We start from the raw sequence: 121,623 nt of genomic DNA, 5'->3' as shown, positions 1-121,623 counted from the left end.
CACAGTTGTTGGTAATGATATCGAAAACTGGAAGGTTAGGTATCATAAAATGTTCATGAAGAGAAATTGTAAGAGATGGTATACCATCTCTTACAATTTCTCTTCATGAACATTTTATGATACCTAACCTTCCAGTTTTCGCCCGAATTAATCAAAAAATTCACCAACACCATTTACACCAACCAAATAGAAAACGGGTCCGTGTCCGAATTCGCGATCTCGAGTCCGGGTCCGCGTCCGGGTCCAGGTTCAGGTAGAAGTCGAATTCAAAATCTTGCTTGTTTTGCCAGTGGGGTAACTTGCTTAACAATCAATTAGAAAAAGACAAGTCGTCGAGGAGTTCCGTTCTGATCACCATCAGCAATACCACTTCATCAAATGCCACTGTTCTTAATGTAAATCCTTGTTTGCCTGATGAAAATACAAAAGTCACTATACAATGCCATTCAGATTTGTAGAGTTCCCTCGATTCCTTATGGATCCCATCATTAGAACTTGAGCTTGACGAAAATGTGACTTAAAAACCTAACGTGCTTAACAAACATAACGAAGAGGACAAATCCCCAAACATGAGCTATGCGTCGTTGAAGAGTTCCATTCTGATCATCATCAGCAGTTTCACTTCATCAAATGTCACAATTTTGAATGTAAATGCTTGGTTTGTTTATAAAAACACCAGTATCACTATATGTTAGGGTGGTTCAAAAAACATTTTTTTTTTCCTAAGGGGCACCCCCTTATTTAGTTACACTTATTATGCTGATAAAATACACCAAGTTTCGTAATTTATCTCAACTACAAGGGGGTGCTTCACCACGTTGAAATTTTGTATGTTGTTTGAAACCCAAAAAAAAGAGTATTATTCAGAATTTTATTTAAATATCTGGTTTCACACTATTTGCACATGTGATGTATAAGTTTTGAAGTAGAAAAACATTTTCTTTCAAAATAATATCTTTTAAATCACACTTTCAAATAAGGTGAAAACTACTACTTACATAAAAATCTAAAAAAGAGTAACTTATTTTTTTTGGATTTCATACAATTTGAAGAATTTCTAAGTGTTTGAGCACTCCCTTGTAGTTAAGATAAGATTACAAACTTGGTGTATTTTGTCAACATAATAAATGTAACAAAATAAGGGGGTGCCGCTTCTTCTAGCTAGAGTTTGAATTTTTCCTATACAAACGTGAACCACCCTACTACTATGTGCAGCACAACGTCCTGAGTGGCGCAGGCTGGTGCATGACAAAGTGCGCGATTTCGAGAAGCAACGTAAAGTTGACCTCGACACTAAACGCGATGATCTGAAAGCGCACCAGCCTGCTTCCATTCACTACCACTATGTGGCTGGTGTTCTCACGTGCCCTCAATGTGCGCGGAGGTTCACCTCCAAGATTGGCTATGTCAGCCATATTCGGGCGCACGAGCGCCGAGCTAACTAGGAGTCGAAGTGGTCGCCATGGTCGAAATCGGCCGGAAGGATCATCATCATCATTTCATTCACCTACAAGATTTGAAGAGTGCCCTCGATTCCTCATAAATCTCACCATCAGAACTGGGTTTTGACTAAGACGGAACCAATCTGTATGTATATACTTACAAGTTACAACTCAACTAAAAAAAGAATTTTCAAAATCGATCCCGAAATGACGGAGATATCAAACATTAAAAAAACCGAATTTATACCTCCTTTTTAGGGTTCCGTAGCCAAATGGCAAAAAACGGAACTCTTATAGATTCGTCATGTCTGTCTGTGCGTCTGTCCGTCCGTATGTCACAGCCACTTTTTTCCGAAACTATAAGAACTGTTGAAACTTGGTAAGTAGATGTATTCAGTGAAACGCATTAAGATTTTAACACAAAAATAGAAAAAAAAAACAATAAATTTTGGGGGTCCCCCATACTTAGAACTGAAACTTAAAATTTCTTTTTCATTAAACCTATACGTGTGGGGTATCTATGGATAGGTCTTCAAAACAAAAATGATATTGAGGTTTGTAATATATTTTTTTTCTAAACTGAATAGTTTGCGCGAGAGACACTTCCAAAGTGGTAAATTGTGTGCACCCCCCCCCCCCCTTCAACTTCTAAAATAAGAGAATGACAAAACTAAAAAATATATATGATGTACATTATCATGCAAACTTCCGCCAAAAATCAAACTTGTTTAGCGGCGCTGAGCACTTTTTAAGGTGGGGAAAAAATGATAAACTCGAGACAGCGTAACGCGTAACACGCTGACGTCATGGGCGACGGACAATGTTCATCATCATCATCTCAGCCATAAGACGTCCGCTGCTGAACATAGGCCTCCCCCTTGGACCTCCATTCGTACCGGTTGGAAGCGACCCGCATCCAGCGTCTTGCTAGTCCGTGGTCTCCACTCGAGCACTTTTCGACCCCATCGGCCATCTTCTCTGCGCGCAATGTGGCCTGCCCATTGGCACTTCAGCTTGCTAATCCGGTGGGCTATGTCGGTAAGTTTAGTTCGTCTACGGAGCTCCTCATTTCTGATTCGATCACGCAGAGAAACTCCGAGCATAGCCCTCTCCATAGCTCGTTGAGCGACTTTGAATTTTGAGATGAGGCCGATAGTGAAAAACTACGTTTCGGAGCCGTAAGTCATCACTGATAACACACATTGATTAAAGACTTTCGTCTTGAGGCACTGAGGTATGTCGGACAAAAAGACATTACGTAGTTTCCCGAACGCTGCCCAACCGAGTTGGATTCGGCGGTTAACCTCCTTCTCGAAGTTGGACCTACCTAATTGGACTACTTGTCCTAGGTAGATGTACGAGTCAACAACTTCGAGTACCGAGTTCCCAACAGAGACTGGGATGGGCACAACATTGGCATTTGACATAAGTTTCGTCTTGTCCATGTTCATTTTCAAGCCCACCCGTTGTGAAACTCGGTTGAGGTCATCGACCATCATGCTGAGTTCCTCCATCGACTTTGCCATGACTACGATATCGTCGGCCAACCAAAGGTGAGTAATGTATTCGCCGTTGATGTTGATGCCAAGTCCTTGCCATTCCAGGTGCTTGAAGGCGTCTTCCATTACGGCAGTATACAGTTTCGGAGAGATAACGTCTCCCTGCCTTACACCTCTTTGCAATAGAATCACCTTCGCACTCTGCTCCTGACTCGGACCGACATGGTGGCGTAACTATACAAACACTTCAACACTTCGATGTACCGATAGTCAATATTGCATCGCTGAAGAGACTCGAGCAGTCTAGAGGCTAGTTTAGATCTCGTTCAAACCAATTTTCGATGGAAGTTTGCATGATAATGTACATCATATATATTTTTTAGTTTTGTCATTCTATTATTTTAGAAATTAAAGGGGGGGGGATGCACACAATTTACCACTTTGGAAGTGTCTCTCGCGCAAACTATTCAGTTTAGAAAACAATTATATTAGAAACCTCAATATCATTTTTGAAGACCTATCCTTAGATACCCTACACGTATGGGTTTAATGAAAAAGAAATTTTAAGTTTCAGTTCTAAGTATGGGGGACCCCCAAAATTTATTGTATTTTTTTTCTATTTTTGTGTTAAAATCTTAATGCGGTTCACAAAATACATCTACTTACCAAGTTTAAACAGTTCTTATAGTTTCTGAAAAAAGTGGCTGTGACATACGGACGGACAGACACACATACAGACAGACAGACATGACGAATCTATAAGAGTTCCGTTTTTTGCCATTTGACTACGAAACCCTAAAAAGGAGGTATTAATTCGGTTTTTTTAAATGTTTGATATCTCCGTCATTTCGGGATCGATTTTGAAAATTCTTTTTTTAGTTGAGTTGTAACTTGTAAGTATATACATACAGATTGGTTCCGTCTTTGTCAAAACCCAGTTCTGATGGTGAGATTAAGGAGGAATCGAGGGCACTCTTCAAATCTTGTAGGTATACATATAGTAGTAGGGTGGTTCACGTTTGTATGGGAAAAATTCAAACTCTAGCTAGAAGAAGCGGCACCCCCTTATTTTGTTACACTTATTATGTTGACAAAATACACCTAAGGGGCACCCCCTTAGGAAAAAAAAATGATTTTTGAACCACCCTAACATATAGTGATACTGGTGTTTTTATAAACAAACCAAGCATTTACATTCAAAATTGTGACATTTGATGAAGTGAAACTGCTGATGATGATCAGAATGGAACTCTTCAACGACGCATAGCTCATGTTTGGGGATTTGTCCTCTTCGTTATGTTTGTTAAGCACGTTAGGTTTTTAAGTCACATTTTCGTCAAGCTCAAGTTCTAATGATGGGATCCATAAGGAATCGAGGGAACTCTACAAATCTGAATGGCATTGTAATTTGTATAGTGACTTTTGTATTTTCATCAGGCAAACAAGGATTTACATTAAGAACAGTGGCATTTGATGAAGTGGTATTGCTGATGGTGATCAGAACGGAACTCCTCGAGGACTTGTCTTTTTCTAATTGATTGTTAAGCAAGTTACCCCACTGGCAAAACAAGCAAGATTTTGAATTCGACTTCTACCTGAACCTGGACCCGGACGCGGACCCGGACTCGAGATCGCGAATTCGGACACGGACCCGTTTTCTATTTGGTTGGTGTAAATGGTGTTGGTGAATTTTTTGATTAATTCGGGCGAAAACTGGAAGGTTAGGTATCATAAAATGTTCATGAAGAGAAATTGTAAGAGATGGTATCATTACCAACAACTGTGGAAAATACTGTTTGGTTACTCTTTATTTAAAAATAGCAAAATCAAATTGCATGATTTCATTCGTTTTCTCCACTGTACACAGAATAAGTAATGATGTTACTATATATGTTCAGAATATTATTTGAATAAACTTAGGATAGGATACTTAGGATAGGAAATAAAATGTGTGTTTTTATATCTTTAAACCCAATTACTAGTACTAATAGTAGTACTAGTGCCCTTGCAGGGTGTCACATGTAAACCCACCTACTTATAAGCTCCACCTAATTATTTGTAATGTGATTTGCAATAAACATTTTGAATTTACTAAGTAGACTGCACATACATTAAAGTCACATTAAAATTCCATTTTGCGAAATAGAGATTACAATATTTAACTTTGCAAAAGTAGATAATTGAAATATTTTAAAAGCAATAAAAATAGATTAGGTTAGATTCGAGCTACAATGACATTAGTTTGGGTTCAAGGCAAGGTTACAGGGCCTCAACAAGGGAAAAACGGGGGAGGGACTGTTGGCCTGGCTCAGTGAGCCAGAACTCACCCACTAATCCCTACTACTGCCGTAAGCAGGTAATGAATTCCCAATGTATTAAGTTTAGGTTTAATAAATTATAAATATATTTATTAATAACATAATAATATACAAATATGTATAATCATAAAGTAATAAATAAGTCTACAGCTATTAATAATGTCCGTAATCTGTATAATTCCAAAATACGGATCCCTCGGATGCGGATGCTGCTTAGGCCTTGGCAGACTTATAAATTCCTAAAATGAGGGTTCATACCTACCGAATAGAATTGGTTTCATGGTGGTATCAGATGGGTTAGTGTACGGTAACCGATGGTCATCTTGCTTATAATCTCGTCTGCCAAGGTGTTTCGGCAGGAAAAACCTTGGCAGACTTATATATTTCTAAAATGGGGGTTCATACCTACCGACTGGAATTGGTTTCATGGTGGTATCAGATGGGTTAGTGTAGGGTAACCGATGCCGACCTTGCTTACATAATCTCGTCTGCCATGGTGTTACGGCAGGAAAAGCCTGGGCAGACTTATATATTCCTGAAATGGGGGTTCATACCTACCGACTGGAATTGGTTTCATGGCGGTATCAGATGGGTTAGTGTACGGTAACCGATGGTCATCTTGCTTATAATCTCGTCTGCCAAGGTGTTTCGGCAGGAAAAACCTTGGCAGACTTATATATTCATAAAATGGGGGTTCGTACCTACTGACTGTAATTGGTTTCATGGTGGTATCAGATGGGTTAGTGTAGGGTAACCGATGCCGACCTTGCTTACATAATCTCGTCTGCCAAGGTGTTTCGGCAGGAATAGCCTTGGCAGACTTATATATTCCTGACATGAGGGTTCATACCTACCGACTGGAATTGGTTTCATGGTGGTATCAGATGGGTTAAATTAGGGGTCCCGTTGGCCACCTTTGAGAGCGTCTGCCAAGCACTTCCGGCTAAAAAACTACTGGCAGACTTCGCTTTTATGTGTCTACATGTAAATTTCTAACTGCTGCCATAATTATTATTTCGGTATCAGATGGGTTAAATCAGCCCCCTTTTTTCGCACCGGAAGTGGCCTTCTTTTTCGTACTTTCGGCAAGTTCCGCCGTGGCAGACTATCGAATTCGGACTTAGCATCACTTTTATGGTTTCCCATTGTGTATTTCATCGTGGTATCAAGTTGGTTAGAAAATTTGCGGCCGGCTCTTCTACGATTACATAAAATGGCGGATAAACAATGCGTGTTTACTCTTAGGGCGGAGACTGCCTCCTGTAAACTCCGCATTATGAAGCGTATGTACCGACATGAAACTACACGGCTATCTAGCTTCAAGTCTTCAAGCTAGTCTTCAAGGAATGTTCAGAAATATTTAATCTAGTGAGTAAATTACTTACACTAACGCAGTTTTTCTGGTAGGAAACTTAAATCTTACGCACCTACTACTATTATAGTAGGTATTCGAAGTAAGTATTCGATGCTGAAAGGTCCCTTTCAACAATAGGACCCGTCAGTACTTGCTTAGAATCTAGACGACCGCGTTGGCTTAAGTGAGAAGGCTTACAGTGTATTTATGTTTATTTGAGCTATTTATTTTCGATATACCTAGACTTTTACAACCAAATATACACATGTAGACCAGGTTTTAACGCTAAGTTTTATTTCAATATATAATATAATAAAACAATTTAAACTCTCGCGTTTTGTACACATATTTAATTACACAATCGGGTCTACCGCGATATAATTTCAACTCGTTCTCCCAAGGGGAGACCAGGGTTGAAAGTTTTTAATGAGATTAATACGTATTCTACAGCAACAAAGTCAATATAAGTAATTTATTTCGGTAAGCTAAGTAATAAAAGTCCAAATAGGTAATTAATATTAGAATGGCATTTCGTATTTCCTTTCCAGCTAACGTCAGCATTATCTTTTGGACCCGCATCACCCATGACGTGACACGTCATCAATCAAGTCATCGACGCGACGGCGACCGACGGGAGAGCGAAGGACGTATTAATTGAAAAATGGCTGCCTGTAACATCGGAGTTGAAATGTCACGGTGGAGCAAACTGTCTCGCGATGTTTTATAATGTTATACCGGGTGTGGCCTATAACATGAGCAAATAATGAAAACATAGATTGTACTCCTCAAACGGTGACACTTTGGTTCAAAACTTTAAAAAAATTATTAAGTATTTAGACTCCCTATTTTTCATACAAAATAAATATTATATTCAATGGACGCCATCGCCACGCCATATCATTGTGATTGACGTTGCTTGTCAAGCCTTAAACATAACAAAATTTGCAATACATTACGTCTTTGAATAACCTTTAAAGTGTATTAAAAATCAAACTACAAGTTATTTTCAAAAGTCGCTAAACAAATGTTGATCAGTATGAGGAGTACAGCCTACAGTTAAATTTTTTGCTCATACTACTTACAGGCCACACCCGTACCCGGTATAACTGTCAGTGTTACAGCCCACACCGCACCTCAAAAGATTTTCATACTCGAATGGATTACATTATTTTGTTGGGTAAATAAATTTCTATGAATTTTGATGATAAGTAACTTTGCATTTTAAAATAACGTTCCCCAAATGATCAAATAAAAATCAATTGTTTACCATTAATCGAATTTTATTAAAATATGTATATCATCGTAATGACCACTTTGTAAACTATACTTGGGCCAAATTCGACATGTACCTACAACTGTCAGATTTCGCATCCACGTCAAATCAATCAGTTGATTTTATTGCATACTGAGTGTTGATTCCATCAACGGTGGATAATATCATTTGGTACAACCAAAACTCAACTCTAAACTAAGGGTGGTTTGGTTTGGTTTGCTTGTCACCCTAACTGTGGATTGTTAATGTCAAATTTTGACATTGTACGTATTCGAGAACTTATGATTTTTCCCACATCAACGGGAGATCAACACGATACGTCAAACGTCGCTTGTCGAATAGGGGTCCTTTATGTAGGTACATTCTATAGGCGCATCCACGTAGAAGCTGTGGAGTCATACTGTGCAACAACTAGGTATTAGGTCCTAGTTAAGGATGACTCACGTTAGACCTGGCCGTGTCTGGGCCGGAGCGTTCGGCGCATCGTTTTCTATGGAAAACGTCACGTGATCGCCTGTCATGTCATAGAAAAGTAAGCGCCGGTAGCTCCGGCCCGGACACGACCCGGTCTAACGTGAGTCATCCCTTACCGTGTTGCAAGTAAGTCAACAAAAATTTACAGCGGTATGGATGCACCTTATTTTGTTTTGCATTGTAACACTGAAGATTTACCTAAAATTATGTAGGCTGACGTAAACAAGATTCAGCTTTTAGCCCGCCCCGAGTATACAAACTAGAGTAGGGAGAGTAGGTTAAAGGCACTAAAGGTTTCTGTTTACCCTGTAGATCACTAAGCTTTCTCTCAAACCGGCCATGAACATGTCGGGCTATGCTCAGACTAACAAGCTCTAACTAACCATAGGTACACATTTAAATCGTCTTCATGGTAAAACACTTCCAAATACTAATTTGACTGAAACAAAACGATTAATGGTAACATTCCATTTCTAACCGCAGCTGCACTACCGGTACTGAACGCGTCGCTGTCATTGTCAATTTCCATAGTAAAATTGACAGTAGTGCAGCTGTCGTTGGTAATGGAATGTTACCTTAAAGCTATATATTTGGCAACAACCGCATAATTGGTAGCCGGCACGCCGGCAGGTATATCAACAACATTTTCTTTCTAACCAGCATAAATAGTTACCACTGAAGTAGCGTACCTATAATTGACCATATTTGTATTCATAATTACCAGCGCAATGATTAATTTCCTTTAAAAGTAGTTTTTTAGGGTTCCGTACCCAAAGGGTAAAACGGGACCCTATTACTAAGACTTCGCTGTCCGTCCGTCCGTCCGTCCGTCCGTCCGTCCGTCCGTCCGTCCGTCCGTCCGTCCGTCCGTCTGTCACCAGGCTGTATCTCACGAACCGTGATAGCTAGACAGTTGAAATTTTCACAGATGATGTATTTCTGTTGCCGCTATAACAACAAATACTAAAAACAGAATAAAATAAAGATTTAAATGGAGCTCCCATACAACAAACGTGATTTTTGACCAAAGTTAAGCAACGTCGGGAGGGGTCAGTACTTGGATGGGTGACCGTTTTCTTTTTGCTTTTTTTTGTTTTTTTTTTTGCATTATGGTACGGAACCCTTCGTGCGCGAGTCCGACTCGCACTTGCCCGGTTTTTTTAATGATATAGGAGGTAAACAAGCAGACAAATCGCCTGATGGTAAGCAATTACAGTCGCCTATGGACACCTGTAGGTAACACCAGAGTGGTTGCAAGAAGGCAAGAACGTTGCCGGCATCTATCATGGGAGTATTACGATCTTTATTTGAAAGTACATTTCTTTTTCTTGTTTTTTTCTCTCTTTTTGTTTATTGTTAAGGCCCCAGTACACAATGGGCCATCGCCGGCCACTCCAAGGGACGCAGCCATGCGGTAGAATGAGATAGCAATAATTGCTCCCTCTAACGCATAAATGCGTCCCTTGGAGTGGCCGGCGATGGCCCATTGTGTACTGGGACCTATACATACAATATTCACCCCGCGAGGTATGGCTACTCGAACGGCCCATTATTCCGAAGATCGCGCTCGCAGGTGCGAGGGGTAAATCATGGTGATTTATCCGAGGAATAAATCACAGTCCGACGCGCGCTGACTCCCAACAAACTTCCTCCGGCATGTTATACTTAGTTTTGTAACCTCGATCACAGAATAAATAATAGTACCGTAAAACGGGGTGAGTTGGGTGAAATTTGACTTTCAAACCTCGATAAAATTTTATTTTTACATATGAAAACTGAATGGTGTATATAATAAGTGGTTCGGACGTTTGTATTTTAATTTGTATTTTATTTTGGGTAGTTCCATTTCATAACTTTGACGATAAAGAGGAAAACCCACCTCACCCCGTAGTGCCTCGTATTTGGGGTGAGAGGGTTTTTCATACAAAGGTGATTTTGGAAGATTGTTAGATCGATTTTTTTTTATTATGCGTATTACTATAGCCCCATTTTAAATTGGAATACATTATTTTTGTAGCAATAGCCTTAAAATCCCTTCTCACCCCCCTCTCAAACCTTCTCTCCCCATTCATAATCCAACTCTCCCCGCGAAACCTACTCACCCCGTTTTACGGTACTAGGTACAGAAGACTCACTCTCTAACAAAACGCGTCTGTCATGATCAGCACAGATATGGCCGCTATAGTTCGTTTTTTTTAGCATTAGAAAGAACTCCACAGAAGCAAGCGTGCAGTTTCTATCAGGCTCGTTATTTGTTAATAATTATTGAATTATCTAATTTAGCATGGTCAATACATATCATTTACTTCAAATTATTACTGCTAGAAGTGCCGGATTTGCGGAAGCGCTGGTGGCCTAGCGGTGAGAGCGTGCGACTTGCAATCAGGAGGTCGCGGGTTCAAAACCTGGCTCGTACCAATGAGTTTTTCGGAACTTATGTACGAAATATCATTTGATATTTACCAGTCGCTTTTCGGTGAAGGAAAACATCGTGAGGAAACCGGACTAATCCCAATAAGGCCTAGTTTACCCTCTGGGTTGGAAGGTCAGATGGCAATCGCTTTCGTAAAAACTAGTGCCTACGTCAAATCATGGGATTAGTTGTCAAGCGGACCCCAGGCTCTCATGAGCCGTGGCGAAATGCCGGGATAACGCGAGGAAGAAGGAGGAGAAGTGCCGGATTTGGAACCACAAGCTTACTTCTGCGAAGTTCTATCTAATGCTAAAAAAAATGGACTATAGGTGGCGACAGCGCCACGCGCGGCTTATGGCAAACCCCAAAATTGGGGTCGAACGGATGTACTTTTAGCTACCGTAGCAAAGCGACGAAATCGCGGAGTGAGCCACGCCTGCCTCGATGTTATGTATGTACTTGGCTTGATTAATACACAAGATGGATTGATTGAGTAGGTATACTAAATAGTCTCGAGACTTCTACATCTTATCGCTCAATAATTAAGTATTAGCCTGGCTGACGCAATAACATGTGCAAGCGAGACAGCACTATGCATTTGTAGAGCGACGTCCCGTTCCCACCTGTCATTCCGTACGGCAACCGAATGATAATTCCGAGAGTGTGCGGCCAGGCTTAAGGGGCCCACTGATTAACAGTCCGCCGGACGGTATCGGCCTGTCAGTTGTTCGGAACTGTCAAAATTTTGTTCTAACTGACAGGCCGATACCGTCCGGCGGACTGTTAATCAGTGGGCCCCTTTAAGGAAGTATACTTGCGATTTTTTTATGAGATATTGACTCATTGATATATTTGATCCTTAATAAAAATAGATGATTTTAAGACACTTTTTAGGGTTTCGTAGCCAAATGGCAAAAAACGGAACCCTTATGGATTCGTCATGTCTGTGTGTCTGTCTGTCTGTCCGTGTATGTCACAGCCACTTTTTTCCGAAACTATAAGAACTATAGTTGAAACTTGGTAAGTAGATGTATTATGTGAACCGCATTAAGATTTTCACACAAAAATAGAAAAAAAAGCAATAAATTTTGGGAGTTCCCCATACAACTGAAACTCAAAATTTTTTTTCATCAAACCCATACGTGTGCAGTATCTATGGATAGGTCTTCGAAAATGATATTGAGGTTTCTAATATTATTTTTTTCTAAACTGAATAGTTTGCGCGAGAGACACTTCCAAAGTCGAAAAATGTGTGTCCCCCCCCCCCCCTGTAATTTCTATAATAAGAGAATAATAAAACTAAAAAAAATATATGATGTACATTACCATGCTAACTTCCACCGAAAATTGGTTTAAACGAAATCTAGTAAGTAGTTTATTTAATACGTCATAAATCGTAAACCGCAATTTTATTATGATACTCGCTGCTACGGAACCCTTCATGGGTGAGTCCGACTCGCACTTGGCCGCTTTTTTAGGGCCGCTTTTTTAGTTTACATGGCAAGACATATTACAGAGAACAAAAAATGTTTATATCACCTGTATTAATAACCTGTAGGTAATGCACAATTTTATGAATACATAATTATAACACTTTAAACTCCCGCGTTTTGTACACATATTTAATTCCACAAACGGGTTTACCGCGATATAATTCCATTGTTTTTAGCGGCATTCCAACTTTAGAAATCTGTAGAGTTGATATGATATTACTCACAGTGTATCTCGCTTGCACTAAGTAATAAGTAGGTACGAGTAGGATACACAGGCGTGTGACGGCGATATAAAATCAAGTTGACAATTTGTGAATTCGAATGAACCTATAGGTTTCCATTCGATTAAATTATGTGCACCCACGTCTGAGGTATCTACTTAGAATCATTTTATTCATATTTAATTACACAAACGCCTACCGCGATATTATTTTATTGTTTTTACTTTTTACCTTTAATTCCGACGTTTCAACTGAGTTGCACCAGCTTATGCTTACGTCATCATGCGACAGCGCTATATGATAATATGCGATAGCGCTATAAATAGCGGCCATGTTATTGTGACGTAGGCTTGTGTCACTCGGGAAGAGAAGACCATGTTTTATTAGACTATTGTTGTTCCGTAAAAATCAGGAAACTGAAGACCAGGGAGCCGAACGTTTTTGTGGGAGAAACGGAATCTGGCAGATTACGATGGCTGGGGCATGTAGGTCGGATGGTACACGATTGTGCAGTCTGGAGGCGTACTCTATGGTGTACTAAATGGCGGAAGACCTTCTGGACGTCCTTAGCGAACTCGGCGCCGTCGATTGGACAGAGAAGCATGGCGGTCTTTGGTGTCGAAGGGAAGAAGTGGATCTTGTCCACTTAGATTCAAGATGTTGCGGATGCAGATTTTTTGACATCCGCGGATGCGGATGTCAAGATTTGGTACTTAAAAAACGTCAAATATTCCATTTTTAGCATTTTTTATTTTCAAGAATATAGGTGCGTTTTATTTAATAAACAGTAACTTGGCCGACTTTTCGGGATCTAGACGATTTCGTTATATACAGGGTCATTTTTGGAACATTAGCCATATTGTGCGAGGTGATTAGGCCATACTGAACAACTTTTTCTATGGGACCAACTACGAAATCACAAAATTTTTTTTGGTAATGTAACCCAGTGGCCGTTGTACCTAAGTAATTTATTATCTTATATTGGAATCAATGGCTAATGAGGAGCGCTGTTCGCTGTCGGGATCTGGGGCCCGGGGACTATTACATTAAACAAAGCCTTTCAAATTATAACAATGTCTCTTGCTAACTATAGAACATGTCCGTTGTTAGGAGATACAAAGTTGTTCTTTGTAATAATAAGTCGGCGATCGGGTATCGTCTTGGGTCGTCCCATTCGTTTTTCGTCAAGTTCTTAAATTAGTCCTATTCTGCTTTCGTCACTCATTCTACATTGAAAGCCACCGACGATTGTGACGAATGTAGAATGAGTGACGAAAGCAGAATAGGACTAATTTAAGAACTTGACGAAAAACGTATGGGACGACTCAAGACGATACCGGCGGTCGGTTATAATGACCTAAACAGAAACAGTAGTAGAATAAGAGCGTTTTCACATTGTCTTATCTGATATTGGATGTCGGATACGACTACAAAAAAAGCAAAATGTAAACAAGTAGCTTTTTATATTTTTAATACCTACATTTAGTTATTGTTTGTTGTGCAAAAGAAAGCGTTAATGCAAAAATAAAAGTTGATGGTTCTCCAAAGAACATCCGACATCCGATATCGGATGGGACAATGTAAAAGCCCTCTAAAATCGTAATGGAAATGGTAGGGGTGTGCCAGTCTGCTTTTTGGTGTAGGTTTAGTTTTCCACAACTGTAATAATAACGCATATTTTGCAATTCCTGGTCATGGGCTTCAATTTTCTGCTTTCTGATTGAAAAAAGAACATAGGGCCGGTACAGATGGACTGCACCCCGATGTAGTTCAAAACGTATCGTTATTTTTCAAAATAAAAGGAACCAAAAAGTAGAATGACCCGGTTATAGTAAAAAGTGTATGTAGGTACTTATAATTATATTGTCCGGATTAAGCTTACATCTCGTTATCTTCAATTTTCACTGGATACGAACTTCCTTAAATAATAAATGGAGAAAGTTCACGAGCGACCGGTGAATTCAGGAATAAGTTAAAAATATAACCTTCATAGACGGCGACTCCGCGAGGTGTGAATAACGAATGAATATTGTACCGGCTGATTTAATGGGTTCTGTTTAACGAAAAACGACCGGAATTTAATCGAACTTAACCGGAATTTATGTTCAATGACGAAATTACTTTCGTTAGCCGTCGCGTAAAATGCTTTTCAGTCCCACTCCTAATTGTGTCCATCCACACAGAATAAATAATAGTACTAAGTACAGAAGACTCACTCTCTAACAAAACGCGTCTGTTACGGTCAGCACAGATATGGCCACTAGGTGGCGACAGCGCCACGCGCGGCTTATGGCAAACCCCAAAATTGGGGCCGAACGGATGTACTTTTAGCTACCTGTAGCAAAGCGACGAAATCGCCGAGTGAGACACGCCTGCCATCCATAACAATGAACAATAATAAGCTATACTAGTAGTTCGCCCCGAACTGTGAACTCGCGGTTCGCCAAAAAAATCAATTGAATTCCAAATTACAAATTCCAAATTATTTATTTGTTAAACATAGGTATAACAGATCTTAAATGTATAATAAAGTATCACTATGCTTCGCCATATGGCATACAAATATAGAAGACACATGGCACATTTTAAACTAAAACTTAATAAGTAATTAAAATAATACACGTTAAATTAATAGGTTACTAAATTTCCAGAGTCTGTCAAAAAATCTTGAATTGAGTAGTATGCCTTAGTTATTAGGAAATTATACAGAATTTTTTTAAATTCGTTTAAATCATTCTGTTTTAAAATATCTATTGGTAGTTTGTTATAAATTTTTGGTGCCATTCCAAAAAAGCTTTTCGCTAGTAATGCAGTTTTTCATGACCTAGAGTTTATTTTATGTTTTTGACGATAACTATTGAAATAGGAGAATTGGTCAGGATTAGACTTAATGTATAATGCGACTTCGTAAATGTATAGACAGGGAAACGTGAGAATATTTAACATGATGCAGTAGGGCTTACACGATTCTGGGGTTTGTATGTATACCGCATACTGACCGTAACCACTTTTTTTGAGCCCTGAACACTAATTCTTTAGCAGTACAGTTGCCCCAAAATATAACCCCGTACCTCAAAGTTGATGTTACGTGAGCGTGATAGGAAATTAAAACAGTGGACTGGTTTACTACTTTCTGTAAATGTCGTAAGGCAAATGAATATTTATTTAATTTTTTACAAATGCTATCTATGTGATTGTTCCAACTTAATGTACGATCTAAATTTAGCCCAAAAAAAGTGGTTGTCTCTGTTTCTTCAATGACCTGACCCTTGTATGTTATTTTCATATCCGATATTAGTTCTTTTCTTAATTTAAATAACATTGTTCTGGTTTTATTTAAATTTATAGAGAGATTATTTTTATGTAGCCACTCGATTAATAGTTCTATTGTTTTGTTGATGTAGGCTCCAATGATGATGAGTCTTCGCTAGAAAATATCACTGTACTATCGTCTGCAAATAAAACTATCTTATCTGTGATTGCTTGCGGTAGATCGTTAATGTAGATTAAAAAGAGTAGGGGGCCTAAGACGCTACCTTGTGGCACGCCGGAATTTATTTGTTTTAAGTCTGAACAAAATGTGATTTCTTTCTTAGACTTAACACAACGAGTTACTACAACGAGTTATCTGTGTGACTTGTTTTCGGTTCATCAAGTAGGATTGCAGTAGATTATAGGTGTTTCCGCGGATACCATAGTTATATAGTTTAGATAATAAGATTTTATGATGTACAAAATCAAAAGCTTTTGTTAAATCCATATATAAAGCTGTGACAGGTACTTTTTTATCTAATTGTGTCGTAATTGTGTTAAGTAGGTCATAAATTGCCATATTTATGGATTTATTTTTGCGGAAACCTTTTTGCTCGTCAGCAAAAAGGTTATGCGTTTCAAAAAAACTACTTTAATTTAAATAAATTACTTTTTCTATAATTTTGGAAAAAATAGGAAGCAAACAACATCTATGAATGAATGCAGTGCTACTTAGTCCGAGATGGGCATTTCGTAATTCATTCCTTATTCCACGATTACTTGATATTACTTTGTAATCTAACAATACCGAATTACTAAGTACAATTCCATTTGAGGAATCAGGAATCAATTTTCGAATACTACAATTACTAGTAATTGGAATCAATGTAGATTCCTCACTACAGGAATATATTACTTGACTCCTTTCACATTACATTTCGCACTACTACTATCAAAAGTACAATTCGATAGTAGATATAGATGTTGTTGATTACTAGGATGCATCTACCTATACCTTATTTGAAACAGGTGTGCAGATTTCGAAAATGATGATCATGACCAATAAAACGACATCCATGACGACTTATGACATACTGCATGGCCGCCATTTTGGAATCCAAAATGGTCATCATTTTCGAAATCTGCGCCCCCTAAAACCTATAAAACGACATCCATGACGACTTTTATGACATAGTGCATAGCCGCCATTTTGGAATCCAAAATGGTCATCATTTCCGAAATCTGCGCCGGTGCGCCCCCCAAAACGTATAAAACGACAACGACATCCATGACGATTTTTATAACATAGTGCATGGCCGCCATCTTGGATTCCAAAATGGTCATCGTTTTCGAAATCTGCGCCCCCCAAAACATATAAAACGACATCCATGTCGACTTTTATGACATAGTGCATGGCCGCCATTTTGTAATTCAAAATGGTCATCATTTTCGAAATCTGCGCCCCCAAAACCTATAAATACGACATCCATGACCACTTTCATTTGATACCAAACTCGACCATACTTTCTTGCAATAAAAATGACCAGAATAGCAAGACCCCACAAATGGCTTTTTAGCATTTTAAGCTCTTCTAGCTCAATAACCTCTTGTTCGAGTCTGCTCAAAATTTAATGACTAAAATATAATGCCCTCAACTACACGTTTACCCAAATTCATTTAAATTAGAACAAATTTACTTAAGTTCTTGAGTATCAAACTATCTTCTGACAGTTCAGCTTAAAAACATCGAAATGCCGGGACGTGCCGCTAGCCAGCCGCGTGATCCAAGTCGAATGTAAGAACTTCGCTTCACTTCGCTCGCTCGTTCGATAAATATAAATGCTATAGATAATGTTCAAGGTAAAGAAGTGCCTCAGGTCTATATTGTCTGAGGCAGGATTCAATCTCAATTCGGTATTAGTGGCTAAGGGGCTATTCATAAATTACGTCATTTCAAATTAGGGGGGGGGGGGGTCTGGACATCGGATGACGGTAGCATGAAGTAGGAGGAAATGGGGTCATTTGAAGCATGATTTTTGGATGATTATGGGGGGGGGGGGGGTCAAAAATCGTCAAAAACCGATGACGTAATTTATGGACAGCCCCTAAGGCTGTCACCCTTTTCGTAATTCCATCCCTGTCACTCGATTAATGCAACTCCAATAGGTTGGTGCAATTCCAATCACGCATTTTGCTGTAATAGCCCTTTCAAACCTACTTCTTGTTCAAGTCTGAAACTCCAAAATAGTTAGCCAGTAAGTATTTTGCCTCCTGATGACGTACTGAATCGTCATCATTTATCTATAATGAAAATTCCGACATTGTTTCTTTTTGTATTTGTAAACTCAGGCAGGAGTATTTGCAATATTCCTAACAAATCATCACCATTTCTAGTACGTATATGAGGCAATTATCATCAAGTAAGAAAACCCCTGCGGCGCTGTCATGTCACCCTACGCGCAAGATTAAGGGTCGGTTGCACCAAACTGTTACGAACGTTAAAGAGTTCGCTGAATTTTTATGTATGGAAAGTTTCATAGTAAAGGCGCGGGGCGCGCCGGCTGACGATGATCAGTCTGTCAAATGTGGTTGGTGCAACTGGCACTTATACTAGCAATCAAATCTGTTCTCCGTTTAATCATACTCTATCACTCATGTGAGCTCTTAAGTAGCTAACACACTATCGCACCGCACCAAGGTCATTGTGGGACGCACCCATAAGTAAGAGGGAGAAAGAGATATCGCTTTCTCCCTTTTACTTATGGGTGCGTCCCACAATGACCTTGGTGCGGTGCGGTAGTGTGTTAGCTACTTTAGGGCGTCCACTAGCTGGCGCTGACAGTTCAAAAACGCCACTGTAATTCCGGCTTTTGGTCATCATATTCCTGCTTCAGCATAATATTATACATCGTGAGCATTCTGGCTTTCCCGGTATAACAAAATGAAATGCCGCTCGATTGTGTTGGCGACACATTTTCCTTGCATTCCAATTTTAGCACGGCAGGACTTTATCGAGCTCACTTCATTTCGTCACTGCAAACACAGGTTACTCATTTACTACCCCATATGTCCAAAATCAACCTTGCTCGTTTATAACACGGTTGAATATCGCATGTGCTCTTCCCAAGGGATGCGGAAAAACTCGAGGACCAAAAGGTTGAAAGTTAGCTTGAAATTTCAAAGTTTTTACAGCGTTTCGGAATGGAAAAGTTGTGAAAATAACAGTTGGCCGAGTTTTAATCAAAAAGCGAGTGCAGTAATAAAGGCTTGCCCGCTTTTGTACAAATTGAAATACTTATTAAGAGATGAATAAACTAAGCTGGTAATCGTAGGGTGCAAATGAGCCTTCAGATCACAGGTGAAACCTTTACATTGACCGGGTTAAATAGATTGTCGGCACGATTCAAACTTTAAGATACGTCAAATTGTACGTCTAGGTACGATATGGATTAGATAATTGTGTCAGTGTCAAAAGTGACGTTTCTTCGAACAAAAACGTTTGAATCGAGTCTTATGTCCTATAAGCGCCACTTGCACCATCCCACTAACTTCGGGTTAAGCGGTTAAACCATTAACCCAGCGTGACGTGTCAAATTGTACTGGTAACCATGGTAACTCCCGGTTTAATCGGTTAATCCTGGGTTAGTGGAATGGTGCAAGTGGGTGGGTGGTAAAGGGTTAAATATAAGTAGTTGGTTTGTGCAACCCCAAACAATCAAAATGTGTGTGAGCGCAAAGCGATAGTAGTGGATTCATCCGGATTAGATCGCCATGCCCATGCCAAATGGATTTAGGTTGCAATACCGTAAAATGGGGTGAGTAGGTTTCGCGGGGAGAGTTGGGTTATGAATGGGGAGAGAAGGTTTGAGACGGGGTGAGAAGGGATTTTAAGGCTACTGCTACAAAAATAATGTATTCCAATTTAAAATGGGGCTATAGTAATACGCATAATAAAAAAAAATCGATCAAACAATCTTCCAAAATCACCTTTGTATGAAAAACCCTCTCACCCCAAATACGAGGCACTACGGGGTGAGGTGGGTTTTCCTCTTTATCGTCAAAGTTATGAAATGGAACTACCCAAAATAAAATACAAACTAAAATCCGAACCACTTATTATATACACCATTCAGTTTTCACATATAATTTTTTTTTTATCGAGGTTTGAAAGTCAAATTTCACCCAACTCACCCCATTTTACGGTACCTATCTAACCACTATCCAGTCATTATACTCAGTATCACAGAATAATAGTATTTTGTAATGTATTGTTCCATAAAGTAGCAAGTTTAACAAATGGGAATATGTATAATATTTCTGAAATAAATAAATAAACTTAACTCCAAACTTCAGATTAGTGGACTGATAAATACGCAAAAATTGTAGTAGATACGAATACGATGGGTTATTATATCTTAGAATGTAAGTACTTACAAATACAAAAGCAAATAATTAGGCAATCACTTCTTGAGTTGGACGATCCACTGGAGGCAAATGGCAAATTACTATCATACAAATGAACAAGAAATTACTATAATAGGATGTAACTTTTGGCAAATACTATACGTTTATGAAATGATTTGTGTTGTTATAGGTACCTACTCGCAGCTTGCAGCGCTCAGCTAATTGTGGCACAAAGGCGATAAATTCACTGAGATAGTGAATATTTTAAAAGACGATTCCAATCGATTTCAGCTGGGCTGGTTATTGCACTGCACCTAAGTATGGTGTGTAGGCAGGGGAGGGAATTACGAATTCGAAACCCTTTCCCATCCGTCTACACTTAACACCTATTCTCCAGAAAAATAAAGCATTAGGTAGGTATTTTTATTTTATTTTTGAAGTGAAAACTTATTTAGCGGCGCTGGGCACTTTTTGAGGTGGGGAAAAATGATAAAGTCGAGACAGCGATCACGTGACCGTAACGTTTAGATGGCCACTCATTTAGATGACATTTAAATCAATAAAGAAAAACTCAATGACATTACATGAAGGTTATAATCTTGTACGGGTTGAAATACGAGGATCTCAGAGTTACATTCTAACTTTAAGTATATCACTCAAATATAATTCAATAAAGCTACATCTTGATGGAATAGCTAATGAAAGTGAACTCTAGTACTGGTGAATAAAACTCAAAATATCATGACCAAAATATACAAGATGTCCCAAGAAGTAGTGATATACTGAAGCTGGGAGGTAGAGGACCTAGAGGGCTATCTGAATCACCCCCATGTATGTTCCGCGATTTTTCGTATTTTAGGAGTTATGATTTTTTTTTTTAATTTTTCACCTATGCCAAATGCTAAAACCAAACGGTAATTTTTTTTATGTGATTTTATTTTTTTAAGGGCCCTTGAAGGTGTGAACATACTGGGTAATTTTATCTTTCTTGGCATTTTTTTTTTAATTCCATTCAAAGATCTAACGATAGTAAATGTTACCATACTGAATTGGCCTATCTATCAGCTTAGCACACAAAAAAAATCAAGCATCTACCGCAATAATTCACGTCACCATAAATAAAAATCTCATCGTACTCTACATAGGTGAAAAATTTAAAAAAAATCATAACTCCGAAAATACGAAAAATCGCGGAACATACATGGGGGTGATTCAGATAGCCCTCTAGGTCCTCTACCTCCCAGCTTCAGTATATCACTACTTCTTGGGATACCCTGTATATAGATGCGAAGTCTGCAAGGTAACTTTACAATTTCTATTCGAATTTTAAACAATTAACGCTACGAATTTGAATTTCGAATTTTATACAAGCTCACTGACCAGGCGGCCTAGCACGGTCGTGTTTTTATCCCTTGTCACCATGTCTGTCACGTTCTAACAAGTACGTAAGTGCGAAAGGGACGCGCATAGTGATAGTCGATAAAAATGGAACCGTGCTGCGCCCGCAGTAATTTCGAAACTAAAGTTTTTCAATAGAAAGGAGGATGGGTCAATTATACATAGTGCTGCAGACATTTTGGACTAGTCATTAAGTTTTCACTTCTCTCAGCACTCCCGGAGTGCAACCCGTTGTTTTTGAAGTGAAAACTTCTTTAGCGGCGCTGAGCACTTTTTGAGGTGGGGAAAAAATTATACACTCGATTCAGCGTAACGCGTAACGTATCGCTGACGTCATGTGTCACGGACAATGTTATTCACCAAAGAACTTTAGTCATAACGTATCATAATCAGGTCAATTATTTAAAACTGGACTTTTATATTAAGCAATATCAGTGTCCCGTGCCTCCTGGAACCATCGGGGCTGTCTCGAACAGATGGCAAACGACCCGACGGGCTGACGCTGGTTCCCTGGCAGAGAGGGCATATAAGACACCATATGGGATGCAACTTGTGCGAGTACATTTGCTGCATCCCATGTAGGACACACCGCTAAATCGGCAGGTGCGGCGGCAGAGACTGCCGCCAAAAATAAGCGACAGAAACATTCTGCCTTGGGAGCCACGTACGACTTCGAGTCCGTCGCTGTCGAGACAGCTGGGCCCTGGGGACGGGAGGCACGAGAGCTTTTCAGGGAGCTTGGAAAGCGCCTCAGAGAAAAGGGGAATGACCCCCGTTCTGAGTCGTGGCTTGTCCAACAGGTCTCCATCGCCATACAGCGGGGTAACGCTGCTAGTGTGATGGGGACCTTTGGACCAGGCATGGCTCAGAACGGGTTTTAGTTTCTTAAGTTTTATACATACATAATGTGTAAAATTGAATAAAGTTACTTCGACAATTAGCAATAAAGCTCAATGTTCTAATCTTGTACGGGCTGAAATACGAGAATCTCACCGTTACATTCTAACTTTATATCACTCCAATACGAGTATAGTTCAATAAAGCTACATATTGATGAAATCGCTAATAAAAGTGAACTCTAGTACTGGTGAATAAAACTCAAAATATCATGACCAAATAAATTTAGATGCGAGGTCTGCTAGGTAACTTTACAATTTCTATTCGAATTTAAAATAGTTTGATTTTATGAACCTACTCTCCATAAATTGACATACCAACAATTAAATCAACATTTCAACTAAACTTCACATTTCTTTTAATATTAATACATAATTTTATCGCAATGTTACCGAATCTGCGATGTCGCCAGTTACCGGACAAAAAACGAAATAACTCATGTCTGTCACAGACCGGTGGAAATCAAAAATTCTATAGATGTGGTACCTGCCTCCATTTCCTGTTAATTAAATACTCCGCGGTGTGAACAGAATGCCGCTTTGCGAATGTTTTATTTGGATGCAGTTGAAATTATGTCTATGGTAATTAAAACATCCCGACATTCATTTTGGGATTTTTAAGCCAAAAAGAAGAGTTATAATTTTATTTAAGCATTCTGAGAGTGTGTTTGTGTTCTTTCTACGTTGTATAAAATATTCAGATAATTTTCATGTATTATGTACTATTAGTTATTCTGTGGTATTATATTTATAAGTGCTAATTTTAAATGAATTTTGACGAATTTTATCTAGATATATTATCTTACAGAGATCGAACCAATTTGTGTCATTATTCGCAATAATGTGGACATGACTCCAAAATTGATTAAATAATAAACCTATTTATTTATCATTAAATCGACTGAGTGCAGCCTGAAACCTATAGCGTAAGACCTTTTGTATAAAAATTAAGGGCATGTGTACTCAGTACTGTAAAGGGATCGACCTATTGGGAGGACGCTGTGGGCATGGATAAAACACAAGATCTTCTTCTGTGTGCAAATATATTTCAGCTAGTTTTACAATTAAATATCTATACTAGATGGCTGCCTCTAATCGAATGCCGATTGCGCACCGCGTTCCATTTGACAGCGGGCTTAAAATTCTAAATTTGAATATCGTGACTAGCCAGTCGCAGATTAAAAAAGACTGTAAAGATTGTAAACCTTTACAGTACCTAGTGACTGTGTTGTGTATTCAGTTCCTGTGAAACCTTTTCACTGATCTGTATAATAACAGCTTCATATCCGTAATCACAGATTTTGTAAAGCTCTTTAGTGGGCAACATATATTGGTCATCTAATGGCGAACATTAAGCATCCAAATTAGTTAGCTTTAACTCTAAATGGCGCATCAATTACAATCCGTATTCGTTGAGGCTTGACGTGCGGGGCCGGAAACAGCCCCTCGACGCTCTCCGGTACGATGTCGGGTAAGTATAGTCCGTTCCGGTATTTTACCGGCTCGTAATAATGAAGGTCATGTCAGCATCAATAGGTACCTACCCGTAGTAGCTGATGAAACTACGCATCAGGCGGAAATGTGCGAGAGTTTGCATATTTTGACTACAATACGGCTATCATCAGTTGACTGACACTGATTTGACTGGTGATTCGCCAGCGTCAGCGTAACTTACTTTCCATGCATCTCGCTCGTACTCGCATATTATTATATAGACATTAAGTTACGCAGACGTTAGCGAATATGTCAGTTTGACACCTGCTAAGGCTGTCGTGTCATATAAGGCTACCTACGGTTCCATAGCTAAAGTGTCATTCTATGGAACTTGCTAACTATGTACTTAAACAAAAGTCAATAGTAAATTCATCATTCAGAGACAATTTCAATATGGCAGTTTGTTATGATTTTAGCAGTCTAATTAATTGAATATATAGGTAATGTATGACGGTGTGTTTGTATCTTGTTGTGTTCCACTATAGCGTCATTCATTTTCATGACGCGGGTGAAAAAAAAAAGAAAATACAGTAGTCAGGCAAAGTTTTTCAAACGTATATTATTTGTTTTTACAGGATATTGATATTAGTACTGACAGGGCTGTGATAATAACGTCACCGTCTAGCTCAGTTCAGAATGTAGTATAAATAAAAATACAGAAATGTCAACACGCTTATTCGCCTGCCGAGTCGTGCCGACAGAGTTGCTATCTTATTTATGTTAGGTACTCTTTATTATACTGTGTTTATGTCGTCGAATTATTTATAAGTTCAGTTCCGTAATGAATGGCATCTGTCCAATGTGACACTTTAGCCAGTAATAAAGTGAGAAAATAAAAATAAAAATATAGGTATTAATATATATATATATATATATATATATATATATATATATATATATATATATTAATACCTATATTTTTTTTATTATATATATATATAATATATATATATACCTAGACATATAGATAAACATTTGAAAGTAGATAGATGCGCACATATTTATGTAGTAACTAGCTGTGCCCGCGGCTCCGCCCGCGTGGAATTCGGTTTGTGTCAGTAAGCTGCTAAATATATAAAAAATAGTAAATTACATTACGCTGTATTCAAAAAATTATAACATTTATAATTTCCTGCATGATAATTTCTTAAAATAATTATATCTTATCGTTCCATACTTTTTAGAGCGCAATTTGTAGTACCTAGTCCGACTACGCCCGACTTTTTTAGTATGAGAAAGTCGAAGTCGCCTAGCTTTGGACCGCGTGCAGTGCGCCACATACGTCGGGCAATTCCCGACTCTTTTAGTATGAAGGCGCCGAAGGAGCCCGGCTTTGGAACGCATTCAGCGCGCCACGTGCGTCGGGCTTAACCCGACTCTTTGAGTATGAGGGTGCCTTCGGCTCCCAACTTAGGCAAGCGTACAGCGTGTCACGTACGTCGGGTTACGCCCGACGCTTTGAGTATGAGGGAGGCGCCCGGCTTTGGAACGCGTACAGCGTATCACGTACGTCGGTCTACGCCCGACACTTTTAGTATGAGGGCGCCGAAGGCGCCCGGCTATGGAACGCGTCCAGCGTGCCACGTGCGTCGGGCGTAACCCGACGCTTTCAGTATGAGGGTGCCTTCGGCGCCCAATTTGGTAAGCGTACATCGTGTCACGTACGTCGGTCTACGCCTGACTTTTTGAGTATGAGGGCGCCGAAGGCGCCCGGCTTTGGAACGCGTCCAGCGTGCCACGTGCGTCGGGTTAAGTCCGAAGCAGTGCCAGATTAAGATATTTTGATGCCCTAAGCATTTCTAGACCATGGTGGCCCCTCTCCGTAGGGTCATTAATATTCCTTTTTTTTTTTGGTAAATTGATTGAAGTTCATTGCCGCATTACAGCTGAGAATGGAAATCAGTCACATCATTTTATCACGAAAATTGAGAGTGCCGCAGCAGTAATGTTGCAACAAAGTACCTAATGCTGCTGCAGTCGCCACCCGAATGTCACCTTTATCATATGTTAGAAAGTGATTGAAAACGCGAGCGAAGCGAGCGCGAAATTTTTTCGATATAAAAACGCAATATGATAGACAGTTGTACATTTTTACTTTTAGTATGGAAATCAGTCACATCATTTTATGACGAAAATTGACAGTACCGCAGCAGTAACGTTGCAACAGAGTAATGCTGCTGCAGTTCGCCACCCAAATTTCACCTTTATAATACCTTAGAAAGTTATTAAAAACGCGAGCGAAGCGAGCGCGAAAATTTTTCGATATAAAAAACGCAATTTTACTTTTAGTCCCAACCAGGCGCGAATCCAGGATTTCATACAAAGAAGGGATGGGACAGTTTTCCATCAGCCTAGCTTCGCATAGGGCTCGATATTTAAGGATCTCAGCGAGGTTGTTTTCATGCATAAAAGATGCAAGAAAGCAGAGCTTGGAATTGACCAAGTGAATTGAATTGGCGAAGTGTGAGCAAGGCAGTAGGCCCAGCTGCGAAAGAGGAAAGCTTGGATTTGGACCCACGCCCAAGTGTAATTAAAGCAGAAGATCGACTTTGCCGTAAGGCAGAAGGCCTCGCATAAGACCTAACGCCGAACCGCAAAAGAGTGGGTTGAAAACGAATCTATGCATGTAATCACGACTCTTCTATTGCTACCGATTGTTTCCCAAAGAATTACGTGCCATGATTTTTGCAAATTTCGCATTCAGAAGTTAAGGTGTAATAAAGAAACTCAGATAAATAAATATACACCTACATACAAACACGAACGCTGAAAACGCAATACACTCTCTCTCTCTCTTTTTTCTGGGTAGTCGTGAAAAAGATGGCACTGTGCAATGAGGGGTAATTAATTTACTGTCGTTTAATTTTGTTGTAAGTATATTATTAAATGGACATAATTATTCAGTTAAATTTGTTGACGTCCGTACCCCCTCATCTAAACTTAGAGTTAATTTGGCAAAAACCTTCGTCGGTGGCTATTCATATCACTACGTATTAAATTCAGCGCCATCTGTTAGTTTACCAGGGTACTCAATAGTGGTAGCAGATATTTGAAAAAAGTTTGCCCTCCTTCCTAAGTAGCGCCATAAGATTCAGGGGCAAACTTAAATCAAGCGAGTGTTGTGGCTACCCCCCCTTTTAAGGGTTAAATTTTTATAGCCTATAACCTGGCCGGAGGTTTTCTCGACAGATTAGTAAAGTCTGCATCAAAATCCGTTCAGCCGTTTTCACGTGATGCGCGTTCAAATAAACAGACAAACAGATAAACAGATAAACAGACAAACAGACAAAAATTCTAAAAACTGTTGGAACGTGTTCTGTTATCGATTCTAAGTATCCCCAACCAACTTTTTTTCAAATATCTTCCATGTACAGACTTTTGACCTTCTACAGCTTTATTATATGTATAGATAGTGTGTACCTAATTACTTAAGACGAAACAGGAGCCGAGTTTTAAATATTTTAGGTAAATTTACCCGTCTCGCTAACGGAAGCGGCTCCTAAAACTAGTGCGATAAGGACAAGGCGAAAAATCCTGCGTAAAAATCTCAAAAATCGAGGTTTCGTACTCGATTGTTTCCTCCTCTAAAACTTAACCAATCCTAACCAAACTTGGAAATCTAAATGATTATGAAATTATCTGTGTCGAACCGTTTTGCTTTATTGGCTAATTGATGTCAGTTTTGAATACTACGCTTCTCATTGCGGCATAATCAATTAGGCCATTATGGCCATTTTTGAAGGGCTATAGCGCCTTAAAAAAAATCAAAATAAGCAAAACGATCCGACACAGATATTGACAATATTAATCTGTGTTGAAAAAATCATTGCTCTAGCATCAAAACCCACGGAAGAAACAGTCGAGTACGTTTGTATGGACAAATGACCACTCCTGTTGGCTCTTAATATAACGCAATTGTTTTCCCCTCAAAAGGCATTAGCTTCTAAAAAACAATAGGGGTCGTTTTCGCACGCAACTTAGTACCTCTTACTGGGAATCCCATCATTAACTAACACAGTACTTTGAACATTCGTAAACCTTATTACAAAGAGTTAAGGTCTATTTATGGATCAGTTAAGTTCGTTAGTACATTAGACCCATCCTCTTTCCGACGAAGTCATAAAGGCAAACAAAACTATGTAGAAAAGGAATAAAGTCCTAATTAAACGAAACTTGCGTCCGTAGGTAGTTACACTTTGAAATGGACACATTAACTGGAAGCAGGATTAGCGATAAAATGTGGGTAGCGTCGCTATACAAGTAGGTACTTGCCTATCGTACATATACGGGAAAGGTAAAGTACTTATGTACCGTAAAACGGGGTGAGTAGGTTTCGCGGGGAGAGTTGGGTTATGAATGGGGAGAGAAGGTTTGAGAGGGGGATGAGAAGGGATTTTAAGGCTACTGCTATAAAAATAATGTATTCCAATTTAAAATGGGACTATAGTAAAACGCATAATAAAAAAAATCGATCCAACAATCTTCCAAAATCACCTTTGTATGAAAAACCCTCTCACCCCAATTACGAGGCACTACGGGGTGAGGTGGGTTTTCCTCTTTATCGTCAAAGTTATGAAATGGAACTACCCAAAATAAAATACAAACTAAAATACAAACGTCCGAACCACTTATTATATACACCATTCAGTTTTCACATGTAAAAATAAAATTTTATCAAGGTTTGAAAGTCAAATTTCACCCAACTCACCCCATTTTACGGTAATAAGTTAACAATTACTTACCTACAGCATACAGCTGTCATAAGCAGTGATCGGGGATTTCTATGCCACACCGCGGGATATCAAGTCGAAATGGTAATATGGATACGCCGCTTGGCCCGCGATAGGAACAAAACTGTTCGAAAAGTAAACGCTATTTCGGTGTTGGTAATTCGTTTATAAAATAAAGGACTGTAAGAAAACAGTGTTGGTTATGATTTAAAGAAAAAATATTATTCAAAAATGTTCTTATAAGTACATATAATAATTTAAGTACAACATTTTTAAAAAACCGTACATATGTACGTACGTATTTCTATTTTAACAGTTATGTCGGGATGTTGTTTGTCATTAAGACACGTGGTATTTTTGCACTTAATAATATAATGAGTGCAAAAAGCAGCTGCAGTGCGGTTTGTATTTACAATGTCATTCTACGGTGCTAATAATTAATAGATAAGATAAGCGTTTGAAGTAGTGATTCAGTCGGCTTAGATAATGCATGATTAATTGATTAACAGTAACATGCCAAAACACTCTCCTATATTGCACACGAATCCCGGAATCCCGCGGCATATTCATACTAGCATAATGATTGAGGTCATTCACCCCAAGTGGCATAGAAATCCCCGATCACTGGTCATAAGCAATTGTAAACCATTGACTATAAACGCGTAAACACCAACTTTTAATATCTTTCTTAAGAAACGAGTGATTGTACCCGCATTGAATCGAAGGATGCCGTCCATTTGGATAAATCCATTGTAACGGTATCCATTTGGAAGGCTCGTCAGTGGCACTGCCTGACAGTGACAGTAACATCATAACAGATCATAAAGCCGGAATACCGCTCTTATACCGACACTTGCTCCGCCTCTGAAAGAAGTATCATAACTTTTAATTGAGTCATTTCTGAACAAGCTTAAGCGGATTGCCGACGGGTCTCCTGGATACCGGCCGAGTTAAGTGTAAAGTACTTTACGTAATTTTTAGGGTTCCGTACCTCAAAAGGAAAAAACGGAACCCTTATAGGATCACTCGTGCGTCTGTCTGTCCGTCCGTCTGTCACAGCCAATTTGCTCCGAAACTACTGGACCAATTAAGTTGAAATTTCGTACACATATGTAAGTCTGTGACCCAAAAACGGATATGTAACGTCAACAAATGAATTTTAAACATAGGGGCTACTTTTGGGGGGTAAACCATAAAATTAAAAATCAAAGTTTTGCAAACTATGTCGTGTTATATATCAAACGAAAGAGCTCATTGTGAGAATCTCAAATATATTTTTTTATAAATTTACGATAAAAATTTTAGAAGTTATTCAAGAAAATAGACAAAAAATGACCATTCCCCCCCTCTATCTCCGAAACTACTAAGTCTAAAATTCTGAAAAAAATACACAAAATAGTCCTTTACCTAAAGATGACAGGAAAACTTATTAGAAATCTAGAGTCAAGCGTGAGTCGGATTTAAAAACAAAAATGCGGTTTAGGTTTTTTTAGGGACACAGCCGCAATACTTTAAGTGAAACATGATGTAGACAGCTATTGCGAAGGCCCTAGGCCGATATCCGCATAAGGCCGAAGACCCGAAGCGTCCCGAAGAGGCGTGCCTTTAGCTTCAAGCGTGAGTTGGACTGTAGATAAAAAAATGCGACTAGGCTGTATCTGGCACACAGCCGCAATGGTACTTGTAGTACTGATTGATTAGGTTACTAGGTATTGTCACGTGTTTTAAAAAGCACTATACAGGGTGGCCAAAAAATAAACTAAGTGTATTCCCGTTGCCGACGTGCAACCCCGAAATCGAGAAGAAAAATTTGGCTGTTTTATACGTTTTGGCTGGTCCGTTTTCTATGGGACGATACATTTTTTTTCGCGATTTCGGGTCCCATAGTAAATGTTGCTCAGTAGGTATAATCCCAAAACCTCCCTGGCTACGAGAATGTGCGTATTTTTTGGCCACCTTGTAGGTATTATCTCTCTTCGGCCTTCGCTTTTAAAACACTTGCGGAAGTTGTAGGAAGCGCGACCCGTCGGACGCTCCGAGTTTTAAGCTCTACGCGGAGCCACAGAATAAATAATAGTACTAGGTACAGAAGACTCACTCTCTAACAAAACGCGTCTGTCACGATCAGCACAGATATGGCCGCTAGGTGGCGACAGCGCCACGCGCGGCTTATGGCAAACCCCAAAATTGGTGTCGAATGGATGTACTTTTAGCTACCTGTAGCAAAACGACGAAATCGCGGAGTGAGACACGCCTGGCGGAGCTCGGTCTTCAGTCTTCGCATTTAGACACTTGTACTATTGTTCGGCATTTAATTTCCTATCCAAGCTACTTTGCATATTTGCAGAGATATAAGCCACCACGCCAGAAAACTTCATATTACATGTGTTGAAAACTTGATTGACTCATTCGGGTTTTTCAAGACGTTTCACTTACGTCACGTTACACGTACAAAAAAAAATGATGAAAATTGTGTGATGTACGGAACCCTTGAAACGCGAGTCCGACTCGCACTTGACCAGTTTTTTATATTTAGTTATATTATATAACCGTGAGCCGCTATTAATAGCAAGTCGGATTAAATAAATTAGGCTTCGCAAATAATATTAACATCGCTCGTGTTACTACTCGTGCCACAACTGACACGAATCTAATGACTCGTGTTGCCTGATATTTAAGCTGTAGGTGGTCTCATAGAATTGGCCATAGACAAGTATGTATACCTACATATATACATATGCTCGAAAAACTTAGGTAGTAACCCTTCTAGGGCAGTCATGATGATCTTCCCTCGAGTCCATAATTATTAAACTTTTGTTCTATTTTTACCCGACTGCCCAAGGAGGTTTACATTTTTCGAGCATAATATGTATGCGTGTATTATTTTCAGTCAGTAATGTGCCAGCATCTTATTGATGCTGGCACATTACTACTGCAGTTGGGTTTATTTTAATTCTTTAATTAGGTAGTAAAAATCAAATGATATTTTGTACATAACTATGTTCTAAAAACTGATTAGCACGAACAAGGATTAGAACCCACGACCTCCAGATTGAAAGTCGGACGACATCCACTCACCACCGTTTTAAAAAAAATGAAGACATCATTGAAATAAAACATCATCAAAATTAAGAATGAAAAACTATTAACTTCTTTTATAGCAAATAGAATTGCGACTTTAGTCAAACTGGTATTACTCGTACCTATTGCTGTTCCCTTTTTAGGTATCTGTTACTAAAACTTTATTTTTCAATTGAATTCATATAATTTATTTCAGAACTTAATTCCATAAGTATAAAATAACGTTTAGTATTAAATAAAATTAAAGTTAATGCTTGTAAGTAATTAAGTACAAGTAAAAAAACGTAGGTACCTTTCAAAATGAATTAGTTACAGGTGCAATTGGATACCAATTCACGGAAGTCACTGAACGAAGTTACATTTTCTCCTGAAGTGAGTTTTCAGCGAGAGTCGTAGCACTCGTAGGCGATCGCGGCGAGCGGCGTGCGTGCTACGCCGTAGACCGGACGCGACTGGGATACCTGTGGCGTCGTAGCGCGTAGCTCCAGACTCCGCGCCCTATTCGAATTTTTAAAATGTCAACTTGATACTTGATACCGAAATTGACAAAATTGGAAATACATTTTTTACGCTTATTGGTACTCTGCCCTGCCGTTCGTACGTGCAGTACTTGCAGGAAAAACATCGTTTAAATAAAGAACTTATTCAAAGAGAACAAGATAAACAATAGCATGACTTTTCAACTGCGATTACTACATACGTTGTTAGCGCGGCAGTACTACGAGTCGTATCAAGCTCATTAACCTGACAATAAATAGGTAGAGATTTTTTTTTGAATAAAATTCCAGAAAGAGCTGCAGACATTTTGCACTAGATGGCGCTGTTATTCATATATTGAGTTACATATTCGTTGAGTTTTCACTTCTGCCAGCACTCCCGGAGTGCAACCCGTTGTTTTTTTTTTAACATAACGTACACAACTATTTTCTAATAATATTTATATTCCTCGCCTAGCTGCGATTGCATTTGTTGGCGAGATAGCGCTCATTTTTACAAAGGACCCAATAAACCACAAAACAAGAAATTCTCGGCAGCTGTCATTTTGACAGTTTGATATCCGGATATCCGGGGGAAGTGAAAAGTCGGAGCGTTTTCCCGCCGCGTCTGGAGCACGACAGCTGACACGTTTCAATTGCCCTGATCGAGTTTCCAGTGACATCCTGAACTTCCTATATATGTATAATAATTATACAGGGTGTAACTGTTTTATTTATTTATTACTCAAATAAGAGACATAGCATTACAGTAAAAACCAAGGCACTGTGAAACTACTAAATAACAATAAAAGGAAACAATACAAATGATAGGCGCAGGCCATACAAAAAACACGATATAAAACTTTAATAAAAGTTGTACCAGACATAACAATCGTCAAAATATGCCAACATAGAGAACGGATAAAACGGAGGTCAGTGATAGAAAACCCTGATAATTGCTGGTCCCAAGTCCCAATGGTGCCTATGCTAATTACCTATTTTTATATGCAATATTAATAACTAAAGGTAACTGATGTAGTTTACAATTAAATAAGTTACGACTTTAGTACATTGTAGGAGAGGACGGAAAACCGCTAAAAGATGGACGAGTGAGTTCGAGGGCCGACACGTTAGTGGAGGCCCTCGAATAATACGAGTCCATCTTTAGCGTTTCCGGCCGAGGCATTACATAGTGCTTTTCACGACTACTGCGAGGAAATAAGAAAACATTTACATAACTATAAGTACTAGCCCGCGATTTCTCTGGTAGCAAATTACTAGCCACTGCCTGTACTGTCTCTTGAATTTCGGTAGGCGTCAGCTTTATAGCGAGAGAAGAACTCATTTTTATAGCGAGCGTAGATACGCGTTTCTTATATTTTTTAGTCAAACACAATATACACTATCCAATTCAGTAAGTATTTTCAGATCCCGCCTTTTCTACTTTTTTTACCACTTTTAAGAGGCGTTTTTCTGTTCTTTGCTTCAAACCGACTCTAAAATTAGAAGCGTTTTTGCTAAAAAAAACACAAACAGCTACAAAAGTCAAAAACGCCTTAAGCGTGAACTGAATGGATAATTGTTAAAAAAAAATGAAGTGAATGGTTTTGTCATTTCTTTTTTTTTTTAAACAAGAAATTGGTTCTATAAATAACCTAATTTTATTTTTGAAGGAAAAAGTTGCGCAAAAAAAGGCCGTTTATTGTTTTTTATGTTTTAAATGATACTCATTGCTGTAGCGAACTGTCACCAATGACAGATGATGATAACAATGAAACATTGTAGTAATGGTGGTTCAGGTGCTACAGCTATTGCCTACTTTCCAGCTTGGTTTTAGACCATCTATTGCTACATTTCCGAACAGTGGCGTGAAAAAAATGTTTCTCCAATAAGCTTGTTTTCTCCTACAACTATAAGACAAGCAATATTTGTATACTATGTTCGTTCGGGCTTATCACATTTAAAAAGGCGTTATTTTTCAGCGTTTTGGTCTACAAAACCAGAAATGGATATAATTTTAAAGTCAAACTTATTGTATTGCTGTGAGTTTTTTTTTTCATAAGTACTGTATCTAATAAAAATAATGGGTGTAATCGGTTTTATAGGGTTACGGTAGGGTTAGGGTTCGGGGTGGGGGGTAGGTGGGGGTTGGGTTGTATAGTGTAAAAGTATTATTTTATAGCAATAATAGGCTAACGAATTGCAAGATTAATAACAGAATTTGTTTATAATTAGAATAATTACTACCTTAGTGTTAGGGGTAAAACTGCACAATGGTTTGCAAGACTACCTAAACTCAGGTCAAAAACCGGCTAAGTGCGAGTCGGACTCGCGTTCCAAGGGTTCCGAACATTACACAATTTTTAATACTGTATATTTTTTATGCGAAACGTGAGTAAAATGTATTTTTTTTTCAAAATTTTATATCCAGCGGGTACGGGGGACTGGTCATTTTTTGCCTATTTTCTTAAATTACTTCTAAGTTATTTATCTTAAAATTATAAAAAAATACATATTTCAGATTCTCACAATGAGCTTTTCATTTCATATGATAACACGATATACTTCGCAAAACTTTGTTTTTTAATGGTCTCACTTACCCCCCAAAAGTTACTAAAACTTTTCCTTATAAACACTTTATACTGATTCCCATACACGTTTCCTAAATCACTCTGTAGGTATATTGTGTAGGCAACTGTGCACTGAGACTGACGTAGGCACCTACGCATTGCATCTGTAATTGAGAATATTGAGATGTTGCCTCGTTGGAGCCAAGGCGCAAGGCGGGGGTCAATGCTAACGAGGTTTATTCTCCAGGCGTAGCTTACAAAGCGGTTAATATTGATTTGAATGAGGATACATCATAGACTCATAATATATAAAGACGGTGTCTCAGCGAGCTGTCACTGTTGCCACTTTTGTTTAGTGTACGATTAACAATGAGGCCCACGTTGATGTAGCCATGTCGATAAAGTCATATCGATAAACTATCGACATTTCTTGCAATTTTAATTTTACTTCAAAGGCTTAACGATACCTAAAATGACCAAAAACGCTTTTATTCTTTATTGTTGTTATCAGATCACAATTTTATAGTCACGCCCCAGCAGGGAACCAAGGGAAAGTTCAGATATTTAATTAAAATACATAAATACCTCCTAAAATAGGTGTTCCGCAATAATTGAATTATATTATTATATTATAATATATTCATTATCCATTAGCATTTCAATTATGTTTATGTTTAACGAAGATATTGAAGCTTCAATTAATCGCTATTTCGTTCCGCTGTGTAGCGTTTATCGATATATAACATGATTAAAATCGACTTTTCACATCCCTAAAAGAGCACACATATACGCTTTTACGCACACATACACAGCCTGGGCGCATCAAGAAAGGCAACACTTGATTTGAAGTCCACCTTGTCAACAGTATGGTTGTCCTTTTTTGACAAACGGCATTTTAAAAGAGCGAGGAGAGAGAAATGATACTAGTTGCTGCGTCGTGAAAGAGAACAGAAAACGTTGGGCCCTTGGGATACATATTACGTGACGTTATTATATTTCTCGGCGGCCGGCATAACGTCCCACTTGGTCGTTTGCCATCATAACTCTGACTTTGACAGGTCATTCGTATAAATATACAAGCAAATCTCGTCCTTATGGTAAGCTAAAACGTGGGACCTTTGACTAGACTTCGACACATTGTATTATGTTACAAGTTTTGCACATTTAGCGTTATAAGGTTACGTGAATGTATGGAGATGATAGCTGCCACCGTACCCAAGCTATGAGAAACATACTATATAGCAAATCTGTTTTGTTTTTACTTTCTATCGATTGCCGTTAGCCACCATACTGTATAAAGTTTATACTACAATCTTTGCTATCGGGACAAGCCGTCGACGAAAACATTTTTTGTCAACCCCAATGGTGAATGACCGCGCGGGACCTTACGGCGCGATTCGGGAAATGAATTAGACATTCACTAGATATGAAATAGTAACGTTACGTGACGTTCCACGGCAAAGGGTACCCTATGGCGGTTGGCGCTTACGCTATTATTAACGCCGCTCCATCAATATTATTGCGGCCATAAGGTACCTTTTGGTGGAACGTCACATATCGTTACTATTTCATATCTAGTGAATGTTTAATTGTGAATATCTTGAAGTTCGAATACGGCAGTTAATCTTTCGAGGCAAGAGCCCGCCGCGCCGGGCCGCGCCGCGCCGCGTCAGCGCAGCGTCCGTCGGAATGTAACAGCTATTGGAATTGATCGGACAAAAGTGTCGTGGACCTTTGCATAAGCAACGACTAGCTGTATTCAAATCATACTCGTATGGATATCAACTTGATTTGATATTCATTTTTGGTTTGACATTGCTCACAATACATCTCGCAGCACGCAAGCGCTTATATTCAATATTTATGGGTACTAGTGGTTCTGTGAGCTGTAGACCTTGTGAGCATAACTTAAAACTAAATAAATGTATCTATGCCTCCGAAATTTGTAAAATTTCAAAAGGGAATCGACATAAGAATTTAGCAGGCGTGCTCTGCTGGCGCGGCGGCGGACACTCGGGAGCGTCAAAAGGTAGCCAAATACAGCTGTCTCGGCGCCCAATACAAATTCGTCGCATTTGGCGTCGAGACACTTGGTTCGTGGGGCAGAGGCGCACATATGCTCCTTAAGGCGCTTGGGAAAAGGTTGAGGGAGGCAACGGGTGACCCCCGCGCGGGCAGCTTTCTCGCGCAGCGAATTGCCATCGCAATCCAGCGCGGGAACGCTGCCTGCGTGCGTGTTGAGCACCCTCCAGAAGGCATTTTGTTTTGATAGGTATTTTTAGTTTTAGTTATTTTAATTGTAGTAGTTTTAGTTTTATATTCCTGTTTATGTCTTTTAGTAATTTATGTAATTTAATATTTTGTCAATGCAATAAAGACTACCTTTCATTTTGTTGTATCATTGAACCTGCTCACAATATTTCAGGAGAATCGGTTGAGAATTGCGACCTGTAGAGAGGAACCTCCGGACATAAGAAAGCATTTTTCCCAAGCTGCAACGGTGACCTTCGCTAACACTCGGTTAATTAAGTATATAAAATTACACTTCTAAGAATTGGCTAGTTTTCTAACGAGTATAAATAGGTACTCTTTGTGAGACATTGTACCGTTCCGGTGTTATATTATGAGTTGAGTATTAAATCGTACCTCTCTGAATAAGCCTTCCAATGGTCGTCGAATCGGTCAAGGGGCCGGCCTCGGTAGGCGACACGCGCTACACGGCGCCCACACCTCTCGCATACTATCACCAGCGTAACCTGGCCTCGCAACACCTAACAACACTGCGATAACAGAGCCCACGCTTACACTGGTTGTTATGAAGTGATCGGGTTGTGAATGTTACGAGCGTTATAAAATCTGTTACACAATTTTCGAGCCTACTCTAATAAGATAGGCGGCTTAATTTTCTTTCGGTCAAAAGTCGTTTGGTTGACGACATGCGAATTCATTCTCTCTCGCGGTCTTACTAAAAAACTTTATAAAAAAGTGTTTAGTAATACCTACTTTATGACTTTTAATGATCTAAAATGGTCCAGATGCCGCAAAGTAAGTACCGTTTAAAATGTATTGTGTCGAAACACACTTTGAAATATAAGTATTATTGTTTGTTTTACGAAATTTATACAACTTTAAGTATTAATGTCATGTTATTCATAATTTTTTAATTTAAAAATATAAAATTATTATGTTTATTTTAACAACTTGGCAATTTACATAAATATTAGGAACTTGAAAAACATCCGTCATAGTTGACTTCTTAGGTGTTCTAGGTTTTTCTAAATTAAGAAGTCTGTACCTATATAAAATATAAGGTACCTATACTTAGGTACGGTCAGCCAAGAAAGTGGTCTACCACTTTTCGACTCTATCAATCAGATGATAGAGTCGAAAAGTGCTAGACCTCTTTCTTGGCTGACTGTACATGTATTATCTCCATATTATTGTACTTGGCGACTAATAATATTTCAGTATCGACATCCTTTTTAGAGTTCCGTAGTCAAATAGGAGCCCCTATTGTTTGGCACCGTCCGTTTGTCCGTCCACGGCTTAGTTCACAGATACAACTTGTCACTGAATACTTCTTACTTTTGAACCATAAATCCAAAACATGAAAAACAATTTTGAAAGTAAAGCTGTTCAATGAAAACTGTAGCGACCAAGATCGGTTCAGCCGTTTGGAGTAAAAAGTACATAGACTATAGGTAAGTGCATCTGATTACTCTCAGTCAAAATAAGTTGAATAGCATTTAAAGTTTGTGTTTTATGGGAAACAGTATAATGGTACCTACTCATGACATTACCATAGAAATTAATAGATACGATTACCTATTAAGTAGCGGTTCAAATGCATAATGCATTATACATAAATACGACGAAACGGAAAGAGCAGAAGTGGAAAGAACTACCTCATTCACAAATCCCTTTCCTTCAAACTTCGAACCAAAATAACTGTATCCCAACATCCGTTATAACAATACGTAGTCGTAGGTAGCTACATTTATATTGGCGTAGGGCTTGATTGACGAACCTAGCGTGATATGGCGGGGAGGCTGATACGATTAATTCAGTATTTGCGTAGTGACCGGAGTCAGGGCCAGTCGAGTCGCGCCGCCCATGCTGTGACCCTTCATGGGTCCCTAGTCACGTGGAGGAAGTAAGTGGATCGTATCATTATTGGGTTATCATTGTGTGGTGTGCGTGACAGAGTCGCAGTTGCAGTTACGTATTGTGTATTATATATCGGATCTTATTAACATATATTTAAAAATCAAGTAAGTTTATGTAGATTTATGTTAGTTGCACTGTGTTACTGTGTATAATTGCTACATAAAAGTGGTTTTTTTTCTTGATTATGATTAAATAATTAAGGTTAAAAAACTACTGTACCTTACAATGCTATAAAGATTATATTTCCCTTAGATTGTCTTTAATCCAAAGTAAAATACCTATACAATAAAATTAAATATAAATTATTATGTGATACATGACAAAGCTAATCTATAATAAGTCAATAGCAAACCGCATTCTGATCGCAAAGCTAGACTAAAAAGCAATTAAACTAGACATCCTATTTTATTTAGACTTAAGTATAAGTTTAAAAAAGGAGGGGGTAAGATTAGAGTGGCAAGACATCATATGTCGAAATCAAGTCTAGACTTTTATTAACGTGTCTAGACCGTGAAAAGGCAATCAAGAGATAGACAAGGTTACTGTCGCGATTAAAATATCAGTAAATATTGAATTACACAATTTTAAGAGACATTTATTAAATGATATATTTTTAGTCATTTCGTTATAGTTAGGTATTACATTTTTTTTTATACAATCTTCCAATTTCATCATTTAAACGGCAAAAAGTTCTAGAGTTAATAACACATTTGTTACTGTGGTAGGCCATGCAGAAGGCTGGTTGCATGCTGGTTGCGCCGCTGCATGGCGACGCCAATTCGCTGGGCGATAAAGGAACCAGCCCAGCCCTCTGGTCACCCGTCACATCACGCGTCTCGCTAGCTCCCTAAATATACAGTAAAATCTCTTACACCTGGTCTACGTAAGATGAGATCAAAGCAGATAATTTAAGCTGTAAATCTGAAATTTGTTGGTAACCAAACAATAACTAAAGAATGTAATAGAAAAAGTACAGTGAAGAGATTAAAAGTTAAAAGGAACCTTCCTTTTACTTGCCACCTTCTTACTTATACAAGTTGTGCCTCGACAACCCGACGGATCGTGCATTTTTAAAATAATATGTATATACCTACCCTATTGTTTGTTTTTATCACACACACATAAAAAACAAACACATTGTAAGTAGCTAATGTTCATTGCATGTTGATATTTTGACATCTGTTCCGTCATACTGTTATTCATTTTATAATGCATTTTACATATTTTTTCAAAAAATTTTTATCATAATTTAAAACAGTAGATAAATGAATCATACACAGCAATAACGTTCCCGATTCTCCTGTTGAGATTTGAGATAGGTACTTACTACTTACCCAAAGTTAGAGCCCAAAACCTCGTCGTAAGTCCCACCATGCAGATTTGCAGAATATTCCTATTTTAAATTAAACGGAGTGTAGACGTAGATACGGTATCGTCTTGAGTCGTCCCATTCCCATTCGTTTTTCGTCAAGTTCTTAAATTAGTCCTATTCTGCTTTCGTCACTCATTCTACATTGAAAGCCACCGACGATTGTGACGAATGTAGAATGAGTGAAAGCTCTTTCACTCATTCTACATTTGCATTATTTTGGTAGTTTTAGAACAGATTTGGTTGGCAATATTATTTTTAGGTGGCAACACTGATTCCCCGTCACCCACAAACATTTGACAGTTCGCCGAAACCAACAGACGCCGGTACATCGAGTCAAAGATATTGGCACTTAAAAGTAAGTTTTTTGCTTCAATTAAGTCGTTTTTTGGTATTTTATTGTTAACAATTATAGGCAAATGGATTATAGATTCAGTTTGTGCATATATTTGGCCTTATAACTTCATAAAAACTAAGCTGCAAAAGGTTTGATATTGTTGTTATTTTGAAGGTTATATTTTTTTCTGGAACCAGTAGTGAAAGAGCCGGATGAATGGGCCTTGAAAAAGCCGGCTCTTTCATAACCATGAATTTTTTTATAAAATAAAATAATACTATACACCCACATTTCTAATTTGTTATTAAATTATTTGCTTCAGATATTGCATTATGGAGAACGCTGGTCGAAAACAACGAAAAAGACCCGAAAAATCGGTAATTGAAGAGGCAGTCGCTGAAGTTGGAGGCAGTCGCTGTTTTTGTTGGGCTCATGAGTCTTGTGGCATATAGGGCATTTGAATTTTTTTGTAAGATATATTATGTTTCTAATTATGAAAAAAATATGTTACATATTCCATGTTGCTAACAGTATGATTTTTATAATTAATGAATAGAGAGATATTTAAGCTCAAAGTTAGCAATATTACTTTTGAAGTTCCTGAAGATTTATTGATGTTGGTTTTGATAGAAGGTTTATTTTTTATTTATTTTAGAGACTGTTATTAATAAAAAGCCGCCTATATGTTAGGTTATATAGTAGATATATGTACCTATGACTGATTAATTATGTTAAGATTAAAGCGTTACAAACGATTACTTAAAATGACTGATAGAATTAAAATTTTCTTAAAAATGTTAGTAACTACTTAAAGAAATTTGTTATAATTGTATTAAGAGTTTTTTTTCATGTCGCATTTATTATTATTTTTGATAATTTTCTTAATAAGGCGTTGTAATACGAACCGGCTCTTTCAAAACTTGTAGCAGCTCTTTCAATACTGAATTGTTTTGAAAGAGCCAAATGACACATTTTTTTGAAATGCATATTTCGTTGGTTTTTATATATTGTTTAAGATTTGTTTGTACGAAATTACATGCTCAAATAAATAAAGAATAATTTACAAACAAAATAATAACATTTTTTTAATCGTAAGTAGTCTTTTTTCCTCCGTAAAGAAAACTGGCTCTTTCATGCCACTTCTCCCCTAGATACATTGTAATGCACACTCTGGGCCCTACGAGCGAGGATAAGGCCAAGGGAAGGCTTATCCGCATATATAAATGGGTTCTTCATTTTATGTTGTAGTGGGATTAACTCAATCTATTAACAATTTACCTAGGTGCGAACAGCAACACTCCTAACTCTACATCTGTGGACCTTATTACAAAAGAGATAAGGTCCATTTTTGATGTACAGTTAACAGTGTGGGCGATGGTACATGATCCGCAAGAGTGATAATTTTTGTTTTAGAATATATGTATGAGTTAAATATATTAAATTAACTTTAGTATTCGTACACGAGCGAAGTAAACAGGATGGCCTTAGGTTTTAAAAGATTGTGTTATCGAATTTACATTCAGCAAGGTTATTTAGTAGTCACCCCTTCACAAAATATAAAGTATGTAAATATGGATTCTTTATTGCACCATCCATAGTAATACATTTTACATGTAAAACTACAAAAATAAAGATAAATTATAACTACTCGTAATAACAGGCGGCCTTATCGCAAAAAAGCGACCTCTTCCAGACAACCTTTGGGTAGTGGGAAATATTGTATGTAGAGAAGATCTACTTTTCTTTGTTGCTGATTGTACAGTCATCAGCAATAGTATCTTACACAACTAGGGCCGCAAAAATATATGACGCGCTCTTATTGCGCTCCAAATAAGAACATGTCACATATTTTTGCGGCCCTAGTTGTGTAAGATACTATTGCTGATGACTGTACATAAATAAAGCATTATTACGTACACTCAACAGTCTAAATAGGTACTACAGTCGTTAGAAAAAGTACTCAACCTGGCTCAAACTGGCTAATATTTACGAATGATTTGACACAAAGTAACCTTTAGGTACATACATTTTATCCGCTTGAAAACAAAATCCATTTATTGTCAAAGTCGCTCGAAAAGTGCGTACGCAAGCAGTTGTTTATGTTGTGAAGGTGAAATCCAAGTGCAATGACTCGGCTCCAAAACGCGCTCCAATTCGGCTAACGCACTTCATAGATCATTCAAGTTTGAACCGTAAAATTAGGGCCATAAAGGCGTTCTTATAAAAAAACGGCGACCGCCATGGTAAAACTTGCTTTTTAGAGCGATTAAAAGTATTCTGTATTAGCGGCTGTTACCTACTTTAAAGACAACATTTTAGGAAAACTCACTTTTAAGTAGTATGAATGTTAAGTACCTACACCTATTAGGTTTAATAAACATATAAATCTTACTTTATTTTAATAAATTATCGATATATAAAAAAACCCCAATAAAATAATTAGGTTTATAATTTTTTCAATTAGGTACAACCATAAAATGAAGATTTCTTCTTAGGTATATTGTCATATAATTATAGTCCAGCCGACTGTATCATATTGGCTGTATGTAAGTATATAATGGCGAGAAACCTTCATTTCAAAACAATTGAATTATCATATTTCGGCTATGCCTTGACTTTTAGTTAAGTTTAATTTCGATCAGGATACGGTTAAATTTGACTTGGCTCGTCCGAAGGTAACAGTGAAACTAGTGAAAGGTACTTTATATGGTTTGTGGTTGTAAATAAGTACTTATCAAAAATATTCCGGTTTTTTTTCGTTATGACGTAACTTTTGTTAAGATCCGGAGTAGGTATTCGTTTCATCATCTAACCTTGATGACAATTATACCTTTAGTACGAAACTTCCCAATCCTCATGCTTTGTACAGTCAGCAGAAATTGTTAAGCGGGCGAGGTGTTCAAAATTACCTTGACAATCTATTAGAATCTTAACAATAAAGTCGCGTCAAGATCATTTTTAACATTTCTGCTGCTGACTGTATTAGGTCTCTATCGACACTTTAACCAAGGCATTTTCTGTAAGTAATTTGATATGATGGTGGGGTGATATAATATGATTTCATAAAAATAAAGTTTTTAATATCAGTAATTTTATTGTAGTACATAGGCCCCGATTAACTTTTCACTCTCTGTCAACTTGACAAACTTAAATCTAAGCTGACCAATTTTTGTCATCAGAAGGATAGACCTTTACATTCACACTACACAAACACTATATCCCGGATCACACAGTAACACACCCGAAAACAACGTGTATACCGATAGCGCCGCGTTTTCGAAAACAACACTGGACAGGGTGGAGGGTTTTAGTCCGTAGGCAGCTGGAGCAATCCCAGCTGAGTCGGACATGCTGCCAAAACCGGGCTGGCAGTATCCAATGAGGATTACCTCCACCTCTGACAAAAAGACCTTACTTTGTTGTAAACAGAAGTCATGAAAAGTACCCAAGTTATTACTTTTCATGACTTCTGCTTACAACAAAGTAAGTAATTTACTCTTCTAATGCGTGTACGAGACCTATAGTAGCTGCCCACAGAACCATTTAAAAAAAACGCTCTGTATATTACTCATTTAATCGGAAATTCGTATGATTTTATACCTAAACTTCGGCCTCAGTACCTATACCGCGTTGTTGTTGAGTTATTTTTTTTTAAGAAGTCGACTCCATAGTTACTGAGCTTTTTCCAGGAATTGGCTAAGTTTAGGTATAAAAGCATCCGAATTTCCGATCCCTGCTCATTAAGGAAGATTTTTTGCTCAGCAACAAGTTTTTTTATCAAGTTATTATCGAGTAATTATAGTAACGTGTTTCAGGAAGAGAATTATCAAGAAATAAGTCAGTTTCTTTTAATAGCCGCCAGCAAAAAGCGACTATGTCATGCGAGATGATTGCTGCACAATAGGTTGCGCAGTCACGGTAATATCCAGTATTATAACTTCAAACATTTCTCAGTCCCGTAACATGAAAGGCTTAAGGTCATAAATACGGCCAGTTTTGCTTATAATAATAACGTTAATTAAATTAAATTTTGAAACTAGTGAATACTAGTTTTCGACGAGACACTTTGCAAACTAGTTTTGACTAGTTAAAACGTTTATTAATTAAGGTGTTATATACGGAAAACTAGTTTTAAGTAAGGAAACGAGTTTTCACTAAAAATGGGTTTTCACGGTAACACTTACATTGACATAAATAAACATTATCAACAACATTTTAAGCTTAATTGGATGCTGATAAGCAATAATGTGTCAACCCACATAAATTTTTCAATAAGATGTCAACTCAATAAATTGACGTTTAAAGTTGACATTTCATTGCAAAATGGATGTGGGATGGCTCATTTTTGCTAAACACCATCCAACTATAATTATGCGCGATTAAGTCCCGTTTTGAATTAGCTGCACACATCATATTAATCGCAATTTTATATATGTATATATTGCCACTTTTATATAATGTATTTACATTATAATGGGTCAATACTACGTACTAGGTAAGTACCTAAATATTAATAGAGCCTGTCAGGGTACATAAATTAGAGTACCTACTGTTGAGTTCAGTAATAATATTGTTGCCTTAACAACTCTACTTTTACTAAATACAATAACTCTATTGCACATGATAGTACAACCGTTTGTACAACATGCACCTCCAGTACCAAATCTGGAGCTTCGGCATTAAACGGTTAAGTCACAACTGGTGGTACAATATTAACTGTTGCCGTTACAAGGAAACCTCGCAGGTAGCACTGGCAGCCTGATCTCCGACCTCACGAACGACGTAGGTAGGTAGGTACTATTCGTTCTCATGACGTTGCGCTGTTTTTACCACTAAGTACCTACCTACTGCCACGCACGCGACAAGCACTATATGCAATGTAAACAATAGTAGAGTGTGCAATGTTTTTACTCGAATTTCCTGTCGTGAACGCTCCGAAGGTGGGATGAGCTCATGTCGAGGTCTGGTCGAAGGACTGAACTATGGGCATCTTCAAAAACCGGGCAAGTGCGAGTCGGACTCGCGCACGAAGGGTTCCGTACCATAATGCAAAAAAAAAAAAAAACAAAAAAAAAGCAAAAAAACGGTCACCCATCCAAGTACTGACCACTCCCGACATTGCTTAACTTTGGTCAAAAATCACGTTTGTTGTATGGGAGCCCCATTTAAATCTTTATTTTATTCTGTTTTTAGTATTTGTTGTTATAGCGGCAACAGAAATACATCATCTGTGAAAATTTCAACTGTCTAGCTATCACGGTTCGTGAGATACAGCCTGGTGACAGACGGACGGACGGACGGACAGCGAAGTCTTAGTAATAGGGTCCCGTTTTACCCTTTGGGTACGGAACCCTAAAAATGGAGAGTAGGTATAGTGTTTTAAAAGGTCAGCAACGCAAATGTACACTGAAGGCGTCCATAAGCTACGATGACCGCTTTCATAAATCGGCCGTTATGCTTGAATGCCACCGACGTATAAAAAAAACTCGAGTTATTTTTTATAACGCCCACGTTAAACTCCTTTCTGAGATAAAATAAAATGTACTTAAATTAAATATAAATAATTATTGGTACGTCATTTTTAAGGTTCAGTACTTTCAGTAGGTTTAGCCAGCAGTTTTTGTTTTTGAATAATTATAGCGCTTTTTTAGATCACAATCTGGTTGCCAAAAATTTAATTAGTAATCTTGAGACTTCTCTAGTAGGTAACTCCATCGAAATTTCGAAATATTATTTTTTAGATATTCGCCTGATAGAAAAAAATCCCGAACAGGGGTCTAAAACGCACTTTAACACTTTTATCAAGGACAAGTGCGAGTCGGACTCGCGCACGAAAGGTTCCGTACCACAATGCAAAAAACGGCAAATAAAAAACGGTCACCCATCCAACTGTCCAACCCATTTCAACTGTCTAGCTATCACGGTTCGTGAGATACAGCCTGGTGACAGACGGACGGACGGACAGCGGAGTCTTAGTAATAGGGTCCCGTTTTACCCTTTGGGTACGGGACCCTAAAAAACACGATATCCGCGATTCCGGGCGCTCACACCCACTCCGCTCACGCTTTTTTTTTAATGGGATTTTTGCTAAGTACCTACTTACCTACCCAAAGTAAATCAATCTGATTCATACAATTGAAACTTGTAATTACTTATATACTTTTAATATTAGGTACTAGAGGCCACGGTGTCAACAAAACGTTGTAGCTACCTATACTTCGAGAAACATCGAGAAAGGTTAACTTAGTTTACCTTGCTTGCTTGTTTACATTAACTTAACATTACATGTCACATTATTTAATTACACAAACGGATCTACCGCGATATACCTTAATTTCATTGTTTTTACCTTTTTTGAATTCCAACGTTTGAGCTGAGTTGCACCAGCTACCGTATCAAAAGCGTGTAACGACTTTAGATGCTACCTACTACTGTATAATATATCAGTGGCAACAGATTCATTTTGAGATGATTTCTAATTGTTAAATAATGATTTGCAGAGTGAGAGCCACCAGACGACAGCAAGATGTTCGAGTGCTTCCTGGAAATAGCCTTCGAGGCGGAGGTGCACACGCAGGAGCACCCAGAACTGCAAGAGCTGGCGCGGCAGCTGGTCCACGAGGATCCCGCCACCAGGCCCGCCGCCATCCAGGAGCTGCGCGACATGGTATACGGTGAGGACATAGCTGTGTCTGCGAGAGGGGGGGGGGCACGTGGCAGCTGGCGTACGAGGATCCCGTCACCAGGCCCGCCGCCATCCAGGAGCTGCGCGACATGGTATACGGTGAGGACATAGCTGTGTCTGCGAGAGGGGGGGGGGCACGTGGCAGCTGGCGTACGAGGATCCCGTCACCAGGCCCGCCGCCATCCAGGAGCTGCGCGACATGGTATACGATGAGGACATAGCTGTGTCTGCGGGAGGGGGGAGGGGGGTATCACTAAGCTGCTTAATTCTGGAGAGGAACAACAGGTTTCAACTATTCCACAGTGCTCATCAAAGCCTTCAGCAAAACGAAGTCCTCGTACCTTAGGTACGAGTCGTACCTGACGCCTTGGCGCAATCTAGGAACCAAGTGAACCAACTAAGTAGGGATGCCACTGGGTTATACGAGGCTCTGCTGCAGCGCTGGGGGATACCTACATTTTGGATAATGTAAGCCACAGGCATAAGTTTATCCTAAACTTTTGAGTCGATAAAATATATTTTTATTGAGTAATAATGTTATCTAATGTTGACCTTCTAATTAAAAAATAATGATAATGGCTCAGATATAAGTATAGCTACATGGAGACGATACTGTTAACGAATGCTCGGCAGCATGATAATAACCATCTGACGACGGGTTCAGCGCTGCGCTGCGCTGTAATCATATCGTTACCTTCTCTCAGTGGCGTAAATAATAAGTCGGTTCAGGCCGCATAGCCAACGTACCAATCGTTAACGCTCCGTAGTGTATCGTTAGTCATCTCTCTCTATCACTTATCCATCCATAAACATATATATACTAGTTTATTTATTTAAGCATATGATATATATAAGCATTAAAAGAGATTAACTTCAGATAGAACAATGACTTTACTATAATAGTTATAATACAAAATCAACTAAGACCTAATGTAATTTAACGATATAATATACAGGGACAGGGTGATTCAGGAGACGTGAGCAGGACTAACACTGCGCATTTCGTAAATTATATTATAAGCAGCTGTTTCGTACCAGTATTAGTGAGGTTAACGTTAATTTTCTAGTCGTGTTGAAAAAAATAAGTTATTAATTTATTTACGACATGCATGGTCACCCTGCAATTAGAATACTAAACTACCGATATTCTGTGTCAAATTGAATGTCATCACGGTCTGGTTACTTTTGAAAACTCGTATCTCACTCAAATTTTACAGTTTATTTTCTTCGTAATCATAATGCTGTAATTACGGTTAAAGAGGTTTTATGTTTATTCATTAGGTCTTGTAGGGTGACCGTAAATTTACCCTCGCCAAAAAGTAAAAAATAGGAAAAAGTGTGGTTGTTTCACCTAAATACGACGTTGATCGATCAATTATCAGTTACTGAGTGTGCAGGATTAGTCCTGCTCACGTCTCATGAATCACCCTGTATACATATTGAGTTATATGTAGATGTATACCTGCCAGCGTTATTTTAGGATTTTTTTCTCAGTGCTAGTGCTATATATATATATATACCTATATTTTCTGTGATTTAATTTGTTTGATTCATCTCTCTCCAAAATTCAAGCCTAATATATATGTTGTGGTATCATAGGTGTGTATGTTGTGGTGAACTTCATACTAAACGTTGTATAACTAGAAGGCTGCCTAGGTCGACCACCGCAATACAGCCTTAGATAACCGGTAGGTAATGATTAGAGCATTAAATCGGAGGTTAATTTGGTATGTTTATATGGAAACTAAAGCGTGTCAACGAGCCTTAGATGCTGATAATTATGACCTGTTTACAATATGAGAGTGAATGGTTTTTAGATGGTAGAAATGTCCTTGAGATTTTTTTCCTATACCGACTGTAAACGATATATAGTTTTACAAACAAAAGTAGTCCATTCAGGTATAGATATGTAAATTAAAGAAATATAGGTAAGTACGTATTTTGCAGGTTATTATCTGAACATAAATGAATTATTGGATTTTACCGTACATAGTCATATTTTTCAGATATTAAATATTTGACAAAGTAGTTATTAAAAAAAACACAGCGAGATATTTTTCATTTCCTGCTTGCAGTCGCAATCCCAAAGTAATTTTTATGATTTCATTTTATCAAGGATGGCAAGACATGATATGATATAGCATACTTATAGTATACGAGTACCTACGTCGGTCGCCGAAATATTTTTCGCCTAATTTCACTTCCCAACCAACTTATTGCAGTACTTTTAGTTGGCAAACCATTGCTTAGCATATTATTATTTAGCATAATTTTTATTTGATCACAAAATTTTATGTAGCAGATGTTCATTTTACCACGATTTATTTAGAAAAATAGTCACTAAGCAAATGTTTTATTATACCTAACTATTTATTGTTAAATAACGATTGCCCAAATTGAAACTTCGCATACTTTTTATTTGATCACAATTATATTTAGCATTTTTTATGACCCGCAAAACGAAACTGCTCCCAGAGATAAGTAGGTTGGAGTTTTTTTTTATGACCTGTAAAACGAAACTGCTTTCAGAGATAGGTAGGTTAGGGTTATTTTTTTATGACCCTATAAATGAAACTGCTCCCAGAGATAGGTAAGTTATGGTTATTTTTTTATGACCCATAAAACGAAGCTGCTCCCAGAGATAGGTAGGTTAGGGTTACATATTTTTTTATGACCCGTAAAACGAAACGGCTCCCAGAGATAGGTAGGTTATGGTTAGTTTTTTTATGACCCGTAAAACGAAACTGCTCCCAGAGATATGTAGGTTAGGGTTATTTCTTTTAAGACTCGTAAAACGAAACTGCTCTCAGAGATAGGTAGGTTAGGGTTATTTTTTATGACCATAAAAACGAAACTGCTCCCAGAAATAGGTAGGTTATTCACAATATTAGGCGAAAAATAATTTATGCCTATCAATACATTCGACATAACAATAAAATACATTTTTAAACATGACCAACTAAGATAATAGATAGATAAAAAAAAACAAAAAGACCAACTAAATATTTTGTTGTACAATAATATTGTTAATAATCATTTGCGACATGTTATATATGCGAAACATTGGTTTGCCATCTGACAGACAGGAAAAATATATATGTTACTGTAAAAGCCCGAAGTACGGCCAAACCTAGGTTTTACCGGTAAATCCTTGTTTTTACCGATGCCGATCGGTAAAAGCCCGAAATGATAAATCTTACTAGTTTACTTCGGGCTTTTACCAACACCGATATGGTAAATCCTAGGTCTTACCACGGCGATCGGTAAAGTTTGAATCATGCACTGATTCTTGAGATTATTAGATGATAAATTTTAAGAAAAAAAACCGACTTCTATGGGGCCCCATGAAAGATTATGGTAGACGGTGTACTATGTAGGAAAGGAGGTAAAACCACCCACTTTTCTAGTAGCATTTCGTTTCTGTAAGGCTCGCAGTTCTAACCTAACCTAACCCACTTTTGTTCGGTTCTGTGAGGATCGCAGTCCAAACCTAACCTAACCCACTTAACGGTGCATGCGGTGCGGTGTACGGGGGTTTGAGCGGGAGGGGTTGAGAATCAGTGCATGATTCAAACTTTACCGGTTGTCGTGGTAAGACCTAGGATTTACCATATCGGTGTTAGTAAAAGCCCGAAGTAAACTAGTAAGATTTAACATTTCGGGCTTTTACCGATCGGCATCGGTAAATCCTAGGTTTTACCTGTAAATCCTAGGTTTTGCCGTACTTCGGGCTTTTACAGTGACATATACATATATATATACAATAGTAACATTGCTTGATTTCGGAGTAAACAAATTGGATTTAAGAAACAGACACGGTCATAATCGTACTTGTTTATTATTTTAAAACAATTTAATCATTCCACTGACTTGCACGCGTACTCATTTCGAACATAGATAATTTTTAAGAAAAAAAAACCGACTTCTATGGGGCCCGGTGAAAGATTATGGTAGATGGTGCACTATGTAGAAAAGGAGGTAAAACCAGTACCTACTTTCTAGTAGCATTTCGTTTCCGTAAGGGTCGTAGTTATCTAGCCTAACCTAACCCACTTCTCTAATAGCAGTTCGGTTCTGTGAGGATCGCAGTTCGAACCTAATCAAACCCACTTTTCTAGTAGCATTTCGTTTCTGTAAGACTCGCAGTTCTAACCAAACCTAACCCACTTTTGTTCGGTTCTGTGAGGATCGCAGTTCAAACCTAACCTAACCCACTTAACGGCGCATGCGGTGCGGTGTACGGGAGTTTGAGCGGGAAAGGTTTGGCATCATCATACCCACATTTTGTGGTAGGTAATCATAGTGGTTTATTTAGTTTAGGTTTAGGTCAAGGTCCGGGTCTCTGAGTCAGAGTCCGGGTCCGAGTCCCGGTCCAATCCGGGTCCGGGTCCGGGTCCGAGTCCGGGTCCGAGTCCGGGTCCGGGTCCGAGTCCGGGTCCGAGTCCGAGTCCGGGTCCGAGTCCGGGTCCGGGTCCGAGTCCGGGTCCGAGTCCGGATCCGAGTCCGGGTCCGAGTCCGAGTCCGAGTCCGGGTCCGAACCGGATCCGGGTATGAGTCCGGGTCCCAGTCCAAGTCAAAATCGAAATTCGAAATCACCAAACATGTACTATGCGTCGTTGAAGAGTTCTGTTCTGATCATCATCAGCAGTTCCACTTCATCAAATGTCACGTTTTTGAATCTATATGCTTGATTTGTTGATAAAAACACAAAAATCACCATATGTATGCCTTTAAGATTTGAGGAGTTCCGTCGATTCCTCATGGATCCCATCATCAGAACTGGATTTTGACAAAAACGGGACCAATCTGTATGCATATACATACAATCAAAAATAATTTTCAAAATCGGTCCAGTAATGACGGAGATATGGAGTAACAAACATAAAAAAAATAAAAAAATAAAAAAAAAAAAATAAAAAAAAACATACAATCGAATTGATAACCTCCTCCTTTGGGATTTGGAAGTTGGTTAAAAAGAGTCCGCGCGAACGTTTACTAGGAAACAGGTGAAACCTGCAGAATGCGCACCTGAAAAACTGAAATGTAGGCATAGTTCCGCCGGCCGAATATCCGGTGGCCGGATACCGGATATTCGGCCAGTGTCCAGGCCGGATATCTGGTATCCGGTATCCGGCCAAACAACTATCCGTTGCATCTCTAATAATTTGCCATACAATTTTCGGCCACATATTAGTAAACCACCTACGTCACTTTCTTATACCTACCGGGCGTTTGTATGTAGGATTATTGCCACAAGTCAGGTTTTCCTCTGACGTGTCAGGATTTTTGGTCCTTTGGCAGGTTTGGGGGTTTTGGCGAGGCTCTGGAGTTGTAGAAACCCCTTAAATGAGGGCTATATTATAAGACACGCTTTAAGTATGTGACCATAATACGCTCGATGATGATGTTTCGTGAAGGCCGAAATGCGCGTCAGCACTTCCAAACGAACGAACGTGTCACAAATCTGCCGCTCGCGTGCTGCGCGCGCATTTTAGCTTTAGGTACATGCGCATTGAATTACCGCAACTCATGCAAGTTCGCTTTAAACGCGACACCTAAAGCTGACATGCAAAGCCAGAGGTGCGCGACCAGCCTATCTATGCGGGCAATCTGAGGGAATATTTCGTTTGTTCGTCATTTTGTCTCTCTACCTCTCTCTCGATGAACCTCAGAATTGGATGATCACGTTAATGTCGCATGTCATGCGAGTGACTAAATATACGTGAGTACCGAAAAATTAGCTTAAAAGCATTTTAATGATTGTAAGTAGGTAAGTAAGTAAATAAGTATTCTTTATTGTGCACCATTAAGCTAAAAAATACACAGAAAGCGAAATACAAGCGTAATTGTGTACCTCCCGACCCTACCGTACCGTTGTGTTATGGTGATTGTGTTACATGATGTGTTCCAGAGCGCGGGGAGTGCGCGCCCAGGCGCATGGACGACGCGTTCCTGCTGCGGTTCCTGCGCGCGCGACGCTTCGTCGTGCCGCGCGCGCACAAACAGGTTTATTGTTTATTCACACAACACACAAGCTTTAAAAGTCCTATTATTAGATTATATATTTTAGTGCAAATAATTCTGGTTTTACGCCATGCGACGTTACACCGCTGAATAGAAGAGATCACTGAAATTTGGTCTGTTCCTAATGGCAAGAAAATTTTCAACATACTCCATGCTTGCTTACCTCGTAGATTCGTGCATTTCATAATAACCATACTACTAATTTAGTAATTTGTCTCTTGAACAGAGGTCTCGAAGCGGCAGACCTCTAGGAACAAGTGACCCATCAGAAATATTGTTAATAGAATTTTCGCCCGCCCCCGCATGCCCGTCATATTTATCGTAAAAAATTGGGGTAAATATTCGGCTAAAGTGAAACGAACTATAAACAAAATACATAGATGGTGCAGGCAAATATGAATAACGGGTCCGTAAATAGCTGTCACTGAATGCGCTAGGAAAAAGCTGCCTATCACTCCTACAGAAAATATAATAATAATAAAAACTGATAATTAATTCAATTAATTGCATCAATTTTTCATTTGAAGATTACAGTTTTTTTTTCGTTACACCCTTTACACAAAAAGTTAAACATTACTTACAAACTACATAGTTCACACCTACATTAATACTATCGATGCGGCTCTGCGAGTTGTCGGCCACACGAAGCCCCACGGCTCCGCCATTAAAAAAAATTTGAAAACTGAATCGCCAAAAATAACTCAACGTCAACGTAGTAGTAGCACTAGGTACAAACTCCTGCATGTTTGAAGTGTATCCCGGCAACAACGATTTTATCCTTTGTGCCACAGCTGGTCCGTTACTGCCGGTTCCTGGAGGAGTACCCCGAGCTGTACCGGGACGTGGACCTGTGGGGGCTGGCCCGCGTGGGCTGCGCGTACGAGGGCTGCATGCTGGACCGGCCGGGCGTCGGCCGCGTGACTATACTGCGGTTCGGTGAGTGTTGCCCAGCGGTGGACCTGTTAAATACAGGAAACATCCCTATTCTCAGTCATAATTTGGTAGAAATATGGCCGCAGGAAAAATACGAGTTGCTTCTCAGAACAACTGTGAGTGCGATCATTTCAAGTTAAATTTGCATTTTGAGTAGTTTAAAATTTTAAAAGGTTATCTCACAAAGATGTTATAAGTTATAAATGATCCGATCGTCATTTGATTCGCAAGTAAAAGGGTTCTCTAATAATATCTCATAATAAATTGAAGATCAAAGTAAAAAAAAATTAGTTCAATTTGTTTACTTTACTTTCCAAAAGGGCCCCAATTTCATATATAATTATGCCCAAGGGCCAGCATAGTTTAAGACGGCCCTGGCACGGCAGGTGTATCAATGCACAGAGATTATTAAAAAGAAAACAGTGTGCAGGAAACACAATTACTTAGTAATATTTTATACTAGCTTCTGCCCGCGACTTCGTCTGTATGGGATGATCAAACTACTCTATACAGGGTGGAAAGATAAGTCGGGCCCTGGAGGGAAACTACCTTAAATCCTTAAGCTGGCTCATTTTACTTAAAGGAGACATTCCTTTATTTTTAAAAAGATACAAAACTGCATTCAAAGATTTTCTAAAACTCGCTTGCCTCGCCCGGGACTCGAACCGACTAAAAATTCAAAAAAATAAAAACTCCCAATTTTATTCTACTAGTCGATACAGTTAATGTTAATGACAACATTTCTCCAAGAAACATTAGGTCTTACACTCGTCTGTCGTACAAAATATCCATAAAATCTAATATTTAGTACTTAAGATTTTTTTAGGCAAGCCAAATTAAAGAAAAATAGAATAATACTTTGAATGCAGTTTTGTTTCTTTTTAAAAATAAAGGAATGTCTCCTTTAAGTAAAATGAGCTAGCTTAAGGATTTAAGGTAGTTTCCCTCCAGGGCCCGACTTATCTTTCCACCCTGTATACTTCCTCGGGCCACAAACTGTCTCCATACCTAGGTACCAAATTTCTTCAAATCTGTTCAGGGGTTCAAGCGTGAAGAGGACAAGAGCAGACAGATAGAGTTACTTCCGAATTTATAATATAGTACTCGTACTGATTCGATCGTATAATATAAAACATAAATACCTAATAAATTCGTCAATTGAGTGTTGGTAGAAATTCAACCGTTAGGTTTATTAACATTTATAATTTATAATAATACACTCGATCGGTCGCTAGCATCCATTGCGTAACACGTAACGCTCAAATCTACAGACAGCATTCAGATTTTAGAATATAATCCAAATCCAAAATATACTTACTATAGTAGACTTCTATCATACTTACCTACATTTTAAAGACAACAATAAACCTTATTAAAATTTCATACGGGGTAATTAATAACAAAGAATAAGTAGGTACTTACTTCCTCTCCGTCCTTCCCAGTCTTTCCTCTGTTTTATGAAAGAGTTTAATATTAAAAGAAACATTGAGAGGCTTGGGAATATTTTATATTTTACAAAACTGTATTGCAAAACTTTAAAAATAAGCAGTTGTTTTGACAAACCAGATTCTAAAACACATTTTAAAATTTAGTATCGTCAGTCCGACCGATTTTAGTACAAATTGGACAAAACCAGTATTATGGGTAGTTAATTTTCTGAGATAAAGAGAAAGCTCTGAATTAGATATCGGATCTGCCAGTGTCAAAAGTGATGTTTTTGGCTGAAGAAATATCACTTTTCAGTTTACACAGAAAATTGGAATACGCCTAATAGTCAAAACGGCCGCACTACAAATACAATTCAATATAATCTCAATCCATGCGCCGGCGCCGGCGCCTCGACCGCGAACTCGGCAGCCAATCAAAACGTGTGTGCGCCGGTTATGCATAACGTACTGTAACGTAACGAACCGGTCGGCCTCTACCACCAGCGACCAGCCCGGCCCGACCGGCCCAGAGACGCCGCGAGCACCCACATGGAGGTCATGCCTTCGGTTTCTGCGAACGATACTTTTTTTTACATTGTACCACTACCAGTACTACCACTGTGCTTACCTATTTATTTATGTTCAGATTGTGTTAGTGTTGATTTTATTGGTACATTTTTAAATTGGTTTTCTATCAAGCCAATATTATGTACCTAATCATGCAGGCATTCATTTAACAATGTCATGTAGTTAAGTTCCAATGAAGTTCCGAACACATGAATTAATTCATTTCATTATGTTCGGAACCTGTCTAATTCAATATAATACTCGTATAGCCCGATTATTTGTTTAATCATCAACGGTAAAACAATTAACTACACAATTACCTACTTTAGCGGAACTGGGTAGGGTGAGTAAAAGACTCCGTTGACTGGTAAACTTAGACTGACTTATTCAACCATACCTAGGCGTGACCGCCATACCTACTTTATGATTAATACCTATAAGATTAAAAAAATTGGTTGAGATTAAATTAAGTAGAAAATTTGGAACGCTGTCCTCGGTCCACCTCACCTGTGACCTCACCTACACTACACGGATTAACAAAAATACAATAAACTCTTTACAATAGACATGCATAGAAATATGTTTTAATAGTAATGTTGTGTTTGTCCAGGAACATGGGACCCCGACGACTACCCCGTGGAGGAGCTGGTGAGGGTGGCAATGGCCATGATGGAGATCGGGCTGCGCTCGCCCAAGATACAGGTACTTCATCACATTTTACGAATAAACATATGTGTATGCATTTTTTATGACTACAAAAAACACTTCCAACATGTGCCACATTAAAACACAAGTTGGTTTAACGCCTGTGCACGCCAGATGCGTGCGCATCATGCGTGTGTACGTAATACACACATGCTTATGAGAGATGGTACACCGCTTGCGTGATGTGTGCAGCACGTGTGGGTCGACGTAACCGTAGTTGTGTGCAGCACCCCTACGCATTCGGTGTGGACTGGCCTTTGAGCGCTAGGCATCTCTCTCTCATTGTATAGAACATAAGCTTCTCTCTTTCTCTGAGAGATGTATGACAATTGTACATGTTGTAGGTGGTGGGCGGCACCGTGATCGTGGACATGGCCGGCATCACCATGAAGCACGTGGCCACGCTCACGCCCACCATCGCCTACCAGATCGTCTGCCTCATGGGGGTAAGTTCTTACGCCTTTTTTCAACCCTGACTGATTGAGTTCTTAATACAGGAAATAGTTTGGCTTTATGAGTAGGTAGTTATAGAAGGCCTATGCTAGACTTTAAGCAAATTTAGTCTTAGAGCTCTACATATAATTCCGTCAACTTTCTATGAAAAATTACATCGTTCCTGGTAAAATTAAAATGCATAGCATAAATATAAAATCATAAAACACTGTTACTATTTTTTCGCGTTATAATAATTAATAGTAATGATATTTATAAGGTCAGTCGTTTCTCCTTCCGTATCCTCTTTTGGTTTATCCTTAGACCTTTAGATAACGCGCAGGAACATAGATGATACCTCAATCATCAGTTGCGAGTATGTAAGTAACATTATTACATAACAAACATCAATCTACTGCCTGCCTCTCTCTGTATCTGAAGCGCTGGTGGCCTAGCGGTAAGAGCGTGCGACTTTCAATCCGGAGGTCGCGGGTTCAAACCCCGGCTCGTACCAATGAGTTTTTCGGAACTTATGTACGAAATATCATTTGATATTTGCCAGTCGCTTTTCGGTGAAGGAAAACATCGTGAGGAAACCGGACTAATCCTAATAAGACCTAGTTTCCCCTCTGGGTTGGAAGGTCAGATGGCAGTCGCTTTCGTAAAAACTAGTGCCTACGTCAAATCATGGGATTAGTTGTCAAGCGGACCCCAGGCTCCCATGAGCCGTGGCAAAATGCCGGGATAACGCCAGGAAGAAGAAACATCAATCTACTGCGACACAATCCGGCTGCAACAACTGCAGTGTCTGATCTGAAGAAATACCTGATGGGGCAACGTGCATGATTATACGAGTAGTTTCATAGGAGATGATTGTTATTTATGTACAAACCCAAATTGTTTTGTCTAAATAATTGTTAAATATATGTTTTTCTTAACTAGGTCTTGCGCTAAGGATTTAAGGTATAAGTGTCTAAGAAATTCCTTGAAAATCAAGTTAGGTATCAATTTTATGGTGTATACCCATCATCCGTTCAGCTCAATACCCTATTAACTCCATAGACAAAGAAACTGGTATTTTTCCAATTTTAAACCTACAATTTGTACACCCAGAATCTGGAACTGATAAGCTCGTTTATCCTCATTCCCTGATTTTCCAGCTGGCGATCCCTTGCGTGATGAATTCCTGCCACATCGTCAACTACAACTGGCTTCTCAACACCTTCTTCTTCCTCTTCAAGCGCTTCATCCCCAAGAAGGCGTGGAAGGTGATCCACTTCCACGGCCACGACCTGGAGTCGCTGCGCCGGCTGGTGGACCCCGCGTGCCTCCCGCCGCGGTACGGCGGCACGTGCCGGCACCACGCCACCATCGGGACCTGGCTCAACAAGATCAGAAAGTACAGAGACGAGGCCTTCGATCGGGAGATGAAGGAATTCGGCTGGGTGATAAAGGAGTGATGAACAGATAACTATAAGGGTCGGCGCCATTAACGTCGCTAAATTGTTTGTATTGGAAATTTCATAGTTCATTGCTGATCGCCGATGAATAACTATTTTTGAAATGCTTTAAAATTCCTAAATTAAGTTCTAAACACAATCGACTACCTATACCTAGTGACTGCATGTAAATTGATTGCTTATCATGTGCAAGAATTGAGATTTAGAAAACAGACATGTTCTGCTTCATGTAGGAATGAAAATGTTATTTGATTTCTATAAGGTAAACGTCCTGGTGCTCGACATGCTAATGCCCAATAGATGACACCTTGCTATCACCTCCATTGACAATGACTTAAGTTTCAAGATGACATGTACTGGGGCCGCGTCGAACACCAGTACGTTTACCTTATAAAACAAAACTGTAACGTTTTACATTATGTGTGATGATGATGATGGTACTCGTACTAATGCGATCTCATGTTATTTAGTAAGTAAATTGTTGGGAATTGAAGGTACCCTTGTAACCTATATTTCATCCTACTAGTCCATAAAAATAACTATTATCAATGCAATGTCTGTACAAAATATTAGATTTTTTACCGACCACATTTTTTTATTAAACTGTTTTTTGACAAACGCTTGTTACTCGACTTACTCGTAGCTGTATTTATACCTACACATAGTACACATAGGTACATAAATTAATAGAAATTAATTCAAGAAAGTATTGTCGACATTACGCATCGACATTTACAAAATAAAGACGTTTCGTTTGATGTGATGTATTTATTACCTACTTCACTAATTCAGTATTTGCTGCTGTTTCTTAATTTTTACACTAATGAGACCCTTAAGCAGCTGTCCGACCAGCGGCGATAAACAAGTAGTGACATTGCTCAAAATTTTTATTATTTACATTATACAATAATATTTGTATGACGTAATTTGTGAATAGCGGGTTAATGAAGGTGGAATCGCGACGTTCACTGTATTTTGCTAGCATTCTTTTTGGCATTTTAAAAACTATGATGCCCCTTTACCTTCACGTATAGTTAACTTTCTCACAACGCCATATTAGGCACCGTAGCATTTCGAGGCAGTTTTGACAAATTTGGTACTTACACATATGTAAGTTTGTGACCCAAAGACGGACATGTAACGTAAATAAATGAATTTTAAACATTGGGGGCACTTTTGAGGGTAAATGAAACAGTTAAAAAACAAATTTTTGCAAACTATATCCTGTTATATACTTATGTCAAATGTAGGAAAATATTTTTATATACTTAGGTATAAACAAAAATAGTTTAAAAAATAAACTAGTTTAGTTTATTAAAGTAGTGTATAGGTAGTTAAGTTTTAAAAATAAATAGTTTAGAATCAATATCAATTCAAGAAAATAGGAAAAATGTTACCATTCCGCCCCCCCCCCCCCCTTTATCTCCGAAACTACAGCCGCTGCGTCGCCAGTATTTTTCTTTTGAACTTGGCTTGTGTCTAGATCAATCAGATGATAGAGTCGAAAAGTGGTAGACCACTTTCTTGGCTGACCATACATAAGTTCCGAAAATCTCATTGGTACGTCTAGCCAGGATTTGTTATTGAACCCGCGCCTCCGGATTGAAAGTCGGACGTCATATCCACTCGGCCACCACCGCTTTTTAAGTATATTAGTTAATACCTAATGAAATTCGACAGCCGGTAAAAGCTGCGGGTGAGGGTATTCACCTGCGGTCTGCGATGCAAGCAATTATGAGCGACGACCTCGCTCGCCGCTGTCTGGCGAGGCGCCTCTATTTATTGCACCACACATCTATTAGTCTGAATCAAAAACTCCTTAATGGGTGGTTATTTTATTCAAATCAAGAGTCTGTGTAACACTCTGTATGGGCCTTTAGTGGGCCCTTATATCTTTGAGTTTTATTAAGTCGACTTAATAAAACTCATATTTTACAATTTTACCTCACTTCATCCCCATTTCGTTGAGTGTGCTCAGAGCATAAAAAGGTCAACCACGGCGTTGCATGAACAAGAGATTTCCTTTGGCAGGATTGGTCCTTAGGACCCAAGGATGGATTTAAGAAGTGGAGTCACCCAGATTTTTGATGCAGGTGAGGGTGGGGGGTTTTTAAGCGTCTGCGACGTCTGAGGTTAATAATTCTTTAAGTTTAGGTTCTAAGTCAAGGTTAGTATCATTTTCAACTAAATCAAAGATGTAGACATAGATTTCATCGAAATCGGTTCAGCGTTTATTGATTTCCCATACAATCCTACACCTTACCATTCATTTTTAAGGTATTTTTTTTGGGATAAAAACTATCCTATGTTCTTCCCCGGGACTCAAACTATCTCTATACCAAATTTTATCTAAGTCGGTTGAGCGGTTATTGAATCCCCATACAAATTTCCTCCTCCCTTTTCACACCCTTAAGGGATGATTTTTGAGATTAAAAGTATGCTATGTTATTTCCTGGTAAATCCAAGTCCCAACTATCCAAGGGCAACCTCTGTACCAAATTTTAACTGAATTGGTTCAGCAGTTTAAGCGAGAAGAGAAATTAAAAAAAAAACTGGTCAAGTGCGAGTTCGGACTCGCGTTTCAAGGGTTCCGTACATCACACAATTTTCAACAATTTTTTTTTGTACATCAAACGTGACGTGAGTGAAACGTCTTGAAAAACCCGAATGGGTCAATCAAAAACCAGATGTAACATGAAGTTTTCTGGCGTGGTGGCTTATATTATCTCTGCAACTATGCAAAGTAGCTTAGGAAGGTTAAATGCCGAACAGTAGTACAAGGTGTCCAAATGCGAAGACTGAAGACCGAGCTCCGCCTAGGGCTGATAGCTCGGAGCGTCCGACGAGTCACGCTTCCTACAACTTCCGCAAGTGTTTTAAAAGGCCGAAGAGAGATAATACCTACAGGGTGGCCAAAAAATAAGTGCATTCCCGTAGCCAGGGAGGTTTTCGGATTATACTGAGCTTTACAACTTTTACTATGGGACCCCAACCCCGAAATCGCGAAAAAAAATGTATCCTCCCGTAGAAAACGGACCAGCCAAAATGTATGAAACAGCCAAATTTTTCCTCGCAATTTCGGGGTTGCACGTTGGCAACGGGAATACACTTAGTTAATTTTCGGCCACCCTGTTTAGTGCTTTTTAAAACACGTAACAATAGTAACCTAATCAATCAGTACTACACTTGTACCAATGCGGCTGTGTGCCAGATACAGCCTATAGTCACACCAATAAAAGTCTGCAGCGGATATGATAGCCCACGCAGTGTACCTAAGTGTTATTAATACGTCATAATTTCATAGAAGTTTAACGTTTAATATGACACTTGCACTGCGTGGGCTATCAAAATCGCTGCAGACTTTTTACGGTCTAACTATAGTCGCATTTTTTGTCGTCATTCCGACTCATGCTTGAAGTTAGCTTCAAGCGTGAGTCGGAATGGCACGCCTCTTCGGGACGCTTCGGGCCTTCGGCCTTATGCGGATATCAGCCTAGCGCCTTCGCAAATAGCTGTCTACATCACGTTTCACTTAAACCATTGCGGCTGTGTCCCTAAAAAACCTAAACCACATTTTTATTCTTAAATCCGACTCACGCTTGACTGTAGATTTCTAACAGGTTTTCCTGTCATCGTTAGGTAAAGGACTATTATGAGTAATTTTTTCAGAATTTTAGACCCTGTAGTTTCGGAGATAGAGGGGGGGGAATGGTCATTTTTTGTCTTATTTCTTGGTTGACTTCTAAATTTTTTATTGAAAATTTATAAAAAAAATATATTTGAGATTTTCACAATGAGCTCTTTCGTTTGATATGTAACACGACATAGTTTGCAAAACTTTGTTTTTAAATTCTATCTTTTACCCCCCAAAAGTAGCCCTTATGTTTAAAACTCATTTGTTGACGTTACATTCGTCTTTGGGTCACAGACTTACATATGTGTACCAAATTTCAACTTAATTGGTCCAGTAGTTTCGGAGCAAATTGGCTGTGACAGACGGACGGACAGACAGACGCACGAGTGATCCTATAAGGGTTCCGTTTTTTCCTTTTGAGGTACGGAACCCTAAAAAAAAGTATTTTTTTCATATTTTATGTGTTTTTACTTCGGAATGGTGTCATTATGATATCATAAATGTATTCGGCACCCCCGATTTATACGAAAACGATACCAAACTTGGCCTAGTAGCTTAAATGATATAGACTTGAACTTGGCTTGACACGCTGCCGCGTGTCTAGATACGAGTATCAAGACCAAATTGAGAGCCTTTGAAATCTCGGTGGCTCCACTTCTTGAATCCATCCTTGGGTCCTAAGGACCAATCCTGCCAAAGGAAATCTCTTGTTCATGCAACGCCGTATTATGTTAGGCCCAGCACCATCCGCTATAGGTTACGAGTACCTAGTAAGTAGTAACCTAGTAAGGCCAGTAGAATCGAATTTAACTAATTGAATGACAACTATTTTTCGAACAATGCTATCGCTCCCGCCTCCTTTGTAAGAGCACGCTGTAAACAAATGGCATAAATACGAGTATTATGTGTTGTTACTGTCAAGGTAATATGGCTGATTCAGCTTGAAGTCATTACCGCCTCCAGTTCGGGCGGAGCGGTTTAGGCGGTGTGATCGGCATTTAGTCTAGGTAATCTAACTAATCTACTCAGACGCTCCTGCGATCTAGTGCTTGTCTAAGAGTGGTACCTATACGGTGTGTGGATAAAAGTTCTACTTTGTAAGTACTCATTTTAATTAACTTAGCCTGGCGGGCCGTCCATAGTTAATCTGCTTGTCCTAGGTTAAACACGGGTGTTTAAGTAGTTATCTTATCATAAAATTAAATTTTGCCAAAATTTAGAAAACAAAGATAAGAAAGAAGATTCTGGAGATTGAGATTTTAAAAATATAATTATTATCCCGGTAGGGGCGTTTATTTGTGTGATGACACAGATATTTGTTCCTGAGTCATGGTTGTTTTCTATGTATTTAAGTATTTATATATCGGGCGTTTGATACTTACATCGTTTGCCAAATTAAAACGCCAGATAACTTGAGTCATTTGCTATGTTCTCATGCCTAGAAATACAAAATTGGCCATGGTTTTTTTTACTACTACGCAAGTAAAAATTTGATATTTTCAAAAAACTGTCATAGAGTTGAAAATTTTTTTTTTGCACCAAATTAAAAATTTCTAGGCATGAGAAGATAGCAAATGACTCAACCTATCTGCCGTTTTAATTTGGCAAACGATGTATCAAACACCCTGTATATCGTTTTCTGAATACCCACAACATCAACACAAGCCTTCTTGAGCTTACCGTGGGGCTTAGACAATTTTTGTAAAAATTTGTTTTTTATTTATTTATTTATTGATAAAAACAAAGAAAGGAATAAACAAACATAATAATCATAGTTTTTATTTATATTTGATTTCAACCTAAGTAATAGGTAAGTACTTCAATTTGATTTTAATGCAACTAATTGGTAAATTTCCCCAATCCGCATTGGGCTAGCGTGGGGACTATAACCCAAGCCCTCTCGCGCATGAGACGGGCCTGTGCCCAGCAGTGGGACGTTTATAGACTGAATTTATTATTTTATTATATTTTATTACATAATTATCATATTTAATTTACTGACTAATAATGTTTTTACACATTAATTTCATTATACATCTTAAAATTAAAATAATATTTAAAAATTATTTAAAATTAAATAAGTAAGTACCCAAATATTACACTATAAACATTAAACTAACCTATAAAGAACCCAAACGTAAAAAAAGAATGCCACGTCCTACCAGCTCAGCCTGCGGCATGGACCCAATTTGTTTGTATTTAAGTTGCAGTGGGTTCAGGTGGCAGGGTTTTGAAAAATGGTAGCGCTTTTTAGGGTTCCGTAGCCAAATGGCAAAAAACGGAACCCTTATAGATTCGTCATGTCTGTCTGTCTGTCTGTCTGTCTGTCCGTCCGTATGTCACAACCACTTTTTTCCGAAACTATAAGAACTATACTGTTGAAACTTGGTAAGTAGATGTATTCTGTGAACCGCATTAAGATTTTCACACAAAAATAGAAAAAAAAAACAATGAATTTTGGTGGTCCGCCATACTTGGAACTGAAACTTAATTTTTTTTTTATTAAACCTATACGTGTGGGGTATCTATGGATAGGTCTTCAAAAATGATATTGAGGTTTCTAACATATATTTTATCTAAACTGAATAGTTTGCACGAGAGACACTTTCAAAGTGGTAAAATATGTGCCCCCCCCCCCCCTGTAACTTCTAAAATAAGAGGATGATAAAACTAAAAAAAATATATGATATACATTACCATGCAAACTTCCACCGAGAATTGGTTTGAACGAGATCTAGTAAGTAGCTTTTTTAATCGTCATAAATCGTAAACCGCAATTTTATTATGTTACTTTCTGCTACGGAACCCTTCATGGGCGAGTCCGACTCGCACTTGGCCGCTTTTCTTTATTTACATCATAATACCGTTACCAAAAATATGGATAGCAATCCTGAGGCCTTTTTCTACTAAAATAATTGATACGAAACCTGAAAATAGTATAGGTGTCTAAATCTACTTATTGTTGCGCCTGTGAACGGGTTCCAGCAGGCGTTCTACATAACATTAAAACTCCTTTGGTTTCTTTACCCGAAATAAATATAAACCCAGAACCCTATTACTAAGCTTACGCTCCGTCTGTTAGTCTGTCAGTCGTTCCGTCTGGCTGTCTGTCAGCAGGCTCTATCTCGATAACCGTTATAGGCAGATAGATGGTTTGTGATGTTTTTGGCAGTAAGAGTCGGACTCGCGACCCAGAGAAATACCAAACAAAATCATCGAGGATATCGAGAACCCAGGAACTATACGGGGTGTGGCCTGTAATATGAGCAAAAAATTTAACTGTAGGCTGTACTCCTCATACTGATCAACATATGTTCAGCGACTTTTGAAAATAACTTGTACTTTGATTTTTAATACACTTTAAAGTTATTCGAAGACGCAATGTATTGTGAATTTTGTTATGTTTAAGGCTTGACAAGCAACGTCAATCACAATGATATGGCGTGGCGATGGCGTCCATTGAAGATAATATTTATTTTGTATGACAAATAGGGAGTCTCAATACTTCATAATTTTTAAAAATTGTTGAACAAAAGTGTCACCGTTGGAGGAGTACAATCTATGTTTTAATTATTTGTTCATGTTACAGGCCACACCCGGTATACGGAACCCTAAACATAACGACACTAGCTGGGTTTTCAATGACTTTTCTTGTGACAAAGTATTATGAAGCCGGTTAAACATTAAAAATAAATCGTATACAATTTTTTATGTACCTACGATCGTCGACCTTGGAGGCCAATTTTACATTTTGATGTCAAAATGTTGCCATTCGCTCGGCTCGTGGGCCTCGCTCGCGCCCGCCGAGGCGCCAATATTGTATGTGAACTTGTATATAAAAATAACATGTATGTGAACATCATTTTTAAAATCAAAATATAAGCTCGAATTGGCCTCTAGGGCTTAACTTAGTTTTATAACAGAAATTACCAATTTAAATAATATTTTTTACATTGGCATTTAGGTAATGTCTTCAATATATTTTCCTCACATCGTACCTAAAACTTAAAAATGTTAGCTATAATTATATATGTGAACAAGGTTGTCTCATGTTAAATTATAATATTCTGTAGGGCGTAATCGTAATATTCTGTATGTAAAATAATTATTGTCGTTACAATGATTGATGAATATTTTGAAATGTTACCCATAATCTCATTAGTTGTTTAAATAATAAATAACAATTCTTAATAGTTATTTTTTGCACAATATCTAAATTAAAGATAAAGATAAAAAATAGTTTATTCAAGTAGGCATATCATATTACAATGCGCTTATGAACGTCAAATAAACCTAAACCGGCTCCAACCGTACACCTCTGCCCCGAGAAGATTTAAATTATGTGAATGATGATCAATATCTAACTTACTTTCTATGCATCTCGATCGTACTGGCATATTAGATAGAAATTAATGGTCGTACCTACATCATAATAACACCCATAACATACACAGGACACAAATAAATGCCCTTACCGGGATTCGAACCCTGAACCTCGTGTTTCGTAATAGAATAAATGAATGCAATAGTCCCGTCTCAGTCTCCACTCCTCAAATGTTTGCAAATCATACAGTTTATTAAACCTTCACGTTTGACAGGGTTGAAGCTAGCCACAGGTAGGTGCAGCTGCAGGATGCAGGACCGGTTCATCGACCTGTGCTACGAGGCCGACCTCGACACGTCCGAGCACCCGGAGCTGCTGGAGCTGGCGCGCGAGCTGGTCAACGAGGACCCCGACACCCGCGCCGCGGCCATCCAGGATCTCCGCAATATGATATACGGTGAGGTCATCGGTCATCTTCAACACCCACTCAATAGGCCTCTCTTCGTGTAGGCGTAAAGCGGCCACCACCACCACCAAACTGTGAACACTTTGGTCGACGGTGAGACGATTAGGTCCACGGTTGGTTTACGGCATAGAAGGTAGAATCGCATAGAAGTGGTATACGCGTGCCTCCGTGAGGGACAAAACATACGCAAATGCGACACTGTGATTGGTCGAATTCATTTGTTGCCCACCATTCTCCATACTAATGAAAAGGTGAGGAACAAACGAAAAGTGAGACTGTGACAAGGACAAGCAATAATACCGCTTTCTCTGCTACTCCTACTAAAAGATACATAAGACTATCCCGTTCTGTCAGTTACCCCCACCACTCATGCCAGATCCAGGTATATCCTAGATTCATGGTTTACGGTGAGAAGGAGCCAGGCACTAGAAGTTTAGTATTAGTCCGCGGGCCAGGAGCAAAAATCGTCAGTCATCGCCTCCCGAGTGATACTTTGTCAGATGATAGTTTAGATGCTATCATGAATTAAAAAAATAGTCAGCCGGTTGTATCGCGGTGGAAAGACCGTCAAGTGATCATGTCCGCAAATCCATAACCCTGTATTAAAATGCCTGATGAAATCCTACATGCAAAGTTTCATGATTTAGTATTACCATAATAAAAAGGTACGGCGCTTATTTTTTACGTGTTTATGCAAGTAGCTGACGGTCTTTCCACCGCTATACAACCGGATGACTGCTTTTTTATTTACAACAACATCTATCTAAACTATCTTCTGACAAAGTATCAAACGGGAGGCGATGACAAAATTTATTTTATTTTTTTACATTGTTTCATACATAGCTGTTAACCAATAACCGAGATATCACCCGGGAGGCGATTGGTCATGGAAATCTGTTCGTAACTTGTCTTCGCTCAATTTTATGTGTCCCGGTTTTCAGGAACGAAAACTATAATATGAATAAATGATACTGCAAAATTGTGGTTTTTAGGGTTCCGTACCTCAAAAGGAAAAAACGGAACCCTTATAGGATCACTCGTGCGTCTGTCTGTCCGTCCGTCTGTCACAGCCAATTTGCTCCGAAACTACTGGACCAATTAAGTTGAAATTTGGTACACATATGTAAGTCTGTGACCCAAAGACGAATATGTAACGTCAACAAATGAATTTCAAACATAAGGGCTACTTTTGGGGGGTAAAAGATAAAATTTAAAAACAAAGTTTTGCAACCTATGTCATGTTACATATCAAACGAAAGAACTCATTGTGAGAATCACAAATATATTTTTTTTATAAATTTACAATAAAAAATTTAGAAGTTATTCAAGAGATAAGACAAAAAATTACCATTCCCCCCCCTCTATCTCCGAAACTACAGGGTCTAAAATTCTGAAAAAATTACTCATAATAGTCCTTTACCTAACGATGACAGGAAAACCTGTTAGAAATCTACAGTCAAGCGTGAGTCGGATTTAAGAACAAAAATGCGGTTTAGGTTTTTTAGGGACACAGCCGCAACGGTTTAAGTGAAACGTGATGTAGACAGCTATTTGCGAAGGCCCTAGGCCAATATCCGCATAAGGCCGAAGGCCCGAAGCATCCCGAAGAGGCGTGCCATTCTGACTCACGCTTGAAGCTAACTTCAAGCATGAGTCGGAATGACGACAAAAAATGCGACTATAGTTAGACCGTAAAAAGTCTGCAGCGATTTTGATAGCCCACGCAGTGCAAGTGTCATATTAAACGTCAAACTTCTATGAAATTATGACGTATTAATAACACTTACACTGCGTGGGCTATCATATCCGCTGCAGACTTTTATTGGTGTGACTATAGGCTGTATCTGGCACACAGCCGCATTGGTACAAGTGTAGTACTGATTGATTAGGTTACTATTGTTACGTGTTTTAAAAAGCACTAAACAGGGTGGCCAAAAATTAACTAAGTGTATTCCCGTTGCCAACGTGCAACCCCGAAATTGCGAGGAAAAATTTGGCTGTTCCATACATTTTGGCTGGTCCGTTTTCTACGGGAGGATACATTTTTTTTCGCGATTTCGGGGTTGGGGTCCCATAGTAAAAGTTGTAAAGCTCAGTATAATCCGAAAACCTCCCCGGCTACGGGAATGCACTTATTTTTTGGCCACCCTGTAGGTATTATCTCTCTTCGGCCTTTTAAAACACTTGCGGAAGTTGTAGGAAGCGTGACTCGTCGGACGCTCCGAGCTATCAGCCCTAGGCGGAGCTCGGTCTTCAGTCTTCGCATTTGGACACCTTGTACTACTGTTCGGCATTTAATCTTCCTATCTAAGCTACTTTGCATAATTGCAGAGATAATATAAGCCACCACGCCAGAAAACTTCATGTTACATCTGGTTTTTCAAGACGTTTCACTAACGTCACGTTTGATGTACAAAAAAAAATTGTTGAAAATTGTGTGATGTACGGAACCCTTGAAACGCGAGTCCGAACTCGCACTTGACCAGTTTTTTTTGTGTTTAATTTTACGCGTTTTAATCCAGTAGGTATGCTCGATAGGAAGAAATCTACATATCTATCTATATTAATGCGTGTATCCTGACTGACTGATTAATTGATCAACGTAGAGCACACCAAGTTACATTTATAAAGTGTACCTACATGGCTAGGATTTGAAACTTTAAAAATAGGTATTTTATTAAAAAACAAGACAACTACAGAGTTTAGAGTGTTGGTTAAAAGTTTGTACGGAGATGAAACATTTTCTTACTTTATTTGGCTGGACTTGAATCTTTGCATAAAGGCATATTATTAGAATTTAGAATACAAGAAAAGTAATTTCATCTTTTTTTATATTCATACCCTAAAAGGGTTAAAAAGGGGTCGAATGTCTGAATCCTTTACTAATGCATATTTCTTCACTTCTTAGAAAGAAATAATATAAGATTTAATAAAAGTAATTTCAACGTTATATGTACGACAACGTCACGTCACGTCAGATGATGAAGGCTTTATACCCGACGGAACGGCTCCTGATAGAGGATCGGATATTCCCACATTGGACGAAGAACAAGAAAATCCTGTTGATGTAGGTACACTTAATAATGATCAAGAGATCTTCAGTACTCCACCACAAGAAGCTCCGCCTTCACGGATCTTCCGTAGATCTACGAGGTCTAAGAAAATGCCTCAACATCTTAACGACTACACCCTGGACCTAAACGAAGAAATCATAGAGGGGGAGGGGGAAAATGGCATATAATCTCCTTTTGTCTTCTAGATATTGTTTATTATGATATTGACATACGTGTTTTAGGAACCTAATGTCTATCCTGTATGTCTAATTTATCTTATGCATACTTCTAGTTAATTAAAACCAATTTCCTTTGGTATTTCGTTCCTATGTATCACATACTTAAATCCCGCAGCCTGCAGAAAGCTGGTTGAAGATTTTAAACTGGTGTTGGTTAACTGTATTGCAGAGCGCGGCGAGTGCACGCCGCGGCGCATGGACGACGCGTTCCTACTCAAGTTCCTGCGCGCGCGCAGTTTCGTCGTACGCCGCGCGCACAGACATGTAACTATCACTACGTATAATATGCCTTAACTAATCCTGCTTACCTAAATGTTCAATACTTCTTCGCTCAATTTTTTTAGGGTTCCGTACCTCAAAAGGAAAACACGGAACCCTTATAGGATCACTCGTGCGTCTGTCTGTCCGTCCGTCTGTCACAGCCAATTTAGTCCGAAACTACTGGACCAATTAAGTTGAAATTTGGTACACATATGTAAATCTGTGACCCAAAGACGAATATGTAACGTCAACAAATGAATTTTAAACATAAGGGCTACTTTTGGGGGGTAAAAGATAAAATTTAAAAACAAAGTTTTGCAAACTATGTCGTGTTACATATCAAACGAAAGAGCTCATTGTGAGAATCTCAAATATATTTTTTTTATAAATTTACAATAAAAAATTTTGAAGTTATTCAAGAAATAAGACAAAAAATGACCATTCCCCCCCTCTATCTCCGAAACTACAGGGTCTAAAATTCTGAAAAAAATACTCATAATAGTCCTTTACCTAACGATGACAGGAAAACCTGTTAGAAATCTACAGTCAAGCGCGAGTCGGATTTAAGAACAAAAATGCGTTTTAGGTTTTTTAGGGACACAGCCGCAATGGTTTAAGTGAAACGTGATGTAGACAGCTATTTGCGAAGGCCCTAGGCCGATATCCGCATAAGGCCGAAGGCCCGAAGCGTCCCGAAGAGGCGTGCCATTCCGACTCACGCTTGAAGCTAACTTCAAGCATGAGTCGGAATGACGACAAAAAATGCGACTATAGTTAGACCGTAAAAAGTCTGCAGCGATTTTGATAGCCCACGCAGTGCAAGTGTCATATTAAACGTCAAACTTCTATGAAATTATGACGTATTAATAACACTTACACCGCTGCAGACTTTTATTAGAGTGACTATAGGCTGTATCTGGCACACAGCCGCATTGGTACAAGTGTAGTACTGATTGATTAGGTTACTATTGTTACGTGTTTTAAAAAGCACTAAACAGGGTGGCCAAAAATTTACTAAAGTGTATTCCCGTTGCCAACGTGCAACCCCGAAATTGCGAGGAAAAATTTGGCTGTTTCATACATTTTGGCTGGTCCGTTTTCTACGGGAAGATACATTTTTTTTCGCGATTTCGAATTTGGGGTCCCATAGTAAAAGTTGTAAAGCTCAGTATAATCCGAAAACCTCCCCGGCTACGGGAATGCACTTATTTTTTGGCCACCCTGTAGGTATTATCTCTCTTCGGCCTTTTAAAACACTTGCGGAAGTTGTAGGAAGCGTGACTCGTCGGACGCTCCGAGCTATCAGCCCTAGGCGGAGCTCGGTCTTCAGTCTTCGCATTTGGACACCTTGTACTACTGTTCGGCATTTAATCTTCCTATCTAAGCTACATTGCATAGTTGCAGAGATAATATAAGCCACCACGCCAGAAAACTTCATGTTACATCTGGTTTTTGATTGACCCATTCGGGTTTTTCAAGACGTTTCACTCACGTCACGTTTGATGTACAGAAAAAAAATGTTGAAAATTGTGTGATGTACGGAACCCTTGAAACGCGAGTTCGAACTCGCACTTGACCAGTTTTTTTTATAATGATCTTCCGATAATCAATAGTGACTATTGTCATGCAATTTTACTATTAATAATACTTAATATAATAAAGTATAATAATGGAAATAATTTGTCAGACAGAATAATTAGATCAGATACCCTGACTTCGAAAATATTAAGTACCCAATGCCGGATTCTAAAGCCGGAAAATAATAGGATTATGACCCGACGCTGTGGCAGCGTTATTTCCGTGACAAATGAGTATATTGCTATATTGTGGTCGACGCTATTATTTTCTACTAATCGGAAACCCTTAATTATATTTTGAATTTTGAGCCAGAAACACTACTCTACCTCTACTAGCGCCATCTACCGAAGTGTGGATGTAGGGCTGTCCGCAACGCCCGTAAAAAAATGGAAATTGAAATGTAAAACACATACATATTTTCGATATTTATAGCAATATATTATGGTTATGGACATTGTTTTACGGAAAGACACCGTAATAACGAATGCATAACACGAGCACTAGCGACCTCTAGCAGCGAGGGGCGTAAGAAGCAGGTAGCGGTACATATAAAAATTTGGATATACTTAACCCTGAAAATAATACCCAAAGCCACATTCTAAATCGAGAAAACAACAGGACAAAAAATATATAATTTTTCATTTTCATTTTTCATTTTCATTTTTTCATAAACTATACCGTATGATTGATTTCATTAAATTGCGGGAATACTTAAGAGACTTAAAGTTACAGCTAGTTGACCAATATGGCGTGAATTACGAAACTACTACTGAACTTTTAAAATTACTAAACCTTGAATTTTATATTGTTCAGATTTTTCAGAAAACGTAACGAATATGAACATTAGAAAAATTTTATTAGCTCTTCACTTAGCACACTCGTTCAGTCAACCCCCAATTATTTAAATAGTTAGATTCTATATTGACAAATATAATGTATCGGCAGTTGGTGCGGTACTGCAACTTCCTGGAGCAATACCCGTACCTGTACCGAGACGTGGACTTCTGGTCGCTGACGAAGGTGAAGGGCGCCTACGAGGCCGCCATGCTCGACCCGCCCGGCGTCGGCCGCCTGCTCATCGCCCGGTTCGGTGAGTACTAGGTACGTACCGTACAGTACCCGCAACTGTACCGAGACGTGGACTTCTGGGCGCTGACGAAGGTGAAGGGCGCCTACGAGGCCGCCATGCTCGACCCGCCCGGCGTCGGCCGCCTGCTCATCGCCCGGTTCGGTGAGTACTAGGTACGTACCGTACAGTACCCGCAACTGTACCGAGACGTAGACTTCTGGTCGCTGACGAAGGTGAAGGGCGCCTACGAGGCCGCCATGCTCGACCCGCCCGGCGTCGGCCGCCTGCTCATCGCCCGGTTCGGTGAGTACTAGGTACGTACCGTACAGTACCCGCAACTGTACCGAGACGTAGACTTCTGGTCGCTGACGAAGGTGAAGGGCGCCTACGAGGCCGCCATGCTCGACCCGCCCGGCGTCGGCCGCCTGCTCATCGCCCGGTTCGGTGAGTACTAGGTACGTACCGTACAGTACCCGCAACTGTACCGAGACGTAGACTTCTGGTCGCTGACGAAGGTGAAGGGCGCCTACGAGGCCGCCATGCTCGACCCGCCCAGCGTCGGCCGACTGCTCATCGCCCGGTTCGGTGAGTACTAGGTACGTACCGTACAGTACCCGCAACTGTACCGAGACGTGGACTTCTGGGCGCTGACGAAGGTGAAGGGCGCCTACGAGGCCGCCATGCTCGACCCGCCCGGCGTCGGCCGCCTGCTCATCGCCCGGTTCGGTGAGTACTAGGTACGTACCGTACAGTACCCGCAACTGTACCGAGACGTGGACTTCTGGTCGCTGACGAAGGTGAAGGGCGCCTACGAGGCCGCCATGCTCGACCCGCCCGGCGTCGGCCGCCTGCTCATCGCCCGGTTCGGTGAGTACTAGGTACGTACCGTACAGTACCCGCAACTGTACCGAGACGTAGACTTCTGGGCGCTGACGAAGGTGAAGGGCGCCTACGAGGCCGCCATGCTCGACCCGCCCGGCGTCGGCCGCCTGCTCATCGCCCGGTTCGGTGAGTACTAGGTACGTACCGTACAGTACCCGCAACTGTACCGAGACGTGGACTTCTGGGCTCTGGCCTAGACTGCTCGTCGCCCGGTATTTAAAACATAGTGACAGCTTAGAGTATTGACACTGAAGGGTCGGTCTGAGCAGTGTCCGGATATATACTTTAGAACCCACTAGCTTACTTACAAAGTCTATATGAAACATGAATTATTATAATAACAATATGAAATTAATATTTTTATTTTCTTTTATCAAAGAAGCTCCTGATCGTGAGTAGAAAAGATTCCAAATGAATAAAACGGAATGGTTAAGTTTTGGTGAAATGATCCTAGCATAGTGATATATACTTATTTCCTGTTATATATTTAAGTAATTATGTTATGTTTCTCAGGCACATGGGACCCTGACGACTTCCCCGTGGAGGACCTGGTGCGCGCCGCGCTGGCCTTCATGGAGATCGGTCTGCGCACGCCGCGCGCGCAGGTGCTCGGTGGCACCGTCATCTTCGACCTCGAAGGTATCACCATGAAGCACATCGCCACACTCACGCCCACCGTCGCCTACCAGATCGTTTGTCTGACCGGGGTGAGCATTCAACCTTCACGGGGACGGGGCTGCAGGGCTCCACCGCCATCTTTAACCTCGAGGGCATCACCATAAAGCACATCGCTATGCGCACGCCCACCGTCGCCTACCAGATCATCTCTCTCGTCGGAGTAAGCATTAAACCCTTGAGCTCCATCCACGGACGCGAAATTGGGTCAGCAATGCCAATGGGAACAAACTTTTAAATCAAAAATTAAAGATACTTAACAAGGTACCCATACTTACTTATTCGTAGGTGCGTAATAAAGGAGTTTAAATAAAGTTGAAGGTGGTAACACGTTTAGGCGAATTGACGGAGTAAGGTAGTCTTCTTTCTTACTTTCTACCCAGATAAAATGAAAATAATTATAATACCATCATTTAGGTACATATAATCTAACCTACACCAAAGACATATGTAACTTCGTATAAAATGATTAAGATGAATAACGTCTAAGAAAAAAAAGCGGCCAAGTGCGAGTCGGACTCGCCCATGTAGGGTTCCGTACCAGCAAGTAACATAATAAAATTGCGGTTTACGATTTATGACGTATTAAAAAAACTACTTACCTACCAGGGGCCAAATTCGACACGTACAACTGTCAGATTTCGCATCCACGTCAAATCAACAGTTGATTTTATTGCATACTGAGTGTTGATTCCATCAACGGTGGATAATATCATTTGGTACAACCAAAACCATCCAAAACTTAACTCTAAATTAAGGGTGGTTCGGTTTGGTTTGCTTGTCACCCTAACTGTGGATTGTTAATGTCAAATTTTGACATTGTACGTATTCGAGAACTTATGATTTTTCCCACATCAACGGGAGATCAACACGATACGTCAAACGTCGCTTGTCGAATAGGGGTCGATCAAACCAATTTTCGGTGGAAGTTTGCATGATAATTTAATTTGATTTATCATTCTCTTATTTTAGAAGTTACAGGAGGGGGGACACATTTTACCACTTTGGAAGTGTCTATCGCGCAAACTATTCAGTTTAAAAAAGAAATATTAGAAACCTCAATATCATTTTTGAAGATCTATCCACACGGGTTTGATGAAAAAGAAAATTTGAGTTTCAGTTCTAAGTATGGGGAACCCCCAAAATTTATTGTTTTTTTTTTCTATTCTTGTGTGAAAATCTTAATGCGGTTCACAGAATACATCTACTTACCAAGTTTCAACAGTATAGTTCTTATAGTTTCGGAAAAAAGTGGCTGTGACATACGGACGGACAGACAGACAGACAGACAGACAGACATGGCGAATCCATAAGGGTTTCGTTTGTTGCCATTTGGCTACGGAACCCTAAAAATGTGCCTCAGAAATCAAGAAAAAGTCATTCTCGGATAGATGGCGCACACACCTTTGGCCTAGGCTCGGCTAGATGGCGTGACGACACCATTTCATATTTAACAATTTTAACACATAGGTTAACAATTTTAACACATCAGTGAATGAAAATAGGTCAAAATGATATAAAAATAATAAAATCATTTATCCATATATATATACATTTGTGACGTTCCACTGAAAAAGGTACCTTATGGCGGCCGGCGCTTACGTCGCATAGCGATAGCGCCGCAATAATATTAGAGCAGCGTTAATAATAGCGTAAGCGACAACCGCCAGGTACCTTTACCCTTGGGGCATCACATTTTATTGATAATGTTATACGTGTTTATTTTGAGTTTTAGTCGTGTGTCGATAGATGGCAGTAAATCTACTCTGTTTGCCTACACTAAAACTTTTCAAAAACAGCTCATAATTATCCATCCTAAACTTTATTTCCATATTAATCAGTGACATCTATATTGGTTTCCAGTACGCGCTCCCCGGCATAATGCACAGCTGCCACATCATAAACTACAACTGGCTGCTGAACACCTTCTTCTTCCTCTTCAAACGTTTCATCAGCAGGAAGGCGTGGGCCAAGATCCACTTCCACGGCAGCGACCTGGAGTCGCTGCAGCGGCACCTCCCGCGCGAGTGCCTCCCGCCGCGCTACGGCGGCACCTGCCGGCTGCACACCGACTTCGAGACGGGCTTCAACAAGATCAAGAAGTACAGAGACGAGGCGTTTGATCGCGAGATGAAGGAGTTTGGGTGGTTGATGAAGGAGTGATCTGTAGAGGGCCTTATTAGCCTTGCCTTGCGGTTCATTCATTTTGACGGTCCTTGAGTATGGTTTGTGTTGACTTCTCGGTTATGCGTTTAAGGTTTAAGCAAAAAGGTGTCTGTCATAAGTATGCGTTTTGCATGGTTCCTACAACGATACATAGTTTAGGAAGTCTGATATCAGTAATAATGTACTTATGTCGGAGCGTGACTCCAGAAAGTCGTATTGCAGCGTTACAGTTTGTAAATTTAGACGCCTGTATAAAATCGATTAGTAATGTTGAGCTACGTATTACTTGGTTGTAATGAAATTCCTAACGTAGAGAGCAACGCCGTCTATTGGCGTGTTGTTGAACTAACTAAGATGACAGGTAGAAGGCATAGACATAATATATATATAGACGGTGTCTCAGCGAGCTGTCACTGTTGCCACTTTTGTTTAGTGTACGATTAACAATTTAACACCACCTTGCTGTAGCCATGTCGATAAAGTCATATCGATAAACTATCGACATTTCTTACAATTTTAATTTTACTTCAAAGGTTTGACGATATCTAAAATGAACAAAAACGCTTTTATTCTTTATTGTGGTTATCAGATCACAATTTTATCGTCACGCCCCAGCAGGGAACCAAGGGAAAGTTCAGATATTTAATTAAAATACATAAATACCTACTAAGATATGTGTTCCGCAATAATTGAAATATTTTATTATATTCTAACTAGCTGTTGCCCGCGACTTCGTCCGCGTGGAATCTTATCTTCAACATTTTACATCTTTAGTACCTATAATTTTCATATCCAAGCAATGTTGAAATTAAGTACTTTTCTTTTTTAGCAAGTTGTATGAAGTTTTAAGTCAAGTGGATTTTGATGTTGGTTGCTGAAATTACTTTTCTTGTATTCTCATAATAGGTACCTATGCCCTTATACAAAGATTCAAGTCCCGCATTCCGCACTCACAAAATATCTGATCTTCATACAAACTTTCAACCCCTTTCTCACCACCTTGGGGGATGATTTTCAAAAATGCTTGAATTAGTTTTCATGTTTTTAGGGTTCCGTACCCAAAGGGTAAAACGGGACCCTATTACTAAGACTTCGCTGTCCGTCCGTCCGTCCGTCCGTCTGTCACCAGGCTGTATCTCACGAACCGTGATAGCTAGACAGTTGAAATTTTCACAGATGATGTATTTCTGTTACCGCTATAACAACAAATACTAAAAACAGAATAAAATAAAGATTTAAATGGGGCTCCCATACAACAAACATGATTTTTGACCAAAGTTAAGCAACGTCGGGTACTTGGATGGGTGACCGTTTTTTTTTTGCTTTTTTTGCATTATGGTACGGAACCCTTCGTGCGCGAGTCCGACTCGCACTTGCCCGGTTTTTTTAATTTATTACCTTTTTTTTCCAAAAAGTTAAAGTTCCTAGCTTAAAATTAAATTTACACCCCAAGACGAATTTTCATCCCCTTTTTAGCCCCCTTAGGGATTGAATTTCCAAAAACGTTGCAATTACTTTTTTTTTGTAATCGGCTATTATGTCTTTCTAAGAAGTTTCTAAGCATTTGTAATGGATTCAAACTTTGAACCCCATTTTAACCCTGTTAGGGGATGAATTTTACAAATCGCTGAAATCACTTTTATTGTCTTCTAATAATATCCCCAAATACAAAGATTCAAATCCCGCGCTCGAAAAAATGCATGATATCCATACAAACTTTCAACCCCATTTTCACCACCATAGGGATGAATCTTCAAAAACACTGAAATTAGTTTTTTGTATTTTAATATAATACCTTTTTACAAAGTTTCAATTTCCTAGCTTCAAATAAAATTTGCACCTGAAGACGAACTTTCATCCCCTTTTTAATCCCCTAAGGGGTTGAATTTCCAAGAACGTTGCAATTACTTTTTTTTGTAATCGGCTATTATGCCTTTCTAAGAATTTTCAAAGCATTTGTAATGGATTTAAACTTTGAAACCCATTTTAACCCTGTTAGGGGATGAATTTTACAAAACGCTGAAATTACTTTTATTGTATTCTAATAGTATCACCAAATACAAAGATTCAAGTCCCGCGCTCGAAAAAACGTTTGCTATCCATACAAACTTTCAACCCCTTTTTCACCACCTTAGGGGATGAATTTTCAAAAACGCTGAAATTAGTTTTCTTGTATTTTAATTTAAAACGTTTTTACAAAGTTTCAAGTTCCTTGCTTAAAATAGAATTTGCACCCGCCGACGAACTTCCATCCCCTTTTTAACCCCCTTAGGGGATGAAATTCCAAAAAACGTTGCAATCACTTTTTTTTGTAATCGGCTATTATGCCTTTCTAAGAAGTTTCAAAACCATTTGTAATGGATTCAAACTTTCAACCCCTTTTTAACCCTGTTAGGGGATGAATTTTACAAAACGCTGAAATTACTTTTCCTGTCTTCTAATAATATCCCTAAATACAAAGATTCAAGTCCCACACGAAAAAATGTTTGATATCCATACAAACTTTCAACCCCTTTTTCACCACCTCAGGGGTTGAATTTTCAAAAACGCTGAAATGTTTTTTCTTGTATTTTAATAATATATCTTTTAACGAAGTTTCAAATTCGTAGCTCAAAAGAAAACTTTAACCCCATACAAACTTTCATCCCCTTTTTAACCCTGTTAAGGGATGAATTTTACAAAACGCTGAAATTACTTTTATTGTCTTCTAATAGTATCCCCAAATACAAAGATTCAAGTCCCGCGCTCGAAAATTTTTTTGATATCCATACAAACTTTCAACCCCTTTTTCACCACCTTGGGGGATGAATTTTATAAAACGCTGAAATCAGTTTTCTTGTATTTGAATTTGATACTTTTTTACAAAGTTTCAAGTTCCTAGCTTAAAATAAAATTTGCACCCGAAGACGAACTTTCATCCCCTTTTTAACACCCTTAGGGGTTGAATTTCCAAAAACGTTGCAATCACTTTTTTTGTAATCGGCTATTATGCCTTTCTACGAAGTTTCAAAGCATTTGTAATGGATTAAAATTTTCAACCCCTTTTTAACCCTGTTAGGGGATGAATTTTACAAAACGCTGAAATTACTTTTCCTGTCTTCTAATAATATCCCTAAATACAAAGATTCAAGTCCACCACTTGAAAATTTTTTTGTTATCCATACAAACTTTCAACCCGTTTTTCACCACCTTAGGGGATGAATTTTCAAAAACGCTGAAATTAGTTTTCTTGTATTTTAATAATATATCTTTTTACGAAGTTTCAAATTCCTAGCTTAAAAGAAAACTTTAACCCCATACAAACTTTCATCCCCTTTTTAACCCCCTTAAGGGTTGAATTTCTCAAAATCGCTTCTTATCTCTTGTACACTTTATAAATGCAATCTGGTGTGCAAATTTCAACTTTCTGGCTTTTGTAGTTTCGTCTCTGCGTTGATGAATCAGTCAGTCAGTCAGTCAGGACACTTGCATTTATATATATAGATATATTTATTATTCATTAGCATTTCAATTATGTATATGTTTAACGAAGATATTGAAGCTTCAATTAATAGCTATTTCGTTCCGCTGTGTAGCGTTTATCGATATATAACATGATTAAAATCGACTTTTCACATCCCTAAAAGAACACACATACACGCTTTTACGCACACATTCACAGCCTGGATGCATCAAAAAAGGCAACACTTGATTTGAAGTTCACCTTGTCAGCAGTATGGTTGTCCTTTTTTGACAAATGGCATTTTAAAAGAGCGAGGAGAGAGAAATGATACTAGTTGCTGCGCCGTCAAATAGAACAATAAACGTAGGGGCCTTGGTAGAAGGCTTTGGAACGTCAAGTGGTTTAACTTGGGTAAAGTTCGGTATGAGGTGGCATTTTTGTCGTAATGTTGGTATATAGACTGGTCGAGCATGTTTGCCAACTTGACTTTGAGGCGGGAGCGGTGAGGCTCCGCCGCAGGTCTTCTTGATCGGACCGCGCTAGAGATCAAACGTCAGCCATACCTCGTGCCTAATTCGCCACGTTCCTGAAGGCCAACGTTTTTTAACCATTAAGCTAAGTGTTTTATTTCAAGTGTTATTTTGATTCCTTATGTTTCATTACCAGCTTACTTTTGTGAAATAAAGAAAGGATGTGTTATTTTGGAAAGATGTGTCCCGCTGAGTTTGTTGCCGGTCCCGTATTGGGCTAACTCTTCTCATGTCAAGTGTGTATATTGAAGCCGGCATAGCTTGACTTAAATAAAGATTTGAAAGATTGTATGTGATCCTTTTATTTGAGTTTAATCCAAATACATCCTAACAATGATTAGTGATTTTTGGTTCCTCTGTCTTTGGCATATTTTTTTGGCTGCTATTTAACTGATCACCAGATATAGTAAAATTTGACACCAACAAATTTATTTTTCTCCAATATGCTCGGAAATGTTCACCTTAAGCCCGCTCCAGACTATGCCCGTGAATCGCGGGCGAAGCCGCGAACGCGAGTGTGGAGTCGATTTCGCTGTCTGCGAACATCGACGCCACACTTGCGTTCGCGGCTTCGCGCCGCGATTCGGGCACGAGTGTGGAGGGGGCTTTATTGTAGCAAAAATAGTACGGGAAGTTCTTCGTTATTGCCAAACTCTAATTAAAAAAAATCAAACTATCGCTGTCCTGTTTTAGCGGACGGGAAGTAAAAAAACACTACAGTAATGACTTATTACTGTAGTGTTTTTTCTTTTTAAAAATATAAAACGCAAACAGCCAATTATTATAGCCGCGAGCCGCGTCTACACGACCCGATCAAGACACGAGCAAGCGTGTATTACCCCGGCTACTCACGTAACGATAAATCGTTGCGATAAAACTGTGCAGTCCGACTGTGCAGATAAATCGAACCGTGTGTATGTCGATTATCGTAACGATTTGTCATACACACGGTTCGATTTATCTGCACAGTCGGACTGCACAGTTTTATCGCAACGATTTATCGTTAAGCCCGCTCCACACTCGTGCGCGAATCGCGGCGCGAAGCCGCGAACGCGAGTCTGGAGTCGATTTCGCATATCAGCGAACTAGATTCCACACTCGCGTTCGCGGCTTCGCCCGCGATTCACGCGCATAGTCTGGAGGGCGCTATACGTGAGTAGCCGGGGTAAGACCCGTTACTCGTGTATGATCGTGCGAATACTGCTTAATAAAATCAAAGATAATTTTTATATTTTTTAAGGGTCTCATCCGTGTTCATAAAGCTTATATAGTTTGTCAAAGGAGTTTCTCATTTCAAACATAAACAGAGAAAATCCTACTATTTTTGTCTTACACTAGTACTAGCACCCAAAAGAAAAGGATGGGTATAGTTTTGCTGGTTCTTACTGATTGACACACTGGGTTGACCAACTATATTGCACAATTATATTCAATGAATGAATATTGAACGGTACTGAATGGCAGAATAAGTTTGTGCCTTTAACTTTTAAAAATCAATTAAAGAGGGAAATTGTTTTTGACATTTTTGACATGAAGGTTCGATTTTAGTGATGCTTGATGCTTAAATCATTATTATTTTACCTTATTTCCTCGCATGTTTGGAGAAAAGCACTATATATGCCTCGGCAGGAATAGCAATTCGTGGATTCGTCTTCTTTGTCGGACTCCGCTTCGCGTCGTCCGACAAAATCGAAACTCATCCACGAATTGCCCTTTCCCGGCCTCTGCAATAATGTACTATTACCACCCTAAAATAATAAATGATCACCAAAATTATAACCCCATTTTAAAGTGAAATGATTACCAATTTTATTACATTTTGCTATCCTATTAAAGGAAATGACACCAAACTCATCATCATCATCATCATCTCAGCCATAAGACGTCCACTGCTGAACATAGGCCTCCCCCTTATGGGGGGTGAATGCCATAATCGCCACGCTTGGCAGGCGGGTTGGCGATCGCAGTCGAGTACACCGAATTTGAGGGACGCTGCTGCTCGTCCACCGGTGGTCTTGGACGTAGCGGAGTTTAAGGACATACCCGGGTCCAAACTAATCATTATTAACCCAAAAATAGTAAATGATTACCTTTCAAACCCCATTTTAATGTGAAATGATAACCAAATTTCTACATCTTGCTATCCTATTAAAGAAAATGACACCACATTCATCATTGTAAACCCAAAAATAGTAAATGACCACCATCATTAGAACTCCGTTTTAATGTAAAATTATAGGCGCGTAATATTATGCGAATTCGTTGTCATTACCAAAAATAATTTTTACTGTTACAAAAAAACGGTTGAACTAATCTATTTATTTGTAAAGGTTACTATTTTTATTTGTATTGGTAACAAATCCGAATTTGTTGCGTCAACAAAAATATCGATTAGCGCTATTTTTGACGTCGAATTTCGGTTGGTTTACGGTTGAACCAACATGTAATTTCTTTCAGTGCATAGTGAGTGAACCATATTAGTACTGAAAGAGGGTTGATTTTGTTTAGTAATTAGTGACTTGCTTGTCACCTGAGGCTATAATACTCGCCTATGTAGGTAACAGCGCTACCTACATGCCGCGACAGGCACCGCATCGCCGACGGGCTCGTGGTAAGTCTTCGCTCGTACGAGTATTTTTCTCTCTACCTACCTACTTTATGACTTTGATTCTAGATGGCGCGCTAGACACAACAACTTGAGATTATTCGAATGACATATCGTTTATCAAATTATAATGATTACTTTAGAAGTTATGAGGGAACAAATAAACATACATACATAGCCACATACATACCGGTCAAAATCATAACCCTCCTGTGCGTTGCCGTAGGGTAAAAACTATATCCTCCGTTCCGCTCAGTTAAAGTTATAATTTTATTTTGCGTTAATGATATTCATTGCATAAATAATAATTGAGTACTTTCTTCTACACAAAAAAAAATATTTCACACCATGCACTGAAATAAAACACCAGGATAATTATTAGAAAAACATAGATATCAGTTATTTTAAACACAATTTTAGAAATATAAAAAGTAGGCGAGTTGGCCGTGACGTCACTATATTCGTATTCACATAAATTCCATATTGGCAATTCGTTTTGGCAGTTTTAAAAAAGAAGCTGATTTGACTAGCAGGAACGTACCCAATTATATAACATTATAAATTACCTAATTTGTTAACCTTGGTCGCACTCATTGTAGCGGAAGCAGTTATAGAGTTGACCCAAAATTTTTTTATTAAGCTATGAGCTTCATCACATATGTTCCTTGAGTAATTCTAATCATTTCAAGCCTGGGAGGCAATAAGAAATGTGTGTCTACTCGGATTTGTAATGGATTCAAACTTTCAACCCCTTTTTAACCCTGTTAGGGGATGAATTTTACAAAACGCTGAAATTACTTTTCCTGTCTTTTAATAATATCCCCAAATACAAAGATTCAAGTCCCGCGTTCGAAAAATTTTTTGATATCCATACAAACTTTCAACCCCCTTTTCACCACCTTAGGGGATGAATTTTCAAAAACGCTGAAATTAGTTTTCTTGTATTTTAATAATATATCGTTTTACGAAGTTTCAAATTCCTAGCTTAAAATAAAACTTGAACCCCATACAAACTTTCATCCCCTTTTTAACCCCCTTAGGGGTTGAATTTCTCAAAATCGCTTCTTATCTCTTGTACACTTTATAAATGTAATCTAGTGTGCAAATTTCAACTTTCTATCTTTTGTAGTTTCGGCTCCGCGTAGCAAAAATCTCCAACCAAATTTTTCACCTTTTTACGTTTTTCTTGTAAAATTACTATGAAACTAAAAAAAACAAATATCAGCAATGAATTCTACGTCTTTGGTTTATACGAAAATGATACCAAACTTGCCCTAGTACCCACCAGGATCAGAATAGATTTTTTTTAAAGATGACGGGTGGCGGCCGTCTTTGTACCCACCCTCCCCCCCACCCCAGGCTAGAAATGCTTAGAATTACTCAAATATCAGATGTGATGAAGCTCATAGCTTAATAAAAATTTTTTGGGTCATGTATGGCAGCGTTACATAACTGATTCCAGTATTGGTGATTGATTGTTGCATATGTTACCTATAATAAAACAAATTATTTGTATACACTCTTTAATATATTCCTAAAATACTAGATAAATTAAAAAATAAGTTATGTAACAAACATAATTTACAACGGCTTACGGACTCAGTTTACACAACCGGAGCCAATGAGCAATCACTATCAGATAATTTTGAACAAGAACCCTTAGGTGAGATTTCTTTACATCCAATCGTTTGAACGGTTAATAGTTACAGTAGTTAACCTAAGTAATGCAAAAAGAATGCGATCTTTAGACCTATAAATAGAAATTAAAATTAACAATGTGCACAAACTTAACCACGTGAAGTTTTAGAAATGCAAATTGTAAAATCCATTTACAATATCATATTATGTAGATCATAATTTAGATTTTTGTAGAAAGTCCTCACAAAAACAAATATATCTAACCTTATAATGACAAAATATTAACATACTATAGTTAAAACCTCTGAGTTCGTTAACTTATATTAATAATGAATAAATACAATAACGCACAATAAGTGCATTACCGCTTTATACAATCTTTCAACAGTCTTATATCTTTATAAAGGTACCTATACAGTATTGCACTCAAAACTCAAGTGACTGAGTGAAGGTTTTGATTAAAATATTATGAGGTTTACTTATTCCATGCTCGTTCAGGCCCACTGGCATATTCCTTTAACAACTCTGTACAACTGCTTCAAACTATCTACTATAGTCATAATATTTACATTAAAAGATCAAAGTCAAAACTAGCATCCGACGAGTTGAATAAGCTGCTGCACCGTAGAACGATCTAATAGGCACAAATCAAAATCAAACGTTTGGGTCGTCACCTCGTACCTCCCAGTTTCGGCTATTAGATTCACAACCCTTTCAAGTTCTTCGTTGTTTTTAATCATCATTATTCTCTTCTGCAATCCCTTTAGTTGCACCATATAGTCTGGGGAAAGATCTCCGGGTTCCGCGTCCTCCCCTAAGCTGCTAGATACTCCGTTGTCCTGAACTTTAGTTTCTATGATGGAGCCGCTGCTCTCACCGCGTTCAGTTTCATGGTTAGAAGGTCCGGTGTCGCTTTTGGAGAGGTTTCTTTTATCTGGGTCTTCTTCTTCATTAGCTTTTCGTTTGCGTCGCTTCTCTTCTTTTTTGTCTTTTTTATCCTTGTGTTTCTTCACCTTTTCTTTATGAACTGGGGCTTCCACAACAGGTTCAGGTGCAGGTTCAGGTTCTGGTTCTGGTTCTGGTTCAGGTTCTAATTCTGGCTCAGGCTCTGGCTCTGGAGAAGGTTCACGCTTGTGCCTCACTGGGGATGCCATTTCTGTTTTGACTTTGGTATCTTCTTCATCGGCAATCATAGAACTTTCTGAATCTGAATGGCTGCTATGGATATCCTCTGCACCAATATGAGACATCTTTGCTACACCACTCTTTGAGCTGCACTGTGAAGCTGTATCAAGAGATATAGGTGAGGCTGGTTCGGGTAGTGGTCTCTCCTTGAAAGTGGGCGTTTCCCGGCGCTCAATGACTTCTGGTTTCTCAGGTGGCATTTCTCTATTTTTATCATGCTTGTGTTTTTTCTCTTTACTTGAATCTTTGTGTTTTTCCTTAGATTCATCCCTTTTTTTATCTTTTTTCTTGTGCTTATGTTTTCTCTCAGATTCACCTTTTTCTTTAGACTTGTGATTATCAGATCGCTCCTCATTTTCTGGTGGAGGGCTTTTTCTTAGGTTTTCAATAGAAAACTTATTTAGGGGTTTTTCAGGTTTTATAGGTTTCTCTCTTACTGGTTCTTTAATAATTTCTTTTTCTTTCGGAATTTCTCTAGGTTTTGGTATTTCCTTGACGATTTCTTTAGGAGTCTCTTTAGTTTTATGACTTTCTTTCTTATGTTCTTTCTTCTCTTTTCTTTCTTTGTCTTTGTCATGACTTTTTTTCTCCTTTTTCTTTTTTTCTTTGAGATCTTTATCAGGTTTGACTTCCTCTATTTTGGGAGGTTTTTCTTCAATTTTTGGTTTCTTATGCTCAATTGATTCTGTGCTATGTTTGGGGGGCTTGTATTCTTCCTTGATGCTGGATGCACTGCTAGAGCGAGGAATTGGACTAGCCACTTTTCTGCTGGGGCTTATTGCAAGCCTTTTTTTGGGTACCTCTGGTGAAGGTGGCCTATCACTTTGCCTTTTTTTGCTCTTTTCTTTGGATCTCTCTGGTTCTTTGCTGTGACTTTTAACTTTCTCTGGCCGAATCTTCTCTTTTTCCTCTTTCAGTTTAGCCTTTTCCGGTTTTAACTCCTTATTCTCATACTTAGACTTTTTATCAGAGCTGCTTTTATCTTTTTCTTTTTTATCTGGCTTAACAACAGTACTGGATTTTTCAAGCTTTTTGGGATCTGGTGACACTTTAGGTGGCTTTTGTATTGGTGGCCCAAACAAGTTTTCAAAACTACTGGTTCTGTGGGGTAGTTCCTCTTTGTGCTCTTTAGATTTGTGTTTCTTGACACTATCTGAAGACAGTTTGGATTTACTGAGCGGTTTCTCATTTGTAAATGAGTCTCGACTTTTATTTTCCTGGTCTGGATTAGTATAAAATGTGTTATTTGGTAGGGGTATTCCTCCTCCTTTCAACAATTTCTTTCTGAATTCATCATTGGGGGTTTGAAAAATATACCGGTCCTTCAGAACACCACCATGTGCTAGATTTAAATCATAATTGAATGTTATCCTTTTGGGTTCATCCTTATTCTTCAGATAAATTTCAATTAGGATCATGAAACCAGCATATCCAGATTCTTTAACAGAAAATGGTGGCTCTTTAACAACTGAAAAAAACAACAAAAATTCATTATTATGGAAAACATCACAATATTATTGATCAAAGAGTTTACAGTCAGGTTTATGCGATTTTGGTTAAGAAAAGGTAATAGGGTAGATATTTGCTGAGAGAGCGGAATGGTTTTACCTGAGTTTGAAGTTAAGCAACACATAACATATTATGATTGCTGTACTCCGGAGTTGTATCCAAGAAGACATAACAACTTACAATGGTACAACAAATTATTTTCGGTTTTTAATTCAGATTCATGCTTATCATTTCAGGAAACACAAAGTTAATGACATGATATGACAATAGAACCTATTGCAATATGTTGAAATAACAGATAATTGTACATGTTGAGTAATACAACTAATATGACAACTGAAGGTGTAATTAAATCAGATAAACACAATCAGATTCTTATCCAAACCCAAGAATTTACAATAATACCGCGAAAACTCCCCAAATTGGTAATAAATTGATAATTATAAATTTATCTTATAAGATTCTGGATAATCTTACCTCTCTTGGGTCTCGGGAAAGTTTCGTGCAGGTTGAACACCACTTTGTCAACAAAGTGGCTGATATCTACACCTTCTTGTCCTCGCACGAAGACTTCCCAGTCATGAGTAAAACCCTCTGGAGTCTTCTTCGTGCGCAGGGATGTTTCGTGTCCGATCTCGAAATTCACTTTTATTGCTGACATATTTACTCTGGAAGATAAAACGGAGTACTGAACAATAGATAATTTAATAAATAAATAAAAACAAATAAATCACGGACATTAAGATCAGATTCTGTTTACAAGTCATGACTTGTGAATCGAACATGAAAATACTTACGTATTAAAACATTTGAAAATTTAGCTATGTAAAAGACTGCATGTATCAAATCTATGGTATAAAACATCGATCAGTCACTGGCTCGGCGATTCAATCACAATTTACCGCATATATTCTTTTAGCGCCCTTGTTATTTTGGTCCGCCATATTAATTTTCATATCGATATCGACACCGACAGTAAGGATGTACCCAAAAATACCGGTTTTGTAAATAAAACGAAATTTTAGATAGTTTTGATAGAAATGTCTAGAATTGCTTAATAATAATTTCATATTGGAAATAGCGGTTAAATTATAAAATATCCTTAACGAAAGAAAAATAGTAACGTCCATTGTTTACGTCTATTTGTTGATTAGTTAGCAACACTGACCATTTGCACGTCATCATGACAGTGACATAACTTTGTCGATTTATCAACACCCGAACACCGTACTAGTACAATTTAAAATAACCTATATAGGTTTTAATAAAAGGCAATTTATTATGTCGGGTTTATTGTCAGCAGTGTTACAACCTTTGCGGTAAGTTCAACTAAATTTTAAAGATGCAATGGTGCGCATTAAGTGCAATTGAATCTAATAATTATAACAAACACTTTCAGGTTTCTGAGGCAAGGGCTGCACACGATCAGTCATGTAACTCCAACAACTAGTTTAGTCAAGCCAGAGAGCTTTTCATTGCAATCTATTAGAACAAATGTTCGCTGTTATTTCCCACGACCCAACGAAGTGAAAAGAGTCCGTCGACATGGCTGGAAAGCTAGGATGTCCACACCAAACGGCAGAAGGATCATCATGCGGAGGTTATTGAAAGGCAGATTTGTTTTGACCCACTAACTAACCAATAGCATTATAGGATAAATAGTTTTAGTAAATAAAAAACATTATAAAATAGCAACAAATTGTTTATTGAATCTCTTTTTTCCAACTTTGTTTTTATGATTAAAACTTCTTTTTACAGTTTTGAACTATAAGCATTTTACTTAACTATCTACTGTAGAAAAACATAAACAAAAACAAACATTGACTATACATAATCTGAAAAGACCTGACAATATAATGGATTTTGGGTTTAAGAGAAAAGGTTTATTGTGCCTAGTCAGATATAATAATTATGATTAGATAGTTGCAATCAGCAATTAGACAATGTAAAGGTCATGGCCGTTAATGTTCCTAATTATTCAAAGATTTTCATTCTGTACTTTAATTTCATATGTGGGATGTGGGGCAATCCAAAAAAAGTCACCTGTCTGGTATGTGACGATAACCTGCAAATGTCTATATAATATACCATGGAATTTAAAGTTATCTAACATTATCATACCAAATAGCTTTATCAGTGTTAAAACAAACAGTGCCACATAACCAACACTTCTGAAATGCCCCATTATTGCAAGATATTAATAGTATCTAATAATTAGTAGACTCTGCTTTAATAGTATCAGGTATCAATAGTGTCCCATACAAAGCAACATGCAACTAAAATTATGGAAATATTTATACAGTGGAATTACTTCATTGTCCCTAGTTTGTCATCAAATTGCAGAATTATATGGGTTCAATAAACTACTTTTAGAAATCTCTGGCCATGAGCCAACTCTTATATCATTCTTTGTAACAATGGTGTAACATTAAACTAGTGTCCGACCGAAACATGTTTTTTTGCCGAAACCGAAACCGAAACCGAATGTTCGGCTTTGGCTCTAGTTTCGGCCGAAACCGAAACCGAAACCGAAACTTTTGTAGACTTGTTAAAATCGTTGAAAAAATGTCATAAAACCTCTTTTATACACATATTATGGGGCTGTCAACACCCAATATCCTTGAAATTGATGTTACTTAAACAGTTTTTTAAGAAAATTACTAGAGTTAGACCAAGATAATTCTGCAACGATTTTGATAACACACGCAGTGCAAGTGTTATTCTAAACGTCAAAACTTCTATGAAATTATGACGTATAAATAACATTTGCACTAGTTGCACTGCGTATGCTATCAAAATCATTGCAGAATTTTCTTGGTCTAACTCTATTCATTCACCAGTCAAGTTAACATGTAGATACAGGGTCATCCAAAAAACCAACCAAAAACGCGAACGCGAAAGTTTTTGTTGATCGCAAGGCCGGGTACCAATCTTCACCTGGGCCTAAAAGTCCGAAGTGCCCCGTGAGGCAAACTTTCATGTGAAGTCAAAGCCGTGCTTCAGGCTTCAGGATAAGTAGTTAAGCACAGACTCCAACCAATGTCCATTGTATTAAAAAGCGAGACCGCAGGCCGAGCACGGCGCAGCGAGGCCAAAGGCTAAGCTGAAGTAGAGGACATGTGGAATTAACACAAACCAATAATAAATTGAGATAAAATCACTCATTCGTTCCGAAACAATTAGACAGTGTGCGCGTTATAGTTATTGACAGCCTCTTAAGACTGCGTCGACCGTCCAGTGGCGCCCTCATTAGTGGAATTGTGTTTTATAATAAACCAATTAATTTCTGTACCTATAATATGAATCAGTATAATATGTAGGTATTAATATTGTTGTCCTACTTATTTTTTTCGTAAGTTTCGGCCCGGCCGAAAGGTTCGGCCGTTTTTTGGCCGAAACCGAAACTACCGCCGAAACATGATTTTTTGGCCGAAACTGGCCGAAACCGAAACCGAAACCGAACCTTCGGTCGGACACTACATTAAACTAGGGCTGCCCACCCATGTTTTCCCAGATTTGTCTTAGTTTGAGTCCATCCAGACAGGTTTTTAGAAGAACCACTTGTTATTAGAATTGAATTTTTCAGCAATTATTCTATAGTATCCAGGGCAAAAACACATTTTTTTTCAGTAAATCCTGGGTTTTTGAATTTTTGTCCATGACAGCCCTACTTCAACCATTGTTGACACCTATTTCTTTATTTTAAGCATGTAGCTCTGACTTCCCTAAAAAAGATATGGCAACAAATGGTATTTTCCATTGCCAATCTAGGAACAGTTTACTTTCATTAAAGAACATTTGTAACAATTGTAAACCTGTTGTCACATTACCAAGTTAATAGTCTGTAGTGCCTTTTTCTCAGCTATCTCCACAGTAACAATGACAGAGAGTTTGTCAATCCATATATAAAAATTGATTGATTTGCATACAGAGTTAATTTCTGCATATTACTCTTAAAACAAATCCCGAAATTGATCTAAAATCTCTAGTTAAACAGGTACTTTTGATGGGAGTGAGCAGAATCTTCACTTGTGGGAGTCTTGGCAGGCTTGAGAAGGTTGGACACTTCTGACACAACCATGGTTGTCAATTTGATTATGGCTAAATGGGCCGCTAGCTGCAGTACGAGGGCTCCAAACCCTTTGTAGAGTCCCGACAAGCCTTCCTTGGCTATTGTGGTGTTATAGCAATCCATGAAGCCTTCATAGCCGGTCAGGATCGGTGTCACGGAAGTACCCGTGTCGAGATTGTCGATTATTGTTCTGGTACCCTAAAACATAATTGAAAATAACTCTCTCTCCTCTTCGATTCAGGTTTTTTAATCTCTAGCCGCCCATACGTCAAACTTTGCCAAGCAAAATGAAATTTTATTTTGTTAACACAAAGTTGTGGAACAGGAGACCTTTTTATAGGTTTCTGGGCGGCTAAAGGTTAACGAATAAATTATAGACTCAATTGTAAACTTAAACATTAGTTATGTTTTAATTTTAAAACAACCTTAAATATAAGTGGACCGAAGATCCTCCTAATACCTAATAGGACAAAATAAGTTGAGCGATTTGACTTAAATTACAAAAGTGGCGCATTTTTCCGATATACCATTACCACTAAAAACTATTCATACTTTTAATCCAATAAGAATTAACATATTTGAAGCTCAGAGGGCCTACCGCGAACCACGTTCGACGTGTTGCCTCTCTGTCGCACTTGTAAATTCGTACATAAATGTAACAGAACTCAAGTTAGATGTTAGATGGAAATAAGCAATATTTCTAGTAGATCATATTAGATAAGTTGCTCAATAATACCTGTATATGAAGCCTGTGTATAATCGTCTCCACGGGATAGAACAATATCTCCATGGTAATGAAGGAGAATATGTTGGCCTTCAAGTTGATGTCCTCAATGAGCGGGTTTTGCGACTGTTTGTAGTTAACATTGTAAGAGTCGCTGAGCTCGTGGCGGTGGCGCTGTTGGAAGCGGAGGACACGGACCGTTATGCTTTTTAAAGTTATGCTGAAAAAAAAATATTTCAAAAACTTTAACTCGGAAATGACAATGTGGATGTGGTTGATCACATTGGTTAAGTATAAGTATAGGAGCCATTGGGATGTTTTATTGGGGCACGCCTATCTCTAATAGCGGCTACAAAATGCAAGTTGCGAAAAGTTTTCAAAAAGTTGGAAACATTCTCGTAAAATTCAGGAGAATTTCACAGGAAATATAGGAAACTTTCACTTCATTCATTCATTCATTCATCTCAGCCATAAGACGTCCACTGCTGAACATAGGCCTCCTCTTGGACCTCCATTCGTACCGGTTGGAAGCCACCCGCATCCAGCGTCTTCCGGCGGCCTTAACAAGGTCGTCTGTCCATCTTGTGGGTGGACGTCCTACGCTGCGCTTGCTAGTCCGTGGTCTCCACTCGAGCACTTTTCGACCCCATCGGCCATCTTCATTTCGCATTCAAACTTTCATTTAGGAATTGGAAAATTTAGATTTTTTTTTAAAGAATAAAGATCATTTATTTCAGCAAAGGTTACAGATATACCAGGGGTCTCCGCACTAGGCAATGCCTGTATTGCGGAAAACCAAATTACAATTAAATATCAGAGCTGTTACAATTAGTCTAACATCTAGTCATCTTTTTATTATTATGAATGGTTTTACTCATGGCCACAGACTAGCCGAGGCGTAGACGTGGTCTACGATGGAGCGAGCTCGTCCAAAAGGTGCCTATTCACTCTTGATTTGAAGGTTGCCGGGTTAAAAGAGTACGGAAATATTTGAGAACTTTTTCCATGTGGATATTACGCAATTTTGGAAACTTTTTGACATCACATCAGTATCAGCAGCAAAAATGGTTTGATTTATTAGTCCAAATATGGATGTACTTCATTTAGAACCGCCTCCTTTTGGAAGAACACAAACAATACACATAGATAAAAAAAAAACTAAACTTAATACAATGTTTACGCCAAAGGCAGTTGTAGGTCCCCCCACTAATGCCTATTTATAAAGACAAAATTCGGCTCAATCTTGGCGTACCCCTCTACAGTATACCCCTTCGCTCTTTGTATTGTACTAGACACAGTTATATCTCAAATCAAAACTTACTGAGCCAAATACTTCGTAACTCCAAAAGCAGCCGTCGGTCCTACTATGGCCCATATAGGGAGCATTCTGCCTCTGCTAGGCGTTCCCCACTCTAGTATACGCAGGAACCCCTCTCTGAACACATCAAGGAGAGCTGGCTTGTCACTGGCTATGTCGCTTTGAACTGTTTCAACCAGGCTTGCTGAGTAGAATGGCGTGATGATGGCTAGGCTTATGCTGGAATAGAAATGTAGAAAGGGGTTGGAAAATGAGATTTTTCAGGCAGGCATATAGAAACCTTCAGACTGCTTATTTCCGTCTAGGGAGGTAAAGTAAATATATTTATAATTATTTAGGTTAACTCCCTAGAATCAGGTATGGCTACTCAATTTTTCGCATAAATATATAAATCTGCATTAAAGCAATATAATCAAGTAAATACTAATATAAGAAATTACCATTTTAGAGTCACATGTTGGAAGAACTGCAACACTGAATTGCACTTTGAAACTTCCCTGCAAAAACATAAAATTAATAGAACCAGTAGTACAAAAGATTGAATACATAATTATATTTACAAATAATTAGTGCAAGTTGCACCATCCACACTTGACAAACTGATTAACGTCCTCGCACCGCTGCGGTTTACTATGAACATTTCTATACAATAAAATTTTGTTCAGCTATTAATATTACTATATACTAACTTGGGCCACCCTGTTGCTTTAGCGACCACATCTTCCACTGCTAAGTTGAGTCCCTTGACAATGCAAGTTGAGCCGATGCCCTTCCACAGTGTCGTGAAGTCCTGTCGCCGATGCAGCCGCACCACGACCGGCATTAATGTGTAAGGTACTATATGGCAGTTGCGGAGATTGTTGTGAACCTGTTAGAAATAATTTATTTTAAATAGCATGCGTATAACTGATAGAACAAGTTTTAGTTTTATAATAATGTAACTAAATCATAAAGAAAAAGATAAGATAAAAAATAGTTTATTCAAGTAGGCATAAACCTAAACCGGCTCCAACCCTCCAACCGTACACCTCTGCCCCGAGAAGATTTAAATATTATTATAAATCCTCCCTCAATTGGAGAAGGGTATTCCAATATGGGACTGGCAACAAACTCGGCGGGACACATCTTTTTAATACAATCCTAAGTCCCTTTTTAGTTTTTTATTAACTTAGCCATTTTCATTGTTTTTTAAACTATTAATATACTTTTTTTTTTATTAAGAAGTAACATTAGGTTAAAAATCAGAATTTGGGATGGTGACAAACAAAATAAAATTTTAATTCATCAGATCACCACGCAGTTAAGAATTAAAATATACTGTTCGAAAAAAACAAGATAAATACTATTTTATTTTGTCTCTATTAATAATCCATCCCAGTTTAAAGGTGCATATTCACTACAAACAATGTTTGGTATACATTTTTTCTGAAACAATATGAAGATGTTTACTTTTTTTTTAAGGGGTTTTGTCACGCAGTGAAGATGTTTACAAAAATAATATTTCAGCTCACATAGTGTGAACGGTCTGAGATACAATGTACTGGGCGATAAACAATTTAATAGTGGTTTTTCAAAACATGTGGATTTCTGTTTCTAAAGTATTCTAAACAAAATGTTTATAATGAATTATTAAATTACAGCTTTGGTGATGCATTATTGACTAAGTATTAAATTTTTTTTAATCTAAATCTTTTTTTTAAACTTGACTCATTAAGGCAGCTCACTATCATTAGATAATGTTCTTAATTATAGGTAAACCTAATTAGCTAATTCGACTATGAGACACATACCTGGCATTGCCTTCTTAACACAATAAATGGATGGCTGAGGAGATTCTCAGTGATTAGACTGGCAACACTAATTGCTGTTGTAACATATGCATTGTTATCTGAAAAAATATATGTTATGTAAAGATGTAACATGTACATTAGTACTTATTTATTAGAACTTTATAACTCATAAGAAAAGGAACAAAAAGAGGACTTAATGCCTCATGCCATGGCATTATTTGGACTGCGTTATGGAATAACGAACTACTTAGTTCGTTATTCCATAACACAGTCCATTTATTTATCAGTCAAGGAGTTAACCTCGCCCCAATAAAAAGGGATTATTTGAGTTAGATTTATCTGCAACTGCACATAATACAAGTAAGGCATTTAATAGATAATGACTAAAGGACAGCTTACAAATAAATTAACCTCAAAGCAGTGATCTTATGTAGGCTGAACACCCTAAAAATATCAATATATTTATTTTTTAAAGAAAATTAAAAGGAGGCCATGAAAACATTATTTAAGAAACAAATTGTGGAAAACTTTCCTGGGAGCCGATTTTTGAAATTCGATCGCTCGATTTCACCACTCGAAAATCGATGGAAAACGGCGAAATGCTAATTTTTGAGATACGAGCGATAAACATTTAAAATCGAATGGTATTGATCACTCGATTTCAATTCTATTAGTAGAATTTAATTGCCTAGTAGTGGAGATATTAATTAACGGAATACACGAAATCGAGTGGTCGAAATTCAAAAATCGGCCCCCTGATCCAAAAGATCAGCGGTCTGCAAATACAGAACATACCTACGTATGTTTAGACTTTTGCTAAAAAACCTTTACGCAAGTGTTCAAAATTTAATGTTAACGAGCAATAAAGGATACCTTCTTCAGAATTATCATCCATAACAAGAGGTGGACCCTGGTACTCTTCAGTCATAGGTGTGTGATATCCGTATATTTGCTGATAGCGGGAATCGTACAAATCATTGCTTTCTCTGTTGGGATCCAACCCATAGGGCCTGTTGTAACCAGTGTAATCAAAACCAGCCATCTTAGCACATTATTTTTCTAATAAATATTGCCTAAAAATAAAATTAATAATACTTCTGTAAAAAAACGTCGGACAAGAGAATGATTTCTGTTGACCAATCTCTTGAGCTCTTGACATATTAGCTGTCAAACAGACTGATTGACCATACGACTGCTTTAACCAATACAATGTCTTGCGCGGTAATTATCCACCAACCAACGATACCCCTAAAGTACCATAATGATTTATGATTGGTTACGGTATGGTAATAGGGAACACGCTAACTTTTAACTTTTTCTTCCTTAAAGTCGTAACAGACTACCGCACCACGACTTGGGTACGCCGCTACGCCGTGGCCGTGATGAGTTTCCTATATCGCTTCATAATCACTGCGTTGCACGCTTGATAGCTAATGTATAGCGTCCTTTAGTTTATGGTACAAGTATTTTTCTTTTTTGTTATTATCTGTGTCTCTTATCACCAACCATGCTTATGGAGGCTGATTGTCAAAGCAAAATTAAATTTTACGTAAAAGAAAAAAAAGGGAAACCATGATTGTAGGGAAATGACCTGGATTATTAAAATTGGTGAACAGTTTCACCCTTGGCAACAAGAAACAGTTTATTTCAATCAACACCTTGACAAGTTCATAAAATGACTTGAGGATGCAGACAGGATGTAGCGATATTTTAGAGGCTAAAGTTGCTGAACGCAATGAAAAAGCCAAAAAGCTATATCGGTAAGTTATTGCATGGTATTATAACTAGATATTGTTCATTTCCATGGTGCCAATATTGAGTATTTAACATTTTTGTAAAGTGAAAGGTCAAAGGTGACAGCTGTGATGTGATTGTAAACAAGGTTTCCTAACAAGGGTCTTGAGTTTCTGGAACGTATAACCAGTCTATTTCTGTTCCAGGTATGTGAGTGACGCCGCTAGACGTGTCGACGAGGCGTCGGCGGCCAGCCGCTCTATAGTCGACCTATTTTCCACCAAAATAGAAGTTCTTCGTCAAAAACTCAGAGACAATTGCGAAAAATTGCTCTTTCTCGATCCGTCGAACTATGGCAAGAAGTCCCTTGAGCTTCTATGGAGGAAGGGATACTACGAAACTGTATCAGCGGCAAGGAAATATCAGGAATCTGACACTGCTATAGATAATTTTCTGTTTACTCATATTGGGTGTGGAATAGGTCATTTTCATCACATCTTGAACAGGATGCAAGCTACAACGAAAATTTTGCCTGGAGAATTGGACTATGAGCTCTTGCTCGAGGATGGCGAGTCAGAGACTGAAACCCAACTTAGTGAAGAAGAGGTACAGCTGGGGCGCTATGTCATTTATCAATGTTTGATCTACCTCGGGGACTTGAGTCGGTATCAAGTGGAAATATTCCAAAACTATGAGCCTTCAACAGCAGCTCGCTATTACCTCCAAGCTGCTCATATTGACATGTGCTCTGGAATGCCATTTAACCAACTAGGCAACCTATATCTTGATAAAAATTACAACTTAGATTCTGTTTGCTATTACATCCATTGCCTTAGCTGCACCACACCTTTTGAAGGTGCTACTGGTAACTTGGTAAAGATTCTAGAAAAACAAACACAATATTGTGAAACTTTAAATGACGCTGAAACCTACACACAAGCAGAACACATACAAAACACAGTTGCAAACTTCCTATCGCTAATTGACGTATGGTATTTTAGCAAAAATGACACTAATGTGCCACAGAGGTGTAACAAAATAGCCCAAGATCTGAGAATAGCAATGGAATTTGCAAAATCCCCATTTCCTGATATGAATAAGAATTATACTGAGTATACACAGGCTGTTGAAGAAGAAAGTACTACTCCATCCTATTTAAATGGCAATCTTGTCCATAAAATGGTACAGATTTGCCTGTTTACAGTATCAAAAATTATGGAACTAGATGAACAAAAAGCATTTGCAGGCAAAGCTTTCACACTTGCATTACTATCCCAGCTGTTACAGAAATTGCATAAGCAAATGGAAGAACTTGGTTTTAAAAATCCTGCTCGAAAATATAGAGTCAGATCAGTATCAATAAATGATGTGGAATCTGAAAAATCTGACAACCAACCTAATAATACTAATGAATCTGAAGTAATAGAAGATACCATCATCAGTAAAGAGAAGACACCACCACAGACTGAAACTGAAGATGCAAAAGAAACATCTGATGGTGATAATAAAAAGTTAGAAAATGGTGACAGCAAGTCAAATCTTAAAAAAACAAAACGCAGGCGCAGGAGAAGGGTTGATTCCTCTGAGAGCTCAGATTTGAGTGGTTCAGAGAGTGAGAGTAGTATGACTTCAGATGATGCTTGTTCTGTTGATGATAATGATGATGATATAACAGATTCAACTTACAAGTCTGATGATGAATCTAGAAGTGAGGAATCCCTATTTGAGGATTCTGATGAAGATGAAACAGTAGAAAATCTAAATGGAGATGTGGAAAAAACTCCTAAGCCAATTGAAGATGCCAATGCTCCTATTTCTAAAGTAAATGGCATAGATCACAGTCAAAAGAATAACACTAAAAAACAAGAAATTGAATTGAAAGAAGAAGAAATTCAAGACTTCTTAATGGGTGATAACTATTTACCAAGCATCAAGCTCTTACTAGACTGGGTGCTTTTAGAAAAAGAATTGATCCTATCCTGTGGAGACAGTGGTGAGTCACTCTTCCAATGTGTTGTTGATCTGCTAAATATTTTCACATTTTACTTTTACCCCAAAAACAATGAAGTTCCTGGCAAATTGAAAATCTTAGCCTATGCCAAACATATTGCTATGAAATTAAAGTTGGAATACAAGAAGATACCTCTACCAGAAGACTTAAATTTACGGGGCACTAACATATGTAAATTTGACAAAGATGCCGCGGAATGGCAGATACTAAACAAGTACCAACCATCAGTGTATGAAGAAAATGTAATAAGGATCCTGAATTTTATTGACTTTGGCAATCAAATTGCTAAAATTGTCCCTAGAATCAGATTTAACAGATCTATGAAGATATTCTATTTCAAGAAGATTTCAGCTCCGAAATTGAACACTAAAATAAACCACAAGAAAAGTAGAGAATGGCACAATTCAAAGACACCCCATGTAAGTATAAATACAAGATATTATCTCATCAAGTACATGGTCTATGAGTAAATACCTTTAAGATTATTCTCCTATTGTAAAACTATAAAGTACTCACAAGCTGCAGAGATATATAGTTAGCCCTTCATTGTAAATAAACATTTCTTGGGTCTCTCCACTCCCATAAAATTGTTATTATTATAGTAAGGGCCAGTTGCACCAATCACATTTGACAGACTGATCAACGTCAGCCGGCGCGCCCCGGCCCTTACTATAAAATTTTCCATACATAATAAAAATTTGGCGAACTCTTTTACGATACGAACAGTTTGGTGCAACCAACCCTAAATCTGTCAAAAATACATAAACAGTATACGAGTATTAACTGAATATTTTCCATCATAAAGGAGGGCTCCGGCGGCCTCCTCCGCCGCCTCGGGCGCCTCTGGCTGACGGCGCAAGTCCGCGAGCTGGAGCGCAGCCCCTCCGCGCCCTCGCTGCTGGCCCTGGACGCAGCCGCCATGCACCTGCATCTGCGGAAGGTGAAGCAACTGCTCAAGGCGCGGTCGTTTGTGCTGCTGGTGCCGACTGTCGGTAAGTGATAGGAGATATCAAGGTTTTTATTAGGAAACAGGCATAACCTATGCTTGATGGTCATGATCATACATTTTGTCATTAGGTTTATGGTGGGAAATTTAATAACTTTTGGTTCTTAGACACTAATCATGCTAACTTTACACAAACAGGGCATTACTAATGCATACATATGATACATATCCCTAATATAAGCTCCACACTTGACGTAGAAAACAGCGTGATTCAATGCTTTCAACATTTCAAGAAAGATGTTTTTTGTTTTCAAAATCTCTCATTCCATGCCAATTTTAAAAACCAAATTCCTCCATGTGCTCTGTCGAATTTTGTGAAAAAAAAAAACCTTTGCATATAATTTTTAGTCTTAGATTCTTTCTAAAATGCATATACATTTGTCAATACAACCTTCTATCGCAGTGGTGCAAGAGCTAGACGACCTCAAGCGCTCACAGCACAGCGCGCGCGACGCCATCCGCTGGCTCGAAGCGGCCCTGCGCAGCGGGTCGCGCTTCCTGCGCGCTCAGAGACCGGGGCAATCGCGCCCGCTACCATTACTCAAGTATCCTAAAAAGGTCAGTAAAGATTCAGGAGTAAAGATTCAGGCAGGTTGGATAATAATTTCAGCTTATCCGCGACATCAGAACCTTAACTTATCGCATAGAAGATAACCTCTATTCGCTGGTTCGAAGCCAACCGATAAAAACATACTGTCGTATTCTGTAAGTGCAATTTAAATTAATTTATTTTCCACAGGCTCCTCCACACGTGACAAACTTCATCCAAATCCTCGAGTTCTGCCACCACCTAACGGCAGACGAGAAGCAGAGCGGGCAGGGCGAGCCCGACCGCGGCAAAACCAACAACCTGCTGATACTACTAGTTGGAAACCAGCCGGGTACCGACGAGTACAAGGAGTTCAGCGTGACGGGTGCCGCGCAGGCGGCTGGCGTTACTGTGCAGTACATAGGTAAACCCTTCTGTGCAGTACATAGGAAAGACAAATTATTGGTCGAATTTTGTAACAGTAAATTGGGGAATACATAATGTCTATTACAACTCACTCAATTTTTTAAACATGCAGATACGTCTGCGAGCGATATTCCAAATTTTATATTTAAAGGAAAAATTACGTTTCGGCTTTTATTTTTTCAATTTTTTCCTTGAATATAAAATTTAAATTGGTCTATTACAACTGTTTTACGGAGCTACAGCTTGGCAAAAAAGAGGAGAAATTAAAAAGTGGCAACATTGTAGTGTCGTCCCTTTCAAACCAATTTATGTAAGAAAACGGGACGAGACTAACAGTGTTGCCACTTTTTAATTTCTACTCTTTTTTGCCAAGCTGTAAATTCTGTTTGAACGGCAGGCACAGGAGTGTCTAATTTTACTAATTTATGAATAAGCGTACAACATTATTCAATCTAATTTTCATGTAGTTTAGTGGTCCATTATGCTCTCCACAGGCGGTGTAGCATAAGTTGCGTTCTCGCGCGCGAATCCATACTTTGAAGTCGCGCGCGAGAACGCCATGCTAGCAGGTCAATTTCGATTTCTCTATATAAAATAATATAATTTTTCAGGTGACTTCTATGCGAAGTGGCGCCAGACCATAAACAAAACCGGCAAGAAAAGATGAACCCGTTTTTGTCGCGTCACGGACTTGGCTGAACAATCGAAGATCGAATCGGTAATCGATGCGAATCGCCGCGGCGATGAACCAAGGGAATCGATAATCGGTGGTCATACATTATCTATGGTCTTTGTAACTTTTTTAATGGAACCATCTTTTTATTTTAGAAAATGTAATAGCTTAATGCATTTTTATCATTGTAGAATTATCGTTGACAAATCATTCATTTTAAGAAATAACCATTTTACATCATCGTCATTAATTCATTATCATTATTGGGGATTTTCATTTTCAACTCCTTAATAAGCTCCTTAACATGCATTTTCAGATTTTTTACGTTTTATTTGGCTTAATATGTATTGATTTCTTAAGATATGGTATTATTCATTTCAATAAATATTACGTTCACAAAATGATGTTTTATTTGATTTATCAACAATCTTGCTGATCTGGACCACTGAGCAGTCTTTGGTTTCTGGTTTCATTGTACATTCATCAAATAAAAGCTTGTAAAAATTTATTTAAAGCAACCTGGCAAACTAGGTAGTTTTGTGGTTTTTGGGGGATAGTCTACTGGAGAATGCGAAAAATAAACTAAGATGTTCTTACAAGTAATTTAATTTATTAACAATTATCATAATCATACGTAAAACTAGTTTTATTATACTTAGATCTTTTCGTCACCACTCCTCAGGCTTGTTAAAACACGCTAGTGTAAGAATGTCCAACAAGAGAATAATTTCTAGCATTGACTGATTTTTAGGGTCCCGAAAGGGCCCAACTGTGTCACTGTCAATACTTTCAATACTGTCATGTCCGAAACCTATATCCACACAATCTTATTATTTTTCTTGTTAGACATTTTGCTACTAATTCGTTCTGACAGTACCAAGTAACATTTTACAGTCTATCAAACTTAAGTCAAAAATTTGTATACAACTTTCAATACATAAAAGTATTGACGCTATTCCATGGATAATTTCATTAATTTTTTACCCGTTTACATGGTTTTTTCGTTGTTCCATTTTCGTAACATTTGATTTAACAGCTAGATTGAATTTATGAAGCCGAAATACAATTTATACATAGATAAAGTCAACTTATAATATTTATACATTAAAGATCAATTTTAACAGTATAAATTCTGTCAGTTAAAATTATGTCTAAATAATTATGTAGAAAAACTACGTCTTTGAGACAATAATTTATAGCAAGGTTGAATATTGCCTAGCAAATTTCCTATGCTTATACCGTATTGATCACGATAGTTACGAAAAAGGAACAAAGTTTTACGCGTTCTATTACATTACTATTCGAATATATTTTACAGCCAGTATCGCAGTACTCGTGGCCAATGGAGCCGCCATTAACAGGCGTTCCCCTCTGTCGAAAATAGGCGGCCAATGGTCAACCACATGTCAACCATATGTATGGACTGACGTTTATCTGACATGACGTACCTATACATTTGATGTGCCCCTCCCCCGCAAAAAACGGCAGACTATTTTGTACCGAAAATTTTAGACATGGCGTCTCCATTGTGGCCTACTTATGAAATGTTTTTTTTTTTTGCGACAGTCCGTTTACAATTGATTAAGTAAAACGGAACGTCGATGAGAACATTTCATAATAATAGATCCATAAAATCTGCCAGTCGTTTACTACAGGAGCTTAGATTCCGGCTAAGCTAACTTTGCACCGACCTGATCAGAACAAAGGATCTCTCATTGTAAAGTGTAAACGTCATATTTTCAAAGAAATTTGACATTAACGATAGCACACTTTGTCACTGCTAATCCCCTGCAGAGTTAATTTAGCCAGACTCTACCGCTTCGGGTATAGTGTTCCTTTGACAAATGAAGAGTTGAAGACAGATTTTCTATTTATAATTTCGTAGGCTAATGCCGCTATTTTGAAACTAGGACATTTTAAAGTGGCGGTCGCGTTTCTTGATGCATATTTCCGGTTTTTCTGTCCTCTGAACATTTCTATTCCGTCAATGGAACATATACCTTAAGCTTCAGTCACGAAGAACTATTCTCGATTGAATTAGCTCAGTCAATAACGTCAGCAGAGTGAGCTGTTATATTGATACAGAAGTACAGCGGTGTCACCGCCAGCGCCATTTAGCGAAGCTCCGAGCGTTTTTGTGTCTTTCGGGTTATTAGCATCCGTCTCGATTTTTGAACCTAGATTATAATAGGAGTATGTACATAGCGCCACCTAGCGGTGAGGGTGGACACTAGCCGGAGAGGTCGCCGTGGTCAAAGAGCTCTTGGTCGTAGAGCGCGGCGCGCACGGTGCGGCCGCCGAAGTAGCGGCCGTTTAGCGCCGCCGCCGCCGCTGCCGCCTCTGTACAATACAACATACATGGTAAGGGTGATGTGTTGTCTTGCGTCTCACATTTTGCTTAATTAGAGAATGAGACGCACAGACATTGGACCAAGATATTGGATGGCATACCACGCTTAAGGCGTAGAAATGATCCATTATCCAATTAGAGAACGTATTTTCTTTGGATGGATGTTTGGTTTGGTTATTTTGCACTTTCGCGAAATGTGAGTTATGTGACTTATTTTTAACTTTGGGAAAAGGGTTAAAGAAAAAAGTACTGTCAAGTGTAAAAATATGGCTGTAGACAACTTACTCAAAAATATGTCCCATAGTTGTTAAGGGGCTGTCCTTTAATTACGTCATCATTTTTTGACAATTTTTACCCCCCCCCCCCCCCCCCTAAAATCATCCAAAAATCATGCTTCGAATGACCCCGTTTCCTCCTACGTCATGCTACCATCATCCGATGTTCAGACCCCCCCCCCTAATTTGAAATGACGTAATTTATGAATAGCCCCTAATTCGCTGACATAAGAGCTATGGGACATATTTTTGAGATGATTTGTGCACCATTTTTTTTCATTTGACTGTACATAAAATAGTTTTGAACAAATGACTAACTGAATGTCAGGGGTAAGATACTGACCGTCGGGGTTTTGGAACTGCACGAATATCTTGACTAGTGCGTGCGCGGGGTCATCGTCCTCGCTCTGCCGCTCGTTGTAGATTACTAGCCGTTCAACTGCGCCCCATTTGCCGCATTCCTCCTGTACACAAAATATAGACTATGAGCGCGGCATGAAATATGCGGGTCTATATAGATAGAACAAGAAATTGCTACGCGAAACAGCTCGATTGGAAACGTACCGAGCAAGGCTCGGAACGGGTTTATAAAATACCGGTAATTTCGGTTTTCTTTCGAACTTTCATGAGAACGCGAACGTTTTAAGAACTTTATTAGAACGTAAATAAACCGGTTTATTCGACGAACGAAGAAAAGACCTGCCGGCCTGGTGGTGTGCCATATAAACATAGACACCAACATAGGAAAAACCAGTTTTTATTGTTCTAAACCGGTTAATCTTACAAGAACTTTATGGAAATGTTCTACTAAAGAGGCCCACTGATTAACAGTCCGCCGGACGGTATCGGCCTGCCAGTTAGAACAAAATTTTGACAGTTCCGAACAACTGACAGGCCGGTACCGTCCGGCGGACAGTTAATCAGTGGACCCTTAAAAACCGGTTTTAAATTAACGGTTTTTTGAGCGAAACCTAAATTAAAAGGTTTTGCGCCAAGTACATGATAACAGTTTGGAAATTTAACCGGTTTCCGAGCCTTGGTACCGAATGAATTAACTCGTTACTCGCTATAACAAAACCGGTTACATAGGGGACTAAAAACCGGTTTTACAATTCTTGGAGTATAGATAATGTCACCCGGTGAAGTGAAGAAAAATCTCGACAATTCTACGTCCATATTCCGTCGCAAGTTTCAAGCATGTTGGCGAGCACGGTGTGGGACACGCGGAGCCGCATGACGAGGTGCCGCGCCAAATGCCCCGAGATGTATTGGCTCCTGCTGTTGTGTCGGGCTAATGATAGATGTCAGGGGCGGTTCCAGGAGCACTGGAACCGTTTGCATTGCTCACTAGGTTATGTATGATTGTGTTTTGACTGTGATAATAGTTATGTGTGTATTAATTTTACTAACGCTAGCTCTAAGTTATTTTTTTGTTACTAACAACTATGGACATATGCTTCCGAAATAAATTATTTGAATTGAATTGAATTAATGTACCTGTATCTCGTGGTGCAGCGCCTCGTCCACCTCCTCGGGCGCCACCATGTTGGCGAGCAGCACGGTGCGCGACACGCGGCGCCGCATGAGCCGCTGCATGACGAGGTGCCGCGCCGACTGCCCCGAGATGGACAGGGACTCCTGTTGCTGCAGCGTGTCGGGGGAGGAGTCTAGGAGTTTCTTCTGTAGGGCTGCTTGGAGACCGGCTTCGCCTGTGGCCGCTGCGGACGCGGCTGATACTGGTGGCGGTTGGGTCTGGGAAATGTTACAATGTTTATTGGCACCGGATATTGCAATTAATGTAATGATTATAGTAGTCATCTAACTGTTATGCATATGACTTATATTCCGTGTACATTTATGAATGTTCAATTATGGCTGATTTTTATACATTTATACATGACGCGAATATAAAATCTTATTTTTCCAGCCACCTTTTAGAAACGACAAACTTTCAACTGGTTAATAATTAGATACCGGTTTACTACGATTTTCCCTGGAGAGTTTAAGGCGCCTGTATAAATCTGTGAATGCGACAGGGTACTATGAAGATTATAAAGAAATACGGAAGCATTTTTGATTTAAACTTTTCTAGTTGCATTTAGTCTGGAAGAAATATATGTCCGAAAATGATTTACGAGATAAATATGTATAAATACTATACCTGTGGGGGCGGCTGCGGTCTAGCGGACACGGGCGGCGGCGGGATGACGACGCCGGGCGGCGGCAGCGCGGCGGGCAGCGCGGCCGGCAGCGTCACGGGCAGCGCCGTCGGCAGCGTCACGGGCAGCGCGGCCGGCAGCGCCGCGGGCAGCGTGACGGGCAGGTTGGCGGGCAGCGCGCCGGGCAGGGCCGCCGCCAGAGTGGGGAGTGCGGCGGCCGGCGGCACGCCGAGGGCGTTCAGCTTCGTGAGACCTAATGCTACGGCGTTGCTGGCTACGGCGTCCATCGCCTGCGTATAGAGATAAGTAATTAGATTTTCTTGTACGTGCATTTTTTAACCCTAGTTGAATAATTGCCAGCGATCATAAATTTACATCAGTTAATATCGTTGAGTGACAGCCAAATTCAATAAATACTACCACGAGTCCAGTGCATAGTGAATCGTACTAGTAAATAAAAGAACAAAGTTAATTTTACAAATACGAATGCGTTTATTTCATTACTTTTTTACATCAGTTCTTAGGTACAGTATAAGGACAGGTAATTAATCCATCTTAGGTAAAAGAAGTAAGTAGGTAAGAATTTATCTAAAAATTGTGCAACACATTTTAATTTTTTTTTGCAATTAGTTAATTTTGGTTCTCACCTGACGATAATATTACGTAACGTCTCGAGTATACTGGGGCTGGGGCATACAGGCATCTTTATTTTAAAAAAGGGTGCGGAATCCTGTCAGACGTGGTATCAAAGAAAAACGAGATCAGTACATACCTGTATCTTGGCCGTAGCGGCGGCAGCAGCAACAGCGGCCGCGGTGGGCATGGCCTGCGGCGGCGGCGGGCCGGCCAGCGCGTGCGGCGGCGTGATGGCGCGGCCCACGCGCAAGTACTGCCCGCCCAGGTCGAACAGGTTCATCGACGCGATGGCTTCTAGCGCGGCGTTTAATGTTGCGTATTCTAGGAATCCGTAGCCCTAGGAAAGTAAGTTTCAGTTGTTTTAGTTCTTTAATTTTTTAAGCGGTTAGTACGCTTACGAATAGGTAAGCAAATAAAAATAAAAATGTTTTATTTGCCAAAAGTTACACATGTATACAGATAAATTATATAAATGTTACAGTGATCCTGATCATCCAACAATAATGATGTATTTTTGGGTCACGCTTGGAAATTTATTAACAGGTTAATTGAAAAAACCGGTTTATTAAAATAAACCGGTTAACCAATCGACTGTTTGTATAGAGTTCTGACCACGTCTTTCAACCGGCTATTTACTTTTTTTTTCTGAACGATTTGTTTCATTATTTTAATAACCCACACACATACGAAAAGTAAGCCAATAATCTATCTATCTAGAAGATCTAAACGCATCTTTAGCGATCAAAGGATAAACACACGTACTAATTTCATCTTCGTGTAGGAAACTCTAAGAGCGTCGGCGTCTATTCAATTATATGGCTGCAACTGCGAAGCGACACCATTTTCCACAGCGCCGACGCTCAAAAGATGTTAGTGTATGGTCTCTCTTACTGGTGCATAATAAAATGCTCACCTTATGCCTCGTAGCCTGCGCACCATGCGCCAGCCTACAGTACGTGACGGGCCCAAACGCCTCAAACACGTTTTTGATATCGTCTTCACTAAGCTCCGGGTGAACTGACGCTACGTAGATACGGTTGTACTGCTTCGCCTCCTCCTGCGATCATGGGGATTATAATTATATAGCCGTTTCTCTTTCGTGGAAAGAATTATGTATTTGTGTCGAACCATTGTGTAGAATTTGTGTTTGGAATTATTACAGCGTAACCATCCCAAACACAAAACATTCCAAACATAAATGCCGTGAAGAAATGCCTAAACAATAAATCTGTTTCTAAATAGGAATATTTTCGTGAACTCGCAAGTGTTGAAATCAATAAGTAGTATGTGAATAGTGAAATTTCTAGTCCGAATTCAGCCCTTTAGTGGGTTGTTGGTAATGTTGGTATAGATAGATAGAGTCGATGCAATCTGTAGAATATATAAGAAAACTGCCGTAATAGAAACTATTATTTCTAATTGTGGCTCTCCATCAGAGGTCCTTAGTCCTTATGCATGGACCATAGAGACACTTTGCCTAAACTGGAACGCCATAATAATTATTTGGTTTTTTTTTTGTAAAACATGAGTTGCCCCTAAAACTCCTAAAAAAAATACCTCCTTGTATGTGGATCGACTCAAGTCCGTATAAAGGCCATTTTATTACATTAAAATCTCGTTTTTCCACATTCCCACTAAAAAAATCTGTAGGCATATGTTGCTGAACCCACCTGTATCTCGTCTATGACGGCCTGAGCCTGCGGCATGTTGCTAGGCCGCCCCACGACCTTGATGTTCCGCCCGCCCAGCATCACGCCGTTCATCTGCTCCAAGCTGAGCTGCGCCGCTTCTGGTATCTCGTATTCGACGAATGCAAAGCCCTTGTGAGAATAAGTTTTGTTTATTACTAAGCTTCGGACTTCTAATTTACAAAAGTGATTCTAAAGTGCTTGAACTGGCTCGAACAATCATATCGATATCGAGAAGGAGGATTAACTTACAAGATTTGATTTACAGACATCTGAGTGGTTGAACTAAATTTAAGGTTAAAAGGGAGAAAGCTTGTAAGTAGAATCTTTAAATAATTATTACCTTATGTTTTTGTGTGACGGGATCCCACGACATGTTGATACTCTTGATAGGGCCGAATGGCAAAAACGCCTGGCGGATCGTGTCTTCCTTTAGCTCGAACGAGATGGAGCCAACGTATACTCTGCAACAAAACCGGTTAATTAACTCTATTTTTAGTTACTTTTGTAACAAGTTCTGATTGAGAAAAAAACACATGAGACTGCAATTGGATCAATTAATCAGTTTGACCAGTCCATATATGTATATTTGACCAGTCCATATATATTTGAGCAGAGAACCGGTACCGAATCACGAAAAATATTTGGCCCTTCCGTAGAAAACATCGATATCTGATCAGCCAAAATATATGAAACAGACTTTACTTTTGCGATTTCGAAGTTGATCCCGTGATAAAAGTTTCTCAGTACAACTGTTGTAACCCATAAATTCATCTCGCAAAATATGGCTACGGGTTAAAAAACACGATATAAAATATTTGAGTGTCGTGGGAATTGGCTCAGATCTTTTCAGCTTTACGGGTCACAGGTTCGACCAGCGCGAAGCGGGAGCCTACCGGTATCGCTCTCATCATTGCCATAATTATATTCCAAATAGGGACTTGTTTTTAATTTACTGTTTTTTGTCAACTGCGAACTTCATTAATAACCGGTTTCAGTTTTTGTTTGTTTGAAAGCTTAAATGTGGCTTTCCATAGAGAAGGATTCCTTATGCACATAAAGCATAAGGGATCTTTGGGTATGGAAAGCAAAAAATGTCCTGAGTCCGACAATATTATTATGTTCAGCTGTTAAATATTTTATTTCTGGTTTTTAAATTAATGCTATTTTTTCGGATTTTTTTTACTTAAGCCTATGGTATGTGGATCTTGCACCTCCATCATCTATTAATGTGCGACTGTCTTCTTCATAACGACCATCTCGATGCTTCTCCATAGCATATTAATAAGCGTTAGTCTGAATACCTTCTACACTTGAATAGACAGTGTGTGAAACCGGTTTTTCCAGCGTAGTAATAGCTCCTAGTTAAAACCGGTTAAAATCTGAAGTGTATGAGCCGTGACGTACCTGCACATGAGGGCCAGCGCCTGTTGCCGTTGCACTTGCGTCCTCTGCGAGGCCATCTGTTGCTGCTGATGTGCCAGCGTCTGCTTCATCAGGACCATCTTGATGCTCTGCTCCATGGCGTACTTCTTGGCGCGGGCGACCGCGTCCGCCTGCTCACTGGAGAGACGAGGTAGCGAACCGCCGAGGATCGCTGGGAGTGTTGAGCATTTGGCGCCAGGACCTGTTTAAAAAAAGACCACACTGTTTTTATGCCCAGTGCTACGTCAAATATGGCGCTCTTATGGGATATATGTAGTTGTCATTGTCACTACCAAGCAGGGTTAAACTTAGGGTAGTCGGAGATTGTGCAATATGTTACGACTCACTCCCAATCTTAATCATTTCAATTCAAGAAATATTACACTACATAAGATTTACAAATCATAAAAAATAACTCAAGAATGTAGTTATGTTCGACAAGAGCATGCATGAAAATTGGGATAAATATAACTTTTACGAGTGAATCAACAATTTCATGTTGTTTTACTATTTCGTCAGCAAGGAGACGGAGACAGCACTGTTTGTTTGTTATAAGAAATGTTGTTCCACTTTCTACTAACGTTTTTAGCAGCTGGGCCATTTGTTTGGTTAAGTTAAATGCTTTTTTGGCGTTTAAACAATGACCCAGGAGAACGTTACCAGTTATTTTTCTCCTCTTTCCCACCGCTTTTGTGTCCCAAATCAAAATTTAATTTTTGTTTACTTAGAAATAGTTAATGATATAAGTAACAAGAATAATAACGACAATTTCTTACCCAGAAAATTCTTACCAGTGTAGACATCGCCGATCTGCTGCAAATCGTAGATAGGTGCGTTGAAGTCCCCGCCTGCAACAGGAGTTAGGTTAGTCAAGAGTTCGCGCTTCGCCCCGCGGGCCACACCACCACACAGGATCTGGGATTCAAAGTGGTCCCTCTATGTCACCAACGACTATTATCACCTAACAATTACACTTAGACATTTTTAGGATACAAAAAGCTATGGTACTTGAGGACTGATTGTTATCTGAGATTGTCATTAGTCGTTTGTGAAATAAGGGGTGTTTTATCTTTCGTCAGGTACCCAGTGGTCCGGTGTGATGGCGCGGCCCACGCGGGCACTGTATTAATGCACGCAACAAGCACACTTCTACTGTCAACCCGCGCGTCCTGGCCGGTTTAGGAACCCAATCGGGCTAGTGAAACTTTCTCTATCATACTCCATATCGTCCATTCGTGCCTGTCACGCTTTTTAACCTTTCATAGAAGGATGCAACGATAAAAAATGTTATGCGGTGATGCTGATGACATCGATGTGTGAAAACATAGTAAGTAGTTTGGTATACCAAATCATGTTTCAGACTTTTAAGTATTTATTTTTTCTATAAATGTAAATAAACATAAATACTTACAGAGACCTAATATGACCAAGTAATATTGTAATTGTTTTTGTTTAAGAAACAGGCTATTTCAGGTACCTGTTGTATTGTAGTGTGTTCGTTCGCGATAAAATATTTCGACGAATAGAAAATTGTAAAACTTTTGGAAAGTTATCAGTGTGGCTAGACGTCGGAAACCGGTATATCCTTCATACAAATAACCGGTTTGTGATTTTGGTTAATCGCCTTTTATGATATCTCTTCTAGTTTTGTAATTGATTCATTTACCTAATGCTAATAAAAACTGAAAATAAATCAACAAATGTGAGTGTCGTGTGTTGTGTTGGCGGTTCCGACCCTTGAGTGTGCCATTGATAGGCATATGCAATGCCAGTTTTATTCGAATCGTTACATCCCTACATTCAGTCATCGGGAGAGCCCGTGAGACCGCAGTCTGCGGAGGGAATCAGGGTCGCCGGCCAGGCGGCGCCCTAGCACGCTCGCTCGGCCGAGTAGGGAAGGTAGGTACATTGTGATGCAGCAGGCGGCGGCGGCGGGCGGCGTTGCTCGAAGCGTAACGCAAAAACCTAACTTAATATCTAGTCTGAAACAGAAAGCAGAAACACTGATCACTGAGGAGATGTTTCTCATGGCGAACACAACGAGACGAGTAGACGGCGGCGGGCGGCGGCGGCGGCGTCAGCGCCTGCAACAGCGAGCACAGGCACGCGGCGTTAGATGCGCCTTACACTTGGGCCGCTCTTACCGAGCAAGGTCACTGGGTACTTACCTGGCGGCGGCGCGGCGGGCAGCGGCGGCGCGCCCGGCAACGGCGCGGGCGGCATACCCGGCGGCATCGTTGGCATGGCAATGCCAGGCATACCGATGTTGCTCATGGGCATGTTTGGATGCATCATGCCAGGATGCTGCATGCCTGGCATACCACTCATCCCTGGCATACCCATCATGGGCATGCCCGGCATTCCGTGCATGCCAGCCATCTGCATAGCACTTGTGTCACCACCCTGCAACTACACAATTTTACATGTAAAGAGATATCAAAAATGAAACAAACATACGCCTCAGGTCTTATAAACCATTTTTATTTTATTTTAGCATGAGTTTATACCACAGAGACTTCATTGGTTTGAATATAGAACCCAGATATGGGTATGTGGGCTTAAACCATAAGAAAGATAGAAGCCCTGATAGAAATTAGGAACCATAAAAAAATTATAACTTAGTTACATAGCCTAATGTTGGCTTGTAGAATCAACTTTTCTTATATAATGATTTTGGATAATAAATATTTAATAATGTTTGTTTAGTATTTTCCTCACAACCGTGTTGTGAAATAAAGTTGTGTTTCACTTGGTCACAAAATTTGTTTAACCCACTACACATTTTGCAATTTTGCTTGGGAATCAATATACCAGCAATTAAACAAAAACTTTGCCCCCTTGTAAAACAAATAACTTCCTAATATTGAAACTCAAAAGAAAATGGTTCAAATAAATTTACAATTTTAATATTTAAATGTAGCAATCTGCTGTCTTAGGGTGGTATTCCACCTGTCCTTTTTCTTGGTCCAATATGCATTGTAGTAGACATCGGCCTAAGGGGGAGGCCTATGTTCAGCAGTGGACGTCTTATGGCTGAGACGATGATGATGAGACATCGACTGATGGATTGCTACTCTTAAATGGGCCTGGGCCGGGCACATATGTCACAGAGATGATATGAGATGGAGCAAGCGTGTCCTAGCGTGGAGGCGTCGTTCAAAAAGACCAGATCACAGACCTCCAACAAGATGGGAGGATGATATTAAAAAGATTGCAGGCCCATTCTGGAGGAGAGATGCTTGGAGGAGATTTGGAGAGGCGTATGCCCAACAGTGGGCGCATACTCGCCGAGGAAGAAGAAGAGAATATGCATTGGGTCTCACTTTCTCATTAAGCAAAATGTGAGATGCAAATACACATACACAGCGGCACACTGAGGAAGTGACAAGTAATAACAAGGATATCTACTTGCTATGAGAAACAGTCAAGGTAAATAAAATGTGTAGCATAAAGGTGCATAGCGATGAACTGATCTACAAAAACCCGCTACAACAAAATAAAAACCACGCTAAACATTTAGTCAAGTTACATGGAGATTTGATGTAGGTACAATGTGTCGTATTTGTTGGAAAAATTAAATGACTGAGATACAGCCACAAAGGTATACTTAAAGATCAACCAAAAGAGCAATGATATAAAAGAAAATAACTAGGTTAGGTTTCATGACAGTTCGTGTCAATATATTAAATCTGTTTTAGCTTACCAGTTCCATGGTTGTCTTATTAATTCAGGCGGTGCGAAAGTAACAATTATACAATAATTTATCTAGCATTCGATGCCACTTAGATCACAACTATTTAATAAAAATGTGTATTACCGTGAACACCATCACAACACGACACTAAAATAAGATGGCCGACTGACTGGCCGTCATCAGTCACCAACCAATCACGACGCCTTTTCTGTACAGTGTTACCAGTTTACTAATAAACGGATTAAATAATGGTCCGTACACACCAGTGCAAAAACGGATTTCTGAAGCCATAACAGACTACCGCGCAGTGGAAAATTAAACAAATGTAAGACAAACAATAATAACGCTTTCTCTGCTACTCCTACTGCTAGTTCCATAAGAGCATCTCGTTTGGTCATCTCCCGGCTCTTGCCCGGCTCTACCATTTCATCTCTATACTATTGTACCTTGTACCTCTATGATTCTATTGATAAAAGTAAAAGGAAAAAAGAAGTCGAGGTGTCCATTATGTTACTTCCGCTGTCGATCAACAAAAGTTCGATAGTGAAAGGGACGCTTTATAAAAAAAGTAAGTACATACTCTATGGTCTTTGGGGTTGGGGGTTCGTTCGAGAACAAGGCCTGTTCACTTCCTAAGAAAGTTATGTCCCCAAATAATTGCGCATGTGTGCGCCTGAAGCTTCTATGTGTGCGTTGGCCTCCGAGAAAAAGTTGCGAGTAATAAAAATAAAAACATTTTTCTACAGCAACATTGCTCCCAACTCTGATTTAAATTATCACGAATTTTATACATAAATAATCATAAAACGGGACTTAAAACGCTTAAAACTTAATTACACGCGATTCAGTTTTATAATGAACATTTGCTTCCAACTGTCTTTATCAATATTCATAAAATATATGGAGGGTAGGTACGTCTACCCACCATAATAAAAAAATATATTTGTCAATGACTCTGTCCAACTGCTGTGGTTAAAGTTTATAACGAAAATTTTATTTATTAAATCTTTAAATAATAAATACAACGTAGCGGTACAACCACTTAAGACTGTAAGTCTGTACCTACATAGATTACAGCAATGCACATAGAAAACGTGCTAAATGCGGAGCAACGGCTGTTGAAGCAGCCTGAGTGAAATTTATACACCTTTAGTGGGTTCAGAAGGAACAGAGTCATAACGCATCTGGAAAGCGTATTAATTAATACAAGTTAGAAATCTGTGTAAAATGCCGTGTGTAAAGTGTAGTGTATCTGTGTGTAAAGTGTAATAGGTACTATAGGTAGGCATGCCTAATGTTATTTGTATAATACTGAAAACTTTGTAAATGCGCTTTATTAATGTCTATTTTTATTAAGTTGTCAGGGTTTAATTTTCAGTGTATATTTCTATATGTAAAACATAATACAATGTTATAAACATAAATATGCCTTTTATTTAAATCAATAGATAATACCACAAACAAGGGGTATATATTTCGTGATATGAAGATAACAAATATGTTTATCAACATAATTACTATATACCTATAATACCAATACCCGCCAGGCTAAACCGGTTGTCAACTTTAGTTCCATTGGTACACATCGAGGGCGCCAGTAGTATAAACGTATAAACGGTTGGGGACATTTTTTTGTATGGAGTTACCGTTCTTCTCCTAGTGAGTATTATATTCTTTGTTCGAGAACCTAAAAGACGTAAATGCTATTCGTTGGTATGAGACGCCTTTTGAGAATTAAAGGATTCCCGTACATTTATTTATGACAGCGTTTTACACAAAAATAAAACGCTAATTAAATAACTTACCCTATTCGGAACCTAATAATAATATTGAGAGTGGCAACACTGTTGTCGGTCGTATTGTCCTTTTCTAGCACATACGTCCCTCTCTCTCCCACACTCCCACCACACAGCAGTTTGCTTTTTGGCGGTTGTCGCAAAAACAAATTTCCAACTCATTGTCTCAAAATTATACATATTTACACCAGGCAGGATTAAAACTTTAGGTTCCGAATAGGGTAAGTTATTTAATTAGCGTTTTATTTTTGTGTAAAACGCTGTCATTAAACAACTGTACCGCTATTCGGAACCTAATAATAATATTGAGACGTGTTTGTTATCGCCTGGTGGTGGGAAGACGCCAAACCAATGTGATTATACATGTACTTATTATGTATATGTAATATTATTATATTATGAGTGTTTAATTAATTATGCAGTACACCCTTTATTTTAACACCTGTGAGGAGAGAGGTATTTAGTAAAGCATACAATTTGATATTCCATTATATTATGATACTAACTTAACATTTTATATACGTACTTAATGTACTTATAAATGTTCAAAAAGAATAAGTGAGTCACCACAAGGGTGCTATACTTAATTACTTAAATGTATGTGAAAACTAGGTAAACGAAGATGTGATAAGTCAGTCTACTCTTCAAGGAGCATACACATCTGTTATAAGGAGTAATGTAATTCAAGTATGAAAAGATAAAAATAATAAAGTAAGTACTAGAGTAGTTTTTATTTATAAGTCGCAATTATTATCAAATTTGATAATAATTATCTATAATAGTAAAGTAAGCAGTTGCAGGAATATAACAAGGACAGGACCTTTCTTATTTCCAGAATCCCTCGGGATTAAGTAGACGAATATTTTAATTATTCGTTATATCACTATCACCACAAACAGAGTTAATAAAATAAGGTACTTATTGAAATGTCATAGGGAATCACTAAATTTATTTAATGACTGTAAGCCATATACTTGGTTATAGTTTATAGTTATAGCTATAAAATGCATTTAACCTTTTTAAACGCTTTACTAACGAGAACGCAAGTCAGTGTACATAAATAAACCTTGCTTAAAAGTGTGAAGGTTACTATGAGAGCTTAAGCCACAACACTCATGTGTTCACTGCGCTGTGGCACTAGTTATGACGCTTTGTGGTGTTCTTGTGTAGAATTGCTACAGAACTTTATCAATAATATTTGCAGTCATTCTAATTAAATTCATGTTTAGCTATCATAACCTTAATTTTACTCAATAATTTGTATATATGTAGTAAGAGTAGTTTCTTAGTGGTTTACTTTATCTGGTGCCTACTGGTAGACATAAGCCTTAAAACTTTATTGGTTCTGACCGCTAAAGTGGCTTAATTTCTGTAAACTATTCATAGGCATTGCTTAATTCTGAATATTCAGTTTTCTCTATTCAGTGTGTAAATTATAAGGAATCAGATACTTAATTCGAAACTCTAGCTCATCGCATAGGTGCTTTTAACCGAAATACAAATTTATGTGCTTATTTCGTGATTTTACATTATTTGCTGTGGGAAACCAGGGGGTTCCCTACCATTTGCCGGGCGCCTGTGGCCCCAAAGCCAACAGCGCAGAGGCCCTTTAAGAGGGAGCTATTTTATCCAATGCTAGAATCAACACTTTGTCGAATCTATTAGATATTTAGGTATACTTATCCTCCTTATTAACTAACGATAATTGTTACTTGTTTATATTTCAATAATAGCAAGATTGTAAATTATTTTATATTCTGAAATATAATATTACTTAATTTGGGCCAGTGTACTTTTGTATACTATATCTCTGGCCTACTATCTACTATAGGTTAGTCTAATAACATCCCGCCTCCTGGGAGGCAATATACAGAGTTCTTGGATATATATTCACGATATCGCTAAGTGTGTGGACCTAGTTTTCCGACACTTGACTGCATGAAATTATTGTGTACATTTTTTACAGGTCTCGAGCAAGAAGGGTACCTATATATAACTGTCCTTAACTTGTGGATTTGGTAATAGGAGCAAGACACAGACGGGGTGTAAATTAATTGATCCACCATGTTTCAAGAGATTCATGTGCATTGATGCCTTCAAGTTACACTGTACAGACAGACTATATAACTCTTTTGCAGAGTTTTGCCAACATATTATAATAAATGACTGCATTTGTTTGGGTGTACTTGTTCCACGACAAAGACATATTTATATATATTACAATGTATTTTTGAAAAGTACTCGCCTTTCAAAATAGCTTCGCCTTTTCGCAAGGCTTGCTGCTGTTTCACATTGTGCAAAACAAACAGTATCGCAATGCTATAATTTTGTATAAATTGAGAACTAGAGGGTCATGCCCTAGACGTGACCGCCCAGAAGTTATACTAGAATCGTTCGTGCCATTAAGTCACTGTTTATTAAAAACCTTATGACTGGGTACATTACATTCCACGGTGGGTACATTTGTTAAACGTATAGTATCAAACTATGACGAATAATGATAAGTGAATTAAGTGATAACAATATTTGGTCCGTGCATAGAAGCACGTGCCCTTGAGATTAGTGCATGGGTAGTTTAAAATAAACTTAATCTGTGCATAGGAGCACTTACGATCAAGGTGGTTCGAATCCTCAAGGTTCACAAGGCAGACATAAGGGTGTAAAATAAAGCATTCATAAACGCCCAGTTAGGTCAGTTTTGTATATTTTTATTTCCAACATGCTTGTGCAGCACATGACAATTTTCCTATACCATGCCAGTCAGGGATATAATAATTAAATAGGTAACCTTTGGTAACCTTGGTTATGTCGTGTACCTACATAGGTAGGTACTCGTAAAAATGTTAACTAAAAGACTAGTGCTCTCGAGGCAAATATAATTTATATTAATTTCTAGTCTGTCATAACAGGCATAGACTTCAAAGGTTTTTAGATATTCATAGGGCCGCTAAACGGAACCCTTTGTACACTTTGAGCAGGCTGTTTGTGCTCCTGTAATTTTATTTTCCCATGAGTGATATTAAACATAGCTTATTTCAGAATTGAACCGTAAGCTATGTTGTGTCGTGAGCTTAAGTGAACCTGATTTAATTAGAGTCCACAGATTATCTGGACCTTGGAGGATTGACCACACCTTATTCTAAATATCAATATTCTGCCTGGGCTTATGGTCGAATTTAGGTGACTAAATCTCTTAGTATTATCCATGCCACCCACGTTATGAGGCTTAGCGTCTCCAGACCACAATTTTATATTAGGGTGCAAAGATTTTTTCATCTTTAAAATAAAAATGAGTCAAGATAGGCCTGGAATCTTAGGTTATTTTATACCTATTATATTATAATTTTAGAAATGTTAATTAGTCCAATTTTGGGTTTAGCCAATAGGGTGTCCGGGACCCTTAAAATAGATTGGTAAACAAAAGTGAAACCTCGAATAACGAAGCCTATTTAGACTGATTTTTACCCAAAACATTATTTTGTTAGAACCCTTTTCACTTGTCCTTTGCCCAAAAGGAGGTATTTACATATTCATCTTTGTTATATTTTTATGATTGTGGCCTACTCGCTCGCCTGTGCTATGACCATATCATTTAATTTCTGACATGCCTTGCGCAGGCTTATATAGGTTGTAATATCATCATCAATAACTTGACATCAGTTTGTGAATGAATCAAAGATTCTTTGGCACACCTTACGCAGGTGGAAACATGGCAGCCTTGCGCAGGCTTAAATAGGTACACAACATATTGGTTTCATCACAAATAACTTGACGTTAGTTTGTGACTGAATAAAAGATTCTCTTAGGCACACCTTACGCAGGTGGAGCCATAAGTGCCATAACAGACATAGCTTAAGAATATCATTCAAATGAAGTTTATGGGTAATATTCCCTTAGTTGCGAGTTCTTCGCTCGACAAGGGGAAAGGATTTACTTTAATAGGCACTTTTAGAAAGTGTCATTCACGGTGACGAGATTTGCCATAACTAAACTTTAACTCTACAGTTAGCGAATATAATTTGAAATTATGAAGCAAACCATGCGTCTTCGTCAATGAATCAATCTAAACATTCCCATATCGTTAATGCCCTTTCAAGTCACAGGCTTCGGTTTTATTTAAAACGTTTACAAGTGTAGGTACTATTTATGTAGGTAGGTAGGTAGGCTTAAAGATTGACCGTCTTGTATGTACCTATAGTTACATATAGAATGAATAATCAAGTTATTCAAATCCAAAATAATACAAGCACATATAGCAACTACATGCAATAGTTCTTTTAAGCTGTTAGTACCTGTTATTTATTTAAAGAGATACCTATCTACCTACATTTTAACCAAAATTTAAATCAAAGATCTAGTTGGAGAGATATAAATTGGTAGATAAGGAGTGAAATACTTAAGGATTTCCATGTCATTCTTGCGCAGAGCCATGCTAATCTCTCTCTTTATCTAGTCAGACTTAAGTTTACGTACTGCCGAAGTACTCACTTTCCACAAAAATAAATGCAATGCTTGCGATGTAGGTTTGTTCGTTACCTTGTGTCCCTCAGAGCGGATATAGAAGCCCCGCGAAGCGGGGCTTCGTCGACTCCTAAGCGGGTACACGTTATTTATCAGCAAGTTTATTACCAAAAAATTCATTTTGCAATATTATATTTAACCCGGAACGGGATAAACCGACAAGTTGCTGATAGATACTTGGACAGATAACCCCTACACGTCTATAAGCTTCTACCTTAATACGTAGGTTCTACGTAACACGTATTAACTATCCGATCCTTTCGTATTCGAAAACACAAATCACTTGAAAGCTGAAGGGTATGCCTCCACACATCACCATTTAAGTGTTATACCTAATTTCAACCGTTATTATAGACACACAAAGATTTAAAGTAATAAGTAATAAGACTCAGAAGAGACTTAATGTAGGTATAATATTAATTCAATTCTAATGGTGACAAGTGCACGCTTTACCAGCTCGATGTGTTTTCTAACATTATGTGTTTTAGTATTTTCATTAGCATAGCCACGGTGCGCGCAGGCAGCCTTTGAAAACTTACACATTACTATTCCGGATCGTTTTTATTTGCTAGATAGTTTAACGGACACTAAATTTAAATATTTATTTCAAACGGCAAAAGCCGTTAGAAACTGTTTTTCAATATAG

At 38.7% G+C, this 121,623-nt stretch overlaps 7 protein-coding genes and 2 long non-coding RNA genes across 13 annotated transcripts; 5 read left to right on the top strand and 4 right to left on the bottom strand.

Moving 5' to 3' along the window:
• Positions 1–3,378: 3,378 nt before the first annotated feature.
• LOC134669671 (uncharacterized) lies at positions 3,379–76,390 on the bottom strand. The gene is made up of 2 exons (XR_010098931.1): positions 76,133–76,390; positions 3,379–3,437 (listed from the first exon to the last, which is right to left on the bottom strand). It is a non-coding gene; the product is annotated as an uncharacterized LOC134669671 (long non-coding RNA).
• On the top strand, positions 38,870–41,745 carry LOC134669670 (uncharacterized). Its single transcript, XR_010098930.1, has 3 exons — positions 38,870–38,941; positions 40,587–40,682; positions 40,984–41,745. It is a non-coding gene; the product is annotated as an uncharacterized LOC134669670 (long non-coding RNA).
• LOC134669655 (clavesin-1-like) lies at positions 47,162–59,652 on the top strand. 2 transcript variants are annotated; one of them, XM_063527331.1, is made up of 6 exons: positions 47,162–47,335; positions 53,258–53,352; positions 54,162–54,306; positions 56,908–56,999; positions 57,347–57,448; positions 58,595–59,652. In XM_063527331.1, the coding sequence occupies exons 1-6, from the start codon at positions 47,188–47,190 to the stop codon at positions 58,892–58,894; spliced, it is 882 nt and encodes a 293-aa protein (XP_063383401.1). In that variant the 5' UTR covers positions 47,162–47,187; the 3' UTR covers positions 58,895–59,652. The 2 variants fall into 2 exon arrangements, with proteins under 2 accessions (XP_063383401.1, XP_063383402.1); XM_063527332.1 differs by lacking the exon at positions 47,162–47,335 and adding an exon at positions 47,370–47,445.
• Positions 66,889–81,504, top strand: LOC134669665 (alpha-tocopherol transfer protein-like). The gene is made up of 5 exons (XM_063527343.1): positions 66,889–67,309; positions 70,780–70,874; positions 73,395–73,539; positions 74,914–75,107; positions 76,939–81,504. Exons 1-5 carry the CDS (start codon positions 67,045–67,047, stop codon positions 77,236–77,238), a joined length of 999 nt encoding a protein of 332 aa, XP_063383413.1. The 5' UTR covers positions 66,889–67,044; the 3' UTR covers positions 77,239–81,504.
• A 3,820-nt stretch (positions 81,505–85,324) lies between these two features.
• LOC134669594 (protein AF-9) lies at positions 85,325–89,119 on the bottom strand. Its single transcript, XM_063527246.1, has 3 exons — positions 88,948–89,119; positions 88,628–88,818; positions 85,325–88,109 (listed from the first exon to the last, which is right to left on the bottom strand). Exons 2-3 carry the CDS (start codon positions 88,809–88,811, stop codon positions 86,047–86,049), a joined length of 2,247 nt encoding a protein of 748 aa, XP_063383316.1. The 5' UTR covers positions 88,812–88,818; positions 88,948–89,119; the 3' UTR covers positions 85,325–86,046.
• Positions 89,120–89,333: 214 nt separating this feature from the next.
• LOC134669593 (large ribosomal subunit protein bL34m) lies at positions 89,334–89,915 on the top strand. The gene is made up of 2 exons (XM_063527245.1): positions 89,334–89,469; positions 89,550–89,915. The coding sequence occupies exons 1-2, from the start codon at positions 89,432–89,434 to the stop codon at positions 89,782–89,784; spliced, it is 273 nt and encodes a 90-aa protein (XP_063383315.1). The 5' UTR covers positions 89,334–89,431; the 3' UTR covers positions 89,785–89,915.
• LOC134669592 (mitochondrial outer membrane protein SLC25A46-like) lies at positions 89,840–97,194 on the bottom strand. Its single transcript, XM_063527244.1, has 7 exons — positions 96,928–97,194; positions 96,055–96,152; positions 94,954–95,132; positions 94,705–94,761; positions 94,268–94,483; positions 92,959–93,166; positions 89,840–92,420 (listed from the first exon to the last, which is right to left on the bottom strand). The coding sequence occupies exons 1-7, from the start codon at positions 97,094–97,096 to the stop codon at positions 92,136–92,138; spliced, it is 1,212 nt and encodes a 403-aa protein (XP_063383314.1). The 5' UTR covers positions 97,097–97,194; the 3' UTR covers positions 89,840–92,135.
• A 340-nt stretch (positions 97,195–97,534) lies between these two features.
• Positions 97,535–102,834, top strand: LOC134669591 (nonsense-mediated mRNA decay factor SMG5). Its single transcript, XM_063527243.1, has 6 exons — positions 97,535–97,814; positions 97,995–100,218; positions 100,605–100,791; positions 101,209–101,363; positions 101,545–101,758; positions 102,372–102,834. The coding sequence occupies exons 1-6, from the start codon at positions 97,741–97,743 to the stop codon at positions 102,425–102,427; spliced, it is 2,910 nt and encodes a 969-aa protein (XP_063383313.1). The 5' UTR covers positions 97,535–97,740; the 3' UTR covers positions 102,428–102,834.
• A 189-nt stretch (positions 102,835–103,023) lies between these two features.
• Positions 103,024–114,807, bottom strand: LOC134669630 (poly(U)-binding-splicing factor half pint). 4 transcript variants are annotated; one of them, XM_063527290.1, is made up of 12 exons: positions 114,670–114,807; positions 113,135–113,375; positions 111,743–111,814; positions 110,949–111,168; positions 109,885–110,005; positions 109,524–109,673; positions 108,767–108,910; positions 107,990–108,190; positions 107,220–107,507; positions 106,556–106,810; positions 105,402–105,522; positions 103,024–104,773 (listed from the first exon to the last, which is right to left on the bottom strand). In XM_063527290.1, the coding sequence occupies exons 1-12, from the start codon at positions 114,676–114,678 to the stop codon at positions 104,664–104,666; spliced, it is 1,932 nt and encodes a 643-aa protein (XP_063383360.1). In that variant the 5' UTR covers positions 114,679–114,807; the 3' UTR covers positions 103,024–104,663. The 4 variants fall into 4 exon arrangements, with proteins under 4 accessions (XP_063383360.1, XP_063383363.1, XP_063383361.1 ...); XM_063527293.1 differs by lacking the exon at positions 114,670–114,807 and adding an exon at positions 112,874–112,948 and having other exon boundaries at positions 111,758–111,814; positions 113,135–113,264; XM_063527291.1 differs by lacking the exon at positions 114,670–114,807 and having other exon boundaries at positions 111,758–111,814.
• Positions 114,808–121,623: the final 6,816 nt, after the last annotated feature.

The sequence above is a fragment of the Cydia fagiglandana genome, chromosome 12 (assembly GCF_963556715.1).
Source record: "Cydia fagiglandana chromosome 12, ilCydFagi1.1, whole genome shotgun sequence".
Lineage (NCBI taxonomy): Eukaryota > Metazoa > Arthropoda > Insecta > Lepidoptera > Tortricidae > Cydia > Cydia fagiglandana.
Note: the sequence above shows the minus strand (reverse complement) of the source record. Positions and strands in the feature narration are given on the sequence as shown.

What these genes read in the sequence shown, in the direction of transcription:
- LOC134669655 (XM_063527331.1), top strand. Translation starts at nt 47,188, where the DNA reads ATGTTCGAGTGCTTCCTGGAAATAGCCTTCGAGGCGGAGGTGCACACG. An exon ending in CGTGACTATACTGCGGTTCG is followed by an intron (nt 54,307 to 56,907) that starts GTGAGTGTTGCC and finishes GTGTTTGTCCAG; the next exon opens with GAACATGGGACCCCGACGAC. An exon ending in TGCGCTCGCCCAAGATACAG is followed by an intron (nt 57,000 to 57,346) that starts GTACTTCATCAC and finishes TACATGTTGTAG; the next exon opens with GTGGTGGGCGGCACCGTGAT.
- LOC134669665 (XM_063527343.1), top strand. Translation starts at nt 67,045, where the DNA reads ATGAATGCAATAGTCCCGTCTCAGTCTCCACTCCTCAAATGTTTGCAA. An exon ending in TCTCCGCAATATGATATACG is followed by an intron (nt 67,310 to 70,779) that starts GTGAGGTCATCG and finishes ACTGTATTGCAG; the next exon opens with AGCGCGGCGAGTGCACGCCG. An exon ending in TACGCCGCGCGCACAGACAT is followed by an intron (nt 70,875 to 73,394) that starts GTAACTATCACT and finishes ATGTATCGGCAG; the next exon opens with TTGGTGCGGTACTGCAACTT.
- LOC134669594 (XM_063527246.1), bottom strand. Translation starts at nt 88,811, where the DNA reads ATGTCAGCAATAAAAGTGAATTTCGAGATCGGACACGAAACATCCCTG. An exon ending in TTTCCCGAGACCCAAGAGAG is followed by an intron (nt 88,110 to 88,627) that starts GTAAGATTATCC and finishes TGTTTTTTTCAG; the next exon opens with TTGTTAAAGAGCCACCATTT.
- LOC134669593 (XM_063527245.1), top strand. Translation starts at nt 89,432, where the DNA reads ATGTCGGGTTTATTGTCAGCAGTGTTACAACCTTTGCG. An exon ending in GCAGTGTTACAACCTTTGCG is followed by an intron (nt 89,470 to 89,549) that starts GTAAGTTCAACT and finishes AAACACTTTCAG; the next exon opens with GTTTCTGAGGCAAGGGCTGC.
- LOC134669592 (XM_063527244.1), bottom strand. Translation starts at nt 97,096, where the DNA reads ATGGCTGGTTTTGATTACACTGGTTACAACAGGCCCTATGGGTTGGAT. An exon ending in GGATGATAATTCTGAAGAAG is followed by an intron (nt 96,153 to 96,927) that starts GTATCCTTTATT and finishes ATATTTTTTCAG; the next exon opens with ATAACAATGCATATGTTACA. An exon ending in TGTTAAGAAGGCAATGCCAG is followed by an intron (nt 95,133 to 96,054) that starts GTATGTGTCTCA and finishes TATTTCTAACAG; the next exon opens with GTTCACAACAATCTCCGCAA.
- LOC134669591 (XM_063527243.1), top strand. Translation starts at nt 97,741, where the DNA reads ATGCAGACAGGATGTAGCGATATTTTAGAGGCTAAAGTTGCTGAACGC. An exon ending in GCTGCTGGTGCCGACTGTCG is followed by an intron (nt 100,792 to 101,208) that starts GTAAGTGATAGG and finishes CTTCTATCGCAG; the next exon opens with TGGTGCAAGAGCTAGACGAC. An exon ending in CGTTACTGTGCAGTACATAG is followed by an intron (nt 101,759 to 102,371) that starts GTAAACCCTTCT and finishes ATAATTTTTCAG; the next exon opens with GTGACTTCTATGCGAAGTGG.
- LOC134669630 (XM_063527290.1), bottom strand. An exon ending in CCGCTACGGCCAAGATACAG is followed by an intron (nt 107,508 to 107,989) that starts GTATGTACTGAT and finishes CTCTATACGCAG; the next exon opens with GCGATGGACGCCGTAGCCAG. An exon ending in GACCGCAGCCGCCCCCACAG is followed by an intron (nt 106,811 to 107,219) that starts GTATAGTATTTA and finishes AACATTTCCCAG; the next exon opens with ACCCAACCGCCACCAGTATC.